General features: G+C 42.4%; 8 protein-coding genes across 8 annotated transcripts; all 8 read right to left on the reverse strand.

The window, feature by feature from the left end:
* Nucleotides 1-5,434: 5,434 nt before the first annotated feature.
* Nucleotides 5,435-6,217, reverse strand: LOC309806577 (proline-rich protein 23C-like; the record flags this gene model as incomplete). Its single annotated transcript, XM_082625462.1, has 1 exon — nt 5,435-6,217. One exon carries the CDS (start codon nt 6,215-6,217, stop codon nt 5,435-5,437), a length of 783 nt encoding a protein of 260 aa, XP_082481588.1.
* Nucleotides 6,218-19,282: 13,065 nt separating this feature from the next.
* LOC309806591 (proline-rich protein 23C-like) lies at nt 19,283-20,065 on the reverse strand (the record flags this gene model as incomplete). The annotated part of the gene is made up of 1 exon (XM_082625476.1): nt 19,283-20,065. The coding sequence occupies one exon, from the start codon at nt 20,063-20,065 to the stop codon at nt 19,283-19,285; it is 783 nt and encodes a 260-aa protein (XP_082481602.1).
* A 13,058-nt stretch (nt 20,066-33,123) lies between these two features.
* On the reverse strand, nt 33,124-33,906 carry LOC309806592 (proline-rich protein 23C-like; the record flags this gene model as incomplete). The annotated part of the gene is made up of 1 exon (XM_082625477.1): nt 33,124-33,906. The coding sequence occupies one exon, from the start codon at nt 33,904-33,906 to the stop codon at nt 33,124-33,126; it is 783 nt and encodes a 260-aa protein (XP_082481603.1).
* A 13,067-nt stretch (nt 33,907-46,973) lies between these two features.
* On the reverse strand, nt 46,974-47,756 carry LOC309806594 (proline-rich protein 23C-like; the record flags this gene model as incomplete). Its single annotated transcript, XM_082625480.1, has 1 exon — nt 46,974-47,756. The coding sequence occupies one exon, from the start codon at nt 47,754-47,756 to the stop codon at nt 46,974-46,976; it is 783 nt and encodes a 260-aa protein (XP_082481606.1).
* Nucleotides 47,757-60,835: 13,079 nt separating this feature from the next.
* On the reverse strand, nt 60,836-61,618 carry LOC309806595 (proline-rich protein 23C-like; the record flags this gene model as incomplete). Its single annotated transcript, XM_082625481.1, has 1 exon — nt 60,836-61,618. One exon carries the CDS (start codon nt 61,616-61,618, stop codon nt 60,836-60,838), a length of 783 nt encoding a protein of 260 aa, XP_082481607.1.
* A 13,088-nt stretch (nt 61,619-74,706) lies between these two features.
* Nucleotides 74,707-75,489, reverse strand: LOC309806581 (proline-rich protein 23C-like; the record flags this gene model as incomplete). The annotated part of the gene is made up of 1 exon (XM_082625466.1): nt 74,707-75,489. The coding sequence occupies one exon, from the start codon at nt 75,487-75,489 to the stop codon at nt 74,707-74,709; it is 783 nt and encodes a 260-aa protein (XP_082481592.1).
* A 13,074-nt stretch (nt 75,490-88,563) lies between these two features.
* LOC309806596 (proline-rich protein 23C-like) lies at nt 88,564-89,346 on the reverse strand (the record flags this gene model as incomplete). Its single annotated transcript, XM_082625482.1, has 1 exon — nt 88,564-89,346. The coding sequence occupies one exon, from the start codon at nt 89,344-89,346 to the stop codon at nt 88,564-88,566; it is 783 nt and encodes a 260-aa protein (XP_082481608.1).
* Nucleotides 89,347-102,419: 13,073 nt separating this feature from the next.
* On the reverse strand, nt 102,420-103,202 carry LOC309806597 (proline-rich protein 23C-like; the record flags this gene model as incomplete). The annotated part of the gene is made up of 1 exon (XM_082625483.1): nt 102,420-103,202. One exon carries the CDS (start codon nt 103,200-103,202, stop codon nt 102,420-102,422), a length of 783 nt encoding a protein of 260 aa, XP_082481609.1.
* Nucleotides 103,203-115,522: the final 12,320 nt, after the last annotated feature.

Here is a 115,522-nt window from a genome sequence, read left to right on the forward strand (position 1 = left end):
CCTTTATCAAAGATACAGTGACCATATGTGTGTGGGTTTATCTCTGGGCTTTCTGTCCTGTTCCTTCTGCCCGTTTTTCAATCAGGTGGTTTGCTTTTTCCTATTGAGTTGTATGAGCTGTTTATATATTTTGGATATTAACCTCTTATTGGTCATCTCATTCCCAAATATTTTCCCCCATTCAGTAGGTTGTCTTTTCATTTTGTTGATGGTTTCCTTTGCTGTCTGGAAACTTTTAGGTTTAATTAGGTCCCATTTGTTTATTTTGGCTTTTGTTTCCTTTGCCTTAGGAGACAGGTTAAAACAATATACAGTAAAGATAGAAAATCAACCATGTACAAAGCTAGTAGGAAGGTTAAAAGCCAAAAGTAGTAATATCATCTGTATCTACAGTAAGCAGTTTGGGGATACACAAAATAATTAGATGTAAAATATGATGTCCAAAACAGTAATCATAAGGGGAGGAGAGTACAATTGTAGGGTTGTTAAATGCATTTGAGATTTGAGATCAGCAACTTAAAACAATCACATATAACAATATATCACTGTATATAAACTTCATGATAGACACAAACAGAAAAATCTATAATAGATGCACACAGAAAAAAGAGGCAAGGATTTGAACATGACATTAAAGATAGTCATCAAATCACAAGACAAAAGAATGAAAGAAGAAGAAAGGAAGAAAAAAACACTACAAAACAACATCAAAACAATTAATAAAATGGCAATAAGAACATACACATCAATAATTATTCAAAGTAAATGGACTAAATGCTCCAATCAAAAGACATAGGGCGATAGATAAATGAGGACCTAGTGTATGGCACAGGGAACTCTATTCAATATTTTGTATATAATAACTTATAATGGAAAAGAATCTGAAAAAGAATATATACATATATAGATCGCTTTGCTGTACACCTGAAACTAATACAACATTGTAAATCAACTATACTTCAATAAAAAGTTGTTTGTTTTGAAAAAAAAAAAGAGTGGCCGAATGGATACAAAAACAAGACCCATATATATGCTGCCTACAAGAGGCTCACTTCGGATCTAAAGACACACATAGACTGAAAGTGAGGGGATGGAAAAAGATACTCCATGCAAATAGAAATAAAAAGAAAGCTGGGGAGCTATACTTACATGAGACATAGACTTTAAGAGAAATAGACTTTTGTGGTTTGGATTTGCATTTCTCTAATAATTTGTGACGTTGAACATCTTTTCATGTGTCTATTGGCCATCTATGTCTTCTTTGGAAAGTGTCCTATACCCATTTGGGGGTTGTTTTATTTTTGTTGTTGTTGTTGTGAGTTCTTTCTATATTTTGGATGTTCACCCCTGACTGGATATATGATTTGCAAGTATCTTCTTCCATTAGGTAGGTTCCCTGTTCATTTTGTTGCTGGTTTCCTTTACTGTGCAGAAACTTCTTAGTTTGATGTAATCCTATTTGTTTACTTTTGCTTGTGTTTCCCTTGCCTGAGGAGACAAATAAGTGGAAAAGTGTTCTGTGCTCATGGATTGGAAGAAATAACATCGTTCAAATGTCTCTATTACCTAAAGCAATCTTCAGATCCAATGCAATCTCTATCAAAGTCCCAAGGATATTTTTCGCAAAAATAGAATAAAAAAGTCTTAGATTTACATGAAACCATAAGAGACCCTGAACAGCCAAAGCAATCCTGATAAAAAGAAAGAGTTGGAGGTATCACACTCTCTGATTTAAAACTATATTATAAAGCTACAATAATCAAAACAGCATTATATTTGCAGAAAAGCAGATACATAGGTCAATGGAACATAACTGAGAACCTGGGAGTAAACCCATACATATATGGATAATGAATTCATGGCAAGGAAGCAAAGAGCGTACAATGGAAAAGGACAGTCTCTTCAATAAATGGTGACGGGGGAACTTCCCTGGTGGTGCAGTGGTTAAAACTCCGTCTGCCAATGCAGGGGGACACGGGTTCGATTCCTGGTCTGGCAAGATCCCACATGCCACGGAGCAACTAAGCCCGTGCGCCACAACTACTGAGCCTGTGCCCTAGAGCCCGCGAGCCACAACTACTGAGCCCCTGTGCCACAACTACCAAAGCCCGTGTGCCTAGAGCCTGTGCTCCGCAACAAGAGAAGCCACTGCAATGAGAAGCCCATGCACTGCAACGAAGACCCAACGCAGCCAAAAATAAATAAATAAATAAATTTAGATTAAAACATGGTGTTGGGAAAACTGGACAGCCACATGCTAAGAAAAAAAGAAAAAGAAACTAGACCACTATCTCACACCACACACAAAAGTCATCTCAATGCATTAAAGACTTTAGTGTAGGGCTTCCCTGGTGGCGCAGCGGTTGAGAGTCCACCTGCCGATGCAGGGGACACGGGTTCGTGCCCCGGTCCGGGAAGATCCCACATGCCACGGAGCGGCTGGGCCCGTGAGCCATGGCTGCTGAGCCTGTGCATCCGGAGCCTGTGCTCCGCAACGGGAGAGGCCACAACAGTGAGAGGCCCGCATACCGCAAAAAAAAAAAAAAGAAATGGGCAGAAGACCTAAATAGACATTTCTCCAAAGAAGACATATGGAAGGCCAAAAAGCACATGAAAATATGCTCAACATCACTCATTACTAGACAAATGCAAATCAAAACTACAATGAGGTATCACGTCACACTGGTCAGCATGAGCATCATTAAAAAGTCCACATATAATAAGTGCTGGAGAGGGTGTGGAGAAAAGGGAACTCTCCTACAGTGTTGAAGGGAATGTAAATTGGTGCAGCCATTATGGAGAACAGTATGGAGATTCCTTAAGAAACTAAAAAGGGTTGCTATATGGTCCAGCAGTCCCACTCCTGGGCAAATATCCCGAGAAAACTCTAATTTGAAAAGATACATGCACCCCAATGTTCATAGTAGCACTATTTAAAATAGCCAACTGGTGACTTCCTTGGTGGCGCAGTGGTTAAGAATCTGCCTGCCAGTGCAGGGGACACAGGTTTGAGCCCTGGGCTGGGAAGACCCCACATGCCACCAAGCAACTAAGCCCGTGTGCCACAACTACTGAAGCCCGCTAGCCTAGAGCCCACGAGCCACAGCTACTGAGCCCACATGCCACAATTACTGAGGCCCGCGTGCCTAGAGCCCGTGCTCTGCAACAAGAGAAGCCACCGTAATGAGAAGCCTGCGCACTGCAACGAAGAGTAGCCCCCGCTCGCTGCAACTAGAGAAAGCCCACGTGCAGCAACAAAACCCAATACAGCCAAAAATTAAATAAATAAATAAATAAATAAATGAAAAAAACCCCAAGACATGGAAGCAACCTAAATGTCTATCTACAGATGAATGGATAAAAAGATGTGGCATACCTATACAATGGAATACTACTCAGCCATAAATGAGAATGAGATGATGCCATTTGTAGCAACATGGATGGACCTAGAGATTATCATACTAAGTGAAGTAAGTCAAAGAAAGATAAATATCATATGATATCACTTATATGTGGAATGTAAAATATGACACAAATGAAGTTATTTACAAAACAGAAATAGACTCACAGACATAGAAAACAACCTTATGTTTACCAAAGGGGAAAGAGGGTGGGGGAGAGATAAATTAGGAATTTGGGATTAGCAGATATAAAACTATCATGTATTCAGTGTAAAACAGATAAACAACAAGGTCCTACTGTATAGCACAGGGAACTATATTCAATATCCTGTAATAAACCATAACCATGTAAAAGAATATGGAAAAAATATATAACTTTGCTGTACACCAGAAAGTAACACAACAATGTAAATCAACTATACTTCAATTGAAAAATAAAATAAAATTTAAAAATGTGCTAATGAACAGCTGAGTCAAATATAAAAGGAACAACAACTTGATTGGCAGAGACCTCTTGCCTGCAACAACAATCAAAAATGGCAGAACAATGGAGTAATGTCTTTAAAGTACTTAAATAACACTTTAGAATTAGGAATGAATACATAATAAAAATTTTCAGATATACAAGACTATGAGAGTGTACTACACAAAACATGTTGAGATTTACAAAACCAAGATAATTTACTACACATAGGGTATAGTGGAAAGAACTATTAAAGTATATTCTTCAGCAAGAAGAAAATTGAGGCTAGACTTTGAGAGTGGAATATAAGAATAAAAAGGTAGAGAGGAAATGGTAAAGCATGTTGGTGAATATAAATAGTATTGATGTTTAAAAAAACTGAAACCATCTTGTTTTCAGCTTTACCTGTAGATTTTATTTCTTTTGTAAAAATGTGAAAGAAATATGGTAATTAATTAATGTTTTATTTTTTTAAATTTTTATTTATTTATTTTTGGCTGCGTTGAGTCCTCGTTGCTGCACACGGGCTTTCTCTAGTTGCGGTGAGCGGGGGCTACTCTTCGTTGAGGTGCACGGGCTTCTCACTGCAGTGGCTTCTCTGGTGGCGAAGCATGGGCTGTAGGTGCGTGGGCTTCAGCTGTGGCTCATGGGCTTAGTTGCTCCACGGCATGTGGGGTCTTCCCAGACCAGGGCTCGAACCCATGTCCCCTGCATTAGCAGGCAGATTCTTAACCACTGCGCCACCAGGGAGGCCCCTAAATTAATGTTTTAAGAGTTAGAGGTTTGATTTACAAAAGAAAAAACTCGGGGTAGAATGTCAAAGGTATGAATAATGTGGAATAGCAGGAATGCAAACATTTTACATCAGTCTCTGAGTCAAAATAACCGGAGGAAGAGATTTAAAAAGGAAATGCATATCCTAATACATGCTGAAAACATCTGATAAAATCCAGCATTTATTCATAATGAAAAGTGAACTTGACTGGAAGAGAACTTCCTCAGGTTAAGAGGAAGCTATGAACAAACATCATACAATTATGTATAGTAACCATCATACTATTTTGCAACTTTCCAGGAGAGCAGCTCAAAACACCAAGAAAGAGAAAAGCCATGGCTAAAAATCTTCATAAATGCATGGGAAAACATATAACATGAGAAATCCAGTTATTTATTGGTTTGGGGAGAAATAGGGTAGCAATAGGGTATGGTGCTGGAGAGAGAAGAATTTGAGAGAAAATAACCAATGCAAACGAGCGGGAATGGATAGGCCTGAGAATGATGTTGTAAAGAAGTCCAGACGTCTGAACACACATTGTCCGGTATCCCTGGGCAGATTTTCCATTTCAAAGATGAGGTCTAGAGTCTGCTTTCTTTTCCTGACGTCTTCTCCTGCTACTATAGCCAGTCTGGAGGGAAAAAGGAGTTGTTGGCCCACGAGATGCTTAATTTCCAGGTTGTAGGACATTCAGTGTAAAAGACGCCGGGAAATCCATTGGGCCTCCAGGATGGTAGCCAGAATGTGTGTGTGTGTGTGTGTGTGTGTGTGTGTGTGTGTACACCGGGGTGCAGTTCATTCCGGGAACAGACATCTCTGGGCCTCGCGCTTAGGACGGTAAGGGCGTTGGGGGCGCTCGTGAGGACCCGGACTCGGAGAGGGAGGTAGAGGTTGGAGTGGTGAGTCGAGGGAGAGCTCCCGAAGGTGCAAGTGCAGGTTGTCGTCGTGGTGAGGAGAGCGTTTCTCTGGAGTAGGATTGGGCGCCCGAGGACGGGGCTCTGGGACAAAGCCCTGCGCGCTGGGTCCCGACACCCTTGCGGTGGGGCTGCGGAGCTCAGCGACGGAGCCGGCTTCAGCCTCCATCCCAGGCGGCAGGAGCTCGGCGTCTGCTTCCTCCTGGTTGGCCTCTTCTTGGCGGGCGATCTCTGGGACAGCTGCGCAGAAGAATCCCGGCTCCCGGGCCATGTACTCCCCTGGAGCGCTCAGGAAAGCGGCCCGTTGCAGGCCCTGTCCCCACGGGCCTTCCACGCCCCAGCCCAGGAGGGCCTCGGGGACCAGCATGAGCATGTGATCTCCGAGAGACACTTGCAGCACGGACGTGGGCTTGGGCGCCAGCAGCACGTCGACGCCATCTAGGGGCAGGTGCAGGGCACAGCCGGCGGGCAGGACCACTACGGAAGTGAGCGCGTCCGCGGCCGGAGGTCCCGTCAGGTTGTCCAGGCTGGGCGCCGCCTCGGACTCGGACTCGGGGTCCTCGGGCTCCTCCGTTCGGCGGCGCTTGGCGGGGCCGGGTCCTTCGGTCTGCGGTCCCCACCAGTCCGCAGGGTAGGCACTGGGCCTGCGGGGCCGTTTGCCCATGACCTCGACCGACGGACGGCGCCCCCGGGGCCTGGCAGAGGGCGAGGAGGCGCTCGATCCTGCACGCTGTGATGGGTTTCGACGACGGCTGAGGCAAGCCGGGGCGGGGCGGCGCGATGCGGCGACGGCAGGACGGCGCGATACGGGACGAGTCCTCGGAGCTCCGGGGCCGCCTCCTGCAGTTGGTCCTGCAGTTCAGGTTTCTAGGGGAACGGCGTCTGGCGCGGGGCTGGGCCTGGCGCCTTCGAATCTTCAGCTCGTCACGCCGATTCGTCTCCGCGACAGACAGCGAAAGATGTTGCCCGTGAAGCCAGTGAAATCCTAGTCGCAAAATGTCACGCGAAGCCCCGCCCCCTCCAAGGCTCCGCCCCGTAGACCTCGCGGTATCTGTGCTGCCCAATAGCCGGGGCTGTGGTTGGTAGAAAGCTACTGTTAAAGTCCTCCGGGGGCCAGAATACTCGTGTACTTCATTCTTAGAGATAAAAAGATACACCGAAAATGGAACTTTAACTATTAGTCACCTTTAAGGTTAATATTTTCCTTTGATTTCAGGCATTCTAGAGAAAAAAACCACTCAAATAGACCACCCCCCTGGCAACATAAAACGGACCTATCTAAACGTTCCATGAAATTCCTTTAATGCTTGTGCTTTCATTTCAGGAGTAAATGGAAAATACTCATATATGTTTAGGTAAAGCTCTGTCTTAATAGTCAAATATTTGTGGCAGTTCCTTCCTGAAGATAAAAGCTGTTATAAAATTAAAACAATCTCAGTATAATTAACTTGTTTTATTCAGTATTTATTATATGCCAACCATTCTACTGAGGTTTAAAAAATGATCTTCATTTATTAAATTAAATTAATTAATTAATTAATTTGGCGGTACGCGGGCCTCTCACTGTTGTGGCCTCTCCCGTTGCGGAGCACAGGCTCCAGACGCGCTGGCTCAGCGGCCATGGCTCACGGGCCCAGCCCCTCCTCGGCATGCGGGATCTTCCCGGACCGGGACATGAACCCGTGTCCCCTGGTCGGCAGGCGGACCCTCAACCACTGTGCCACCTGGGAAGCCCTGATCTTTGTTTTGAAAAAATTTTTTATTTTTATGTACTTTTGGCTGCGTTGGGTCTTTGTTGCTGCGTGCGGGCTTTCTCTAGTTGCAGCGAGCGGGGGCTAGTCTTCGCTGCGGTGCACAGGCTTCTCGTTGCGGTGGCTTCTGTTTGTTGCGGAGCACGGGCTCTAGGCACACGGGCTTCTGTAGTTGTGGGACGCAGGCTCAGTAGTCGTGGCTCTTGGGCTCTAGAGTGCAGGCTCAGTAGTTGCGGCACATGGGCTTATTTGCTCCACGGCATGTGGGATCTTCCCGGACCAGGGCTCGAACCCGGCATGCGGATTCTTAACTACTGCGCCGCCAGGACCCTGGTGGCGCAGTAGTTAAGGTATGTACTAAAAGCTGTACACATTTAATGTAAACAACTTGAGTTTGTAGGTAAGAATACACTCGTGAAACTATCACCACAATCAAAACCATAAAAGTTATCTATGACCTGCAAAAGTGTCTTCCTGCCCTCTCTGAAAAAAAAAATGACCTTTTTTACTTTTCACAACACCTGAAGCTCAGAGTGGTCAAGTGAGGTTTCAAAACTTAAATATGTACCAAGTTTGTGTTAGATATAGGCATCCAATGCAGACTTCTCTGGTTTTAAATCATCAACTCTTAACTCATACATTTATTGCATACACCTAAGAGTGAATTACTATAATTGGTCCTGTGTGTGTCTTTTCAAGTTAATAGGTAGGGACTTCCCTGGTGACGCAGTGGTTAAGAATCTGCCTGCCAATGCAGGGGACATGGGTTTGATCCCTGATCTGGGAAGACCCCACATGCTGCAGAGCAGCAAAACCCGTGCGCCACAACTGCTGAAGCCCTTGTGCCTAGAGCCTGTGCTCTGCAACAAGAGAAGCCACTGCAATGAGAAGCCCGCGCACTGCAACCAAGAGCAGCCCCTGCTGGCCTCAACTAGAGAAAAGCCAGCATGCAGCACCGAAGACCAGACACAGCCAAAAATAAATAAATAGATAAATAAATAAACAAAGAAATAAATAAATTTTAAAATTATAAAAAAAGATTTAAAAAATGTTAATAGGTAACGCCTTCCTCTTTTTTTTCCCCAAAATATTTTTCACAGTTTAAACTCCTGTGAGCGGAGTATGTTTCCATTTCATTACATCCTTGTAAACATTTCTTATTGATAGACTCTTAACTGTTTTCCAACCTGGTGTAGTAAAATGCTATATCATTGTGTTTTCATTTTGCATTTCTGATTGCCAGTCAAGGTGGATCATTTTTTCCCATGCTTATTAGCCAATATTATATTTAATTCTTTGAAATATTCCCATCTTCTTGGGGTTTTTTTACTTAAAAAAATTAGGTTTCAACTTTTCCTCCAACTTTTTGCAGTGCTGGTTCGTTCTTCAAAGACCAACTCTGAGGGCACTTTCTTGAAAAGGGCATTTCTGACCATTTTGTTTGGAATGGTTTCTTCACTTACTCTCTATCTCATCCCTCTCTCTATGGCCTTCATAGTATTACCACATTCTGTAAATAAACAAAATATTGTTTAAAGACATTGGGGTTCAGTCATACTACTACCAGTCACTTATCAAATGTATGTGTAGCAAATGTCTCTATCACAGTCTTTGAAGACTTTCACCCTTGATTCACTGTAATTCTCACTCATTGCACATCTGCTGTAGTTTGTGGTGAGTTTAATATTGTCATGGATCCCTCCTCCCCCCACATCTTGGCTTCTCAGTTCTCTTCCTCTTCAGTAATTTTGTCCTCCCTCCTACCTCATTGACTCATACTCTTTTACCTTGTCATTAGGAAACTTATATGGTAGTCATCAGTTACATCCATTAGACTATAACTTAATTAGTAAATAGTAAACTGTAAACTGCCTTCGCTGGTCAAGCTCACTTTAACTGTTTTTACAAAAACTTGCATATCCCCCAAGCATGATGTAGCCTAAAGAGTAAGCTACAAGGCCTCTTCACGACCCCTATGGATAAGTACCTCTGATGTAAGAGTCTTAAGATGTTTGCCCGAGTTGTTTTTTTGGAACTTGGAGTCAGTTGTCCAGTTTGAACTTCAGCTGGTTAAGACTGGTTGGGACAACCGCCTCTCCCCTCGGGCATGCGAGAGTGTCTGATCGGTGGCCATTTGATGTCAGAGGGCCAAAACCTCCACCCTAAGAATATGCCAATGTCGCCGTTTTCTGAACATGCATCCTCTGAAGGAGCACGTAGCTTAGTTCCACCTGCCGAGAATAACGATACATCTTTTTTTAAAAATGTATTTATTTATTTAATTTATTTATTTTTGGCTGTGTTGGGTCTTCGTTGCTGCATGCGGGCTTTCTCTGTTTGCAGTGAGCGGGGGCTTCTCTTCGTTGCAGTGTGCAGGCCTCTCATTGTGGTGGCTTCTCTTGTTGTGGAACACGGACACTAGGAGCGTGGGCTTCAGCAGTTGTGGCACACAGGCTCAGTAGTTGTGGCACGCAGGCTCTAGAGTGCAGGCTCAGTACTTGTGGCTCAAGGGCTTAGTTGCTCCGAGGCATGTGAGATCCTCCCAGACCAGGGCTCGAACCCATGTCCCCTGCATTGGTAGGCGGATTCTTTTTTTTTTTTTTTTGGTAGGCGGATTCTTAACCACTGTGCCACCAGGGAAGTCCCGACCCGATCTTTTTCTCCTTTCCAGTCACCTTTCCCCACACTCCCTGCACCTCAGGCCACCCTAATTCTTTATCCAGTAAATATCCCTAGCCCCTGGCCTTTGGGGAGATGGATTTGAGATTTGTTCTCCTTTCTCCTTGCTTGACTGCCTTGTGAATAAACCCTTTCTCTGCTGCAAACCTCTCTATCTCAGAGTTGGGCTTTCTGTGTGTGAGGCAAATGAACGTGGCTCAGTAACAATTACTCCAAATTGTGACCCCCTCTGTAATCACAATTTAAAAGATTTAGTCTCAGAGTAGTGGCTACCTCCTAACTTTCTAGCTTAGCCCTTTACATATCCAAACTGCATCAATGCTTATGCCCTTCTGGAAAAATTCATCTTTTCAGTGAAACTTAAACTATCAGTTCTTCACTTCCCTCCATAACTGGAACTTAAATTCCACGAAGAGTCATTTTAATCATTGCTATATGTATATCTTTTTAAAAAATTATTTTTTATTGAGGTAACATTTGTTTATAACATTATATAAGTTTCATATGGACAACATTATATTTCTACTTCTGTACACACTACAGCATGCTCACCAACAAAGATTTAGTTTGTATAGTCACCACAGAGTTGATCCTCTTTATCCATTTCACCCTTTCCCCTCTGGTAGCCACTACTCTGCTCTCTGTATCTACATGTTTGTTTTTGTTTGGTGTGGTTTGTTCATTTACTTTGTATGTTTTTTTTTAAATTCCATATCTATGTGAAATCATATGGTATTTGGCTTTCTCTAGCTGACTTCTTTCACTTAGCATAATACTCGCAGTGTCCATCCATGCTGTGGCAAATGGCCAGGTTTTATTTTTTTCCTATGGCTGTGTCTATATTGTATATATTGTGTTTCACCTCTTCTTTATTCATTTATTGGTTGATGGGCGCTGCGGTTGTTGCTATACCTTGACTATTGTAAATAATGCTGCAATGAACATGGGGGTGCATAAGTGTTTTCAAGTTAGTGTTTTCATATACTTTGGATAAATACTCAGAAGTGGGATAGCTGGATCATATGGTAGTTCTATTCCTGCATTTCTAAGGAATCTTCATACCGTTCTCCATAGTGGCTGTGCCAGTTTACATTCCCACCGACACCGCAGGAGGGCTCACTTTTCTCCACGTACTCGCCAACACTTTTAATTTCTTGCCTTTTGATAAAAGCCATTCTAACAGGTATGAAGTGATATGTCATTGTCGGGTTTTTTTTTTTAGTTTTTTAAAAATTGAGGTATAATGGAGTTACAGTGTTACGTTTCAGGTGTACAAGATAATGATGAACAATTCCTAAAGATTATACTCCATTTATAGTTATTATAAAATATTGGCTATGGACCCTTGCCTGGCGGTCCAGTGGTTAAGACTCCATGCTTCCACTGCAGGGGCCCCGGGTTCAGTCCCTGTTCAGGGAACTAAGATCCCCGTGTGCTGCGGGGTACGGCCAAAAAATAAATATTGGCTGTATTCCCTGTGTTGTACAATATATCCTTGTAGCTTAATTACTTTAAACATAGTAGTTTATACCTCTTCATCTCTTACCCCATCTTGCCTCTCCCCACCTGTAACCACGAGTTTGTTCTCTATATCTGTGAATCTGTTTCTTTTTCGTTATATTCACTAGTTTGTTTTATTTTCTGGATTCCATGTTTAAGTGATAACATAACAGTATTTGTCTTTCTCTGTCTGACTTATTTCACTATGCATAATACCCTACAAGTCTATCCATGTTGTTGTAAATGACAAAATTTCACTCTTTTTTTTATGGCTGAGTATATACATACACACAGACACACACATGCATATATGTATCACATCACATCTTCTTTAGCTGTCCATCTGTTGATGGACACTTAGGTTGTTTCCACATTTTGGCTGTCATAAATAATGCTGCCACGAACATTCAGCTGCATGTATCTTTTCAAAGTAGTGTTTTTGTTTTCTTTGGATGTATACCCAGGAGTGGAATTGCTGTATCCTATGGTAATTCTATTTAGTTTTTTGAGGAACCTCCACACTGTTTTCCACAGTGGCTGCACCAATTCACATTCCCACCAACAGTGTACGGGGGTCCCCTTTATTTCACAACCTAGCCAACATTTGTTATTTGTGGTCGTTTTGATGTTAGGTGTTCTTACAGGTGTGAGGTGGTATCTCATGGTGGTTTGATTTGTATTTCTCTGACGGTTAGTGATGTTGAGCATCTTTTCATGTGCCTGTTGCCCGACTGTTATGTCTTCTTTGGAAAAATGTCTGTTCACCTCTTCTGCCCATTTTTGTTAATTGATTTTTATTGGAGTGTAGTTGATTTACAATGTTGTGTTAGTTTCAGGTGTACAGCAAAGTGAATCAGTTATACATATATCCACTGTTCTTTAGATTCTGTTCCCATATACGTTATTACAGAGTATTGAGGAGAGTTGTATAAACTTTTTTTTTTACATCTTTATTGGAGTATAATCGCTTTACCATGGTGTGTTAGTTTCTGCCTTATAACACAGTGAATCAGTTATACATATACATATGTTCCCATATCTCTTCCCTCTTGCGTCTCCCTCCCTCCCACCCTCCCTATCCCACCCTTCTAGGTGGTCACAAAGCACTGAGCTGATCTCCCTGTGCTATGCGGCTGCTTCCCAGTAGCTATCTGTTTTACATTTGGTAGTGTATATATGTCCATGCCTCTCTCTCGCTTTGTCAGAGCTTACCCTTGCCCCTCCCCATATCCTCAAGTTCGTTCTCTAGTAGGTCTGTGTCTTTATTCCTGTCTTACCCCTAGGTTCTTCATGACATTTTTTTCCCTTAAATTCCATATCTATGTGTTAGCATACGGTATTTGTCTTTCTCTTTCTGACTGACTTCACTCTGTATGACAGACTCTAGGTCCATCCACCTCATTACACATAGCTCAATTTCGTTTCTTTTTATGGCTGAGTAATATTCCATTGTATATATGTGCCACATCTTCTTTATCCATTCATCCAATGATGGACACTTAGGTTGTTTCCAGCTCCGGGCTATTGTGAATAGAGCTGCAATGAACATTTTGGTACATGACTCTTTTTGAATTATGGTTTTCTCAGGGTATATGCGCAGTAGTGCATTGCTGGGTCATATGGTAGTTCTATTTGTAGTTTTTTAAGGAACCTCCATACTGTTCCCCATAGTGGCTGTACCAATTCACATTCCCACCAGCAGTGCAAGAGTGTTCCCTTTTCTCCACACCCTCTCCAGCATTTATTGTTTCTAGACTTTTAGATGATGGCCATTCTGACTGGTGTGAGATGATATCTCATTGTAGTTTTGACTTGCATTTCTCTAATGATTAATGATGTTGAGCATTCTTTCATGTGTTTGTTGGGAGTCTGTATATCTCCTTTGGAGAAATGTCTATTTAGGTCTTCTGCCCATTTTTGGATTGGGTTGTTTGTTTGTTTGCTACTGAGCTGCATGAGCTGCTTATAAATTTTGGAGATTAATCCTTTGTCAGTTGCTTCATTTGGAAATATTTTGTCCCATTCCGAGGGTTGTCTTTGGTCTTGCTTATGGTTTCCTTTGCTGTGCAAAAGCTTTGAAGTTTCATTAGGTCCCATTTGTTTATCTTTGTTTTTATTTCCATTTCTCTAGGAGGTGGGTCCAAAAGGATCTTGTTGTGATTTATGTCATAGAGTGTTCTGCCTATGTTTTCCTCTAAGAGTTTGATAGTTTCTGGCATTACATTTAGGTCTTTAATCCATTTTGAGCTTATTTTTGTGTATGGTGTTCGGGAGTGATCTAATCTCATACTTTTACATGTCCCTGTCCAGTTTTCCCAGCACCACTTATTGAAGAGGCTGTCCTTTCTCCACTGTACATTCCTGCCTCCTTTATCAAAGATACAGTGACCATATGTGTGTGGGTTTATCTCTGGGCTTTCTGTCCTGTTCCTTCTGCCCGTTTTTCAATCAGGTGGTTTGCTTTTTCCTATTGAGTTGTATGAGCTGTTTATATATTTTGGATATTAACCTCTTATTGGTCATCTCATTCCCAAATATTTTCCCCCATTCAGTAGGTTGTCTTTTCATTTTGTTGATGGTTTCCTTTGCTGTCTGGAAACTTTTAGGTTTAATTAGGTCCCATTTGTTTATTTTGGCTTTTGTTTCCTTTGCCTTAGGAGACAGATTAAAACAATATACAGTAAAGATAGAAAATCAACCATGTACAAAGCTAGTAGGAAGGCTAAAAGCCAAAAGTAGTAATATCATCTGTATCTACAGTAAGCAGTTTGGGGATACACAAAATAATTAGATGTAAAATATGATGTCCAAAACAGTAATCATAAGGGGAGGAGAGTACAATTGTAGGGTTGTTAAATGCATTTGAGATTTGAGATCAGCAACTTAAAACAATCACATATAACAATATATCACTGTATATAAACTTCATGATAGACACAAACAGAAAAATCTATAATAGATGCACACAGAAAAAAGAGGCAAGGATTTGAACATGACATTAAAGATAGTCATCAAATCACAAGACAAAAGAATGAAAGAAGAAGAAAGGAAGAAAAAAGCACTACAAAACAACATCAAAACAATTAATAAAATGGCAATAAGAACATACACATCAATAATTATTCAAAGTAAATGGACTAAATGCTCCAATCAAAAGACATAGGGCGATAGATAAATGAGGACCTAGTGTATGGCACAGGGAACTCTATTCAATATTTTGTATATAATAACTTATAATGGAAAAGAATCTGAAAAAGAATATATACATATATAGATCGCTTTGCTGTACACCTGAAACTAATACAACATTGTAAATCAACTATACTTCAATAAAAAGTTGTTTGTTTTGAAAAAAAAAAAGAGTGGCCGAATGGATACAAAAACAAGACCCATATATATGCTGCCTACAAGAGGCTCACTTCGGATCTAAAGACACACATAGACTGAAAGTGAGGGGATGGAAAAAGATACTCCATGCAAATGGAAATAAAAAGAAAGCTGGGGAGCAATACTTACATGAGACATAGACTTTAAGAGAAATAGACTTTTGTGGTTTGGATTTGCATTTCTCTAATAATTTGTGACGTTGAACATCTTTTCATGTGTCTATTGGCCATCTATGTCTTCTTTGGAAAGTGTCCTATACCCATTTGGGGGTTGTTTTATTTTTGTTGTTGTTGTTGTGAGTTCTTTCTATATTTTGGATGTTCACCCCTGACTGGATATATGATTTGCAAGTATCTTCTTCCATTAGGTAGGTTCCCTGTTCATTTTGTTGCTGGTTTCCTTTACTGTGCAGAAACTTCTTAGTTTGATGTAATCCTATTTGTTTACTTTTGCTTGTGTTTCCCTTGCCTGAGGAGACAAATAAGTGGAAAAGTGTTCTGTGCTCATGGATTGGAAGAAATAACATCGTTCAAATGTCTCTATTACCTAAAGCAATCTTCAGATTCAATGCAATCTCTATCAAAGTCCCAAGGATATTTTTCGCAAAAATAGAATAAAAAAGTCTTAGATTTACATGAAACCATAAGAGACCCTGAACAGCCAAAGCAATCCTGATAAAAAGAAAGAGTTGGAGGTATCACACTCTCTGATTTAAAACTATATTATAAAGCTACAATAATCAAAACAGCATTATATTTGCAGAAAAGCAGATACATAGGTCAATGGAACATAACTGAGAACCTGGGAGTAAACCCATACATATATGGATAATGAATTCATGGCAAGGAAGCAAAGAGCGTACAATGGAAAAGGACAGTCTCTTCAATAAATGGTGACGGGGGAACTTCCCTGGTGGTGCAGTGGTTAAAACTCCGTCTGCCAATGCAGGGGGACACGGGTTCGATTCCTGGTCTGGCAAGATCCCACATGCCACGGAGCAACTAAGCCCGTGCGCCACAACTACTGAGCCTGTGCCCTAGAGCCCGCGAGCCACAACTACTGAGCCCCTGTGCCACAACTACCAAAGCCCGTGTGCCTAGAGCCTGTGCTCCGCAACAAGAGAAGCCACTGCAATGAGAAGCCCATGCACTGCAACGAAGACCCAACGCAGCCAAAAATAAATAAATAAATAAATTTAGATTAAAACATGGTGTTGGGAAAACTGGACAGCCACATGCTAAGAAAAAAAGAAAAAGAAACTAGACCACTATCTCACACCACACACAAAAGTCATCTCAATGCATTAAAGACTTTAGTGTAGGGCTTCCCTGGTGGCGCAGCGGTTGAGAGTCCACCTGCCGATGCAGGGGACACGGGTTCGTGCCCCGGTCCGGGAAGATCCCACATGCCACGGAGCGGCTGGGCCCGTGAGCCATGGCTGCTGAGCCTGTGCATCCGGAGCCTGTGCTCCGCAACGGGAGAGGCCACAACAGTGAGAGGCCCGCATACCGCAAAAAAAAAAAAAAAGAAATGGGCAGAAGACCTAAATAGACATTTCTCCAAAGAAGACATATGGAAGGCCAAAAAGCACATGAAAATATGCTCAACATCACTCATTACTAGACAAATGCAAATCAAAACTACAATGAGGTATCACGTCACACTGGTCAGCATGAGCATCATTAAAAAGTCCACATATAATAAGTGCTGGAGAGGGTGTGGAGAAAAGGGAACTCTCCTACAGTGTTGAAGGGAATGTAAATTGGTGCAGCCATTATGGAGAACAGCATGGAGATTCCTTAAGAAACTAAAAAGGGTTGCTATATGGTCCAGCAGTCCCACTCCTGGGCAAATATCCCGAGAAAACTCTAATTTGAAAAGATACATGCACCCCAATGTTCATAGTAGCACTATTTAAAATAGCCAACTGGCGACTTCCTTGGTGGCGCAGTGGTTAAGAATCTGCCTGCCCGTGCAGGGGACACAGGTTTGAGCCCTGGGCTGGGAAGACCCCACATGCCACCAAGCAACTAAGCCCGTGTGCCACAACTACTGAAGCCCGCTAGCCTAGAGCCCACGAGCCACAGCTACTGAGCCCACATGCCACAATTACTGAGGCCCGCGTGCCTAGAGCCCGTGCTCTGCAACAAGAGAAGCCACCGTAATGAGAAGCCTGCACACTGCAACGAAGAGTAGCCCCCGCTCGCTGCAACTACAGAAAGCCCACGTGCAGCAACAAAACCCAACACAGCCAAAAATTAAATAAATAAATAAATGAATGAAAAAAAACCCCAAGACATGGAAGCAACCTAAATGTCTATCTACAGATGAATGGATAAAAAGATGTGGCATACCTATACAATGGAATACTACTCAGCCATAAATGAGAATGAGATGATGCCATTTGTAGCAACATGGATGGACCTAGAGATTATCATACTAAGTGAAGTAAGTCAAAGAAAGATAAATATCATATGATATCACTTATATGTGGAATCTAAAATATGACACAAATGAAGTTATTTACAAAACAGAAATAGACTCACAGACATAGAAAACAACCTTATGTTTACCAAAGGGGAAAGAGGGTGGGGGAGAGATAAATTAGGAGTTTGGGATTAGCAGATATAAAACTATCATGTATTCAGTGTAAAACAGATAAACAACAAGGTCCTACTGTATAGCACAGGGAACTATATTCAATATCCTGTAATAAACCATAACCATGTAAAAGAATATGGAAAAAATATATAACTTTGCTGTACACCAGAAAGTAACACAACAATGTAAATCAACTATACTTCAATTGAAAAATAAAATAAAATTTAAAAATGTGCTAATGAACAGCTGAGTCAAATATAAAAGGAACAACAACTTGATTGGCAGAGACCTCTTGCCTGCAACAACAATCAAAAATGGCAGAACAATGGAGTAATGTCTTTAAAGTACTTAAATAACACTTTAGAATTAGGAATGAATACATAATAAAAATTTTCAGATATACAAGACTATGAGAGTGTACTACACAAAACATGTTGAGATTTACAAAACCAAGATAATTTACTACACATAGGGTATAGTGGAAAGAACTATTAAAGTATATTCTTCAGCAAGAAGAAAATTGAGGCTAGACTTTGAGAGTGGAATATAAGAATAAAAAGGTAGAGAGGAAATGGTAAAGCATGTTGGTGAATATAAATAGTATTGATGTTTAAAAAAACTGAAACCATCTTGTTTTCAGCTTTACCTGTAGATTTTATTTCTTTTGTAAAAATGTGAAAGAAATATGGTAATTAATTAATGTTTTATTTTTTTAAATTTTTATTTATTTATTTTTGGCTGCGTTGAGTCCTCGTTGCTGCACACGGGCTTTCTCTAGTTGCGGTGAGCGGGGGCTACTCTTCGTTGAGGTGCACGGGCTTCTCACTGCAGTGGCTTCTCTGGTGGCGAAGCATGGGCTGTAGGTGCGTGGGCTTCAGCTGTGGCTCATGGGCTTAGTTGCTCCACGGCATGTGGGGTCTTCCCAGACCAGGGCTCGAACCCATGTCCCCTGCATTAGCAGGCAGATTCTTAACCACTGCGCCACCAGGGAGGCCCCTAAATTAATGTTTTAAGAGTTAGAGGTTTGATTTACAAAAGAAAAAACTCGGGGTAGAATGTCAAAGGTATGAATAATGTGGAATAGCAGGAATGCAAACATTTTACATCAGTCTCTGAGTCAAAATAACCGGAGGAAGAGATTTAAAAAGGAAATGCATATCCTAATACATGCTGAAAACATCTGATAAAATCCAGCATTTATTCATAATGAAAAGTGAACTTGACTGGAAGGGAACTTCCTCAGGTTAAGAGGAAGCTATGAACAAACATCATACAATTATGTATAGTAACCATCATACTATTTTGCAACTTTCCAGGAGAGCAGCTCAAAACACCAAGAAAGAGAAAAGCCATGGCTAAAAATCTTCATAAATGCATGGGAAAACATATAACATGAGAAATCCAGTTATTTATTGGTTTGGGGAGAAATAGGGTAGCAATAGGGTATGGTGCTGGAGAGAGAAGAATTTGAGAGAAAATAACCAATGCAAACGAGCGGGAATGGATAGGCCTGAGAATGATGTTGTAAAGAAGTCCAGACGTCTGAACACACATTGTCCGGTATCCCTGGGCAGATTTTCCATTTCAAAGATGAGGTCTAGAGTCTGCTTTCTTTTCCTGACGTCTTCTCCTGCTACTATAGCCAGTCTGGAGGGAAAAAGGAGTTGTTGGCCCACGAGATGCTTAATTTCCAGGTTGTAGGACATTCAGTGTAAAAGACGCCGGGAAATCCATTGGGCCTCCAGGATGGTAGCCAGAATGTGTGTGTGTGTGTGTGTGTGTGTGTGTGTGTGTGTACACCGGGGTGCAGTTCATTCCGGGAACAGACATCTCTGGGCCTCGCGCTTAGGACGGTAAGGGCGTTGGGGGCGCTCGTGAGGACCCGGACTCGGAGAGGGAGGTAGAGGTTGGAGTGGTGAGTCGAGGGAGAGCTCCCAAAGGTGCAAGTGCAGGTTGTCGTCGTGGTGAGGAGAGCGTTTCTCTGGAGTAGGATTGGGCGCCCGAGGACGGGGCTCTGGGACAAAGCCCTGCGCGCTGGGTCCCGACACCCTTGCGGTGGGGCTGCGGAGCTCAGCGACGGAGCCGGCTTCAGCCTCCATCCCAGGCGGCAGGAGCTCGGCGTCTGCTTCCTCCTGGTTGGCCTCTTCTTGGCGGGCGATCTCTGGGACAGCTGCGCAGAAGAATCCCGGCTCCCAGGCCATGTACTCCCCTGGAGCGCTCAGGAAAGCGGCCCGTTGCAGGCCCTGTCCCCACGGGCCTTCCACGCCCCAGCCCAGGAGGGCCTCGGGGACCAGCATGAGCATGTGATCTCCGAGAGACACTTGCAGCACGGACGTGGGCTTGGGCGCCAGCAGCACGTCGACGCCATCTAGGGGCAGGTGCAGGGCACAGCCGGCGGGCAGGACCACTACGGAAGTGAGCGCGTCCGCGGCCGGAGGTCCCGTCAGGTTGTCCAGGCTGGGCGCCGCCTCGGACTCGGACTCGGGGTCCTCGGGCTCCTCCGTTCGGCGGCGCTTGGCGGGGCCGGGTCCTTCGGTCTGCGGTCCCCCCCAGTCCGCAGGGTAGGCACTGGGCCTGCGGGGCCGTTTGCCCATGACCTCGACCGACGGACGGCGCCCCCGGGGCCTGGCAGAGGGCGAGGAGGCGCTCGATCCTGCACGCTGTGACGGGTTTCGACGACGGCTGAGGCAAGCCGGGGCGGGGCGGCGCGATGCGGCGACGGCAGGACGGCGCGATACGGGACGAGTCCTCGGAGCTCCGGGGCCGCCTCCTGCAGTTGGTCCTGCAGTTCAGGTTTCTAGGGGAACGGCGTCTGGCGCGGGGCTGGGCCTGGCGCCTTCGAATCTTCAGCTCGTCACGCCGATTCGTCTCCGCAACAGACAGCGAAAGATGTTGCCCGTGAAGCCAGTGAAATCCTAGTCGCAAAATGTCACGCGAAGCCCCGCCCCCTCCAAGGCTCCGCCCCGTAGACCTCGCGGTATCTGTGCTGCCCAATAGCCGGGGCTGTGGTTGGTAGAAAGCTACTGTTAAAGTCCTCCGGGGGCCAGAATACTCGTGTACTTCATTCTTAGAGAAAAAAAGATACCCCGAAAATGGAACTTTAACTATTAGTCACCTTTAAGGTCAATATTTTCCTTTGATTTCAGGCATTCTAGAGAAAAAAACCACTCAAATAGACCACCCCCCTGGCAACATAAAACGGACCTATCTAAACGTTCCATGAAATTCCTTTAATGCTTGTGCTTTCATTTCAGGAGTAAATGGAAAATACTCATATATGTTTAGGTAAAGCTCTGTCTTAATAGTCAAATATTTGTGGCAGTTCCTTCCTGAAGATAAAAGCTGTTATAAAATTAAAACAATCTCAGTATAATTAACTTGTTTTATTCAGTATTTATTATATGCCAACCATTCTACTGAGGTTTAAAAAATGATCTTCATTTATTAAATTAAATTAATTAATTAATTTATTTGGCGGTACGCGGGCCTCTCACTGTTGTGGCCTCTCCCGTTGCGGAGCACAGGCTCCAGACGCGCTGGCTCAGCGGCCATGGCTCACGGGCCCAGCCCCTCCGCGGCATGCGGGATCTTCCCGGACCGGGACACGAACCCGTGTCCCCTGCGTCGGCAGGCGGACCCTCAACCACTGTGCCACCTGGTAAGCCCTGATCTTTGTTTTGAAAAAATTTTTTATTTTTATGTACTTTTGGCTGCGTTGGGTCTTTGTTGCTGCGTGCGGGCTTTCTCTAGTTGCAGCGAGCGGGGGCTAGTCTTCGCTGCGGTGCACAGGCTTCTCGTTGCGGTGGCTTCTGTTTGTTGCGGAGCACGGGCTCTAGGCACACGGGCTTCTGTAGTTGTGGGACGCAGGCTCAGTAGTCGTGGCTCTTGGGCTCTAGAGTGCAGGCTCAGTAGTTGCGGCACATGGGCTTATTTGCTCCACGGCATGTGGGATCTTCTCGGACCAGGGCTCGAACCCGGCATGCGGATTCTTAACTACTGCGCCGCCAGGACCCTGGTGGCACAGTAGTTAAGGTATGTACTAAAAGCTGTACACATTTAATGTAAACAACTTGAGTTTGTAGATAAGAATACACTCGTGAAACTATCACCACAATCAAAACCATAAAAGTTATCTATGACCTGCAAAAGTGTCTTCCTGCCCTCTCTGAAAAAAAAAATGACCTTTTTTACTTTTCACAACACCTGAAGCTCAGAGTGGTCAAGTGAGGTTTCAAAACTTAAATATGTACCAAGTTTGTGTTAGATATAGGCATCCAATGCAGACTTCTCTGGTTTTAAATCATCAACTCTTAACTCATACATTTATTGCATACACCTAAGAGTGAATTACTATAATTGGTCCTGTGTGTGTCTTTTCAAGTTAATAGGTAGGGACTTCCCTGGTGACGCAGTGGTTAAGAATCTGCCTGCCAATGCAGGGGACATGGGTTTGATCCCTGATCTGGGAAGACCCCACATGCTGCAGAGCAGCAAAACCCGTGCGCCACAACTGCTGAAGCCCTTGTGCCTAGAGCCTGTGCTCTGCAACAAGAGAAGCCACTGCAATGAGAAGCCCGCGCACTGCAACCAAGAGTAGCCCCTGCTGGCCTCAACTAGAGAAAAGCCAGCATGCAGCACCGAAGACCAGACACAGCCAAAAATAAGTAAATAGATAAATAAATAAACAAAGAAATAAATAAATTTTAAAATTATAAAAAAAGATTTAAAAAATGTTAATAGGTAACGCCTTCCTCTTTTTTTTCCCCAAAATATTTTTCACAGTTTAAACTCCTGTGAGCGGAGTATGTTTCCATTTCATTACATCCTTGTAAACATTTCTTATTGATAGACTCTTAACTGTTTTCCAACCTGGTGTAGTAAAATGCTATATCATTGTGTTTTCATTTTGCATTTCTGATTGCCAGTCAAGGTGGATCATTTTTTTCACATGCTTATTAGCCAATATTATATTTAATTCTTTGAAATATTCCCATCTTCTTGGGTTTTTTTCACTTAAAAAATTAGGTTTCAACTTTTCCTCCAACTTTTTGCAGTGGTGGTTCGTTCTTCAAAGACCAACTCTGAGGGCACTTTCTTGAAAAGGGCATTTCTGACCATTTTGTTTGGAATGGTTTCTTCACTTACTCTCTATCTCATCCCTCTCTCTATGGCCTTCATAGTATTACCACATTCTGTAAATAAACAAAATATTGTTTAAAGACATTGGGGTTCAGTCATACTACTACCAGTCACTTATCAAATGTATGTGTAGCAAATGTCTCTATCACAGTCTTTGAAGACTTTCGCCCTTGATTCACTGTAATTCTCACTCATTGCACATCTGCTGTAGTTTGTGGTGAGTTTAATATTGTCATGGATCCCTCCTCCCCCCACATCTTGGCTTCTCAGTTCTCTTCCTCTTCAGTAATTTTGTCCTCCCTCCTACCTCATTGACTCATACTCTTTTACCTTGTCATTATGAAACTTATATGGTAGTCATCAGTTACATCCATTAGACTATAACTTAATTAGTAAATAGTAAACTGTAAACTGCCTTCGCTGGTCAAGCTCACTTTAACTGTTTTTACAAAAACTTGCATATCCCCCAAGCATGCTGTAGCCTAAAGAGTAAGCTACAAGGCCTCTTCACGACCCCTATGGATAAGTACCTCTGATGTAAGAGTCTTAAGATGTTTGCCCGAGTTGTTTTTTTGGAACTTGGAGTCAGTTGTCCAGTTTGAACTTCAGCTGGTTAAGACTGGTTGGGACAACCGCCTCTCCCCTCGGGCATGCGAGAGTGTCTGATCGGTGGCCATTTGATGTCAGAGGGCCAAAACCTCCACCCTAAGAATATGCCAATGTCGCCGTTTTCTGAACATGCATCCTCTGAAGGATCACGTAGCTTAGTTCCACCTGCCGAGAATAACGATACATCTTTTTTTAAAAATGTATTTATTTATTTAATTTATTTATTTTTGGCTGTGTTGGGTCTTCGTTGCTGCGTGCGGGCTTTCTCTGTTTGCAGTGAGCGGGGGCTTCTCTTCGTTGCAGTGTGCAGGCCTCTCATTGTGGTGGCTTCTCTTGTTGTGGAACACGGACACTAGGAGCGTGGGCTTCAGCAGTTGTGGCACACAGGCTCAGTAGTTGTGGCACGCAGGCTCTAGAGTGCAGGCTCAGTACTTGTGGCTCAAGGGCTTAGTTGCTCCGAGGCATGTGAGATCCTCCCAGACCAGGGCTCGAACCCATGTCCCCTGCATTGGTAGGCGGATTCTTTTTTTTTTTTTTTTGGTAGGCGGATTCTTAACCACTGTGCCACCAGGGAAGTCCCGACCCGATCTTTTTCTCCTTTCCAGTCACCTTTCCCCACACTCCCTGCACCTCAGGCCACCCTAATTCTTTATCCAGTAAATATCCCTAGCCCCTGGCCTTTGGGGAGATGGATTTGAGATTTGTTCTCCTTTCTCCTTGCTTGACTGCCTTGTGAATAAACCCTTTCTCTGCTGCAAACCTCTCTATCTCAGAGTTGGGCTTTCTGTGTGTGAGGCAAATGAACGTGGCTCAGTAACAATTACTCCAAATTGTGACCCCCTCTGTAATCACAATTTAAAAGATTTATTCTCAGAGTAGTGGCTACCTCCTAACTTTCTAGCTTAGCCCTTTACATATCCAAACTCCATCAATGCTTATGCCCTTCTGGAAAAATTCATCTTTTCAGTGAAACTTAAACTATCAGTTCTTCACTTCCCTCCATAACTGGAACTTAAATTCCACGAAGAGTCATTTTAATCATTGCTATATGTATATCTTTTTAAAAAATTATTTTTTATTGAGGTAACATTTGTTTATAACATTATATAAGTTTCATATGGACAACATTATATTTCTACTTCTGTACACACTACAGCATGCTCACCAACAAAGATTTAGTTTGTATAGTCACCACAGAGTTGATCCTCTTTATCCATTTCACCCTTTCCCCTCTGGTAGCCACTACTCTGCTCTCTGTATCTACATGTTTGTTTTTGTTTGGTGTGGTTTGTTCATTTACTTTGTATGTTTTTTTTAAAATTCCATATCTATGTGAAATCATATGGTATTTGGCTTTCTCTAGCTGACTTCTTTCACTTAGCATAATACTCTCAGTGTCCATCCATGCTGTGGCAAATGGCCAGGTTTTATTTTTTTCCTATGGCTGTGTCTATATTGTATATATTGTGTTTCACCTCTTCTTTATTCATTTATTGGTTGATGGGCGCTGCGGTTGTTGCTATACCTTGACTATTGTAAATAATGCTGCAATGAACATGGGGGTGCATAAGTGTTTTCAAGTTAGTGTTTTCATATACTTTGGATAAATACTCAGAAGTGGGATAGCTGGATCATATGGTAGTTCTATTCCTGCATTTCTAAGGAATCTTCATACCGTTCTCCATAGTGGCTGTGCCAGTTTACATTCCCACCGACACCGCAGGAGGGCTCACTTTTCTCCACGTACTCGCCAACACTTTTAATTTCTTGCCTTTTGATAAAAGCCATTCTAACAGGTATGAAGTGATATGTCATTGTCGGGGTTTTTTTTTTAGTTTTTTAAAAATTGAGGTATAATGGAGTTACAGTGTTACGTTTCAGGTGTACAAGATAATGATGAACAATTCCTAAAGATTATACTCCATTTATAGTTATTATAAAATATTGGCTATGGACCCTTGCCTGGCGGTCCAGTGGTTAAGACTCCATGCTTCCACTGCAGGGGCCCCGGGTTCAGTCCCTGTTCAGGGAACTAAGATCCCCGTGTGCTGCGGGGTACGGCCAAAAAATAAATATTGGCTGTATTCCCTGTGTTGTACAATATATCCTTGTAGCTTAATTACTTTAAACATAGTAGTTTATACCTCTTCATCTCTTACCCCATCTTGCCTCTCCCCACCTGTAACCACGAGTTTCTTCTCTATATCTGTGAATCTGTTTCTTTTTCGTTATATTCACTAGTTTGTTTTATTTTCTGGATTCCATGTTTAAGTGATAACATAACAGTATTTGTCTTTCTCTGTCTGACTTATTTCACTATGCATAATACCCTACAAGTCTATCCATGTTATTGTAAATGACAAAATTTCACTCTTTTTTTTATGGCTGAGTATATACATACACACAGACACACACATGCATATATGTATCACATCACATCTTCTTTAGCTGTCCATCTGTTGATGGACACTTAGGTTGTTTCCATATTTTGGCTGTCATAAATAATGCTGCCACGAACATTCAGCTGCATGTATCTTTTCAAAGTAGTGTTTTTGTTTTCTTTGGATGTATACCCAGGAGTGGAATTGCTGTATCCTATGGTAATTCTATTTAGTTTTTTGAGGAACCTCCACACTGTTTTCCACAGTGGCTGCACCAATTCACATTCCCACCAACAGTGTACGGGGGTCCCCTTTATTTCACAACCTAGCCAACATTTGTTATTTGTGGTCGTTTTGATGTTAGGTGTTCTTACAGGTGTGAGGTGGTATCTCATGGTGGTTTGATTTGTATTTCTCTGACGGTTAGTGATGTTGAGCATCTTTTCATGTGCCTGTTGCCCGACTGTTATGTCTTCTTTGGAAAAATGTCTGTTCACCTCTTCTGCCCATTTTTGTTAATTGATTTTTATTGGAGTGTAGTTGATTTACAATGTTGTGTTAGTTTCAGGTGTACAGCAAAGTGAATCAGTTATACATATATCCACTGTTCTTTAGATTCTGTTCCCATATACGTTATTACAGAGTATTGAGGAGAGTTGTATAAACTTTTTTTTTTACATCTTTATTGGAGTATAATCGCTTTACCATGGTGTGTTAGTTTCTGCCTTATAACACAGTGAATCAGTTATACATATACATATGTTCCCATATCTCTTCCCTCTTGCGTCTCCCTCCCTCCCACCCTCCCTATCCCACCCTTCTAGGTGGTCACAAAGCACTGAGCTGATCTCCCTGTGCCATGCAGCTGCTTCCCAGTAGCTATCTGTTTTACATTTGGTAGTGTATATATGTCCATGCCTCTCTCTCGCTTTGTCAGAGCTTACCCTTGCCCCTCCCCATATCCTCAAGTTCGTTCTCTAGTAGGTCTGTGTCTTTATTCCTGTCTTACCCCTAGGTTCTTCATGACATTTTTTTCCCTTAAATTCCATATCTATGTGTTAGCATACGGTATTTGTCTTTCTCTTTCTGACTGACTTCACTCTGTATGACAGACTCTAGGTCCATCCACCTCATTACACATAGCTCAATTTCGTTTCTTTTTATGGCTGAGTAATATTCCATTGTATATATGTGCCACATCTTCTTTATCCATTCATCCAATGATGGACACTTAGGTTGTTTCCAGCTCCGGGCTATTGTGAATAGAGCTGCAATGAACATTTTGGTACATGACTCTTTTTGAATTATGGTTTTCTCAGGGTATATGCGCAGTAGTGCATTGCTGGGTCATATGGTAGTTCTATTTGTAGTTTTTTAAGGAACCTCCATACTGTTCCCCATAGTGGCTGTACCAATTCACATTCCCACCAGCAGTGCAAGAGTGTTCCCTTTTCTCCACACCCTCTCCAGCATTTATTGTTTCTAGACTTTTAGATGATGGCCATTCTGACTGGTGTGAGATGATATCTCATTGTAGTTTTGACTTGCATTTCTCTAATGATTAATGATGTTGAGCATTCTTTCATGTGTTTGTTGGGAGTCTGTATATCTCCTTTGGAGAAATGTCTATTTAGGTCTTCTGCCCATTTTTGGATTGGGTTGTTTGTTTGTTTGCTACTGAGCTGCATGAGCTGCTTATAAATTTTGGAGATTAATCCTTTGTCAGTTGCTTCATTTGGAAATATTTTGTCCCATTCCGAGGGTTGTCTTTGGTCTTGCTTATGGTTTCCTTTGCTGTGCAAAAGCTTTGAAGTTTCATTAGGTCCCATTTGTTTATCTTTGTTTTTATTTCCATTTCTCTAGGAGGTGGGTCCAAAAGGATCTTGTTGTGATTTATGTCATAGAGTGTTCTGCCTATGTTTTCCTCTAAGAGTTTGATAGTTTCTGGAGTTACATTTAGGTCTTTAATCCATTTTGAGCTTATTTTTGTGTATGGTGTTCGGGAGTGATCTAATCTCATACTTTTACATGTCCCTGTCCAGTTTTCCCAGCACCACTTATTGAAGAGGCTGTCCTTTCTCCACTGTACATTCCTGCCTCCTTTATCAAAGATACAGTGACCATATGTGTGTGGGTTTATCTCTGGGCTTTCTGTCCTGTTCCTTCTGCCCGTTTTTCAATCAGGTGGTTTGCTTTTTCCTATTGAGTTGTATGAGCTGTTTATATATTTTGGATATTAACCTCTTATTGGTCATCTCATTCCCAAATATTTTCCCCCATTCAGTAGGTTGTCTTTTCATTTTGTTGATGGTTTCCTTTGCTGTCTGGAAACTTTTAGGTTTAATTAGGTCCCATTTGTTTATTTTGGCTTTTGTTTCCTTTGCCTTAGGAGACAGATTAAAACAATATACAGTAAAGATAGAAAATCAACCATGTACAAAGCTAGTAGGAAGGCTAAAAGCCAAAAGTAGTAATATCATCTGTATCTACAGTAAGCAGTTTGGGGATACACAAAATAATTAGATGTAAAATATGATGTCCAAAACAGTAATCATAAGGGGAGGAGAGTACAATTGTAGGGTTGTTAAATGCATTTGAGATTTGAGATCAGCAACTTAAAACAATCACATATAACAATATATCACTGTATATAAACTTCATGATAGACACAAACAGAAAAATCTATAATAGATGCACACAGAAAAAAGAGGCAAGGATTTGAACATGACATTAAAGATAGTCATCAAATCACAAGACAAAAGAATGAAAGAAGAAGAAAGGAAGAAAAAAGCACTACAAAACAACATCAAAACAATTAATAAAATGGCAATAAGAACATACACATCAATAATTATTCAAAGTAAATGGACTAAATGCTCCAATCAAAAGACATAGGGCGATAGATAAATGAGGACCTAGTGTATGGCACAGGGAACTCTATTCAATATTTTGTATATAATAACTTATAATGGAAAAGAATCTGAAAAAGAATATATACATATATAGATCGCTTTGCTGTACACCTGAAACTAATACAACATTGTAAATCAACTATACTTCAATAAAAAGTTGTTTGTTTTGAAAAAAAAAAGAGTGGCCGAATGGATACAAAAACAAGACCCATATATATGCTGCCTACAAGAGGCTCACTTCGGATCTAAAGACACACATAGACTGAAAGTGAGGGGATGGAAAATGATACTCCATGCAAATGGAAATAAAAAGAAAGCTGGGGAGCAATACTTACATGAGACATAGACTTTAAGAGAAATAGACTTTTGTGGTTTGGATTTGCATTTCTCTAATAATTTGTGACGTTGAACATCTTTTCATGTGTCTATTGGCCATCTATGTCTTCTTTGGAAAGTGTCCTATACCCATTTGGGGGTTGTTTTATTTTTGTTGTTGTTGTTGTGAGTTCTTTCTATATTTTGGATGTTCACCCCTGACTGGATATATGATTTGCAAGTATCTTCTTCCATTAGGTAGGTTCCCTGTTCATTTTGTTGCTGGTTTCCTTTACTGTGCAGAAACTTCTTAGTTTGATGTAATCCTATTTGTTTACTTTTGCTTGTGTTTCCCTTGCCTGAGGAGACAAATAAGTGGAAAAGTGTTCTGTGCTCATGGATTGGAAGAAATAACATCGTTCAAATGTCTCTATTACCTAAAGCACATCCAATGCAATCTCTATCAAAGTCCCAAGGATATTTTTCGCAAAAATAGAATAAAAAAGTCTTAGATTTACATGAAACCATAAGAGACCCTGAACAGCCAAAGCAATCCTGATAAAAAGAAAGAGTTGGAGGTATCACACTCTCTGATTTAAAACTATATTATAAAGCTACAATAATCAAAACAGCATTATATTTGCAGAAAAGCAGATACATAGGTCAATGGAACATAACTGAGAACCTGGGAGTAAACCCATACATATATGGATAATGAATTCATGGCAAGGAAGCAAAGAGCGTACAATGGAAAAGGACAGTCTCTTCAATAAATGGTGACGGGGGAACTTCCCTGGTGGTGCAGTGGTTAAAACTCCGTCTGCCAATGCAGGGGGACACGGGTTCGATTCCTGGTCTGGCAAGATCCCACATGCCACGGAGCAACTAAGCCCGTGTGCCACAACTACTGAGCCTGTGCCCTAGAGCCCGCGAGCCACAACTACTGAGCCCCTGTGCCACAACTACCAAAGCCCGTGTGCCTAGAGCCTGTGCTCCGCAACAAGAGAAGCCACTGCAATGAGAAGCCCATGCACTGCAACGAAGACCCAACGCAGCCAAAAATAAATAAATAAATAAATTTAGATTAAAACATGGTGTTGGGAAAACTGGACAGCCACATGCTAAGAAAAAAAGAAAAAGAAACTAGACCACTATCTCACACCACACACAAAAGTCATCTCAATGCATTAAAGACTTTAGTGTAGGGCTTCCCTGGTGGCGCAGCGGTTGAGAGTCCACCTGCCGATGCAGGGGACACGGGTTCGTGCCCCGGTCCGGGAAGATCCCACATGCCACGGAGCGGCTGGGCCCGTGAGCCATGGCTGCTGAGCCTGTGCATCCGGAGCCTGTGCTCCGCAACGGGAGAGGCCACAACAGTGAGAGGCCCGCATACCGCAAAAAAAAAAAAAAGAAATGGGCAGAAGACCTAAATAGACATTTCTCCAAAGAAGACATATGGAAGGCCAAAAAGCACATGAAAATATGCTCAACATCACTCATTACTAGACAAATGCAAATCAAAACTACAATGAGGTATCACGTCACACTGGTCAGCATGAGCATCATTAAAAAGTCCACATATAATAAGTGCTGGAGAGGGTGTGGAGAAAAGGGAACTCTCCTACAGTGTTGAAGGGAATGTAAATTGGTGCAGCCATTATGGAGAACAGTATGGAGATTCCTTAAGAAACTAAAAAGGGTTGCTATATGGTCCAGCAGTCCCACTCCTGGGCAAATATCCCGAGAAAACTCTAATTTGAAAAGATACATGCACCCCAATGTTCATAGTAGCACTATTTAAAATAGCCAACTGGTGACTTCCTTGGTGGCGCAGTGGTTAAGAATCTGCCTGCCAGTGCAGGGGACACAGGTTTGAGCCCTGGGCTGGGAAGACACCACATGCCACCAAGCAACTAAGCCCGTGTGCCACAACTACTGAAGCCCGCTAGCCTAGAGCCCACGAGCCACAGCTACTGAGCCCACATGCCACAATTACTGAGGCCCGCGTGCCTAGAGCCCGTGCTCTGCAACAAGAGAAGCCACCATAATGAGAAGCCTGCGCACTGCAACGAAGAGTAGCCCCCGCTCGCTGCAACTAGAGAAAGCCCACGTGCAGCAACAAAACCCAACACAGCCAAAAATTAAATAAATAAATAAATAAATAAATGAAAAAAACCCCAAGACATGGAAGCAACCTAAATGTCTATCTACAGATGAATGGATAAAAAGATGTGGCATACCTATACAATGGAATACTACTCAGCCATAAATGAGAATGAGATGATGCCATTTGTAGCAACATGGATGGACCTAGAGATTATCATACTAAGTGAAGTAAGTCAAAGAAAGATAAATATCATATGATATCACTTATATGTGGAATCTAAAATATGACACAAATGAAGTTATTTACAAAACAGAAATAGACTCACAGACATAGAAAACAACCTTATGTTTACCAAAGGGGAAAGAGGGTGGGGGAGAGATAAATTAGGAGTTTGGGATTAGCAGATATAAAACTATCATGTATTCAGTGTAAAACAGATAAACAACAAGGTCCTACTGTATAGCACAGGGAACTATATTCAATATCCTGTAATAAACCATAACCATGTAAAAGAATATGGAAAAAATATATAACTTTGCTGTACACCAGAAAGTAACACAACAATGTAAATCAACTATACTTCAATTGAAAAATAAAATAAAATTTAAAAATGTGCTAATGAACAGCTGAGTCAAATATAAAAGGAACAACAACTTGATTGGCAGAGACCTCTTGCCTGCAACAACAATCAAAAATGGCAGAACAATGGAGTAATGTCTTTAAAGTACTTAAATAACACTTTAGAATTAGGAATGAATACATAATAAAAATTTTCAGATATACAAGACTATGAGAGTGTACTACACAAAACATGTTGAGATTTACAAAACCAAGATAATTTACTACACATAGGGTATAGTGGAAAGAACTATTAAAGTATATTCTTCAGCAAGAAGAAAATTGAGGCTAGACTTTGAGAGTGGAATATAAGAATAAAAAGGTAGAGAGGAAATGGTAAAGCATGTTGGTGAATATAAATAGTATTGATGTTTAAAAAAACTGAAACCATCTTGTTTTCAGCTTTACCTGTAGATTTTATTTCTTTTGTAAAAATGTGAAAGAAATATGGTAATTAATTAATGTTTTATTTTTTTAAATTTTTATTTATTTATTTTTGGCTGCGTTGAGTCCTCGTTGCTGCACATGGGCTTTCTCTAGTTGCGGTGAGCGGGGGCTACTCTTCGTTGAGGTGCACGGGCTTCTCACTGCAGTGGCTTCTCTGGTGGCGAAGCATGGGCTGTAGGTGCGTGGGCTTCAGCTGTGGCTCATGGGCTTAGTTGCTCCACGGCATGTGGGGTCTTCCCAGACCAGGGCTCGAACCCATGTCCCCTGCATTAGCAGGCAGATTCTTAACCACTGCGCCACCAGGGAGGCCCCTAAATTAATGTTTTAAGAGTTAGAGGTTTGATTTACAAAAGAAAAAACTCGGGGTAGAATGTCAAAGGTATGAATAATGTGGAATAGCAGGAATGCAAACATTTTACATCAGTCTCTGAGTCAAAATAACCGGAGGAAGAGATTTAAAAAGGAAATGCATATCCTAATACATGCTGAAAACATCTGATAAAATCCAGCATTTATTCATAATGAAAAGTGAACTTGACTGGAAGGGAACTTCCTCAGGTTAAGAGGAAGCTATGAACAAACATCATACAATTATGTATAGTAACCATCATACTATTTTGCAACTTTCCAGGAGAGCAGCTCAAAACACCAAGAAAGAGAAAAGCCATGGCTAAAAATCTTCATAAATGCATGGGAAAACATATAACATGAGAAATCCAGTTATTTATTGGTTTGGGGAGAAATAGGGTAGCAATAGGGTATGGTGCTGGAGAGAGAAGAATTTGAGAGAAAATAACCAATGCAAACGAGCGGGAATGGATAGGCCTGAGAATGATGTTGTAAAGAAGTCCAGACGTCTGAACACACATTGTCCGGTATCCCTGGGCAGATTTTCCATTTCAAAGATGAGGTCTAGAGTCTGCTTTCTTTTCCTGACGTCTTCTCCTGCTACTATAGCCAGTCTGGAGGGAAAAAGGAGTTGTTGGCCCACGAGATGCTTAATTTCCAGGTTGTAGGACATTCAGTGTAAAAGACGCCGGGAAATCCATTGGGCCTCCAGGATGGTAGCCAGAATGTGTGTGTGTGTGTGTGTGTGTGTGTGTGTGTGTACACCGGGGTGCAGTTCATTCCGGGAACAGACATCTCTGGGCCTCGCGCTTAGGACGGTAAGGGCGTTGGGGGCGCTCGTGAGGACCCGGACTCGGAGAGGGAGGTAGAGGTTGGAGTGGTGAGTCGAGGGAGAGCTCCCAAAGGTGCAAGTGCAGGTTGTCGTCGTGGTGAGGAGAGCGTTTCTCTGGAGTAGGATTGGGCGCCCGAGGACGGGGCTCTGGGACAAAGCCCTGCGCGCTGGGTCCCGACACCCTTGCGGTGGGGCTGCGGAGCTCAGCGACGGAGCCGGCTTCAGCCTCCATCCCAGGCGGCAGGAGCTCGGCGTCTGCTTCCTCCTGGTTGGCCTCTTCTTGGCGGGCGATCTCTGGGACAGCTGCGCAGAAGAATCCCGGCTCCCAGGCCATGTACTCCCCTGGAGCGCTCAGGAAAGCGGCCCGTTGCAGGCCCTGTCCCCACGGGCCTTCCACGCCCCAGCCCAGGAGGGCCTCGGGGACCAGCATGAGCATGTGATCTCCGAGAGACACTTGCAGCACGGACGTGGGCTTGGGCGCCAGCAGCACGTCGACGCCATCTAGGGGCAGGTGCAGGGCACAGCCGGCGGGCAGGACCACTACGGAAGTGAGCGCGTCCGCGGCCGGAGGTCCCGTCAGGTTGTCCAGGCTGGGCGCCGCCTCGGACTCGGACTCGGGGTCCTCGGGCTCCTCCGTTCGGCGGCGCTTGGCGGGGCCGGGTCCTTCGGTCTGCGGTCCCCCCCAGTCCGCAGGGTAGGCACTGGGCCTGCGGGGCCGTTTGCCCATGACCTCGACCGACGGACGGCGCCCCCGGGGCCTGGCAGAGGGCGAGGAGGCGCTCGATCCTGCACGCTGTGACGGGTTTCGACGACGGCTGAGGCAAGCCGGGGCGGGGCGGCGCGATGCGGCGACGGCAGGACGGCGCGATACGGGACGAGTCCTCGGAGCTCCGGGGCCGCCTCCTGCAGTTGGTCCTGCAGTTCAGGTTTCTAGGGGAACGGCGTCTGGCGCGGGGCTGGGCCTGGCGCCTTCGAATCTTCAGCTCGTCACGCCGATTCGTCTCCGCAACAGACAGCGAAAGATGTTGCCCGTGAAGCCAGTGAAATCCTAGTCGCAAAATGTCACGCGAAGCCCCGCCCCCTCCAAGGCTCCGCCCCGTAGACCTCGCGGTATCTGTGCTGCCCAATAGCCGGGGCTGTGGTTGGTAGAAAGCTACTGTTAAAGTCCTCCGGGGGCCAGAATACTCGTGTACTTCATTCTTAGAGAAAAAAAGATACCCCGAAAATGGAACTTTAACTATTAGTCACCTTTAAGGTCAATATTTTCCTTTGATTTCAGGCATTCTAGAGAAAAAAACCACTCAAATAGACCACCCCCCTGGCAACATAAAACGGACCTATCTAAACGTTCCATGAAATTCCTTTAATGCTTGTGCTTTCATTTCAGGAGTAAATGGAAAATACTCATATATGTTTAGGTAAAGCTCTGTCTTAATAGTCAAATATTTGTGGCAGTTCCTTCCTGAAGATAAAAGCTGTTATAAAATTAAAACAATCTCAGTATAATTAACTTGTTTTATTCAGTATTTATTATATGCCAACCATTCTACTGAGGTTTAAAAAATGATCTTCATTTATTAAATTAAATTAATTAATTAATTTATTTGGCGGTACGCGGGCCTCTCACTGTTGTGGCCTCTCCCGTTGCGGAGCACAGGCTCCAGACGCGCTGGCTCAGCGGCCATGGCTCACGGGCCCAGCCCCTCCGCGGCATGCGGGATCTTCCCGGACCGGGACACGAACCCGTGTCCCCTGCGTCGGCAGGCGGACCCTCAACCACTGTGCCACCTGGGAAGCCCTGATCTTTGTTTTGAAAAAATTTTTTATTTTTATGTACTTTTGGCTGCGTTGGGTCTTTGTTGCTGCGTGCGGGCTTTCTCTAGTTGCAGCGAGCGGGGGCTAGTCTTCGCTGCGGTGCACAGGCTTCTCGTTGCGGTGGCTTCTGTTTGTTGCGGAGCACGGGCTCTAGGCACACGGGCTTCTGTAGTTGTGGGACGCAGGCTCAGTAGTCGTGGCTCTTGGGCTCTAGAGTGCAGGCTCAGTAGTTGCGGCACATGGGCTTATTTGCTCCACGGCATGTGGGATCTTCTCGGACCAGGGCTCGAACCCGGCATGCGGATTCTTAACTACTGCGCCGCCAGGACCCTGGTGGCACAGTAGTTAAGGTATGTACTAAAAGCTGTACACATTTAATGTAAACAACTTGAGTTTGTAGATAAGAATACACTCGTGAAACTATCACCACAATCAAAACCATAAAAGTTATCTATGACCTGCAAAAGTGTCTTCCTGCCCTCTCTGAAAAAAAAAATGACCTTTTTTACTTTTCACAACACCTGAAGCTCAGAGTGGTCAAGTGAGGTTTCAAAACTTAAATATGTACCAAGTTTGTGTTAGATATAGGCATCCAATGCAGACTTCTCTGGTTTTAAATCATCAACTCTTAACTCATACATTTATTGCATACACCTAAGAGTGAATTACTATAATTGGTCCTGTGTGTGTCTTTTCAAGTTAATAGGTAGGGACTTCCCTGGTGACGCAGTGGTTAAGAATCTGCCTGCCAATGCAGGGGACATGGGTTTGATCCCTGATCTGGGAAGACCCCACATGCTGCAGAGCAGCAAAACCCGTGCGCCACAACTGCTGAAGCCCTTGTGCCTAGAGCCTGTGCTCTGCAACAAGAGAAGCCACTGCAATGAGAAGCCCGCGCACTGCAACCAAGAGTAGCCCCTGCTGGCCTCAACTAGAGAAAAGCCAGCATGCAGCACCGAAGACCAGACACAGCCAAAAATAAGTAAATAGATAAATAAATAAACAAAGAAATAAATAAATTTTAAAATTATAAAAAAAGATTTAAAAAATGTTAATAGGTAACGCCTTCCTCTTTTTTTTCCCCAAAATATTTTTCACAGTTTAAACTCCTGTGAGCGGAGTATGTTTCCATTTCATTACATCCTTGTAAACATTTCTTATTGATAGACTCTTAACTGTTTTCCAACCTGGTGTAGTAAAATGCTATATCATTGTGTTTTCATTTTGCATTTCTGATTGCCAGTCAAGGTGGATCATTTTTTTCACATGCTTATTAGCCAATATTATATTTAATTCTTTGAAATATTCCCATCTTCTTGGGTTTTTTTTACTTAAAAAAATTAGGTTTCAACTTTTCCTCCAACTTTTTGCAGTGCTGGTTCGTTCTTCAAAGACCAACTCTGAGGGCACTTTCTTGAAAAGGGCATTTCTGACCATTTTGTTTGGAATGGTTTCTTCACTTACTCTCTATCTCATCCCTCTCTCTATGGCCTTCATAGTATTACCACATTCTGTAAATAAACAAAATATTGTTTAAAGACATTGGGGTTCAGTCATACTACTACCAGTCACTTATCAAATGTATGTGCAGCAAATGTCTCTATCACAGTCTTTGAAGACTTTCGCCCTTGATTCACTGTAATTCTCACTCATTGCACATCTGCTGTAGTTTGTGGTGAGTTTAATATTGTCATGGATCCCTCCTCCCCCCACATCTTGGCTTCTCAGTTCTCTTCCTCTTCAGTAATTTTGTCCTCCCTCCTACCTCATTGACTCATACTCTTTTACCTTGTCATTATGAAACTTATATGGTAGTCATCAGTTACATCCATTAGACTATAACTTAATTAGTAAATAGTAAACTGTAAACTGCCTTCGCTGGTCAAGCTCACTTTAACTGTTTTTACAAAAACTTGCATATCCCCCAAGCATGATGTAGCCTAAAGAGTAAGCTACAAGGCCTCTTCACGACCCCTATGGATAAGTACCTCTGATGTAAGAGTCTTAAGATGTTTGCCCGAGTTGTTTTTTTGGAACTTGGAGTCAGTTGTCCAGTTTGAACTTCAGCTGGTTAAGACTGGTTGGGACAACCGCCTCTCCCCTTGGGCATGCGAGAGTGTCTGATCGGTGGCCATTTGATGTCAGAGGGCCAAAACCTCCACCCTAAGAATATGCCAATGTCGCCGTTTTCTGCACATGCATCCTCTGAAGGAGCACGTAGCTTAGTTGCACCTGCCGAGAATAACGATACATCTTTTTTTTAAAATGTATTTATTTATTTAATTTATTTATTTTTGGCTGTGTTGGGTCTTCGTTGCTGCGTGCGGGCTTTCTCTGTTTGCAGTGAGCGGGGGCTTCTCTTCGTTGCAGTGTGCAGGCCTCTCATTGTGGTGGCTTCTCTTGTTGTGGAACACGGACACTAGGAGCGTGGGCTTCAGCAGTTGTGGCACACAGGCTCAGTAGTTGTGGCACGCAGGCTCTAGAGTGCAGGCTCAGTACTTGTGGCTCAAGGGCTTAGTTGCTCCGAGGCATGTGAGATCCTCCCAGACCAGGGCTCGAACCCATGTCCCCTGCATTGGTAGGCGGATTCTTTTTTTTTTTTTTTTGGTAGGCGGATTCTTAACCACTGTGCCACCAGGGAAGTCCCGACCCGATCTTTTTCTCCTTTCCAGTCACCTTTCCCCACACTCCCTGCACCTCAGGCCACCCTAATTCTTTATCCAGTAAATATCCCTAGCCCCTGGCCTTTGGGGAGATGGATTTGAGATTTGTTCTCCTTTCTCCTTGCTTGACTGTCTTGTGAATAAACCCTTTCTCTGCTGCAAACCTCTCTATCTCAGAGTTGGGCTTTCTGTGTGTGAGGCAAATGAACGTGGCTCAGTAACAATTACTCCAAATTGTGACCCCCTCTGTAATCACAATTTAAAAGATTTATTCTCAGAGTAGTGGCTACCTCCTAACTTTCTAGCTTAGCCCTTTACATATCCAAACTCCATCAATGCTTATGCCCTTCTGGAAAAATTCATCTTTTCAGTGAAACTTAAACTATCAGTTCTTCACTTCCCTCCATAACTGGAACTTAAATTCCACGAAGAGTCATTTTAATCATTGCTATATGTATATCTTTTTTAAAAATTATTTTTTATTGAGGTAACATTTGTTTATAACATTATATAAGTTTCATATGGACAACATTATATTTCTACTTCTGTACACACTACAGCATGCTCACCAACAAAGATTTAGTTTGTATAGTCACCACAGAGTTGATCCTCTTTATCCATTTCACCCTTTCCCCTCTGGTAGCCACTACTCTGTTCTCTGTATCTACATGTTTGTTTTTGTTTGGTGTGGTTTGTTCATTTACTTTGTATGTTTTTTTTAAAATTCCATATCTATGTGAAATCATATGGTATTTGGCTTTCTCTAGCTGACTTCTTTCACTTAGCATAATACTCGCAGTGTCCATCCATGCTGTGGCAAATGGCCAGGTTTTATTTTTTTCCTATGGCTGTGTCTATATTGTATATATTGTGTTTCACCTCTTCTTTATTCATTTATTGGTTGATGGGCGCTGCGGTTGTTGCTATACCTTGACTATTGTAAATAATGCTGCAATGAACATGGGGGTGCATAAGTGTTTTCAAGTTAGTGTTTTCATATACTTTGGATAAATACTCAGAAGTGGGATAGCTGGATCATATGGTAGTTCTATTCCTACATTTCTAAGGAATCTTCATACCGTTCTCCATAGTGGCTGTGCCATTTTACATTCCCACCGACACCGCAGGAGGGCTCACTTTTCTCCACGTACTCGCCAACACTTTTAATTTCTTGCCTTTTGATAAAAGCCATTCTAACAGGTATGAAGTGATATGTCATTGTCGGGTTTTTTTTTTAGTTTTTTAAAAATTGAGGTATAATGGAGTTACAGTGTTACGTTTCAGGTGTACAAAATAATGATCAACAACTCCTAAAGATTATACTCCATTTATAGTTATTATAAAATATTGGCTATGGACCCTTGCCTGGCGGTCCAGTGGTTAAGACTCCATGCTTCCACTGCAGGGGCCCCGGGTTCAGTCCCTGTTCAGGGAACTAAGATCCCCGTGTGCTGCGGGGTACGGCCAAAAAATAAATATTGGCTGTATTCCCTGTGTTGTACAATATATCCTTGTAGCTTAATTACTTTAAACATAGTAGTTTATACCTCTTCATCTCTTACCCCATCTTGCCTCTCCCCACCTGTAACCACGAGTTTGTTCTCTATATCTGTGAATCTGTTTCTTTTTCGTTATATTCACTAGTTTGTTTTATTTTCTGGATTCCATGTTTAAGTGATAACATAACAGTATTTGTCTTTCTCTGTCTGACTTATTTCACTATGCATAATACCCTACAAGTCTATCCATGTTGTTGTAAATGACAAAATTTCACTCTTTTTTTTATGGCTGAGTATATACATACACACACACACATGCATATATGTATCACATCACATCTTCTTTAGCTGTCCATCTGTTGATGGACACTTAGGTTGTTTCCATATTTTGGCTGTCATAAATAATTCTGCCATGAACATTCAGCTGCATGTATCTTTGCAAAGTAGTGTTTTTGTTTTCTTTGGATGTATACCCAGGAGTGGAATTGCTGTATCCTATGGTAATTCTATTTAGTTTTTTGAGGAACCTCCACACTGTTTTCCACAGTGGCTGCACCAATTCACATTCCCACCAACAGTGTACGGGGGTCCCCTTTATTTCACAACCTAGCCAACATTTGTTATTTGTGGTCGTTTTGATGTTAGGTGTTCTTACAGGTGTGAGGTGGTATCTCATGGTGGTTTGATTTGTATTTCTCTGACGGTTAGTGATGTTGAGCATCTTTTCATGTGCCTGTTGCCCGACTGTTATGTCTTCTTTGGAAAAATGTCTGTTCACCTCTTCTGCCCATTTTTGTTAATTGATTTTTATTGGAGTGTAGTTGATTTACAATGTTGTGTTAGTTTCAGGTGTACAGCAAAGTGAATCAGTTATACATAGATCCACTGTTTTTTAGGTTCTGTTCCCATATACGTTATTACAGAGTATTGAGGAGAGTTGTATAAACTTTTTTTTACATCTTTATTGGAGTATAATCGCTTTACCATGGTGTGTTAGTTTCTGCCTTATAACACAGTGAATCAGTTATACATATACATATGTTCCCATATCTCTTCCCTCTTGCGTCTCCCTCCCTCCCACCCTCCCTATCCCACCCTTCTAGGTGGTCACAAAGCACTGAGCTGATCTCCCTGTGCCATGCGGCTGCTTCCCAGTAGCTATCTGTTTTACATTTGGTAGTGTATATATGTCCATGCCTCTCTCTCGCTTTGTCAGAGCTTACCCTTGCCCCTCCCCATATCCTCAAGTTCGTTCTCTAGTAGGTCTGTGTCTTTATTCCTGTCTTACCCCTAGGTTCTTCATGACATTTTTTTCCCTTAAATTCCATATCTATGTGTTAGCATACGGTATTTGTCTTTCTCTTTCTGACTGACTTCACTCTGTATGACAGACTCTAGGTCCATCCACCTCATTACACATAGCTCAATTTCGTTTCTTTTTATGGCTGAGTAATATTCCATTGTATATCTGTGCCACATCTTCTTTATCCATTCATCCAATGATGGACACTTAGGTTGTTTCCAGCTCCGGGCTATTGTGAATAGAGCTGCAATGAACATTTTGGTACATGACTCTTTTTGAATTATGGTTTTCTCAGGGTATATGCCCAGTAGTGGGATTGCTGGGTCATATGGTAGTTCTATTTTTAGTTTTTTAAGGAACCTCCATACTGTTCCCCATAGTGGCTGTACCAATTCACATTCCCACCAGCAGTGCAAGAGTGTTCCCTTTTCTCCACACCCTCTCCAGCATTTATTGTTTCTAGACTTTTAGATGATGGCCATTCTGACTGGGGTGAGATGATATCTCATTGCAGTTTTGACTTGCATTTCTCTAATGGTTAATGATGTTGAGCATTCTTTCATGTGTTTGTTGGGAGTCTGTATATCTCCTTTGGAGAAATGTCTATTTAGGTCTTCTGCCCATTTTTGGATTGGGTTGTTTGTTTGTTTGCTACTGAGCTGCATGAGCTGCTTATAAATTTTGGAGATTAATCCTTTGTCAGTTGCTTCATTTGGAAATATTTTGTCCCATTCCGAGGGTTGTCTTTGGTCTTGCTTATGGTTTCCTTTGCTGTGCAAAAGCTTTGAAGTTTCATTAGGTCCCATTTGTTTATCTTTGTTTTTATTTCCATTTCTCTAGGAGGTGGGTCCAAAAGGATCTTGTTGTGATTTATGTCATAGAGTGTTCTGCCTATGTTTTCCTCTAAGAGTTTGATAGTTTCTGGCATTACATTTAGGTCTTTAATCCATTTTGAGCTTATTTTTGTGTATGGTGTTCGGGAGTGATCTAATCTCATACTTTTACATGTACCTGTCCAGTTTTCCCAGCACCACTTATTGAAGAGGCTGTCCTTTCTCCACTGTACATTCCTGCCTCCTTTATCAAAGATACAGTGACCATATGTGTGTGGGTTTATCTCTGGGCTTTCTGTCCTGTTCCTTCTGCCCGTTTTTCAATCAGGTGGTTTGCTTTTTCCTATTGAGTTGTATGAGCTGTTTATATATTTTGGATATTAACCTCTTATTGGTCATCTCATTCCCAAATATTTTCCCCCATTCAGTAGGTTGTCTTTTCATTTTGTTGATGGTTTCCTTTGCTGTCTGGAAACTTTTAGGTTTAATTAGGTCCCATTTGTTTATTTTGGCTTTTGTTTCCTTTGCCTTAGGAGACAGATTAAAACAATATACAGTAAAGATAGAAAATCAACCATGTACAAAGCTAGTAGGAAGGTTAAAAGCCAAAAGTAGTAATATCATCTGTATCTACAGTAAGCAGTTTGGGGATACACAAAATAATTAGATGTAAAATATGATGTCCAAAACAGTAATCATAAGGGGAGGAGAGTACAATTGTAGGGTTGTTAAATGCATTTGAGATTTGAGATCAGCAACTTAAAACAATCACATATAACAATATATCACTGTATATAAACTTCATGATAGACACAAACAGAAAAATCTATAATAGATGCACACAGAAAAAAGAGGCAAGGATTTGAACATGACATTAAAGATAGTCATCAAATCACAAGACAAAAGAATGAAAGAAGAAGAAAGGAAGAAAAAAGCACTACAAAACAACATCAAAACAATTAATAAAATGGCAATAAGAACATACACATCAATAATTATTCAAAGTAAATGGACTAAATGCTCCAATCAAAAGACATAGGGCGATAGATAAATGAGGACCTAGTGTATGGCACAGGGAACTCTATTCAATATTTTGTATATAATAACTTATAATGGAAAAGAATCTGAAAAAGAATATATACATATATAGATCGCTTTGCTGTACACCTGAAACTAATACAACATTGTAAATCAACTATACTTCAATAAAAAGTTGTTTGTTTTGAAAAAAAAAAGAGTGGCCGAATGGATACAAAAACAAGACCCATATATATGCTGCCTACAAGAGGCTCACTTCGGATCTAAAGACACACATAGACTGAAAGTGAGGGGATGGAAAAAGATACTCCATGCAAATGGAAATAAAAAGAAAGCTGGGGAGCAATACTTACATGAGACATAGACTTTAAGAGAAATAGACTTTTGTGGTTTGGATTTGCATTTCTCTAATAATTTGTGACGTTGAACATCTTTTCATGTGTCTATTGGCCATCTATGTCTTCTTTGGAAAGTGTCCTATACCCATTTGGGGGTTGTTTTATTTTTGTTGTTGTTGTTGTGAGTTCTTTCTATATTTTGGATGTTCACCCCTGACTGGATATATGATTTGCAAGTATCTTCTTCCATTAGGTAGGTTCCCTGTTCATTTTGTTGCTGGTTTCCTTTACTGTGCAGAAACTTCTTAGTTTGATGTAATCCTATTTGTTTACTTTTGCTTGTGTTTCCCTTGCCTGAGGAGACAAATAAGTGGAAAAGTGTTCTGTGCTCATGGATTGGAAGAAATAACATCGTTCAAATGTCTCTATTACCTAAAGCAATCTTCAGATCCAATGCAATCTCTATCAAAGTCCCAAGGATATTTTTCGCAAAAATAGAATAAAAAAGTCTTAGATTTACATGAAACCATAAGAGACCCTGAACAGCCAAAGCAATCCTGATAAAAAGAACAGAGTTGGAGGTATCACACTCTCTGATTTAAAACTATATTATAAAGCTACAATAATCAAAACAGCATTATATTTGCAGAAAAGCAGATACATAGGTCAATGGAACATAACTGAGAACCTGGGAGTAAACCCATACATATATGGATAATGAATTCATGGCAAGGAAGCAAAGAGCGTACAATGGAAAAGGACAGTCTCTTCAATAAATGGTGACGGGGGAACTTCCCTGGTGGTGCAGTGGTTAAAACTCCGTCTGCCAATGCAGGGGGACACGGGTTCGATTCCTGGTCTGGCAAGATCCCACATGCCACGGAGCAACTAAGCCCGTGCGCCACAACTACTGAGCCTGTGCCCTAGAGCCCGCGAGCCACAACTACTGAGCCCCTGTGCCACAACTACCAAAGCCCGTGTGCCTAGAGCCTGTGCTCCGCAACAAGAGAAGCCACTGCAATGAGAAGCCCATGCACTGCAACGAAGACCCAACGCAGCCAAAAATAAATAAATAAATAAATTTAGATTAAAACATGGTGTTGGGAAAACTGGACAGCCACATGCTAAGAAAAAAAGAAAAAGAAACTAGACCACTATCTCACACCACACACAAAAGTCATCTCAATGCACTAAAGACTTTAGTGTAGGGCTTCCCTGGTGGCGCAGCGGTTGAGAGTCCACCTGCCAATGCACGGGACACGGGTTCGTGCCCCGGTCCAGGAAGATCCCACATGCCACGGAGCGGCTGGGCCCGTGAGCCATGGCTGCTGAGCCTGTGCATCCGGAGCCTGTGCTCCGCAACGGGAGAGGCCACAACAGTGAGAGGCCCGCATACTGCAAAAAAAAAAAAAAGAAATGGGCAGAAGACCTAAATAGACATTTCTCCAAAGAAGACATATGGAAGGCCAAAAAGCACATGAAAATATGCTCAACATCACTCATTACTAGACAAATGCAAATCAAAACTACAATGAGGTATCACGTCACACTGGTCAGCATGAGCATCATTAAAAAGTCCACATATAATAAGTGCTGGAGAGGGTGTGGAGAAAAGGGAACTCTCCTACAGTGTTGAAGGGAATGTAAATTGGTGCAGCCATTATGGAGAACAGTATGGAGATTCCTTAAGAAACTAAAAAGGGTTGCTATATGGTCCAGCAGTCCCACTCCTGGGCAAATATCCCGAGAAAACTCTAATTTGAAAAGATACATGCACCCCAATGTTCATAGTAGCACTCTTTAAAATAGCCAACTGGTGACTTCCTTGGTGGCGCAGTGGTTAAGAATCTGCCTGCCAGTGCAGGGGACACAGGTTTGAGCCCTGGGCTGGGAAGACCCCACATGCCACCAAGCAACTAAGCCCGTGTGCCACAACTACTGAAGCCCGCTAGCCTAGAGCCCACGAGCCACAGCTACTGAGCCCACATGCCACAATTACTGAGGCCCGCGTGCCTAGAGCCCGTGCTCTGCAACAAGAGAAGCCACCGTAATGAGAAGCCTGCGCACTGCAACGAAGAGTAGCCCCCGCTCGCTGCAACTAGAGAAAGCCCACGTGCAGCAACAAAACCCAACACAGCCAAAAATTAAATAAATAAATAAATAAATAAATAAATGAAAAAAACCCCAAGACATGGAAGCAACCTAAATGTCTATCTACAGATGAATGGATAAAAAGATGTGGCATACCTATACAATGGAATACTACTCAGCCATAAATGAGAATGAGATGATGCCATTTGTAGCAACATGGATGGACCTAGAGATTATCATACTAAGTGAAGTAAGTCAAAGAAAGATAAATATCATATGATATCACTTATATGTGGAATGTAAAATATGACACAAATGAAGTTATTTACAAAACAGAAATAGACTCACAGACATAGAAAACAACCTTATGTTTACCAAAGGGGAAAGAGGGTGGGGGAGAGATAAATTAGGAGTTTGGGATTAGCAGATATAAAACTATCATGTATTCAGTGTAAAACAGATAAACAACAAGGTCCTACTGTATAGCACAGGGAACTATATTCAATATCCTGTAATAAACCATAACCATGTAAAAGAATATGGAAAAAATATATAACTTTGCTGTACACCAGAAAGTAACACACCAATGTAAATCAACTATACTTCAATTGAAAAATAAAATAAAATTTAAAAATGTGCTAATGAACAGCTGAGTCAAATATAAAAGGAACAACAACTTGATTGGCAGAGACCTCTTGCCTGCAACAACAATCAAAAATGGCAGAACAATGGAGTAATGTCTTTAAAGTACTTAAATAACACTTTAGAATTAGGAATGAATACATAATAAAAATTTTCAGATATACAAGACTATGAGAGTGTACTACACAAAACATGTTGAGATTTACAAAACCAAGATAATTTACTACACATAGGGTATAGTGGAAAGAACTATTAAAGTATATTCTTCAGCAAGAAGAAAATTGAGGCTAGACTTTGAGAGTGGAATATAAGAATAAAAAGGTAGAGAGGAAATGGTAAAGCATGTTGGTGAATATAAATAGTATTGATGTTTAAAAAAACTGAAACCATCTTGTTTTCAGCTTTACCTGTAGATTTTATTTCTTTTGTAAAAATGTGAAAGAAATATGGTAATTAATTAATGTTTTATTTTTTTAAATTTTTATTTATTTATTTTTGGCTGCGTTGAGTCCTCGTTGCTGCACACGGGCTTTCTCTAGTTGCGGTGAGCGGGGGCTACTCTTCGTTGAGGTGCACGGGCTTCTCACTGCAGTGGCTTCTCTGGTGGCGAAGCATGGGCTGTAGGTGCGTGGGCTTCAGCTGTGGCTCATGGGCTTAGTTGCTCCACGGCATGTGGGGTCTTCCCAGACCAGGGCTCGAACCCATGTCCCCTGCATTAGCAGGCAGATTCTTAACCACTGCGCCACCAGGGAGGCCCCTAAATTAATGTTTTAAGAGTTAGAGGTTTGATTTACAAAAGAAAAAACTCGGGGTAGAATGTCAAAGGTATGAATAATGTGGAATAGCAGGAATGCAAACATTTTACATCAGTCTCTGAGTCAAAATAACCGGAGGAAGAGATTTAAAAAGGAAATGCATATCCTAATACATGCTGAAAACATCTGATAAAATCCAGCATTTATTCATAATGAAAAGTGAACTTGACTGGAAGAGAACTTCCTCAGGTTAAGAGGAAGCTATGAACAAACATCATACAATTATGTATAGTAACCATCATACTATTTTGCAACTTTCCAGGAGAGCAGCTCAAAACACCAAGAAAGAGAAAAGCCATGGCTAAAAATCTTCATAAATGCATGGGAAAACATATAACATGAGAAATCCAGTTATTTATTGGTTTGGGGAGAAATAGGGTAGCAATAGGGTATGGTGCTGGAGAGAGAAGAATTTGAGAGAAAATAACCAATGCAAACGAGCGGGAATGGATAGGCCTGAGAATGATGTTGTAAAGAAGTCCAGACGTCTGAACACACATTGTCCGGTATCCCTGGGCGGATTTTCCATTTCAAAGATGAGGTCTAGAGTCTGCTTTCTTTTCCTGACGTCTTCTCCTGCTACTATAGCCAGTCTGGAGGGAAAAAGGAGTTGTTGGCCCACGAGATGCTTAATTTCCAGGTTGTAGGACATTCAGTGTAAAAGACGCCGGGAAATCCATTGGGCCTCCAGGATGGTAGCCAGAATGTGTGTGTGTGTGTGTGTGTGTGTGTGTGTGTGTGTACACCGGGGTGCAGTTCATTCCGGGAACAGACATCTCTGGGCCTCGCGCTTAGGACGGTAAGGGCGTTGGGGGCGCTCGTGAGGACCCGGACTCGGAGAGGGAGGTAGAGGTTGGAGTGGTGAGTCGAGGGAGAGCTCCCGAAGGTGCAAGTGCAGGTTGTCGTCGTGGTGAGGAGAGCGTTTCTCTGGAGTAGGATTGGGCGCCCGAGGACGGGGCTCTGGGACAAAGCCCTGCGCGCTGGGTCCCGACACCCTTGCGGTGGGGCTGCGGAGCTCAGCGACGGAGCCGGCTTCAGCCTCCATCCCAGGCGGCAGGAGCTCGGCGTCTGCTTCCTCCTGGTTGGCCTCTTCTTGGCGGGCGATCTCTGGGACAGCTGCGCAGAAGAATCCCGGCTCCCGGGCCATGTACTCCCCTGGAGCGCTCAGGAAAGCGGCCCGTTGCAGGCCCTGTCCCCACGGGCCTTCCACGCCCCAGCCCAGGAGGGCCTCGGGGACCAGCATGAGCATGTCATCTCCGAGAGACACTTGCAGCACGGACGTGGGCTTGGGCGCCAGCAGCACGTCGACGCCATCTAGGGGCAGGTGCAGGGCACAGCCGGCGGGCAGGACCACTACGGAAGTGAGCGCGTCCGCGGCCGGAGGTCCCGTCAGGTTGTCCAGGCTGGGCGCCGCCTCGGACTCGGACTCGGGGTCCTCGGGCTCCTCCGTTCGGCGGCGCTTGGCGGGGCCGGGTCCTTCGGTCTGCGGTCCCCCCCAGTCCGCAGGGTAGGCACTGGGCCTGCGGGGCCGTTTGCCCATGACCTCGACCGACGGACGGCGCCCCCGGGGCCTGGCAGAGGGCGAGGAGGCGCTCGATCCTGCACGCTGTGACGGGTTTCGACGACGGCTGAGGCAAGCCGGGGCGGGGCGGCGCGATGCGGCGACGGCAGGACGGCGCGATACGGGACGAGTCCTCGGAGCTCCGGGGCCGCCTCCTGCAGTTGGTCCTGCAGTTCAGGTTTCTAGGGGAACGGCGTCTGGCGCGGGGCTGGGCCTGGCGCCTTCGAATCTTCAGCTCGTCACGCCGATTCGTCTACGCAACAGACAGCGAAAGATGTTGCCCGTGAAGCCAGTGGAATCCTAGTCGCAAAATGTCACGCGAAGCCCCGCCCCCTCCAAGGCTCCGCCCCGTAGACCTCGCGGTATCTGTGCTGCCCAATAGCCGGGGCTGTGGTTGGTAGAAAGCTACTGTTAAAGTCCTCCGGGGGCCAGAATACTCGTGTACTTCATTTTTAGAGAAAAAAAGATACCCCGAAAATGGAACTTTAACTATTAGTCACCTTTAAGGTTAATATTTTCCTTTGATTTCAGGCATTCTAGAGAAAAGAACCACTCAAATAGACCACCCCCCTGGCAACATAAAACGGACCTATCTAAACGTTCCATGAAATTCCTTTAATGCTTGTGCTTTCATTTCAGGAGTAAATGGAAAATACTCATATATGTTTAGGTAAAGCTCTGTCTTAATAGTCAAATATTTGTGGCAGTTCCTTCCTGAAGATAAAAGCTGTTATAAAATTAAAACAATCTCAGTATAATTAACTTGTTTTATTCAGTATTTATTATATGCCAACCATTCTACTGAGGTTTAAAAAATGATCTTCATTTATTAAATTAAATTAATTAATTAATTTATTTGGCGGTACGCGGGCCTCTCACTGTTGTGGCCTCTCCCGTTGCGGAGCACAGGCTCCAGACGCGCTGGCTCAGCGGCCATGGCTCACGGGCCCAGCCCCTCCGCGGCATGCGGGATCTTCCCGGACCGGGACACGAACCCGTGTCCCCTGCGTCGGCAGGCGGACCCTCAACCACTGTGCCACCTGGGAAGCCCTGATCTTTGTTTTGAAAAAATTTTTTATTTTTATGTACTTTTGGCTGCGTTGGGTCTTTGTTGCTGCGTGCGGGCTTTCTCTAGTTGCAGCGAGCGGGGGCTAGTCTTCGCTGCGGTGCACAGGCTTCTCGTTGCGGTGGCTTCTGTTTGTTGCGGAGCACGGGCTCTAGGCACACGGGCTTCTGTAGTTGTGGGACGCAGGCTCAGTAGTCGTGGCTCTTGGGCTCTAGAGTGCAGGCTCAGTAGTTGCGGCACATGGGCTTATTTGCTCCACGGCATGTGGGATCTTCCCGGACCAGGGCTCGAACCCGGCATGCGGATTCTTAACTACTGCGCCGCCAGGACCCTGGTGGCGCAGTAGTTAAGGTATGTACTAAAAGCTGTACACATTTAATGTAAACAACTTGAGTTTGTAGATAAGAATACACTCGTGAAACTATCACCACAATCAAAACCATAAAAGTTATCTATGACCTGCAAAAGTGTCTTCCTGCCCTCTCTGAAAAAAAAAATGACCTTTTTTACTTTTCACAACACCTGAAGCTCAGAGTGGTCAAGTGAGGTTTCAAAACTTAAATATGTACCAAGTTTGTGTTAGATATAGGCATCCAATGCAGACTTCTCTGTTTTTAAATCATGAACTCTTAACTCATACATTTATTGCATACACCTAAGAGTGAATTACTATAATTGGTCCTGTGTGTGTCTTTTCAAGTTAATAGGTAGGGACTTCCCTGGTGACGCAGTGGTTAAGAATCTGCCTGCCAATGCAGGGGACATGGGTTTGATCCCTGATCTGGGAAGACCCCACATGCTGCAGAGCAGCAAAACCCGTGCGCCACAACTGCTGAAGCCCTTGTGCCTAGAGCCTGTGCTCTGCAACAAGAGAAGCCACTGCAATGAGAAGCCCGCGCACTGCAACCAAGAGTAGCCCCTGCTGGCCTCAACTAGAGAAAAGCCAGCATGCAGCACCGAAGACCAGACACAGCCAAAAATAAATAAATAGATAAATAAATAAACAAAGAAATAAATAAATTTTAAAATTATAAAAAAAAAGATTTAAAAAATGTTAATAGGTAACGCCTTCCTCTTTTTTTCCCCAAAATATTTTTCACAGTTTAAACTCCTGTGAGCGGAGTATGTTTCCATTTCATTACATCCTTGTAAACATTTCTTATTGATAGACTCTTAACTGTTTTCCAACCTGGTGTAGTAAAATGCTATATCATTGTGTTTTCATTTTGCATTTCTGATTGCCAGTCAAGGTGGATCATTTTTTTCCCATGCTTATTAGCCAATATTATATTTAATTCTTTGAAATATTCCCATCTTCTTGGTTTTTTTTTACTTAAAAAAATTAGGTTTCAACTTTTCCTCCAACTTTTTGCAGTGCTGGTTCGTTCTTCAAAGACCAACTCTGAGGGCACTTTCTTGAAAAGGGCATTTCTGACCATTTTGTTTGGAATGGTTTCTTCACTTACTCTCTATCTCATCCCTCTCTCTATGGCCTTCATAGTATTACCACATTCTGTAAATAAACAAAATATTGTTTAAAGACATTGGGGTTCAGTCATACTACTACCAGTCACTTATCAAATGTATGTGCAGCAAATGTCTCTATCACAGTCTTTGAAGACTTTCGCCCTTGATTCACTGTAATTCTCACTCATTGCACATCTGCTGTAGTTTGTGGTGAGTTTAATATTGTCATGGATCCCTCCTCCCCCCACATCTTGGCTTCTCAGTTCTCTTCCTCTTCAGTAATTTTGTCCTCCCTCCTACCTCATTGACTCATACTCTTTTACCTTGTCATTATGAAACTTATATGGTAGTCATCAGTTACATCCATTAGACTATAACTTAATTAGTAAATAGTAAACTGTAAACTGCCTTCGCTGGTCAAGCTCACTTTAACTGTTTTTACAAAAACTTGCATATCCCCCAAGCATGATGTAGCCTAAAGAGTAAGCTACAAGGCCTCTTCACGACCCCTACAGATAAGTACCTCTGATGTAAGTGTCTTAAGATGTTTGCCCGAGTTGTTTTTTTGGAACTTGGAGTCAGTTGTCCAGTTTGAACTTCAGCTGGTTAAGACTGGTTGGGACAACCGCCTCTCCCCTCGGGCATGCGAGAGTGTCTGATCGGTGGCCATTTGATGTCAGAGGGCCAAAACCTCCACCCTAAGAATATGCTAATGGCGCCGTTTTCTGAACATGCATCCTCTGAAGGAGCACGTAGCTTAGTTGCACCTGCCGAGAATAACGATACATCTTTTTTTTTAATGTATTTATTTATTTAATTTATTTATTTTTGGCTGCGTTGGGTCTTCGTTGCTGCGTGCGGGCTTTCTCTGTTTGCAGTGAGTGGGGGCTTCTCTTCGTTGCAGTGTGCAGGCTTCTCATTGTGGTGGCTTCTCTTGTTGTGGAACACGGACACTAGGAGCGTGGGCTTCAGCAGTTGTGGCACACGGGCTCAGTAGTTGTGGCACGCAGGCTCTAGAGTGCAGGCTCAGTACTTGTGGCTCAAGGGCTTAGTTGCTCCGAGGCATGTGAGATCTTCCCAGACCAGGGCTCGAACCCATGTCCCCTGCATTGGTAGGCGGATTCTTTTTTTTTTTTTTTTTGGTAGGTGGATTCTTAACGACTCTGCCACCAGGGAAGTCCCGACCCGATCTTTTTCTCCTTTCCAGTCACCTTTCCCCACACTCCCTGCACCTCAGGCCTCCCTAATTCTTTATCCAGTAAATATCCCTAGCCCCTGGCCTTTGGGGAGATGGATTTGAGATTTGTTCTCCTTTCTCCTTGCTTGACTGCCTTGTGAATAAACCCTTTCTCTGCTGCAAACCTCTCTATCTCAGAGTTGGGCTTTCTGTGTGTGAGGCAAATGAACGTGGCTCAGTAACTATTACTCCAAATTGTGACCCCCTCTGTAATCACAATTTAAAAGATTTATTCTCAGAGTAGTGGCTACCTCCTAACTTTCTAGCTTAGCCCTTTACATATCCAAACTCCATCAATGCTTATGCCCTTCTGGAAAAATTCATCTTTTCAGTGAAACTTAAACTATCAGTTCTTCACTTCCCTCCATAACTGGAACTTAAATTCCACGAAGAGTCATTTTAATCATTGCTATATGTATATCTTTTTTAAAAATTATTTTTTATTGAGGTAACTTTTGTTTATAACATTATATAAGTTTCATATGGACAACATTATATTTCTACTTCTGTACACACTACAGCATGCTCACCAACAAAGATTTAGTTTGTATAGTCACCACAGAGTTGATCCTCTTTATCCATTTCACCCTTTCCCCTCTGGTAGCCACTACTCTGCTCTCTGTATCTACATGTTTGTTTTTGTTTGGTGTGGTTTGTTCATTTACTTTGTATGTTTTTTTTTAAATTCCATATCTATGTGAAATCATATGGTATTTGGCTTTCTCTAGCTGACTTCTTTCACTTAGCATAATACTCGCAGTGTCCATCCATGCTGTGGCAAATGGCCAGGTTTTATTTTTTTCCTATGGCTGTATCTATATTGTATATATTCTGTTTCACCTCTTCTTTATTCATTTATTGGTTGATGGGCACTGCGGTTGTTGCTATACCTGGTCTATTGTAAATAATGCTGCAATGAACATGGGGGTGCATAAGTGTTTTCAAGTTAGTGTTTTCATATACTTTGGATAAATACTCAGAAGTGGGATAGCTGGATCATATGGTAGTTCTATTCCTGCATTTCTAAGGAATCTTCATACCGTTCTCCATAGTGGCTGTGCCAGTTTACATTCCCACCGACACCGCAGGAGGGCTCACTTTTCTCCACGTACTCGCCAACACTTTTAATTTCTTGCCTTTTGATAAAAGCCATTCTAACAGGTATGAAGTGATATGTCATTGTCGGGTTTTTTTTTTTTAGTTTTTTAAAAATTGAGGTATAATGGAGTTACAGTGTTACGTTTCAGGTGTACAAGATAATGATGAACAATTCCTAAAGATTATACTCCATTTATAGTTATTATAAAATATTGGCTATGGACCCTTGCCTGGCAGTCCAGTGGTTAAGACTCCATGCTTCCACTGCAGGGGCCCCGGGTTCAGTCCCTGTTCAGGGAACTAAGATCCCCGTGTGCTGCGGGGTACGGCCAAAAAATAAATATTGGCTGTATTCCCTGTGTTGTACAATATATCCTTGTAGCTTAATTACTTTAAACATAGTAGTTTATACCTCTTCATCTCTTACCCCATCTTGCCTCTCCCCACCTGTAACCACGAGTTTGTTCTCTATATCTGTGAATCTGTTTCTTTTTCGTTATATTCACTAGTTCGTTTTATTTTCTGGATTCCATGTTTAAGTGATAACATAACAGTATTTGTCTTTCTCTGTCTGAATCATTTCACTATGCATAATACCCTACAAGTCTATCCATGTTGTTGTAAATGACAAAATTTCACTCTTTTTTTTTATGGCTGAGTATATACATACACACAGACACACACATGCATATATGTATCACATCACATCTTCTTTAGCTGTCCATCTGTTGATGGACACTTAGGTTGTTTCCACATTTTGGCTGTCATAAATAATGCTGCCACGAACATTCAGCTGCATGTATCTTTTCAAAGTAGTGTTTTTGTTTTCTTTGGATGTATACCCAGGAGTGGAATTGCTGTATCCTATGGTAATTCTATTTAGTTTTTTGAGGAACCTCCACACTGTTTTCCACAGTGGCTGCACCAATTCACATTCCCACCAACAGTGTACGGGGGTCCCCTTTATTTCACAACCTAGCCAACATTTGTTATTTGTGGTCGTTTTGATGTTAGGTGTTCTTACAGGTGTGAGGTGGTATCTCATGGTGGTTTGATTTGTATTTCTCTGACGGTTAGTGATGTTGAGCATCTTTTCATGTGCCTGTTGCCCGACTGTTATGTCTTCTTTGGAAAAATGTCTGTTCAGCTCTTCTGCCCATTTTTGTTAATTGATTTTTATTGGAGTGTAGTTGATTTACAATGTTGTGTTAGTTTCAGGTGTACAGCAAAGTGAATCAGTTATACATAGATCCACTGTTCTTTAGATTCTGTTCCCATATACGTTATTACAGAGTATTGAGGAGAGTTGTATAAACTTTTATTTTTTACATCTTTATTGGAGTATAATCGCTTTACCATGGTGTGTTAGTTTCTGCCTTATAACACAGTGAATCAGTTATACATATACATATGTTCCCATATCTCTTCCCTCTTGCGTCTCCCTCCCTCCCACCCTCCCTATCCCACCCTTCTAGGTGGTCACAAAGCACTGAGCTGATCTCCCTGTGCTATGCGGCTGCTTCCCAGTAGCTATCTGTTTTACATTTGGTAGTGTATATATGTCCATGCCTCTCTCTCGCTTTGTCAGAGCTTACCCTTGCCCCTCCCCATATCCTCAAGTTCGTTCTCTAGTAGGTCTGTGTCTTTATTCCTGTCTTACCCCTAGGTTCTTCATGACATTTTTTTCCCTTAAATTCCATATCTATGTGTTAGCATACAGTATTTCTCTTTCTCTTTCTGACTGACTTCACTCTGTATGACAGACTCTAGGTCCATCCACCTCATTACACATAGCTCAATTTCGTTTCTTTTTATGGCTGAGTAATATTCCATTGTATATCTGTGCCACATCTTCTTTATCCATTCATCCAATGATGGACACTTAGGTTGTTTCCAGCTCCGGGCTATTGTGAATAGAGCTGCAATGAACATTTTGGTACATGACTCTTTTTGAATTATGGTTTTCTCAGGGTATATGCGCAGTAGTGCATTGCTGGGTCATATGGTAGTTCTATTTTTAGTTTTTTAAGGAACCTCCATACTGTTCCCCATAGTGGCTGTACCAATTCACATTCCCACCAGCAGTGCAAGAGTGTTCCCTTTTCTCCACACCCTCTCCAGCATTTATTGTTTCTAGACTTTTAGATGATGGCCATTCTGACTGGTGTGAGATGATATCTCATTGCAGTTTTGACTTGCATTTCTCTAATGGTTAATGATGTTGAGCATTCTTTCATGTGTTTGTTGGGAGTCTGTATATCTCCTTTGGAGAAATGTCTATTTAGGTCTTCTGCCCATTTTTGGATTGGGTTGTTTGTTTGTTTGCTACTGAGCTGCATGAGCTGCTTATAAATTTTGGAGATTAATCCTTTGTCAGTTGCTTCATTTGGAAATATTTTGTCCCATTCCGAGGGTTGTCTTTGGTCTTGCTTATGGTTTCCTTTGCTGTGCAAAAGCTTTGAAGTTTCATTAGGTCCCATTTGTTTATCTTTGTTTTTATTTCCATTTCTCTAGGAGGTGGGTCCAAAAGGATCTTGTTGTGATTTATGTCATAGAGTGTTCTGCCTATGTTTTCCTCTAAGAGTTTGATAGTTTCTGGAGTTACATTTAGGTCTTTAATCCATTTTGAGCTTATTTTTGTGTATGGTGTTCGGGAGTGATCTAATCTCATACTTTTACATGTACCTGTCCAGTTTTCCCAGCACCACTTATTGAAGAGGCTGTCCTTTCTCCACTGTACATTCCTGCCTCCTTTATCAAAGATACAGTGACCATATGTGTGTGGGTTTATCTCTGGGCTTTCTGTCCTGTTCCTTCTGCCCGTTTTTCAATCAGGTGGTTTGCTTTTTCCTATTGAGTTGTATGAGCTGTTTATATATTTTGGATATTAACCTCTTATTGGTCATCTCATTCCCAAATATTTTCCCCCATTCAGTAGGTTGTCTTTTCATTTTGTTGATGGTTTCCTTTGCTGTCTGGAAACTTTTAGGTTTAATTAGGTCCCATTTGTTTATTTTGGCTTTTGTTTCCTTTGCCTTAGGAGACAGATTAAAACAATATACAGTAAAGATAGAAAATCAACCATGTACAAAGCTAGTAGGAAGGCTAAAAGCCAAAAGTAGTAATATCATCTGTATCTACAGTAAGCAGTTTGGGGATACACAAAATAATTAGATGTAAAATATGATGTCCAAAACAGTAATCATAAGGGGAGGAGAGTACAATTGTAGGGTTGTTAAATGCATTTGAGATTTGAGATCAGCAACTTAAAACAATCACATATAACAATATATCACTGTATATAAACTTCATGATAGACACAAACAGAAAAATCTATAATAGATGCACACAGAAAAAAGAGGCAAGGATTTGAACATGACATTAAAGATAGTCATCAAATCACAAGACAAAAGAATGAAAGAAGAAGAAAGGAAGAAAAAAGCACTACAAAACAACATCAAAACAATTAATAAAATGGCAATAAGAACATACACATCAATAATTATTCAAAGTAAATGGACTAAATGCTCCAATCAAAAGACATAGGGCGATAGATAAATGAGGACCTAGTGTATGGCACAGGGAACTCTATTCAACATTTTGTATATAATAACTTATAATGGAAAAGAATCTGAAAAAGAATATATACATATATAGATCGCTTTGCTGTACACCTGAAACTAATACAACATTGTAAATCAACTATACTTCAATAAAAAGTTGTTTGTTTTGAAAAAAAAAAGAGTGGCCGAATGGATACAAAAACAAGACCCATATATATGCTGCCTACAAGAGGCTCACTTCGGATCTAAAGACACACATAGACTGAAAGTGAGGGGATGGAAAAAGATACTCCATGCAAATGGAAATAAAAAGAAAGCTGGGGAGCAATACTTACATGAGACATAGACTTTAAGAGAAATAGACTTTTGTGGTTTGGATTTGCATTTCTCTAATAATTTGTGACGTTGAACATCTTTTCATGTGTCTATTGGCCATCTATGTCTTCTTTGGAAAGTGTCCTATACCCATTTGGGGGTTGTTTTATTTTTGTTGTTGTTGTTGTGAGTTCTTTCTATATTTTGGATGTTCACCCCTGACTGGATATATGATTTGCAAGTATCTTCTTCCATTAGGTAGGTTCCCTGTTCATTTTGTTGCTGGTTTCCTTTACTGTGCAGAAACTTCTTAGTTTGATGTAATCCTATTTGTTTACTTTTGCTTGTGTTTCCCTTGCCTGAGGAGACAAATAAGTGGAAAAGTGTTCTGTGCTCATGGATTGGAAGAAATAACATCGTTCAAATGTCTCTATTACCTAAAGCAATCTTCAGATCCAATGCAATCTCTATCAAAGTCCCAAGGATATTTTTCGCAAAAATAGAATAAAAAAGTCTTAGATTTACATGAAACCATAAGAGACCCTGAACAGCCAAAGCAATCCTGATAAAAAGAACAGAGTTGGAGGTATCACACTCTCTGATTTAAAACTATATTATAAAGCTACAATAATCAAAACAGCATTATATTTGCAGAAAAGCAGATACATAGGTCAATGGAACATAACTGAGAACCTGGGAGTAAACCCATACATATATGGATAATGAATTCATGGCAAGGAAGCAAAGAGCGTACAATGGAAAAGGACAGTCTCTTCAATAAATGGTGACGGGGGAACTTCCCTGGTGGTGCAGTGGTTAAAACTCCGTCTGCCAATGCAGGGGGACACGGGTTCGATTCCTGGTCTGGCAAGATCCCACACGCCACGGAGCAACTAAGCCCGTGCGCCACAACTACTGAGCCTGTGCCCTAGAGCCCGCGAGCCACAACTACTGAGCCCCTGTGCCACAACTACCAAAGCCCGTGTGCCTAGAGCCTGTGCTCCGCAACAAGAGAAGCCACTGCAATGAGAAGCCCATGCACTGCAACGAAGACCCAACGCAGCCAAAAATAAATAAATAAATAAATTTAGATTAAAACATGGTGTTGGGAAAACTGGACAGCCACATGCTAAGAAAAAAAGAAAAAGAAACTAGACCACTATCTCACACCACACACAAAAGTCATCTCAATGCATTAAAGACTTTAGTGTAGGGCTTCCCTGGTGGCGCAGCGGTTGAGAGTCCGCCTGCCGATGCAGGGGACACGGGTTCGTGCCCCGGTCCGGGAAGATCCCACATGCCACGGAGCGGCTGGGCCCGTGAGCCATGGCTGCTGAGCCTGTGCATCCGGAGCCTGTGCTCCGCAACGGGAGAGGCCACAACAGTGAGAGGCCCGCATACCGCAAAAAAAAAAAAAAAAAAGAAATGGGCAGAAGACCTAAATAGACATTTCTCCAAAGAAGACATACGGAAGGCCAAAAAGCACATGAAAATATGCTCAACATCACTAATTACTAGACAAATGCAAATCAAAACTACAATGAGGTATCACGTCACACTGGTCAGCATGAGCATCATTAAAAAGTCCACATATAATAAGTGCTGGAGAGGGTGTGGAGAAAAGGGAACTCTCCTACAGTGTTGAAGGGAATGTAAATTGGTGCAGCCATTATGGAGAACAGTATGGAGATTCCTTAAGAAACTAAAAAGGGTTGCTATATGGTCCAGCAGTCCCACTCCTGGGCAAATATCCCAAGAAAACTCTAATTTGAAAAGATACATGCACCCCAATGTTCATAGTAGCACTATTTAAAATAGCCAACTGGCGACTTCCTTGGTGGCGCAGTGGTTAAGAATCTGCCTGCCAGTGCAGGGGACACAGGTTTGAGCCCTGGGCTGGGAAGACCCCACATGCCACCAAGCAACTAAGCCCGTGTGCCACAACTACTGAAGCCCGCTAGCCTAGAGCCCACGAGCCACAGCTACTGAGCCCACATGCCACAATTACTGAGGCCCGCGTGCCTAGAGCCCGTGTTCTGCAACAAGAGAAGCCACCGTAATGAGAAGCCTGCGCACTGCAACGAAGAGTAGCCCCCGCTCGCTGCAACTAGAGAAAGCCCACGTGCAGCAACAAAACCCAATACAGCCAAAAATTAAATAAATAAATAAATAAATAAATAAATGAAAAAAACCCCAAGACATGGAAGCAACCTAAATGTCTATCTACAGATGAATGGATAAAAAGATGTGGCATACCTATACAATGGAATACTACTCAGCCATAAATGAGAATGAGATGATGCCATTTGTAGCAACATGGATGGACCTAGAGATTATCATACTAAGTGAAGTAAGTCAAAGAAAGATAAATATCATATGATATCACTTATATGTGGAATCTAAAATATGACACAAATGAAGTTATTTACAAAACAGAAATAGACTCACAGACATAGAAAACAACCTTATGTTTACCAAAGGGGAAAGAGGGTGGGGGAGAGATAAATTAGGAGTTTGGGATTAGCAGATATAAAACTATCATGTATTCAGTGTAAAACAGATAAACAACAAGGTCCTACTGTATAGCACAGGGAACTATATTCAATATCCTGTAATAAACCATAACCATGTAAAAGAATATGGAAAAAATATATAACTTTGCTGTACACCAGAAAGTAACACAACAATGTAAATCAACTATACTTCAATTGAAAAATAAAATAAAATTTAAAAATGTGCTAATGAACAGCTGAGTCAAATATAAAAGGAACAACAACTTGATTGGCAGAGACCTCTTGCCTGCAACAACAATCAAAAATGGCAGAACAATGGAGTAATGTCTTTAAAGTACTTAAATAACACTTTAGAATTAGGAATGAATACATAATAAAAATTTTCAGATATACAAGACTATGAGAGTGTACTACACAAAACATGTTGAGATTTACAAAACCAAGATAATTTACTACACATAGGGTATAGTGGAAAGAACTATTAAAGTATATTCTTCAGCAAGAAGAAAATTGAGGCTAGACTTTGAGAGTGGAATATAAGAATAAAAAGGTAGAGAGGAAATGGTAAAGCATGTTGGTGAATATAAATAGTATTGATGTTTAAAAAAACTGAAACCATCTTGTTTTCAGCTTTACCTGTAGATTTTATTTCTTTTGTAAAAATGTGAAAGAAATATGGTAATTAATTAATGTTTTATTTTTTTAAATTTTTATTTATTTATTTTTGGCTGCGTTGAGTCCTCGTTGCTGCACACGGGCTTTCTCTAGTTGCGGTGAGCGGGGGCTACTCTTCGTTGAGGTGCACGGGCTTCTCACTGCAGTGGCTTCTCTGGTGGCGAAGCATGGGCTGTAGGTGCGTGGGCTTCAGCTGTGGCTCATGGGCTTAGTTGCTCCACGGCATGTGGGGTCTTCCCAGACCAGGGCTCGAACCCATGTCCCCTGCATTAGCAGGCAGATTCTTAACCACTGCGCCACCAGGGAGGCCCCTAAATTAATGTTTTAAGAGTTAGAGGTTTGATTTACAAAAGAAAAAACTCGGGGTAGAATGTCAAAGGTATGAATAATGTGGAATAGCAGGAATGCAAACATTTTACATCAGTCTCTGAGTCAAAATAACCGGAGGAAGAGATTTAAAAAGGAAATGCATATCCTAATACATGCTGAAAACATCTGATAAAATCCAGCATTTATTCATAATGAAAAGTGAACTTGACTGGAAGAGAACTTCCTCAGGTTAAGAGGAAGCTATGAACAAACATCATACAATTATGTATAGTAACCATCATACTATTTTGCAACTTTCCAGGAGAGCAGCTCAAAACACCAAGAAAGAGAAAAGCCATGGCTAAAAATCTTCATAAATGCATGGGAAAACATATAACATGAGAAATCCAGTTATTTATTGGTTTGGGGAGAAATAGGGTAGCAATAGGGTATGGTGCTGGAGAGAGAAGAATTTGAGAGAAAATAACCAATGCAAACGAGCGGGAATGGATAGGCCTGAGAATGATGTTGTAAAGAAGTCCAGACGTCTGAACACACATTGTCCGGTATCCCTGGGCGGATTTTCCATTTCAAAGATGAGGTCTAGAGTCTGCTTTCTTTTCCTGACGTCTTCTCCTGCTACTATAGCCAGTCTGGAGGGAAAAAGGAGTTGTTGGCCCACAAGATGCTTAATTTCCAGGTTGTAGGACATTCAGTGTAAAAGACGCCGGGAAATCCATTGGGCCTCCAGGATGGTAGCCAGAATGTGTGTGTGTGTGTGTGTGTGTGTGTGTGTGTGTACACCGGGGTGCAGTTCATTCCGGGAACAGACATCTCTGGGCCTCGCGCTTAGGACGGTAAGGGCGTTGGGGGCGCTCGTGAGGACCCGGACTCGGAGAGGGAGGTAGAGGTTGGAGTGGTGAGTCGAGGGAGAGCTCCCGAAGGTGCAAGTGCAGGTTGTCGTCGTGGTGAGGAGAGCGTTTCTCTGGAGTAGGATTGGGCGCCCGAGGACGGGGCTCTGGGACAAAGCCCTGCGCGCTGGGTCCCGACACCCTTGCGGTGGGGCTGCGGAGCTCAGCGACGGAGCCGGCTTCAGCCTCCATCCCAGGCGGCAGGAGCTCGGCGTCTGCTTCCTCCTGGTTGGCCTCTTCTTGGCGGGCGATCTCTGGGACAGCTGCGCAGAAGAATCCCGGCTCCCGGGCCATGTACTCCCCTGGAGCGCTCAGGAAAGCGGCCCGTTGCAGGCCCTGTCCCCACGGGCCTTCCACGCCCCAGCCCAGGAGGGCCTCGGGGACCAGCATGAGCATGTCATCTCCGAGAGACACTTGCAGCACGGACGTGGGCTTGGGCGCCAGCAGCACGTCGACGCCATCTAGGGGCAGGTGCAGGGCACAGCCGGCGGGCAGGACCACTACGGAAGTGAGCGCGTCCGCGGCCGGAGGTCCCGTCAGGTTGTCCAGGCTGGGCGCCGCCTCGGACTCGGACTCGGGGTCCTCGGGCTCCTCCGTTCGGCGGCGCTTGGCGGGGCCGGGTCCTTCGGTCTGCGGTCCCCCCCAGTCCGCAGGGTAGGCACTGGGCCTGCGGGGCCGTTTGCCCATGACCTCGACCGACGGACGGCGCCCCCGGGGCCTGGCAGAGGGCGAGGAGGCGCTCGATCCTGCACGCTGTGACGGGTTTCGACGACGGCTGAGGCAAGCCGGGGCGGGGCGGCGCGATGCGGCGACGGCAGGACGGCGCGATACGGGACGAGTCCTCGGAGCTCCGGGGCCGCCTCCTGCAGTTGGTCCTGCAGTTCAGGTTTCTAGGGGAACGGCGTCTGGCGCGGGGCTGGGCCTGGCGCCTTCGAATCTTCAGCTCGTCACGCCGATTCGTCTACGCAACAGACAGCGAAAGATGTTGCCCGTGAAGCCAGTGGAATCCTAGTCGCAAAATGTCACGCGAAGCCCCGCCCCCTCCAAGGCTCCGCCCCGTAGACCTCGCGGTATCTGTGCTGCCCAATAGCCGGGGCTGTGGTTGGTAGAAAGCTACTGTTAAAGTCCTCCGGGGGCCAGAATACTCGTGTACTTCATTTTTAGAGAAAAAAAGATACCCCGAAAATGGAACTTTAACTATTAGTCACCTTTAAGGTTAATATTTTCCTTTGATTTCAGGCATTCTAGAGAAAAGAACCACTCAAATAGACCACCCCCCTGGCAACATAAAACGGACCTATCTAAACGTTCCATGAAATTCCTTTAATGCTTGTGCTTTCATTTCAGGAGTAAATGGAAAATACTCATATATGTTTAGGTAAAGCTCTGTCTTAATAGTCAAATATTTGTGGCAGTTCCTTCCTGAAGATAAAAGCTGTTATAAAATTAAAACAATCTCAGTATAATTAACTTGTTTTATTCAGTATTTATTATATGCCAACCATTCTACTGAGGTTTAAAAAATGATCTTCATTTATTAAATTAAATTAATTAATTAATTTATTTGGCGGTACGCGGGCCTCTCACTGTTGTGGCCTCTCCCGTTGCGGAGCACAGGCTCCAGACGCGCTGGCTCAGCGGCCATGGCTCACGGGCCCAGCCCCTCCGCGGCATGCGGGATCTTCCCGGACCGGGACACGAACCCGTGTCCCCTGCGTCGGCAGGCGGACCCTCAACCACTGTGCCACCTGGGAAGCCCTGATCTTTGTTTTGAAAAAATTTTTTATTTTTATGTACTTTTGGCTGCGTTGGGTCTTTGTTGCTGCGTGCGGGCTTTCTCTAGTTGCAGCGAGCGGGGGCTAGTCTTCGCTGCGGTGCACAGGCTTCTCGTTGCGGTGGCTTCTGTTTGTTGCGGAGCACGGGCTCTAGGCACACGGGCTTCTGTAGTTGTGGGACGCAGGCTCAGTAGTCGTGGCTCTTGGGCTCTAGAGTGCAGGCTCAGTAGTTGCGGCACATGGGCTTATTTGCTCCACGGCATGTGGGATCTTCCCGGACCAGGGCTCGAACCCGGCATGCGGATTCTTAACTACTGCGCCGCCAGGACCCTGGTGGCGCAGTAGTTAAGGTATGTACTAAAAGCTGTACACATTTAATGTAAACAACTTGAGTTTGTAGATAAGAATACACTCGTGAAACTATCACCACAATCAAAACCATAAAAGTTATCTATGACCTGCAAAAGTGTCTTCCTGCCCTCTCTGAAAAAAAAAATGACCTTTTTTACTTTTCACAACACCTGAAGCTCAGAGTGGTCAAGTGAGGTTTCAAAACTTAAATATGTACCAAGTTTGTGTTAGATATAGGCATCCAATGCAGACTTCTCTGTTTTTAAATCATGAACTCTTAACTCATACATTTATTGCATACACCTAAGAGTGAATTACTATAATTGGTCCTGTGTGTGTCTTTTCAAGTTAATAGGTAGGGACTTCCCTGGTGACGCAGTGGTTAAGAATCTGCCTGCCAATGCAGGGGACATGGGTTTGATCCCTGATCTGGGAAGACCCCACATGCTGCAGAGCAGCAAAACCCGTGCGCCACAACTGCTGAAGCCCTTGTGCCTAGAGCCTGTGCTCTGCAACAAGAGAAGCCACTGCAATGAGAAGCCCGCGCACTGCAACCAAGAGTAGCCCCTGCTGGCCTCAACTAGAGAAAAGCCAGCATGCAGCACCGAAGACCAGACACAGCCAAAAATAAATAAATAGATAAATAAATAAACAAAGAAATAAATAAATTTTAAAATTATAAAAAAAAAGATTTAAAAAATGTTAATAGGTAACGCCTTCCTCTTTTTTTCCCCAAAATATTTTTCACAGTTTAAACTCCTGTGAGCGGAGTATGTTTCCATTTCATTACATCCTTGTAAACATTTCTTATTGATAGACTCTTAACTGTTTTCCAACCTGGTGTAGTAAAATGCTATATCATTGTGTTTTCATTTTGCATTTCTGATTGCCAGTCAAGGTGGATCATTTTTTTCCCATGCTTATTAGCCAATATTATATTTAATTCTTTGAAATATTCCCATCTTCTTGGTTTTTTTTTACTTAAAAAAATTAGGTTTCAACTTTTCCTCCAACTTTTTGCAGTGCTGGTTCGTTCTTCAAAGACCAACTCTGAGGGCACTTTCTTGAAAAGGGCATTTCTGACCATTTTGTTTGGAATGGTTTCTTCACTTACTCTCTATCTCATCCCTCTCTCTATGGCCTTCATAGTATTACCACATTCTGTAAATAAACAAAATATTGTTTAAAGACATTGGGGTTCAGTCATACTACTACCAGTCACTTATCAAATGTATGTGCAGCAAATGTCTCTATCACAGTCTTTGAAGACTTTCGCCCTTCATTCACTGTAATTCTCACTCATTGCACATCTGCTGTAGTTTGTGGTGAGTTTAATATTGTCATGGATCCCTCCTCCCCCCACATCTTGGCTTCTCAGTTCTCTTCCTCTTCAGTAATTTTGTCCTCCCTCCTACCTCATTGACTCATACTCTTTTACCTTGTCATTATGAAACTTATATGGTAGTCATCAGTTACATCCATTAGACTATAACTTAATTAGTAAATAGTAAACTGTAAACTGCCTTCGCTGGTCAAGCTCACTTTAACTGTTTTTACAAAAACTTGCATATCCCCCAAGCATGATGTAGCCTAAAGAGTAAGCTACAAGGCCTCTTCACGACCCCTACAGATAAGTACCTCTGATGTAAGAGTCTTAAGATGTTTGCCCGAGTTGTTTTTTTGGAACTTGGAGTCAGTTGTCCAGTTTGAACTTCAGCTGGTTAAGACTGGTTGGGACAACCGCCTCTCCCCTCGGGCATGCGAGAGTGTCTGATCGGTGGCCATTTGATGTCAGAGGGCCAAAACCTCCACCCTAAGAATATGCTAATGGCGCCGTTTTCTGAACATGCATCCTCTGAAGGAGCACGTAGCTTAGTTGCACCTGCCGAGAATAACGATACATCTTTTTTTTTAATGTATTTATTTATTTAATTTATTTATTTTTGGCTGCGTTGGGTCTTCGTTGCTGCGTGCGGGCTTTCTCTGTTTGCAGTGAGTGGGGGCTTCTCTTCGTTGCAGTGTGCAGGCTTCTCATTGTGGTGGCTTCTCTTGTTGTGGAACACGGACACTAGGAGCGTGGGCTTCAGCAGTTGTGGCACACGGGCTCAGTAGTTGTGGCACGCAGGCTCTAGAGTGCAGGCTCAGTACTTGTGGCTCAAGGGCTTAGTTGCTCCGAGGCATGTGAGATCTTCCCAGACCAGGGCTCGAACCCATGTCCCCTGCATTGGTAGGCGGATTCTTTTTTTTTTTTTTTTGGTAGGTGGATTCTTAACGACTGTGCCACCAGGGAAGTCCCGACCCGATCTTTTTCTCCTTTCCAGTCACCTTTCCCCACACTCCCTGCACCTCAGGCCTCCCTAATTCTTTATCCAGTAAATATCCCTAGCCCCTGGCCTTTGGGGAGATGGATTTGAGATTTGTTCTCCTTTCTCCTTGCTTGACTGCCTTGTGAATAAACCCTTTCTCTGCTGCAAACCTCTCTATCTCAGAGTTGGGCTTTCTGTGTGTGAGGCAAATGAACGTGGCTCAGTAACTATTACTCCAAATTGTGACCCCCTCTGTAATCACAATTTAAAAGATTTATTCTCAGAGTAGTGGCTACCTCCTAACTTTCTAGCTTAGCCCTTTACATATCCAAACTCCATCAATGCTTATGCCCTTCTGGAAAAATTCATCTTTTCAGTGAAACTTAAACTATCAGTTCTTCACTTCCCTCCATAACTGGAACTTAAATTCCACGAAGAGTCATTTTAATCATTGCTATATGTATATCTTTTTTAAAAATTATTTTTTATTGAGGTAACTTTTGTTTATAACATTATATAAGTTTCATATGGACAACATTATATTTCTACTTCTGTACACACTACAGCATGCTCACCAACAAAGATTTAGTTTGTATAGTCACCACAGAGTTGATCCTCTTTATCCATTTCACCCTTTCCCCTCTGGTAGCCACTACTCTGCTCTCTGTATCTACATGTTTGTTTTTGTTTGGTGTGGTTTGTTCATTTACTTTGTATGTTTTTTTTTAAATTCCATATCTATGTGAAATCATATGGTATTTGGCTTTCTCTAGCTGACTTCTTTCACTTAGCATAATACTCGCAGTGTCCATCCATGCTGTGGCAAATGGCCAGGTTTTATTTTTTTCCTATGGCTGTATCTATATTGTATATATTCTGTTTCACCTCTTCTTTATTCATTTATTGGTTGATGGGCACTGCGGTTGTTGCTATACCTGGTCTATTGTAAATAATGCTGCAATGAACATGGGGGTGCATAAGTGTTTTCAAGTTAGTGTTTTCATATACTTTGGATAAATACTCAGAAGTGGGATAGCTGGATCATATGGTAGTTCTATTCCTGCATTTCTAAGGAATCTTCATACCGTTCTCCATAGTGGCTGTGCCAGTTTACATTCCCACCGACACCGCAGGAGGGCTCACTTTTCTCCACGTACTCGCCAACACTTTTAATTTCTTGCCTTTTGATAAAAGCCATTCTAACAGGTATGAAGTGATATGTCATTGTCGGGTTTTTTTTTTTTAGTTTTTTAAAAATTGAGGTATAATGGAGTTACAGTGTTACGTTTCAGGTGTACAAGATAATGATGAACAATTCCTAAAGATTATACTCCATTTATAGTTATTATAAAATATTGGCTATGGACCCTTGCCTGGCAGTCCAGTGGTTAAGACTCCATGCTTCCACTGCAGGGGCCCCGGGTTCAGTCCCTGTTCAGGGAACTAAGATCCCCGTGTGCTGCGGGGTACGGCCAAAAAATAAATATTGGCTGTATTCCCTGTGTTGTACAATATATCCTTGTAGCTTAATTACTTTAAACATAGTAGTTTATACCTCTTCATCTCTTACCCCATCTTGCCTCTCCCCACCTGTAACCACGAGTTTGTTCTCTATATCTGTGAATCTGTTTCTTTTTCGTTATATTCACTAGTTCGTTTTATTTTCTGGATTCCATGTTTAAGTGATAACATAACAGTATTTGTCTTTCTCTGTCTGAATCATTTCACTATGCATAATACCCTACAAGTCTATCCATGTTGTTGTAAATGACAAAATTTCACTCTTTTTTTTTATGGCTGAGTATATACATACACACAGACACACACATGCATATATGTATCACATCACATCTTCTTTAGCTGTCCATCTGTTGATGGACACTTAGGTTGTTTCCACATTTTGGCTGTCATAAATAATGCTGCCACGAACATTCAGCTGCATGTATCTTTTCAAAGTAGTGTTTTTGTTTTCTTTGGATGTATACCCAGGAGTGGAATTGCTGTATCCTATGGTAATTCTATTTAGTTTTTTGAGGAACCTCCACACTGTTTTCCACAGTGGCTGCACCAATTCACATTCCCACCAACAGTGTACGGGGGTCCCCTTTATTTCACAACCTAGCCAACATTTGTTATTTGTGGTCGTTTTGATGTTAGGTGTTCTTACAGGTGTGAGGTGGTATCTCATGGTGGTTTGATTTGTATTTCTCTGACGGTTAGTGATGTTGAGCATCTTTTCATGTGCCTGTTGCCCGACTGTTATGTCTTCTTTGGAAAAATGTCTGTTCAGCTCTTCTGCCCATTTTTGTTAATTGATTTTTATTGGAGTGTAGTTGATTTACAATGTTGTGTTAGTTTCAGGTGTACAGCAAAGTGAATCAGTTATACATAGATCCACTGTTCTTTAGATTCTGTTCCCATATACGTTATTACAGAGTATTGAGGAGAGTTGTATAAACTTTTATTTTTTACATCTTTATTGGAGTATAATCGCTTTACCATGGTGTGTTAGTTTCTGCCTTATAACACAGTGAATCAGTTATACATATACATATGTTCCCATATCTCTTCCCTCTTGCGTCTCCCTCCCTCCCACCCTCCCTATCCCACCCTTCTAGGTGGTCACAAAGCACTGAGCTGATCTCCCTGTGCTATGCGGCTGCTTCCCAGTAGCTATCTGTTTTACATTTGGTAGTGTATATATGTCCATGCCTCTCTCTCGCTTTGTCAGAGCTTACCCTTGCCCCTCCCCATATCCTCAAGTTCGTTCTCTAGTAGGTCTGTGTCTTTATTCCTGTCTTACCCCTAGGTTCTTCATGACATTTTTTTCCCTTAAATTCCATATCTATGTGTTAGCATACAGTATTTCTCTTTCTCTTTCTGACTGACTTCACTCTGTATGACAGACTCTAGGTCCATCCACCTCATTACACATAGCTCAATTTCGTTTCTTTTTATGGCTGAGTAATATTCCATTGTATATCTGTGCCACATCTTCTTTATCCATTCATCCAATGATGGACACTTAGGTTGTTTCCAGCTCCGGGCTATTGTGAATAGAGCTGCAATGAACATTTTGGTACATGACTCTTTTTGAATTATGGTTTTCTCAGGGTATATGCGCAGTAGTGCATTGCTGGGTCATATGGTAGTTCTATTTTTAGTTTTTTAAGGAACCTCCATACTGTTCCCCATAGTGGCTGTACCAATTCACATTCCCACCAGCAGTGCAAGAGTGTTCCCTTTTCTCCACACCCTCTCCAGCATTTATTGTTTCTAGACTTTTAGATGATGGCCATTCTGACTGGTGTGAGATGATATCTCATTGCAGTTTTGACTTGCATTTCTCTAATGGTTAATGATGTTGAGCATTCTTTCATGTGTTTGTTGGGAGTCTGTATATCTCCTTTGGAGAAATGTCTATTTAGGTCTTCTGCCCATTTTTGGATTGGGTTGTTTGTTTGTTTGCTACTGAGCTGCATGAGCTGCTTATAAATTTTGGAGATTAATCCTTTGTCAGTTGCTTCATTTGGAAATATTTTGTCCCATTCCGAGGGTTGTCTTTGGTCTTGCTTATGGTTTCCTTTGCTGTGCAAAAGCTTTGAAGTTTCATTAGGTCCCATTTGTTTATCTTTGTTTTTATTTCCATTTCTCTAGGAGGTGGGTCCAAAAGGATCTTGTTGTGATTTATGTCATAGAGTGTTCTGCCTATGTTTTCCTCTAAGAGTTTGATAGTTTCTGGAGTTACATTTAGGTCTTTAATCCATTTTGAGCTTATTTTTGTGTATGGTGTTCGGGAGTGATCTAATCTCATACTTTTACATGTACCTGTCCAGTTTTCCCAGCACCACTTATTGAAGAGGCTGTCCTTTCTCCACTGTACATTCCTGCCTCCTTTATCAAAGATACAGTGACCATATGTGTGTGGGTTTATCTCTGGGCTTTCTGTCCTGTTCCTTCTGCCCGTTTTTCAATCAGGTGGTTTGCTTTTTCCTATTGAGTTGTATGAGCTGTTTATATATTTTGGATATTAACCTCTTATTGGTCATCTCATTCCCAAATATTTTCCCCCATTCAGTAGGTTGTCTTTTCATTTTGTTGATGGTTTCCTTTGCTGTCTGGAAACTTTTAGGTTTAATTAGGTCCCATTTGTTTATTTTGGCTTTTGTTTCCTTTGCCTTAGGAGACAGATTAAAACAATATACAGTAAAGATAGAAAATCAACCATGTACAAAGCTAGTAGGAAGGCTAAAAGCCAAAAGTAGTAATATCATCTGTATCTACAGTAAGCAGTTTGGGGATACACAAAATAATTAGATGTAAAATATGATGTCCAAAACAGTAATCATAAGGGGAGGAGAGTACAATTGTAGGGTTGTTAAATGCATTTGAGATTTGAGATCAGCAACTTAAAACAATCACATATAACAATATATCACTGTATATAAACTTCATGATAGACACAAACAGAAAAATCTATAATAGATGCACACAGAAAAAAGAGGCAAGGATTTGAACATGACATTAAAGATAGTCATCAAATCACAAGACAAAAGAATGAAAGAAGAAGAAAGGAAGAAAAAAGCACTACAAAACAACATCAAAACAATTAATAAAATGGCAATAAGAACATACACATCAATAATTATTCAAAGTAAATGGACTAAATGCTCCAATCAAAAGACATAGGGCGATAGATAAATGAGGACCTAGTGTATGGCACAGGGAACTCTATTCAACATTTTGTATATAATAACTTATAATGGAAAAGAATCTGAAAAAGAATATATACATATATAGATCGCTTTGCTGTACACCTGAAACTAATACAACATTGTAAATCAACTATACTTCAATAAAAAGTTGTTTGTTTTGAAAAAAAAAAGAGTGGCCGAATGGATACAAAAACAAGACCCATATATATGCTGCCTACAAGAGGCTCACTTCGGATCTAAAGACACACATAGACTGAAAGTGAGGGGATGGAAAAAGATACTCCATGCAAATGGAAATAAAAAGAAAGCTGGGGAGCAATACTTACATGAGACATAGACTTTAAGAGAAATAGACTTTTGTGGTTTGGATTTGCATTTCTCTAATAATTTGTGACGTTGAACATCTTTTCATGTGTCTATTGGCCATCTATGTCTTCTTTGGAAAGTGTCCTATACCCATTTGGGGGTTGTTTTATTTTTGTTGTTGTTGTTGTGAGTTCTTTCTATATTTTGGATGTTCACCCCTGACTGGATATATGATTTGCAAGTATCTTCTTCCATTAGGTAGGTTCCCTGTTCATTTTGTTGCTGGTTTCCTTTACTGTGCAGAAACTTCTTAGTTTGATGTAATCCTATTTGTTTACTTTTGCTTGTGTTTCCCTTGCCTGAGGAGACAAATAAGTGGAAAAGTGTTCTGTGCTCATGGATTGGAAGAAATAACATCGTTCAAATGTCTCTATTACCTAAAGCAATCTTCAGATCCAATGCAATCTCTATCAAAGTCCCAAGGATATTTTTCGCAAAAATAGAATAAAAAAGTCTTAGATTTACATGAAACCATAAGAGACCCTGAACAGCCAAAGCAATCCTGATAAAAAGAACAGAGTTGGAGGTATCACACTCTCTGATTTAAAACTATATTATAAAGCTACAATAATCAAAACAGCATTATATTTGCAGAAAAGCAGATACATAGGTCAATGGAACATAACTGAGAACCTGGGAGTAAACCCATACATATATGGATAATGAATTCATGGCAAGGAAGCAAAGAGCGTACAATGGAAAAGGACAGTCTCTTCAATAAATGGTGACGGGGGAACTTCCCTGGTGGTGCAGTGGTTAAAACTCCGTCTGCCAATGCAGGGGGACACGGGTTCGATTCCTGGTCTGGCAAGATCCCACACGCCACGGAGCAACTAAGCCCGTGCGCCACAACTACTGAGCCTGTGCCCTAGAGCCCGCGAGCCACAACTACTGAGCCCCTGTGCCACAACTACCAAAGCCCGTGTGCCTAGAGCCTGTGCTCCGCAACAAGAGAAGCCACTGCAATGAGAAGCCCATGCACTGCAACGAAGACCCAACGCAGCCAAAAATAAATAAATAAATAAATTTAGATTAAAACATGGTGTTGGGAAAACTGGACAGCCACATGCTAAGAAAAAAAGAAAAAGAAACTAGACCACTATCTCACACCACACACAAAAGTCATCTCAATGCATTAAAGACTTTAGTGTAGGGCTTCCCTGGTGGCGCAGCGGTTGAGAGTCCGCCTGCCGATGCAGGGGACACGGGTTCGTGCCCCGGTCCGGGAAGATCCCACATGCCACGGAGCGGCTGGGCCCGTGAGCCATGGCTGCTGAGCCTGTGCATCCGGAGCCTGTGCTCCGCAACGGGAGAGGCCACAACAGTGAGAGGCCCGCATACCGCAAAAAAAAAAAAAAAAAAGAAATGGGCAGAAGACCTAAATAGACATTTCTCCAAAGAAGACATACGGAAGGCCAAAAAGCACATGAAAATATGCTCAACATCACTAATTACTAGACAAATGCAAATCAAAACTACAATGAGGTATCACGTCACACTGGTCAGCATGAGCATCATTAAAAAGTCCACATATAATAAGTGCTGGAGAGGGTGTGGAGAAAAGGGAACTCTCCTACAGTGTTGAAGGGAATGTAAATTGGTGCAGCCATTATGGAGAACAGTATGGAGATTCCTTAAGAAACTAAAAAGGGTTGCTATATGGTCCAGCAGTCCCACTCCTGGGCAAATATCCCAAGAAAACTCTAATTTGAAAAGATACATGCACCCCAATGTTCATAGTAGCACTATTTAAAATAGCCAACTGGCGACTTCCTTGGTGGCGCAGTGGTTAAGAATCTGCCTGCCAGTGCAGGGGACACAGGTTTGAGCCCTGGGCTGGGAAGACCCCACATGCCACCAAGCAACTAAGCCCGTGTGCCACAACTACTGAAGCCCGCTAGCCTAGAGCCCACGAGCCACAGCTACTGAGCCCACATGCCACAATTACTGAGGCCCGCGTGCCTAGAGCCCGTGCTCTGCAACAAGAGAAGCCACCGTAATGAGAAGCCTGCGCACTGCAACGAAGAGTAGCCCCCGCTCGCTGCAACTAGAGAAAGCCCACGTGCAGCAACAAAACCCAATACAGCCAAAAATTAAATAAATAAATAAATAAATAAATAAATGAAAAAAACCCCAAGACATGGAAGCAACCTAAATGTCTATCTACAGATGAATGGATAAAAAGATGTGGCATACCTATACAATGGAATACTACTCAGCCATAAATGAGAATGAGATGATGCCATTTGTAGCAACATGGATGGACCTAGAGATTATCATACTAAGTGAAGTAAGTCAAAGAAAGATAAATATCATATGATATCACTTATATGTGGAATCTAAAATATGACACAAATGAAGTTATTTACAAAACAGAAATAGACTCACAGACATAGAAAACAACCTTATGTTTACCAAAGGGGAAAGAGGGTGGGGGAGAGATAAATTAGGAGTTTGGGATTAGCAGATATAAAACTATCATGTATTCAGTGTAAAACAGATAAACAACAAGGTCCTACTGTATAGCACAGGGAACTATATTCAATATCCTGTAATAAACCATAACCATGTAAAAGAATATGGAAAAAATATATAACTTTGCTGTACACCAGAAAGTAACACAACAATGTAAATCAACTATACTTCAATTGAAAAATAAAATAAAATTTAAAAATGTGCTAATGAACAGCTGAGTCAAATATAAAAGGAACAACAACTTGATTGGCAGAGACCTCTTGCCTGCAACAACAATCAAAAATGGCAGAACAATGGAGTAATGTCTTTAAAGTACTTAAATAACACTTTAGAATTAGGAATGAATACATAATAAAAATTTTCAGATATACAAGACTATGAGAGTGTACTACACAAAACATGTTGAGATTTACAAAACCAAGATAATTTACTACACATAGGGTATAGTGGAAAGAACTATTAAAGTATATTCTTCAGCAAGAAGAAAATTGAGGCTAGACTTTGAGAGTGGAATATAAGAATAAAAAGGTAGAGAGGAAATGGTAAAGCATGTTGGTGAATATAAATAGTATTGATGTTTAAAAAAACTGAAACCATCTTGTTTTCAGCTTTACCTGTAGATTTTATTTCTTTTGTAAAAATGTGAAAGAAATATGGTAATTAATTAATGTTTTATTTTTTTAAATTTTTATTTATTTATTTTTGGCTGCGTTGAGTCCTCGTTGCTGCACACGGGCTTTCTCTAGTTGCGGTGAGCGGGGGCTACTCTTCGTTGAGGTGCACGGGCTTCTCACTGCAGTGGCTTCTCTGGTGGCGAAGCATGGGCTGTAGGTGCGTGGGCTTCAGCTGTGGCTCATGGGCTTAGTTGCTCCACGGCATGTGGGGTCTTCCCAGACCAGGGCTCGAACCCATGTCCCCTGCATTAGCAGGCAGATTCTTAACCACTGCGCCACCAGGGAGGCCCCTAAATTAATGTTTTAAGAGTTAGAGGTTTGATTTACAAAAGAAAAAACTCGGGGTAGAATGTCAAAGGTATGAATAATGTGGAATAGCAGGAATGCAAACATTTTACATCAGTCTCTGAGTCAAAATAACCGGAGGAAGAGATTTAAAAAGGAAATGCATATCCTAATACATGCTGAAAACATCTGATAAAATCCAGCATTTATTCATAATGAAAAGTGAACTTGACTGGAAGAGAACTTCCTCAGGTTAAGAGGAAGCTATGAACAAACATCATACAATTATGTATAGTAACCATCATACTATTTTGCAACTTTCCAGGAGAGCAGCTCAAAACACCAAGAAAGAGAAAAGCCATGGCTAAAAATCTTCATAAATGCATGGGAAAACATATAACATGAGAAATCCAGTTATTTATTGGTTTGGGGAGAAATAGGGTAGCAATAGGGTATGGTGCTGGAGAGAGAAGAATTTGAGAGAAAATAACCAATGCAAACGAGCGGGAATGGATAGGCCTGAGAATGATGTTGTAAAGAAGTCCAGACGTCTGAACACACATTGTCCGGTATCCCTGGGCGGATTTTCCATTTCAAAGATGAGGTCTAGAGTCTGCTTTCTTTTCCTGACGTCTTCTCCTGCTACTATAGCCAGTCTGGAGGGAAAAAGGAGTTGTTGGCCCACGAGATGCTTAATTTCCAGGTTGTAGGACATTCAGTGTAAAAGACGCCGGGAAATCCATTGGGCCTCCTGGATGGTAGCCAGAATTTGTGTGTGTGTGTGTGTCTGTGTGTGTGTGTGTGTGTGTGTGTACCCCGCGGTGCAGTTCATTCCGGGAACAGACATCTCTGGGCCTCGCGCTTAGGACGGTAAGGGCGTTGGGGGCGCTCGTGAGGACCCGGACTCAGAGAGGGAGGTAGAGGTTGGAGTGGTGAGTCGAGGGAGAGCTCCCGAAGGTGCAAGTGCAGGTTGTCGTCGTGGTGAGGAGAGCGTTTCTCTGGACTAGGATTGGGCGCCCGAGGACGGGGCTCTGGGACAAAGCCCTGCGCGCTGGGTCCCGACACCCTTGCGGTGGGGCTGCGGAGCTCAGCGACGGAGCCGGCTTCAGCCTCCATCCCAGGCGGCAGGAGCTCGGCGTCTGCTTCCTCCTGGTTGGCCTCTTCTTGGCGGGCGATCTCTGGGACAGCTGCGCAGAAGAATCCCGGCTCCCGGGCCATGTACTCCCCTGGAGCGCTCAGGAAAGCGGCCCGTTGCAGGCCCTGTCCCCACGGGCCTTCCACGCCCCAGCCCAGGAGGGCCTCGGGGACCAGCATGAGCATGTGATCTCCGAGAGACACTTGCAGCACGGACGTGGGCTTGGGCGCCAGCAGCACGTCGACGCCATCTAGGGGCAGGTGCAGGGCACAGCCGGCGGGCAGGACCACTACGGAAGTGAGCGCGTCCGCGGCCGGAGGTCCCGTCAGGTTGTCCAGGCTGGGCGCCGCCTCGGACTCGGACTCGGGGTCCTCGGGCTCCTCCGTTCGGCGGCGCTTGGCGGGGCCGGGTCCTTCGGTCTGCGGTCCCCCCCAGTCCGCAGGGTAGGCACTGGGCCTGCGGGGCCGTTTGCCCATGACCTCGACCGACGGACGGCGCCCCCGGGGCCTGGCAGAGGGCGAGGAGGCGCTCGATCCTGCACGCTGTGACGGGTTTCGACGACGGCTGAGGCAAGCCGGGGCGGGGCGGCGCGATGCGGCGACGGCAGGACGGCGCGATACGGGACGAGTCCTCGGAGCTCCGGGGCCGCCTCCTGCAGTTGGTCCTGCAGTTCAGGTTTCTAGGGGAACGGCGTCTGGCGCGGGGCTGGGCCTGGCGCCTTCGAATCTTCAGCTCGTCACGCCGATTCGTCTACGCAACAGACAGCGAAAGATGTTGCCCGTGAAGCCAGTGGAATCCTAGTCGCAAAATGTCACGCGAAGCCCCGCCCCCTCCAAGGCTCCGCCCCGTAGACCTCGCGGTATCTGTGCTGCCCAATAGCCGGGGCTGTGGTTGGTAGAAAGCTACTGTTAAAGTCCTCCGGGGGCCAGAATACTCGTGTACTTCATTTTTAGAGAAAAAAAGATACCCCGAAAATGGAACTTTAACTATTAGTCACCTTTAAGGTTAATATTTTCCTTTGATTTCAGGCATTCTAGAGAAAAGAACCACTCAAATAGACCACCCCCCTGGCAACATAAAACGGACCTATCTAAACGTTCCATGAAATTCCTTTAATGCTTGTGCTTTCATTTCAGGAGTAAATGGAAAATACTCATATATGTTTAGGTAAAGCTCTGTCTTAATAGTCAAATATTTGTGGCAGTTCCTTCCTGAAGATAAAAGCTGTTATAAAATTAAAACAATCTCAGTATAATTAACTTGTTTTATTCAGTATTTATTATATGCCAACCATTCTACTGAGGTTTAAAAAATGATCTTCATTTATTAAATTAAATTAATTAATTTATTTATTTGGCGGTACGCGGGCCTCTCACTGTTGTGGCCTCTCCCGTTGCGGAGCACAGGCTCCAGACGCGCTGGCTCAGCGGCCATGGCTCACGGGCCCAGCCCCTCCGCGGCATGCGGGATCTTCCCGGACCGGGACACGAACCCGTGTCCCCTGCGTCGGCAGGCGGACCCTCAACCACTGTGCCACCTGGGAAGCCCTGATCTTTGTTTTGAAAAAATTTTTTATTTTTATGTACTTTTGGCTGCGTTGGGTCTTTGTTGCTGCGTGCGGGCTTTCTCTAGTTGCAGCGAGCGGGGGCTAGTCTTCGCTGCGGTGCACAGGCTTCTCGTTGCGGTGGCTTCTGTTTGTTGCGGAGCACGGGCTCTAGGCACACGGGCTTCTGTAGTTGTGGGACGCAGGCTCAGTAGTCGTGGCTCTTGGGCTCTAGAGTGCAGGCTCAGTAGTTGCGGCACATGGGCTTATTTGCTCCACGGCATGTGGGATCTTCTCGGACCAGGGCTCGAACCCGGCATGCGGATTCTTAACTACTGCGCCGCCAGGACCCTGGTGGCACAGTAGTTAAGGTATGTACTAAAAGCTGTACACATTTAATGTAAACAACTTGAGTTTGTAGATAAGAATACACTCGTGAAACTATCACCACAATCAAAACCGTAAAAGTTATCTATGACCTGCAAAAGTGTCTTCCTGCCCTCTCTGAAAAAAAAATGACCTTTTTTACTTTTCACAACACCTGAAGCTCAGAGTGGTCAAGTGAGGTTTCAAAACTTAAATATGTACCAAGTTTGCGTTAGATATAGGCATCCAATGCAGACTTCTCTGTTTTTAAATCATGAACTCTTAACTCATACATTTATTGCATACACCTAAGAGTGAATTACTATAATTGGTCCTGTGTGTGTCTTTTCAAGTTAATAGGTAGGGACTTCCCTGGTGACGCAGTGGTTAAGAATCTGCCTGCCAATGCAGGGGACATGGGTTTGATCCCTGATCTGGGAAGACCCCACATGCTGCAGAGCAGCAAAACCCGTGCGCCACAACGGCTGAAGCCCTTGTGCCTAGAGCCTGTGCTCTGCAACAAGAGAAGCCACTGCAATGAGAAGCCCGCGCACTGCAACCAAGAGTAGCCCCTGCTGGCCTCAACTAGAGAAAAGCCAGCATGCAGCACCGAAGACCAGACACAGCCAAAAATAAATAAATAGATAAATAAATAAACAAAGAAATAAATAAATTTTAAAATTATAAAAAAAAAGATTTAAAAAATGTTAATAGGTAACGCCTTCCTCTTTTTTTCCCCAAAATATTTTTCACAGTTTAAACTCCTGTGAGCGGAGTATGTTTCCATTTCATTACATCCTTGTAAACATTTCTTATTGATAGACTCTTAACTGTTTTCCAACCTGGTGTAGTAAAATGCTATATCATTGTGTTTTCATTTTGCATTTCTGATTGCCAGTCAAGGTGGATCATTTTTTTCCCATGCTTATTAGCCAATATTATATTTAATTCTTTGAAATATTCCCATCTTCTTGGGTTTTTTTTACTTAAAAAAATTAGGTTTCAACTTTTCCTCCAACTTTTTGCAGTGCTGGTTCGTTCTTCAAAGACCAACTCTGAGGGCACTTTCTTGAAAAGGGCATTTCTGACCATTTTGTTTGGAATGGTTTCTTCACTTACTCTCTATCTCATCCCTCTCTCTATGGCCTTCATAGTATTACCACATTCTGTAAATAAACAAAATATTGTTTAAAGACATTGGGGTTCAGTCATACTACTACCAGTCACTTATCAAATGTATGTGCAGCAAATGTCTCTATCACAGTCTTTGAAGACTTTCGCCCTTCATTCACTGTAATTCTCACTCATTGCACATCTGCTGTAGTTTGTGGTGAGTTTAATATTGTCATGGATCCCTCCTCCCCCCACATCTTGGCTTCTCAGTTCTCTTCCTCTTCAGTAATTTTGTCCTCCCTCCTACCTCATTGACTCATACTCTTTTACCTTGTCATTATGAAACTTATATGGTAGTCATCAGTTACATCCATTAGACTATAACTTAATTAGTAAATAGTAAACTGTAAACTGCCTTCGCTGGTCAAGCTCACTTTAACTGTTTTTACAAAAACTTGCATATCCCCCAAGCATGATGTAGCCTAAAGAGTAAGCTACAAGGCCTCTTCACGACCCCTACAGATAAGTACCTCTGATGTAAGAGTCTTAAGATGTTTGCCCGAGTTGTTTTTTTGGAACTTGGAGTCAGTTGTCCAGTTTGAACTTCAGCTGGTTAAGACTGGTTGGGACAACCGCCTCTCCCCTCGGGCATGCGAGAGTGTCTGATCGGTGGCCATTTGATGTCAGAGGGCCAAAACCTCCACCCTAAGAATATGCTAATGGCGCCGTTTTCTGAACATGCATCCTCTGAAGGAGCACGTAGCTTAGTTGCACCTGCCGAGAATAACGATACATCTTTTTTTTTAATGTATTTATTTATTTAATTTATTTATTTTTGGCTGCGTTGGGTCTTCGTTGCTGCGTGCGGGCTTTCTCTGTTTGCAGTGAGTGGGGGCTTCTCTTCGTTGCAGTGTGCAGGCTTCTCATTGTGGTGGCTTCTCTTGTTGTGGAACACGGACACTAGGAGCGTGGGCTTCAGCAGTTGTGGCACACGGGCTCAGTAGTTGTGGCACGCAGGCTCTAGAGTGCAGGCTCAGTACTTGTGGCTCAAGGGCTTAGTTGCTCCGAGGCATGTGAGATCTTCCCAGACCAGGGCTCGAACCCATGTCCCCTGCATTGTTAGGCGGATTCTTTTTTTTTTTTTTTTTTGGTAGGTGGATTCTTAACGACTGTGCCACCAGGGAAGTCCCGACCCGATCTTTTTCTCCTTTCCAGTCACCTTTCCCCACACTCCCTGCACCTCAGGCCTCCCTAATTCTTTATCCAGTAAATATCCCTAGCCCCTGGCCTTTGGGGAGATGGATTTGAGATTTGTTCTCCTTTCTCCTTGCTTGACTGCCTTGTGAATAAACCCTTTCTCTGCTGCAAACCTCTCTATCTCAGAGTTGGGCTTTCTGTGTGTGAGGCAAATGAACGTGGCTCAGTAACTATTACTCCAAATTGTGACCCCCTCTGTAATCACAATTTAAAAGATTTATTCTCAGAGTAGTGGCTACCTCCTAACTTTCTAGCTTAGCCCTTTACATATCCAAACTCCATCAATGCTTATGCCCTTCTGGAAAAATTCATCTTTTCAGTGAAACTTAAACTATCAGTTCTTCACTTCCCTCCATAACTGGAACTTAAATTCCACGAAGAGTCATTTTAATCATTGCTATATGTATATCTTTTTTAAAAATTATTTTTTATTGAGGTAACTTTTGTTTATAACATTATATAAGTTTCATATGGACAACATTATATTTCTACTTCTGTACACACTACAGCATGCTCACCAACAAAGATTTAGTTTGTATAGTCACCACAGAGTTGATCCTCTTTATCCATTTCACCCTTTCCCCTCTGGTAGCCACTACTCTGCTCTCTGTATCTACATGTTTGTTTTTGTTTGGTGTGGTTTGTTCATTTACTTTGTATGTTTTTTTTTAAATTCCATATCTATGTGAAATCATATGGTATTTGGCTTTCTCTAGCTGACTTCTTTCACTTAGCATAATACTCTCAGTGTCCATCCATGCTGTGGCAAATGGCCAGGTTTTATTTTTTTCCTATGGCTGTATCTATATTGTATATATTCTGTTTCACCTCTTCTTTATTCATTTATTGGTTGATGGGCACTGCGGTTGTTGCTATACCTGGTCTATTGTAAATAATGCTGCAATGAACATGGGGGTGCATAAGTGTTTTCAAGTTAGTGTTTTCATATACTTTGGATAAATACTCAGAAGTGGGATAGCTGGATCATATGGTAGTTCTATTCCTGCATTTCTAAGGAATCTTCATACCGTTCTCCATAGTGGCTGTGCCAGTTTACATTCCCACCGACACCGCAGGAGGGCTCACTTTTCTCCACGTACTCGCCAACACTTTTAATTTCTTGCCTTTTGATAAAAGCCATTCTAACAGGTATGAAGTGATATGTCATTGTCGGTTTTTTTTTTTTAGTTTTTTAAAAATTGAGGTATAATGGAGTTACAGTGTTACGTTTCAGGTGTACAAGATAATGATGAACAATTCCTAAAGATTATACTCCATTTATAGTTATTATAAAATATTGGCTATGGACCCTTGCCTGGCAGTCCAGTGGTTAAGACTCCATGCTTCCACTGCAGGGGCCCCGGGTTCAGTCCCTGTTCAGGGAACTAAGATCCCCGTGTGCTGCGGGGTACGGCCAAAAAATAAATATTGGCTGTATTCCCTGTGTTGTACAATATATCCTTGTAGCTTAATTACTTTAAACATAGTAGTTTATACCTCTTCATCTCTTACCCCATCTTGCCTCTCCCCACCTGTAACCACGAGTTTGTTCTCTATATCTGTGAATCTGTTTCTTTTTCGTTATATTCACTAGTTCGTTTTATTTTCTGGATTCCATGTTTAAGTGATAACATAACAGTATTTGTCTTTCTCTGTCTGAATCATTTCACTATGCATAATACCCTACAAGTCTATCCATGTTGTTGTAAATGACAAAATTTCACTCTTTTTTTTTATGGCTGAGTATATACATACACACAGACACACACATGCATATATGTATCACATCACATCTTCTTTAGCTGTCCATCTGTTGATGGACACTTAGGTTGTTTCCACATTTTGGCTGTCATAAATAATGCTGCCACGAACATTCAGCTGCATGTATCTTTTCAAAGTAGTGTTTTTGTTTTCTTTGGATGTATACCCAGGAGTGGAATTGCTGTATCCTATGGTAATTCTATTTAGTTTTTTGAGGAACCTCCACACTGTTTTCCACAGTGGCTGCACCAATTCACATTCCCACCAACAGTGTACGGGGGTCCCCTTTATTTCACAACCTAGCCAACATTTGTTATTTGTGGTCGTTTTGATGTTAGGTGTTCTTACAGGTGTGAGGTGGTATCTCATGGTGGTTTGATTTGTATTTCTCTGACGGTTAGTGATGTTGAGCATCTTTTCATGTGCCTGTTGCCCGACTGTTATGTCTTCTTTGGAAAAATGTCTGTTCAGCTCTTCTGCCCATTTTTGTTAATTGATTTTTATTGGAGTGTAGTTGATTTACAATGTTGTGTTAGTTTCAGGTGTACAGCAAAGTGAATCAGTTATACATAGATCCACTGTTCTTTAGATTCTGTTCCCATATACGTTATTACAGAGTATTGAGGAGAGTTGTATAAACTTTTATTTTTTACATCTTTATTGGAGTATAATCGCTTTACCATGGTGTGTTAGTTTCTGCCTTATAACACAGTGAATCAGTTATACATATACATATGTTCCCATATCTCTTCCCTCTTGCGTCTCCCTCCCTCCCACCCTCCCTATCCCACCCTTCTAGGTGGTCACAAAGCACTGAGCTGATCTCCCTGTGCTATGCGGCTGCTTCCCAGTAGCTATCTGTTTTACATTTGGTAGTGTATATATGTCCATGCCTCTCTCTCGCTTTGTCAGAGCTTACCCTTGCCCCTCCCCATATCCTCAAGTTCGTTCTCTAGTAGGTCTGTGTCTTTATTCCTGTCTTACCCCTAGGTTCTTCATGACATTTTTTTCCCTTAAATTCCATATCTATGTGTTAGCATACAGTATTTCTCTTTCTCTTTCTGACTGACTTCACTCTGTATGACAGACTCTAGGTCCATCCACCTCATTACACATAGCTCAATTTCGTTTCTTTTTATGGCTGAGTAATATTCCATTGTATATCTGTGCCACATCTTCTTTATCCATTCATCCAATGATGGACACTTAGGTTGTTTCCAGCTCCGGGCTATTGTGAATAGAGCTGCAATGAACATTTTGGTACATGACTCTTTTTGAATTATGGTTTTCTCAGGGTATATGCGCAGTAGTGCATTGCTGGGTCATATGGTAGTTCTATTTTTAGTTTTTTAAGGAACCTCCATACTGTTCCCCATAGTGGCTGTACCAATTCACATTCCCACCAGCAGTGCAAGAGTGTTCCCTTTTCTCCACACCCTCTCCAGCATTTATTGTTTCTAGACTTTTAGATGATGGCCATTCTGACTGGTGTGAGATGATATCTCATTGCAGTTTTGACTTGCATTTCTCTAATGGTTAATGATGTTGAGCATTCTTTCATGTGTTTGTTGGGAGTCTGTATATCTCCTTTGGAGAAATGTCTATTTAGGTCTTCTGCCCATTTTTGGATTGGGTTGTTTGTTTGTTTGCTACTGAGCTGCATGAGCTGCTTATAAATTTTGGAGATTAATCCTTTGTCAGTTGCTTCATTTGGAAATATTTTGTCCCATTCCGAGGGTTGTCTTTGGTCTTGCTTATGGTTTCCTTTGCTGTGCAAAAGCTTTGAAGTTTCATTAGGTCCCATTTGTTTATCTTTGTTTTTATTTCCATTTCTCTAGGAGGTGGGTCCAAAAGGATCTTGTTGTGATTTATGTCATAGAGTGTTCTGCCTATGTTTTCCTCTAAGAGTTTGATAGTTTCTGGAGTTACATTTAGGTCTTTAATCCATTTTGAGCTTATTTTTGTGTATGGTGTTCGGGAGTGATCTAATCTCATACTTTTACATGTACCTGTCCAGTTTTCCCAGCACCACTTATTGAAGAGGCTGTCCTTTCTCCACTGTACATTCCTGCCTCCTTTATCAAAGATACAGTGACCATATGTGTGTGGGTTTATCTCTGGGCTTTCTGTCCTGTTCCTTCTGCCCGTTTTTCAATCAGGTGGTTTGCTTTTTCCTATTGAGTTGTATGAGCTGTTTATATATTTTGGATATTAACCTCTTATTGGTCATCTCATTCCCAAATATTTTCCCCCATTCAGTAGGTTGTCTTTTCATTTTGTTGATGGTTTCCTTTGCTGTCTGGAAACTTTTAGGTTTAATTAGGTCCCATTTGTTTATTTTGGCTTTTGTTTCCTTTGCCTTAGGAGACAGATTAAAACAATATACAGTAAAGATAGAAAATCAACCATGTACAAAGCTAGTAGGAAGGCTAAAAGCCAAAAGTAGTAATATCATCTGTATCTACAGTAAGCAGTTTGGGGATACACAAAATAATTAGATGTAAAATATGATGTCCAAAACAGTAATCATAAGGGGAGGAGAGTACAATTGTAGGGTTGTTAAATGCATTTGAGATTTGAGATCAGCAACTTAAAACAATCACATATAACAATATATCACTGTATATAAACTTCATGATAGACACAAACAGAAAAATCTATAATAGATGCACACAGAAAAAAGAGGCAAGGATTTGAACATGACATTAAAGATAGTCATCAAATCACAAGACAAAAGAATGAAAGAAGAAGAAAGGAAGAAAAAAGCACTACAAAACAACATCAAAACAATTAATAAAATGGCAATAAGAACATACACATCAATAATTATTCAAAGTAAATGGACTAAATGCTCCAATCAAAAGACATAGGGCGATAGATAAATGAGGACCTAGTGTATGGCACAGGGAACTCTATTCAACATTTTGTATATAATAACTTATAATGGAAAAGAATCTGAAAAAGAATATATACATATATAGATCGCTTTGCTGTACACCTGAAACTAATACAACATTGTAAATCAACTATACTTCAATAAAAAGTTGTTTGTTTTGAAAAAAAAAAGAGTGGCCGAATGGATACAAAAACAAGACCCATATATATGCTGCCTACAAGAGGCTCACTTCGGATCTAAAGACACACATAGACTGAAAGTGAGGGGATGGAAAAAGATACTCCATGCAAATGGAAATAAAAAGAAAGCTGGGGAGCAATACTTACATGAGACATAGACTTTAAGAGAAATAGACTTTTGTGGTTTGGATTTGCATTTCTCTAATAATTTGTGACGTTGAACATCTTTTCATGTGTCTATTGGCCATCTATGTCTTCTTTGGAAAGTGTCCTATACCCATTTGGGGGTTGTTTTATTTTTGTTGTTGTTGTTGTGAGTTCTTTCTATATTTTGGATGTTCACCCCTGACTGGATATATGATTTGCAAGTATCTTCTTCCATTAGGTAGGTTCCCTGTTCATTTTGTTGCTGGTTTCCTTTACTGTGCAGAAACTTCTTAGTTTGATGTAATCCTATTTGTTTACTTTTGCTTGTGTTTCCCTTGCCTGAGGAGACAAATAAGTGGAAAAGTGTTCTGTGCTCATGGATTGGAAGAAATAACATCGTTCAAATGTCTCTATTACCTAAAGCAATCTTCAGATCCAATGCAATCTCTATCAAAGTCCCAAGGATATTTTTCGCAAAAATAGAATAAAAAAGTCTTAGATTTACATGAAACCATAAGAGACCCTGAACAGCCAAAGCAATCCTGATAAAAAGAACAGAGTTGGAGGTATCACACTCTCTGATTTAAAACTATATTATAAAGCTACAATAATCAAAACAGCATTATATTTGCAGAAAAGCAGATACATAGGTCAATGGAACATAACTGAGAACCTGGGAGTAAACCCATACATATATGGATAATGAATTCATGGCAAGGAAGCAAAGAGCGTACAATGGAAAAGGACAGTCTCTTCAATAAATGGTGACGGGGGAACTTCCCTGGTGGTGCAGTGGTTAAAACTCCGTCTGCCAATGCAGGGGGACACGGGTTCGATTCCTGGTCTGGCAAGATCCCACACGCCACGGAGCAACTAAGCCCGTGCGCCACAACTACTGAGCCTGTGCCCTAGAGCCCGCGAGCCACAACTACTGAGCCCCTGTGCCACAACTACCAAAGCCCGTGTGCCTAGAGCCTGTGCTCCGCAACAAGAGAAGCCACTGCAATGAGAAGCCCATGCACTGCAACGAAGACCCAACGCAGCCAAAAATAAATAAATAAATAAATTTAGATTAAAACATGGTGTTGGGAAAACTGGACAGCCACATGCTAAGAAAAAAAGAAAAAGAAACTAGACCACTATCTCACACCACACACAAAAGTCATCTCAATGCATTAAAGACTTTAGTGTAGGGCTTCCCTGGTGGCGCAGCGGTTGAGAGTCCGCCTGCCGATGCAGGGGACACGGGTTCGTGCCCCGGTCCGGGAAGATCCCACATGCCACGGAGCGGCTGGGCCCGTGAGCCATGGCTGCTGAGCCTGTGCATCCGGAGCCTGTGCTCCGCAACGGGAGAGGCCACAACAGTGAGAGGCCCGCATACCGCAAAAAAAAAAAAAAAAAAGAAATGGGCAGAAGACCTAAATAGACATTTCTCCAAAGAAGACATACGGAAGGCCAAAAAGCACATGAAAATATGCTCAACATCACTAATTACTAGACAAATGCAAATCAAAACTACAATGAGGTATCACGTCACACTGGTCAGCATGAGCATCATTAAAAAGTCCACATATAATAAGTGCTGGAGAGGGTGTGGAGAAAAGGGAACTCTCCTACAGTGTTGAAGGGAATGTAAATTGGTGCAGCCATTATGGAGAACAGTATGGAGATTCCTTAAGAAACTAAAAAGGGTTGCTATATGGTCCAGCAGTCCCACTCCTGGGCAAATATCCCAAGAAAACTCTAATTTGAAAAGATACATGCACCCCAATGTTCATAGTAGCACTATTTAAAATAGCCAACTGGCGACTTCCTTGGTGGCGCAGTGGTTAAGAATCTGCCTGCCAGTGCAGGGGACACAGGTTTGAGCCCTGGGCTGGGAAGACCCCACATGCCACCAAGCAACTAAGCCCGTGTGCCACAACTACTGAAGCCCGCTAGCCTAGAGCCCACGAGCCACAGCTACTGAGCCCACATGCCACAATTACTGAGGCCCGCGTGCCTAGAGCCCGTGCTCTGCAACAAGAGAAGCCACCGTAATGAGAAGCCTGCGCACTGCAACGAAGAGTAGCCCCCGCTCGCTGCAACTACAGAAAGCCCACGTGCAGCAACAAAACCCAATACAGCCAAAAATTAAATAAATAAATAAATAAATAAATAAATGAAAAAAACCCCAAGACATGGAAGCAACCTAAATGTCTATCTACAGATGAATGGATAAAAAGATGTGGCATACCTATACAATGGAATACTACTCAGCCATAAATGAGAATGAGATGATGCCATTTGTAGCAACATGGATGGACCTAGAGATTATCATACTAAGTGAAGTAAGTCAAAGAAAGATAAATATCATATGATATCACTTATATGTGGAATCTAAAATATGACACAAATGAAGTTATTTACAAAACAGAAATAGACTCACAGACATAGAAAACAACCTTATGTTTACCAAAGGGGAAAGAGGGTGGGGGAGAGATAAATTAGGAGTTTGGGATTAGCAGATATAAAACTATCATGTATTCAGTGTAAAACAGATAAACAACAAGGTCCTACTGTATAGCACAGGGAACTATATTCAATATCCTGTAATAAACCATAACCATGTAAAAGAATATGGAAAAAATATATAACTTTGCTGTACACCAGAAAGTAACACAACAATGTAAATCAACTATACTTCAATTGAAAAATAAAATAAAATTTAAAAATGTGCTAATGAACAGCTGAGTCAAATATAAAAGGAACAACAACTTGATTGGCAGAGACCTCTTGCCTGCAACAACAATCAAAAATGGCAGAACAATGGAGTAATGTCTTTAAAGTACTTAAATAACACTTTAGAATTAGGAATGAATACATAATAAAAATTTTCAGATATACAAGACTATGAGAGTGTACTACACAAAACATGTTGAGATTTACAAAACCAAGATAATTTACTACACATAGGGTATAGTGGAAAGAACTATTAAAGTATATTCTTCAGCAAGAAGAAAATTGAGGCTAGACTTTGAGAGTGGAATATAAGAATAAAAAGGTAGAGAGGAAATGGTAAAGCATGTTGGTGAATATAAATAGTATTGATGTTTAAAAAAACTGAAACCATCTTGTTTTCAGCTTTACCTGTAGATTTTATTTCTTTTGTAAAAATGTGAAAGAAATATGGTAATTAATTAATGTTTTATTTTTTTAAATTTTTATTTATTTATTTTTGGCTGCGTTGAGTCCTCGTTGCTGCACACGGGCTTTCTCTAGTTGCGGTGAGCGGGGGCTACTCTTCGTTGAGGTGCACGGGCTTCTCACTGCAGTGGCTTCTCTGGTGGCGAAGCATGGGCTGTAGGTGCGTGGGCTTCAGCTGTGGCTCATGGGCTTAGTTGCTCCACGGCATGTGGGATCTTCCCAGACCAGGGCTCGAACCCATGTCCCCTGCATTAGCAGGCAGATTCTTAACCACTGCGCCACCAGGGAGGCCCCTAAATTAATGTTTTAAGAGTTAGAGGTTTGATTTACAAAAGAAAAAACTCGGGGTAGAATGTCAAAGGTATGAATAATGTGGAATAGCAGGAATGCAAACATTTTACATCAGTCTCTGAGTCAAAATAACCGGAGGAAGAGATTTAAAAAGGAAATGCATATCCTGATACATGCTGAAAACATCTGATAAAATCCAGCATTTATTCATAATGAAAAGTGAACTTGACTGGAAGAGAACTTCCTCAGGTTAAGAGGAAGCTATGAACAAACATCATACAATTATGTATAGTAACCATCATACTATTTTGCAACTTTCCAGGAGAGCAGCTCAAAACACCAAGAAAGAGAAAAGCCATGGCTAAAAATCTTCATAAATGCATGGGAAAACATATAACATGAGAAATCCAGTTATTTATTGGTTTGGGGAGAAATAGGGTAGCAATAGGGTATGGTGCTGGAGAGAGAAGAATTTGAGAGAAAATAACCAATGCAAACGAGCGGGAATGGATAGGCCTGAGAATGATGTTGTAAAGAAGTCCAGACGTCTGAACACACATTGTCCGGTATCCCTGGGCAGATTTTCCATTTCAAAGATGAGGTCTAGAGTCTGCTTTCTTTTCCTGACGTCTTCTCCTGCTACTATAGCCAGTCTGGAGGGAAAAAGGAGTTGTTGGCCCACGAGATGCTTAATTTCCAGGTTGTAGGACATTCAGTGTAAAAGACGCCGGGAAATCCATTGGGCCTCCTGGATGGTAGCCAGAATGTGTGTGTGTGTGTGTGTGTGTGTGTGTGTACACCGGGGTGCAGTTCATTCCGGGAACAGACATCTCTGGGCCTCGCGCTTAGGACGGTAAGGGCGTTGGGGGCGCTCGTGAGGACCCGGACTCGGAGAGGGAGGTAGAGGTTGGAGTGGTGAGTCGAGGGAGAGCTCCCGAAGGTGCAAGTGCAGGTTGTCGTCGTGGTGAGGAGAGCGTTTCTCTGGAGTAGGATTGGGCGCCCGAGGACGGGGCTCTGGGACAAAGCCCTGCGCGCTGGGTCCCGACACCCTTGCGGTGGGGCTGCGGAGCTCAGCGACGGAGCCGGCTTCAGCCTCCATCCCAGGCGGCAGGAGCTCGGCGTCTGCTTCCTCCTGGTTGGCCTCTTCTTGGCGGGCGATCTCTGGGACAGCTGCGCAGAAGAATCCCGGCTCCCGGGCCATGTACTCCCCTGGAGCGCTCAGGAAAGCGGCCCGTTGCAGGCCCTGTCCCCACGGGCCTTCCACGCCCCAGCCCAGGAGGGCCTCGGGGACCAGCATGAGCATGTCATCTCCGAGAGACACTTGCAGCACGGACGTGGGCTTGGGCGCCAGCAGCACGTCGACGCCATCTAGGGGCAGGTGCAGGGCACAGCCGGCGGGCAGGACCACTACGGAAGTGAGCGCGTCCGCGGCCGGAGGTCCCGTCAGGTTGTCCAGGCTGGGCGCCGCCTCGGACTCGGACTCGGGGTCCTCGGGCTCCTCTGTTCGGCGGCGCTTGGCGGGGCCGGGTCCTTCGGTCTGCGGTCCCCCCCAGTCCGCAGGGTAGGCACTGGGCCTGCGGGGCCGTTTGCCCATGACCTCGACCGACGGACGGCGCCCCCGGGGCCTGGCAGAGGGCGAGGAGGCGCTCGATCCTGCACGCTGTGACGGGTTTCGACGACGGCTGAGGCAAGCCGGGGCGGGGCGGCGCGATGCGGCGACGGCAGGACGGCGCGATACGGGACGAGTCCTCGGAGCTCCGGGGCCGCCTCCTGCAGTTGGTCCTGCAGTTCAGGTTTCTAGGGGAACGGCGTCTGGCGCGGGGCTGGGCCTGGCGCCTTCGAATCTTCAGCTCGTCACGCCGATTCGTCTCCGCAACAGACAGCGAAAGATGTTGCCCGTGAAGCCAGTGAAATCCTAGTCGCAAAATGTCACGCGAAGCCCCGCCCCCTCCAAGGCTCCGCCCCGTAGACCTCGCGGTATCTGTGCTGCCCAATAGCCGGGGCTGTGGTTGGTAGAAAGCTACTGTTAAAGTCCTCCGGGGGCCAGAATACTCGTGTACTTCATTCTTAGAGAAAAAAAGATACACCGAAAATGGAACTTTAACTATTAGTCACCTTTAAGGTTAATATTTTCCTTTGATTTCAGGCATTCTAGAGAAAAAAACCACTCAAATAGACCACCCCCCTGGCAACATAAAACGGACCTATCTAAACGTTCCATGAAATTCCTTTAATGCTTGTGCTTTCATTTCAGGAGTAAATGGAAAATACTCATATATGTTTAGGTAAAGCTCTGTCTTAATAGTCAAATATTTGTGGCAGTTCCTTCCTGAAGATAAAAGCTGTTATAAAATTAAAACAATCTCAGTATAATTAACTTGTTTTATTCAGTATTTATTATATGCCAACCATTCTACTGAGGTTTAAAAAATGATCTTCATTTATTAAATTAAATTAATTAATTAATTTATTTATTTGGCGGTACGCGGGCCTCTCACTGTTGTGGCCTCTCCCGTTGCGGAGCACAGGCTCCAGACGCGCTGGCTCAGCGGCCATGGCTCACGGGCCCAGCCCCTCCGCGGCATGCGGGATCTTCCCGGACCGGGACACGAACCCGTGTCCCCTGCGTCGGCAGGCGGACCCTCAACCACTGTGCCACCTGGGAAGCCCTGATCTTTGTTTTGAAAAAATTTTTTATTTTTATGTACTTTTGGCTGCGTTGGGTCTTTGTTGCTGCGTGCGGGCTTTCTCTAGTTGCAGCGAGCGGGGGCTAGTCTTCGCTGCGGTGCACAGGCTTCTCGTTGCGGTGGCTTCTGTTTGTTGCGGAGCACGGGCTCTAGGCACACGGGCTTCTGTAGTTGTGGGACGCAGGCTCAGTAGTCGTGGCTCTTGGGCTCTAGAGTGCAGGCTCAGTAGTTGCGGCACATGGGCTTATTTGCTCCACGGCATGTGGGATCTTCTCGGACCAGAGCTCGAACCCGGCATGCGGATTCTTAACTACTGCGCCGCCAGGACCCTGGTGGCGCAGTAGTTAAGGTATGTACTAAAAGCTGTACACATTTAATGTAAACAACTTGAGTTTGTAGGTAAGAATACACTCGTGAAACTATCACCACAATCAAAACCATAAAAGTTATCTATGACCTGCAAAAGTGTCTTCCTACCCTCTCTGAAAAAAAAATGACCTTTTTTACTTTTCACAACACCTGAAGCTCAGAGTGGTCAAGTGAGGTTTCAAAACTTAAATATGTACCAAGTTTGTGTTAGATATAGGCATCCAATGCAGACTTCTCTGGTTTTAAATCATGAACTCTTAACTCATACATTTATTGCATACACCTAAGAGTGAATTACTATAATTGGTCCTGTGTGTGTCTTTTCAAGTTAATAGGTAGGGACTTCCCTGGTGACGCAGTGGTTAAGAATCTGCCTGCCAATGCAGGGGACATGGGTTTGATCCCTGATCTGGGAAGACCCCACATGCTGCAGAGCAGCAAAACCCGTGCGCCACAACGGCTGAAGCCCTTGTGCCTAGAGCCTGTGCTCTGCAACAAGAGAAGCCACTGCAATGAGAAGCCCGCGCACTGCAACCAAGAGTAGCCCCTGCTGGCCTCAACTAGAGAAAAGCCAGCATGCAGCACCGAAGACCAGACACAGCCAAAAATAAGTAAATAGATAAATAAATAAACAAAGAAATAAATAAATTTTAAAATTATAAAAAAAGATTTAAAAAATGTTAATAGGTAACGCCTTCCTCTTTTTTTTCCCCAAAATATTTTTCACAGTTTAAACTCCTGTGAGCGGAGTATGTTTCCATTTCATTACATCCTTGTAAACATTTCTTATTGATAGACTCTTAACTGTTTTCCAACCTGGTGTAGTAAAATGCTATATCATTGTGTTTTCATTTTGCATTTCTGATTGCCAGTCAAGGTGGATCATTTTTTTCCCACGCTTATTAGCCAATATTATATTTAATTCTTTGAAATATTCCCATCTTCTTGGGTTTTTTTTACTTAAAAAAATTAGGTTTCAACTTTTCCTCCAACTTTTTGCAGTGCTGCTTCGTTCTTCAAAGACCAACTCTGAGGGCACTTTCTTGAAAAGGGCATTTCTGACCATTTTGTTTGGAATGGTTTCTTCACTTACTCTCTATCTCATCCCTCTCTCTATGGCCTTCATAGTATTACCACATTCTGTAAATAAACAAAATATTGTTTAAAGACATTGGGGTTCAGTCATACTACTACCAGTCACTTATCAAATGTATGTGCAGCAAATGTCTCTATCACAGTCTTTGAAGACTTTCGCCCTTGATTCACTGTAATTCTCACTCATTGCACATCTGCTGTAGTTTGTGGTGAGTTTAATATTGTCATGGATCCCTCCTCCCCCCACATCTTGGCTTCTCAGTTCTCTTCCTCTTCAGTAATTTTGTCCTCCCTCCTACCTCATTGACTCATACTCTTTTACCTTGTCATTATGAAACTTATATGGTAGTCATCAGTTACATCCATTAGACTATAACTTAATTAGTAAATAGTAAACTGTAAACTGCCTTCGCTGGTCAAGCTCACTTTAACTGTTTTTACAAAAACTTGCATATCCCCCAAGCATGATGTAGCCTAAAGAGTAAGCTACAAGGCCTCTTCACGACCCCTACAGATAAGTACCTCTGATGTAAGAGTCTTAAGATGTTTGCCCGAGTTGTTTTCTTGGAACTTGGAGTCAGTTGTCCAGTTTGAACTTCAGCTGGTTAAGACTGGTTGGGACAACCGCCTCTCCCCTCGGGCATGCGAGAGTGTCTGATCGGTGGCCATTTGATGTCAGAGGGCCAAAACCTCCACCCTAAGAATATGCTAATGGCGCCGTTTTCTGAACATGCATCCTCTGAAGGAGCACGTAGCTTAGTTGCACCTGCCGAGAATAACGATACACCTTTTTTTTTAATGTATTTATTTATTTAATTTATTTATTTTTGGCTGCGTTGGGTCTTCGTTGCTGCGTGCGGGCTTTCTCTGTTTGCAGTGAGCGGGGGCTTCTCTTCGTTGCAGTGTGCAGGCTTCTCATTGTGGTGGCTTCTCTTGTTGTGGAACACGGACACTAGAAGCGTGGGCTTCAGCAGTTGTGGCACACGGGCTCAGTAGTTGTGGCACGCAGGCTCTAGAGTGCAGGCTCAGTACTTGTGGCTCAAGGGCTTAGTTGCTCCGAGGCATGTGAGATCTTCCCAGACCAGGGCTCGAACCCATGTCCCCTGCATTGGTAGGCGGATTCTTTTTTTTTTTTTTTTTTGGTAGGCGGATTCTTAACGACTGTGCCACCAGGGAAGTCCCGACCCGATCTTTTTCTCCTTTCCAGTCACCTTTCCCCACACTCCCTGCACCTCAGGCCTCCCTAATTCTTTATCCAGTAAATATCCCTAGCCCCTGGCCTTTGGGGAGATGGATTTGAGATTTGTTCTCCTTTCTCCTTGCTTGACTGCCTTGTGAATAAACCCTTTCTCTGCTGCAAACCTCTCTATCTCAGAGTTGGGCTTTCTGTGTGTGAGGCAAATGAACGTGGCTCAGTAACTATTACTCCAAATTGTGACCCCCTCTGTAATCACAATTTAAAAGATTTATTCTCAGAGTAGTGGCTACCTCCTAACTTTCTAGCTTAGCCCTTTACATATCCAAACTCCATCAATGCTTATGCCCTTCTGGAAAAATTCATCTTTTCAGTGAAACTTAAACTATCAGTTCTTCACTTCCCTCCATAACTGGAACTTAAATTCCACGAAGAGTCATTTTAATCATTGCTATATGTATATCTTTTTTAAAAATTACTTTTTATTGAGGTAACTTTTGTTTATAAACTTATATAAGTTTCATATGGACAACATTATATTTCTACTTCTGTACACACTACAGCATGCTCACCAACAAAGATTTAGTTTGTATAGTCACCACAGAGTTGATCCTCTTTATCCATTTCACCCTTTCCCCTCTGGTAGCCACTACTCTGCTCTCTGTATCTACATGTTTGTTTTTGTTTGGTGTGGTTTGTTCATTTACTTTGTATGTTTTTTTTAAAATTCCATATCTATGTGAAATCATATGGTATTTGGCTTTCTCTAGCTGACTTCTTTCACTTAGCATAATACTCTCAGTGTCCATCCATGCTGTGGCAAATGGCCAGGTTTTATTTTTTTCCTATGGCTGTATCTATATTGTATATATTCTGTTTCACCTCTTCTTTATTCATTTATTGGTTGATGGGCGCTGCGGTTGTTGCTATACCTTGACTATTGTAAATAATGCTGCAATGAACATGGGGGTGCATAAGTGTTTTCAAGTTAGTGTTTTCATATACTTTGGATAAATACTCAGAAGTGGGATAGCTGGATCATATGGTAGTTCTATTCCTGCATTTCTAAGGAATCTTCATACCGTTCTCCATAGTGGCTGTGCCAGTTTACATTCCCACCGACACCACAGGAGGGCTCACTTTTCTCCACGTACTCGCCAACACTTTTAATTTCTTGCCTTTTGATAAAAGCCATTCTAACAGGTATGAAGTGATATGTCATTGTCGGGTTTTTTTTTTTAGTTTTTTAAAACTTGAGGTATAATGGAGTTACAGTGTTACGTTTCAGGTGTACAAGATAATGATGAACAATTCCTAAAGATTATACTCCATTTATAGTTATTATAAAATATTGGCTATGGACCCTTGCCTGGCGGTCCAGTGGTTAAGACTCCATGCTTCCACTGCAGGGGCCCCGGGTTCAGTCCCTGTTCAGGGAACTAAGATCCCCGTGTGCTGCGGGGTATGGCCAAAAAATAAATATTGGCTGTATTCCCTGTGTTGTACAATATATCCTTGTAGCTTAATTACTTTAAACATAGTAGTTTATACCTCTTCATCTCTTACCCCATCTTGCCTCTCCCCACTTGTAACCACGAGTTTGTTCTCTATATCTGTGAATCTGTTTCTTTTTCGTTATATTCACTAGTTTGTTTTATTTTCTGGATTCCATGTTTAAGTGATAACATAACAGTATTTGTCTTTCTCTGTCTGACTCATTTCACTATGCATAATACCCTACAAGTCTATCCATGTTGTTGTAAATGACAAAATTTCACTCTTTTTTTATGGCTGAGTATATACATACACACAGACACACACATGCATATATGTATCACATCACATCTTCTTTAGCTGTTCATCTGTTGATGGACACTTAGGTTGTTTCCACATTTTGGCTGTCATAAATAATGCTGCCACGAACATTCAGCTGCATGTATCTTTTCAAAGTAGTGTTTTTGTTTTCTTTGGATGTATACCCAGGAGTGGAATTGCTGTATCCTATGGTAATTCTATTTAGTTTTTTGAGGAACCTCCACACTGTTTTCCACAGTGGCTGCACCAATTCACATTCCCACCAACAGTGTACGGGGGTCCCCTTTATTTCACAACCTAGCCAACATTTGTTATTTGTGGTCGTTTTGATGTTAGGTGTTCTTACAGGTGTGAGGTGGTATCTCATGGTGGTTTGATTTGTATTTCTCTGACGGTTAGTGATGTTGAGCATCTTTTCATGTGCCTGTTGCCCGACTGTTATGTCTTCTTTGGAAAAATGTCTGTTCAGCTCTTCTGCCCATTTTTGTTAATTGATTTTTATTGGAGTGTAGTTGATTTACAATGTTGTGTTAGTTTCAGGTGTACAGCAAAGTGAATCAGTTATACATATATCCACTGTTCTTTAGATTCTGTTCCCATATACGTTATTACAGAGTATTGAGGAGAGTTGTATAAACTTTTATTTTTTACATCTTTATTGGAGTATAATCGCTTTACCATGGTGTGTTAGTTTCTGCCTTATAACACAGTGAATCAGTTATACATATACATATGTTCCCATATCTCTTCCCTCTTGCGTCTCCCTCCCTCCCACCCTCCCTATCCCACCCTTCTAGGTGGTCACAAAGCACTGAGCTGATCTCCCTGTGCTATGCGGCTGCTTCCCAGTAGCTATCTGTTTTACATTTGGTAGTGTATATATGTCCATGCCTCTCTCTCGCTTTGTCAGAGCTTACCCTTGCCCCTCCCCATATCCTCAAGTCCGTTCTCTAGTAGGTCTGTGTCTTTATTCCTGTCTTACCCCTAGGTTCTTCATGACATTTTTTCCCTTAAATTCCATATCTATGTGTTAGCATACGGTATTTGTCTTTCTCTTTCTGACTGACTTCACTCTGTATGACAGACTCTAGGTCCATCCACCTCATTACACATAGCTCAATTTCGTTTCTTTTTATGGCTGAGTAATATTCCATTGTATATCTGTGCCACATCTTCTTTATCCATTCATCCAATGATGGACACTTAGGTTGTTTCCAGCTCCGGGCTATTGTGAATAGAGCTGCAATGAACATTTTGGTACATGACTCTTTTTGAATTATGGTTTTCTCAGGGTATATGCGCAGTAGTGCATTGCTGGGTCATATGGTAGTTCTATTTGTAGTTTTTTAAGGAACCTCCATACTGTTCCCCATAGTGGCTGTACCAATTCACATTCCCACCAGCAGTGCAAGAGTGTTCCCTTTTCTCCACACCCTCTCCAGCATTTATTGTTTCTAGACTTTTAGATGATGGCCATTCTGACTGGTGTGAGATGATATCTCATTGCAGTTTTGACTTGCATTTCTCTAATGGTTAATGATGTTGAGCATTCTTTCATGTGTTTGTTGGGAGTCTGTATATCTCCTTTGGAGAAATGTCTATTTAGGTCTTCTGCCCATTTTTGGATTGGGTTGTTTGTTTGTTTGCTACTGAGCTGCATGAGCTGCTTATAAATTTTGGAGATTAATCCTTTGTCAGTTGCTTCATTTGGAAATATTTTGTCCCATTCCGAGGGTTGTCTTTGGTCTTGCTTATGGTTTCCTTTGCTGTGCAAAAGCTTTGAAGTTTCATTAGGTCCCATTTGTTTATCTTTGTTTTTATTTCCATTTCTCTAGGAGGTGTGTCCAAAAGGATCTTGTTGTGATTTATGTCATAGAGTGTTCTGCCTATGTTTTCCTCTAAGAGTTTGATAGTTTCTGGCATTACATTTAGGTCTTTAATCCATTTTGAGCTTATTTTTGTGTATGGTGTTCGGGAGTGATCTAATCTCATACTTTTACATGTACCTGTCCAGTTTTCCCAGCACCACTTATTGAAGAGGCTGTCCTTTCTCCACTGTACATTCCTGCCTCCTTTATCAAAGATACAGTGACCATATGTGTGTGGGTTTATCTCTGGGCTTTCTGTCCTGTTCCTTCTGCCCGTTTTTCAATCAGGTGGTTTGCTTTTTCCTATTGAGTTGTATGAGCTGTTTATATATTTTGGATATTAACCTCTTATTGGTCATCTCATTCCCAAATATTTTCCCCCATTCAGTAGGTTGTCTTTTCATTTTGTTGATGGTTTCCTTTGCTGTCTGGAAACTTTTAGGTTTAATTAGGTCCCATTTGTTTATTTTGGCTTTTGTTTCCTTTGCCTTAGGAGACAGATTAAAACAATATACAGTAAAGATAGAAAATCAACCATGTACAAAGCTAGTAGGAAGGTTAAAAGCCAAAAGTAGTAATATCATCTGTATCTACAGTAAGCAGTTTGGGGATACACAAAATAATTAGATGTAAAATATGATGTCCAAAACAGTAATCATAAGGGGAGGAGAGTACAATTGTAGGGTTGTTAAATGCATTTGAGATTTGAGATCAGCAACTTAAAACAATCACATATAACAATATATCACTGTATATAAACTTCATGATAGACACAAACAGAAAAATCTATAATAGATGCACACAGAAAAAAGAGGCAAGGATTTGAACATGACATTAAAGATAGTCATCAAATCACAAGACAAAAGAATGAAAGAAGAAGAAAGGAAGAAAAAAGCACTACAAAACAACATCAAAACAATTAATAAAATGGCAATAAGAACATACACATCAATAATTATTCAAAGTAAATGGACTAAATGCTCCAATCAAAAGACATAGGGCGATAGATAACTGAGGACCTAGTGTATGGCACAGGGAACTCTATTCAATATTTTGTATATAATAACTTATAATGGAAAAGAATCTGAAAAAGAATATATACATATATAGATCGCTTTGCTGTACACCTGAAACTAATACAACATTGTAAATCAACTATACTTCAATAAAAAGTTGTTTGTTTTGAAAAAAAAAAGAGTGGCCGAATGGATACAAAAACAAGACCCATATATATGCTGCCTACAAGAGGCTCACTTCGGATCTAAAGACACACATAGACTGAAAGTGAGGGGATGGAAAAAGATACTCCATGCAAATGGAAATAAAAAGAAAGCTGGGGAGCAATACTTACATGAGACATAGACTTTAAGAGAAATAGACTTTTGTGGTTTGGATTTGCATTTCTCTAATAATTTGTGACGTTGAACATCTTTTCATGTGTCTATTGGCCATCTATGTCTTCTTTGGAAAGTGTCCTATACCCATTTGGGGGTTGTTTTATTTTTGTTGTTGTTGTTGTGAGTTCTTTCTATATTTTGGATGTTCACCCCTGACTGGATATATGATTTGCAAGTATCTTCTTCCATTAGGTAGGTTCCCTGTTCATTTTGTTGCTGGTTTCCTTTACTGTGCAGAAACTTCTTAGTTTGATGTAATCCTATTTGTTTACTTTTGCTTGTGTTTCCCTTGCCTGAGGAGACAAATAAGTGGAAAAGTGTTCTGTGCTCATGGATTGGAAGAAATAACATCGTTCAAATGTCTCTATTACCTAAAGCAATCTTCAGATCCAATGCAATCTCTATCAAAGTCCCAAGGATATTTTTCGCAAAAATAGAATAAAAAAGTCTTAGATTTACATGAAACCATAAGAGACCCTGAACAGCCAAAGCAATCCTGATAAAAAGAACAGAGTTGGAGGTATCACACTCTCTGATTTAAAACTATATTATAAAGCTACAATAATCAAAACAGCATTATATTTGCAGAAAAGCAGATACATAGGTCAATGGAACATAACTGAGAACCTGGGAGTAAACCCATACATATATGGATAATGAATTCATGGCAAGGAAGCAAAGAGCGTACAATGGAAAAGGACAGTCTCTTCAATAAATGGTGACGGGGGAACTTCCCTGGTGGTGCAGTGGTTAAAACTCCGTCTGCCAATGCAGGGGGACACGGGTTCGATTCCTGGTCTGGCAAGATCCCACACGCCACGGAGCAACTAAGCCCGTGCGCCACAACTACTGAGCCTGTGCCCTAGAGCCCGCGAGCCACAACTACTGAGCCCCTGTGCCACAACTACCAAAGCCCGTGTGCCTAGAGCCTGTGCTCCACAACAAGAGAAGCCACTGCAATGAGAAGCCCATGCACTGCAACGAAGACCCAACGCAGCCAAAAATAAATAAATAAATAAATTTAGATTAAAACATGGTGTTGGGAAAACTGGACAGCCACATGCTAAGAAAAAAAGAAAAAGAAACTAGACCACTATCTCACACCACACACAAAAGTCATCTCAATGCATTAAAGACTTTAGTGTAGGGCTTCCCTGGTGGCGCAGCGGTTGAGAGTCCACCTGCCGATGCAGGGGACACGGGTTCGTGCCCCGGTCCGGGAAGATCCCACATGCCACGGAGCAGCTGGGCCCGTGAGCCATGGCTGCTGAGCCTGTGCATCCGGAGCCTGTGCTCCGCAACGGGAGAGGCCACAACAGTGAGAGGCCCGCATACCGCAAAAAAAAAAAAAAAAAGAAATGGGCAGAAGACCTAAATAGACATTTCTCCAAAGAAGACATACGGAAGGCCAAAAAGCACATGAAAATATGCTCAACATCACTAATTACTAGACAAATGCAAATCAAAACTACAATGAGGTATCACGTCACACTGGTCAGCATGAGCATCATTAAAAAGTCCACATATAATAAGTGCTGGAGAGGGTGTGGAGAAAAGGGAACTCTCCTACAGTGTTGAAGGGAATGTAAATTGGTGCAGCCATTATGGAGAACAGTATGGAGATTCCTTAAGAAACTAAAAAGGGTTGCTATATGGTCCAGCAGTCCCACTCCTGGGCAAATATCCCAAGAAAACTCTAATTTGAAAAGATACATGCACCCCAATGTTCATAGTAGCACTATTTAAAATAGCCAACTGGCGACTTCCTTGGTGGCGCAGTGGTTAAGAATCTGCCTGCCAGTGCAGGGGACACAGGTTTGAGCCCTGGGCTGGGAAGACCCCACATGCCACCAAGCAACTAAGCCCGTGTGCCACAACTACTGAAGCCCGCTAGCCTAGAGCCCACGAGCCACAGCTACTGAGCCCACATGCCACAATTACTGAGGCCCGCGTGCCTAGAGCCCGTGCTCTGCAACAAGAGAAGCCACCGTAATGAGAAGCCTGCGCACTGCAACGAAGAGTAGCCCCCGCTCGCTGCAACTACAGAAAGCCCACGTGCAGCAACAAAACCCAATACAGCCAAAAATTAAATAAATAAATAAATAAATAAATAAATGAAAAAAACCCCAAGACATTGAAGCAACCTAAATGTCTATCTACAGATGAATGGATAAAAAGATGTGGCATACCTATACAATGGAATACTACTCAGCCATAAATGAGAATGAGATGATGCCATTTGTAGCAACATGGATGGACCTAGAGATTATCATACTAAGTGAAGTAAGTCAAAGAAAGATAAATATCATATGATATCACTTATATGTGGAATCTAAAATATGACACAAATGAAGTTATTTACAAAACAGAAATAGACTCACAGACATAGAAAACAACCTTATGTTTACCAAAGGGGAAAGAGGGTGGGGGAGAGATAAATTAGGAGTTTGGGATTAGCAGATATAAAACTATCATGTATTCAGTGTAAAACAGATAAACAACAAGGTCCTACTGTATAGCACAGGGAACTATATTCAATATCCTGTAATAAACCATAACCATGTAAAAGAATATGGAAAAAATATATAACTTTGCTGTACACCAGAAAGTAACACAACAATGTAAATCAACTATACTTCAATTGAAAAATAAAATAAAATTTAAAAATGTGCTAATGAACAGCTGAGTCAAATATAAAAGGAACAACAACTTGATTGGCAGAGACCTCTTGCCTGCAACAACAATCAAAAATGGCAGAACAATGGAGTAATGTCTTTAAAGTACTTAAATAACACTTTAGAATTAGGAATGAATACATAATAAAAATTTTCAGATATACAAGACTATGAGAGTGTACTACACAAAACATGTTGAGATTTACAAAACCAAGATAATTTACTACACATAGGGTATAGTGGAAAGAACTATTAAAGTATATTCTTCAGCAAGAAGAAAATTGAGGCTAGACTTTGAGAGTGGAATATAAGAATAAAAAGGTAGAGAGGAAATGGTAAAGCATGTTGGTGAATATAAATAGTATTGATGTTTAAAAAAACTGAAACCATCTTGTTTTCAGCTTTACCTGTAGATTTTATTTCTTTTGTAAAAATGTGAAAGAAATATGGTAATTAATTAATGTTTTATTTTTTTAAATTTTTATTTATTTATTTTTGGCTGCGTTGAGTCCTCGTTGCTGCACACGGGCTTTCTCTAGTTGCGGTGAGCGGGGGCTACTCTTCGTTGAGGTGCACGGGCTTCTCACTGCAGTGGCTTCTCTGGTGGCGAAGCATGGGCTGTAGGTGCGTGGGCTTCAGCTGTGGCTCATGGGCTTAGTTGCTCCACGGCATGTGGGGTCTTCCCAGACCAGGGCTCGAACCCATGTCCCCTGCATTAGCAGGCAGATTCTTAACCACTGCGCCACCAGGGAGGCCCCTAAATTAATGTTTTAAGAGTTAGAGGTTTGATTTACAAAAGAAAAAACTCGGGGTAGAATGTCAAAGGTATGAATAATGTGGAATAGCAGGAATGCAAACATTTTACATCAGTCTCTGAGTCAAAATAACCGGAGGAAGAGATTTAAAAAGGAAATGCATATCCTGATACATGCTGAAAACATCTGATAAAATCCAGCATTTATTCATAATGAAAAGTGAACTTGACTGGAAGAGAACTTCCTCAGGTTAAGAGGAAGCTATGAACAAACATCATACAATTATGTATAGTAACCATCATACTATTTTGCAACTTTCCAGGAGAGCAGCTCAAAACACCAAGAAAGAGAAAAGCCATGGCTAAAAATCTTCATAAATGCATGGGAAAACATATAACATGAGAAATCCAGTTATTTATTGGTTTGGGGAGAAATAGGGTAGCAATAGGGTATGGTGCTGGAGAGAGAAGAATTTGAGAGAAAATAACCAATGCAAACGAGCGGGAATGGATAGGCCTGAGAATGATGTTGTAAAGAAGTCCAGACGTCTGAACACACATTGTCCGGTATCCCTGGGCAGATTTTCCATTTCAAAGATGAGGTCTAGAGTCTGCTTTCTTTTCCTGACGTCTTCTCCTGCTACTATAGCCAGTCTGGAGGGAAAAAGGAGTTGTTGGCCCACGAGATGCTTAATTTCCAGGTTGTAGGACATTCAGTGTAAAAGACGCCGGGAAATCCATTGGGCCTCCTGGATGGTAGCCAGAATGTGTGTGTGTGTGTGTGTGTGTGTGTGTGTACACCGGGGTGCAGTTCATTCCGGGAACAGACATCTCTGGGCCTCGCGCTTAGGACGGTAAGGGCGTTGGGGGCGCTCGTGAGGACCCGGACTCGGAGAGGGAGGTAGAGGTTGGAGTGGTGAGTCGAGGGAGAGCTCCCGAAGGTGCAAGTGCAGGTTGTCGTCGTGGTGAGGAGAGCGTTTCTCTGGAGTAGGATTGGGCGCCCGAGGACGGGGCTCTGGGACAAAGCCCTGCGCGCTGGGTCCCGACACCCTTGCGGTGGGGCTGCGGAGCTCAGCGACGGAGCCGGCTTCAGCCTCCATCCCAGGCGGCAGGAGCTCGGCGTCTGCTTCCTCCTGGTTGGCCTCTTCTTGGCGGGCGATCTCTGGGACAGCTGCGCAGAAGAATCCCGGCTCCCGGGCCATGTACTCCCCTGGAGCGCTCAGGAAAGCGGCCCGTTGCAGGCCCTGTCCCCACGGGCCTTCCACGCCCCAGCCCAGGAGGGCCTCGGGGACCAGCATGAGCATGTCATCTCCGAGAGACACTTGCAGCACGGACGTGGGCTTGGGCGCCAGCAGCACGTCGACGCCATCTAGGGGCAGGTGCAGGGCACAGCCGGCGGGCAGGACCACTACGGAAGTGAGCGCGTCCGCGGCCGGAGGTCCCGTCAGGTTGTCCAGGCTGGGCGCCGCCTCGGACTCGGACTCGGGGTCCTCGGGCTCCTCCGTTCGGCGGCGCTTGGCGGGGCCGGGTCCTTCGGTCTGCGGTCCCCCCCAGTCCGCAGGGTAGGCACTGGGCCTGCGGGGCCGTTTGCCCATGACCTCGACCGACGGACGGCGCCCCCGGGGCCTGGCAGAGGGCGAGGAGGCGCTCGATCCTGCACGCTGTGACGGGTTTCGACGACGGCTGAGGCAAGCCGGGGCGGGGCGGCGCGATGCGGCGACGGCAGGACGGCGCGATACGGGACGAGTCCTCGGAGCTCCGGGGCCGCCTCCTGCAGTTGGTCCTGCAGTTCAGGTTTCTAGGGGAACGGCGTCTGGCGCGGGGCTGGGCCTGGCGCCTTCGAATCTTCAGCTCGTCACGCCAATTCGTCTCCGCAACAGACAGCGAAAGATGTTGCCCGTGAAGCCAGTGAAATCCTAGTCGCAAAATGTCACGCGAAGCCCCGCCCCCTCCAAGGCTCCGCCCCGTAGACCTCGCGGTATCTGTGCTGCCCAATAGCCGGGGCTGTGGTTGGTAGAAAGCTACTGTTAAAGTCCTCCGGGGGCCAGAATACTCGTGTACTTCATTCTTAGAGAAAAAAAGATACCCCGAAAATGGAACTTTAACTATTAGTCACCTTTAAGGTTAATATTTTCCTTTGATTTCAGGCATTCTAGAGAAAAAAACCACTCAAATAGACCACCCCCCTGGCAACATAAAACGGACCTATCTAAACGTTCCATGAAATTCCTTTAATGCTTGTGCTTTCATTTCAGGAGTAAATGGAAAATACTCATATATGTTTAGGTAAAGCTCTGTCTTAATAGTCAAATATTTGTGGCAGTTCCTTCCTGAAGATAAAAGCTGTTATAAAATTAAAACAATCTCAGTATAATTAACTTGTTTTATTCAGTATTTATTATATGCCAACCATTCTACTGAGGTTTAAAAAATGATCTTCATTTATTAAATTAAATTAATTAATTTATTTATTTATTTGGCGGTACGCGGGCCTCTCACTGTTGTGGCCTCTCCCGTTGCGGAGCACAGGCTCCAGACGCGCTGGCTCAGCGGCCATGGCTCACGGGCCCAGCCCCTCCGCGGCATGCGGGATCTTCCCGGACCGGGACACGAACCCGTGTCCCCTGCGTCGGCAGGCGGACCCTCAACCACTGTGCCACCTGGGAAGCCCTGATCTTTGTTTTGAAAAAATTTTTTATTTTTATGTACTTTTGGCTGCGTTGGGTCTTTGTTGCTGCGTGCGGGCTTTCTCTAGTTGCAGCGAGCGGGGGCTAGTCTTCGCTGCGGTGCACAGGCTTCTCGTTGCGGTGGCTTCTGTTTGTTGCGGAGCACGGGCTCTAGGCACACGGGCTTCTGTAGTTGTGGGACGCAGGCTCAGTAGTCGTGGCTCTTGGGCTCTAGAGTGCAGGCTCAGTAGTTGCGGCACATGGGCTTATTTGCTCCACGGCATGTGGGATCTTCTCGGACCAGGGCTCGAACCCGGCATGCGGATTCTTAACTACTGCGCCGCCAGGACCCTGGTGGCACAGTAGTTAAGGTATGTACTAAAAGCTGTACACATTTAATGTAAACAACTTGAGTTTGTAGGTAAGAATACACTCGTGAAACTATCACCACAATCAAAACCATAAAAGTTATCTATGACCTGCAAAAGTGTCTTCCTGCCCTCTCTGAAAAAAAAAAATGACCTTTTTTACTTTTCACAACACCTGAAGCTCAGAGTGGTCAAGTGAGGTTTCAAAACTTAAATATGTACCAAGTTTGTGTTAGATATAGGCATCCGATGCAGACTTCTCTGGTTTTAAATCATGAACTCTTAACTCATACATTTATTGCATACACCTAAGAGTGAATTACTATAATTGGTCCTGTGTGTGTCTTTTCAAGTTAATAGGTAGGGACTTCCCTGGTGACGCAGTGGTTAAGAATCTGCCTGCCAATGCAGGGGACATGGGTTTGATCCCTGATCTGGGAAGACCCCACATGCTGCAGAGCAGCAAAACCCGTGCGCCACAACTGCTGAAGCCCTTGTGCCTAGAGCCTGTGTTCTGCAACAAGAGAAGCCACTGCAATGAGAAGCCCGCGCACTGCAACCAAGAGTAGCCCCTGCTGGCCTCAACTAGAGAAAAGCCAGCATGCAGCACCGAAGACCAGACACAGCCAAAAATAAGTAAATAGATAAATAAATAAACAAAGAAATAAATAAATTTTAAAATTATAAAAAAAGATTTAAAAAATGTTAATAGGTAACGCCTTCCTCTTTTTTTTCCCCAAAATATTTTTCACAGTTTAAACTCCTGTGAGCGGAGTATGTTTCCATTTCATTACATCCTTGTAAACATTTCTTATTGATAGACTCTTAACTGTTTTCCAACCTGGTGTAGTAAAATGCTATATCATTGTGTTTTCATTTTGCATTTCTGATTGCCAGTCAAGGTGGATCATTTTTTTCCCATGCTTATTAGCCAATATTATATTTAATTCTTTGAAATATTCCCATCTTCTTGGGTTTTTTTTACTTAAAAAAATTAGGTTTCAACTTTTCCTCCAACTTTTTGCAGTGCTGGTTCGTTCTTCAAAGACCAACTCTGAGGGCACTTTCTTGAAAAGGGCATTTCTGACCATTTTGTTTGGAATGGTTTCTTCACTTACTCTCTATCTCATCCCTCTCTCTATGGCCTTCATAGTATTACCACATTCTGTAAATAAACAAAATATTGTTTAAAGACATTGGGGTTCAGTCATACTACTACCAGTCACTTATCAAATGTATGTGCAGCAAATGTCTCTATCACAGTCTTTGAAGACTTTCGCCCTTGATTCACTGTAATTCTCACTCATTGCACATCTGCTGTAGTTTGTGGTGAGTTTAATATTGTCATGGATCCCTCCTCCCCCCACATCTTGGCTTCTCAGTTCTCTTCCTCTTCAGTAATTTTGTCCTCCCTCCTACCTCATTGACTCATACTCTTTTACCTTGTCATTATGAAACTTATATGGTAGTCATCAGTTACATCCATTAGACTATAACTTAATTAGTAAATAGTAAACTGTAAACTGCCTTCGCTGGTCAAGCTCACTTTAACTGTTTTTACAAAAACTTGCATATCCCCCAAGCATGATGTAGCCTAAAGAGTAAGCTACAAGGCCTCTTCACGACCCCTACAGATAAGTACCTCTGATGTAAGAGTCTTAAGATGTTTGCCCGAGTTGTTTTCTTGGAACTTGGAGTCAGTTGTCCAGTTTGAACTTCAGCTGGTTAAGACTGGTTGGGACAACCGCCTCTCCCCTCGGGCATGCGAGAGTGTCTGATCGGTGGCCATTTGATGTCAGAGGGCCAAAACCTCCACCCTAAGAATATGCTAATGGCGCCGTTTTCTGAACATGCATCCTCTGAAGGAGCACGTAGCTTAGTTGCACCTGCCGAGAATAACGATACACCTTTTTTTTTAATGTATTTATTTATTTAATTTATTTATTTTTGGCTGCGTTGGGTCTTCGTTGCTGCGTGCGGGCTTTCTCTGTTTGCAGTGAGCGGGGGCTTCTCTTCGTTGCAGTGTGCAGGCTTCTCATTGTGGTGGCTTCTCTTGTTGTGGAACACGGACACTAGGAGCGTGGGCTTCAGCAGTTGTGGCACACGGGCTCAGTAGTTGTGGCACGCAGGCTCTAGAGTGCCGGCTCAGTACTTGTGGCTCAAGGGCTTAGTTGCTCCGAGGCATGTGAGATCTTCCCAGACCAGGGCTCGAACCCATGTCCCCTGCATTGGTAGGCGGATTCTTTTTTTTTTTTTTTTTGGTAGGCGGATTCTTAACGACTGTGCCACCAGGGAAGTCCCGACCCGATCTTTTTCTCCTTTCCAGTCACCTTTCCCCACACTCCCTGCACCTCAGGCCTCCCTAATTCTTTATCCAGTAAATATCCCTAGCCCCTGGCCTTTGGGGAGATGGATTTGAGATTTGTTCTCCTTTCTCCTTGCTTGACTGCCTTGTGAATAAACCCTTTCTCTGCTGCAAACGTCTCTATCTCAGAGTTGGGCTTTCTGTGTGTGAGGCAAATGAACGTGGCTCAGTAACTATTACTCCAAATTGTGACCCCCTCTGTAATCACAATTTAAAAGATTTATTCTCAGAGTAGTGGCTACCTCCTAACTTTCTAGCTTAGCCCTTTACATATCCAAACTCCATCAATGCTTATGCCCTTCTGGAAAAATTCATCTTTTCAGTGAAACTTAAACTATCAGTTCTTCACTTCCCTCCATAACTGGAACTTAAATTCCACGAATAGTCATTTTAATCATTGCTATATGTATATCTTTTTTAAAAATTATTTTTTATTGAGGTAACTTTTGTTTATAACCTTATATAAGTTTCATATGAACAACATTATATTTCTACTTCTGTACACACTACAGCATGCTCACCAACAAAGATTTAGTTTGTATAGTCACCACAGAGTTGATCCTCTTTATCCATTTCACCCTTTCCCCTCTGGTAGCCACTACTCTGCTCTCTGTATCTACATGTTTGTTTTTGTTTGGTGTGGTTTGTTCATTTACTTTGTATGTTTTTTTTTAAATTCCATATCTATGTGAAATCATATGGTATTTGGCTTTCTCTAGCTGACTTCTTTCACTTAGCATAATACTCGCAGTGTCCATCCATGCTGTGGCAAATGGCCAGGTTTTATTTTTTTCCTATGGCTGTATCTATATTGTATATATTCTGTTTCACCTCTTCTTTATTCATTTATTGGTTGATGGGCGCTGCGGTTGTTGCTATACCTTGACTATTGTAAATAATGCTGCAATGAACATGGGGGTGCATAAGTGTTTTCAAGTTAGTGTTTTCATATACTTTGGATAAATACTCAGAAGTGGGATAGCTGGATCATATGGTAGTTCTATTCCTGCATTTCTAAGGAATCTTCATACCGTTCTCCATAGTGGCTGTGCCAGTTTACATTCCCACCGACACCACAGGAGGGCTCACTTTTCTCCACGTACTCGCCAACACTTTTAATTTCTTGCCTTTTGATAAAAGCCATTCTAACAGGTATGAAGTGATATGTCATTGTCGGGTTTTTTTTTTTAGTTTTTTAAAACTTGAGGTATAATGGAGTTACAGTGTTACGTTTCAGGTGTACAAGATAATGATGAACAATTCCTAAAGATTATACTCCATTTATAGTTATTATAAAATATTGGCTATGGACCCTTGCCTGGCGGTCCAGTGGTTAAGACTCCATGCTTCCACTGCAGGGGCCCCGGGTTCAGTCCCTGTTCAGGGAACTAAGATCCCCGTGTGCTGCGGGGTATGGCCAAAAAATAAATATTGGCTGTATTCCCTGTGTTGTACAATATATCCTTGTAGCTTAATTACTTTAAACATAGTAGTTTATACCTCTTCATCTCTTACCCCATCTTGCCTCTCCCCACTTGTAACCACGAGTTTGTTCTCTATATCTGTGAATCTGTTTCTTTTTCGTTATATTCACTAGTTTGTTTTATTTTCTGGATTCCATGTTTAAGTGATAACATAACAGTATTTGTCTTTCTCTGTCTGACTCATTTCACTATGCATAATACCCTACAAGTCTATCCATGTTGTTGTAAATGACAAAATTTCACTCTTTTTTTATGGCTGAGTATATACATACACACAGACACACACATGCATATATGTATCACATCACATCTTCTTTAGCTGTTCATCTGTTGATGGACACTTAGGTTGTTTCCACATTTTGGCTGTCATAAATAATGCTGCCACGAACATTCAGCTGCATGTATCTTTTCAAAGTAGTGTTTTTGTTTTCTTTGGATGTATACCCAGGAGTGGAATTGCTGTATCCTATGGTAATTCTATTTAGTTTTTTGAGGAACCTCCACACTGTTTTCCACAGTGGCTGCACCAATTCACATTCCCACCAACAGTGTACGGGGGTCCCCTTTATTTCACAACCTAGCCAACATTTGTTATTTGTGGTCGTTTTGATGTTAGGTGTTCTTACAGGTGTGAGGTGGTATCTCATGGTGGTTTGATTTGTATTTCTCTGACGGTTAGTGATGTTGAGCATCTTTTCATGTGCCTGTTGCCCGACTGTTATGTCTTCTTTGGAAAAATGTCTGTTCAGCTCTTCTGCCCATTTTTGTTAATTGATTTTTATTGGAGTGTAGTTGATTTACAATGTTGTGTTAGTTTCAGGTGTACAGCAAAGTGAATCAGTTATACATATATCCACTGTTTTTTAGATTCTGTTCCCATATACGTTATTACAGAGTATTGAGGAGAGTTGTATAAACTTTTATTTTTTACATCTTTATTGGAGTATAATCGCTTTACCATGGTGTGTTAGTTTCTGCCTTATAACACAGTGAATCAGTTATACATATACATATGTTCCCATATCTCTTCCCTCTTGCGTCTCCCTCCCTCCCACCCTCCCTATCCCACCCTTCTAGGTGGTCACAAAGCACTGAGCTGATCTCCCTGTGCTATGCGGCTGCTTCCCAGTAGCTATCTGTTTTACATTTGGTAGTGTATATATGTCCATGCCTCTCTCTCGCTTTGTCAGAGCTTACTCTTGCCCCTCCCCATATCCTCAAGTTCGTTCTCTAGTAGGTCTGTGTCTTTATTCCTGTCTTACCCCTAGGTTCTTCATGACATTTTTTTCCCTTAAATTCCATATCTATGTGTTAGCATACGGTATTTGTCTTTCTCTTTCTGACTGACTTCACTCTGTATGACAGACTCTAGGTCCATCCACCTCATTACACATAGCTCAATTTCGTTTCTTTTTATGGCTGAGTAATATTCCATTGTATATCTGTGCCACATCTTCTTTATCCATTCATCCAATGATGGACACTTAGGTTGTTTCCAGCTCCGGGCTATTGTGAATAGAGCTGCAATGAACATTTTGGTACATGACTCTTTTTGAATTATGGTTTTCTCAGGGTATATGCCCAGTAGTGGATTGCTGGGTCATATGGTAGTTCTATTTGTAGTTTTTTAAGGAACCTCCATACTGTTCCCCATAGTGGCTGTACCAATTCACATTCCCACCAGCAGTGCAAGAGTGTTCCCTTTTCTCCACACCCTCTCCAGCATTTATTGTTTCTAGACTTTTAGATGATGACCATTCTGACTGGTGTGAGATGATATCTCATTGCAGTTTTGACTTGCATTTCTCTAATGGTTAATGATGTTGAGCATTCTTTCATGTGTTTGTTGGGAGTCTGTATATCTCCTTTGGAGAAATGTCTATTTAGGTCTTCTGCCCATTTTTGGATTGGGTTGTTTGTTTGTTTGCTACTGAGCTGCATGAGCTGCTTATAAATTTTGGAGATTAATCCTTTGTCAGTTGCTTCATTTGGAAATATTTTGTCCCATTCCGAGGGTTGTCTTTGGTCTTGCTTATGGTTTCCTTTGCTGTGCAAAAGCTTTGAAGTTTCATTAGGTCCCATTTGTTTATCTTTGTTTTTATTTCCATTTCTCTAGGAGGTGTGTCCAAAAGGATCTTGTTGTGATTTATGTCATAGAGTGTTCTGCCTATGTTTTCCTCTAAGAGTTTGATAGTTTCTGGCATTACATTTAGGTCTTTAATCCATTTTGAGCTTATTTTTGTGTATGGTGTTCGGGAGTGATCTAATCTCATACTTTTACATGTACCTGTCCAGTTTTCCCAGCACCACTTATTGAAGAGGCTGTCCTTTCTCCACTGTACATTCCTGCCTCCTTTATCAAAGATACAGTGACCATATGTGTGTGGGTTTATCTCTGGGCTTTCTGTCCTGTTCCTTCTGCCCGTTTTTCAATCAGGTGGTTTGCTTTTTCCTATTGAGTTGTATGAGCTGTTTATATATTTTGGATATTAACCTCTTATTGGTCATCTCATTCCCAAATATTTTCCCCCATTCAGTAGGTTGTCTTTTCATTTTGTTGATGGTTTCCTTTGCTGTCTGGAAACTTTTAGGTTTAATTAGGTCCCATTTGTTTATTTTGGCTTTTGTTTCCTTTGCCTTAGGAGACAGATTAAAACAATATACAGTAAAGATAGAAAATCAACCATGTACAAAGCTAGTAGGAAGGTTAAAAGCCAAAAGTAGTAATATCATCTGTATCTACAGTAAGCAGTTTGGGGATACACAAAATAATTAGATGTAAAATATGATGTCCAAAACAGTAATCATAAGGGGAGGAGAGTACAATTGTAGGGTTGTTAAATGCATTTGAGATTTGAGATCAGCAACTTAAAACAATCACATATAACAATATATCACTGTATATAAACTTCATGATAGACACAAACAGAAAAATCTATAATAGATGCACACAGAAAAAAGAGGCAAGGATTTGAACATGACATTAAAGATAGTCATCAAATCACAAGACAAAAGAATGAAAGAAGAAGAAAGGAAGAAAAAAGCACTACAAAACAACATCAAAACAATTAATAAAATGGCAATAAGAACATACACATCAATAATTATTCAAAGTAAATGGACTAAATGCTCCAATCAAAAGACATAGGGCGATAGATAAATGAGGACCTAGTGTATGGCACAGGGAACTCTATTCAATATTTTGTATATAATAACTTATAATGGAAAAGAATCTGAAAAAGAATATATACATATATAGATCGCTTTGCTGTACACCTGAAACTAATACAACATTGTAAATCAACTATACTTCAATAAAAAGTTGTTTGTTTTGAAAAAAAAAAGAGTGGCCGAATGGATACAAAAACAAGACCCATATATATGCTGCCTACAAGAGGCTCACTTCGGATCTAAAGACACACATAGACTGAAAGTGAGGGGATGGAAAAAGATACTCCATGCAAATGGAAATAAAAAGAAAGCTGGGGAGCAATACTTACATGAGACATAGACTTTAAGAGAAATAGACTTTTGTGGTTTGGATTTGCATTTCTCTAATAATTTGTGACGTTGAACATCTTTTCATGTGTCTATTGGCCATCTATGTCTTCTTTGGAAAGTGTCCTATACCCATTTGGGGGTTGTTTTATTTTTGTTGTTGTTGTTGTGAGTTCTTTCTATATTTTGGATGTTCACCCCTGACTGGATATATGATTTGCAAGTATCTTCTTCCATTAGGTAGGTTCCCTGTTCATTTTGTTGCTGGTTTCCTTTACTGTGCAGAAACTTCTTAGTTTGATGTAATCCTATTTGTTTACTTTTGCTTGTGTTTCCCTTGCCTGAGGAGACAAATAAGTGGAAAAGTGTTCTGTGCTCATGGATTGGAAGAAATAACATCGTTCAAATGTCTCTATTACCTAAAGCAATCTTCAGATCCAATGCAATCTCTATCAAAGTCCCAAGGATATTTTTCGCAAAAATAGAATAAAAAAGTCTTAGATTTACATGAAACCATAAGAGACCCTGAACAGCCAAAGCAATCCTGATAAAAAGAACAGAGTTGGAGGTATCACACTCTCTGATTTAAAACTATATTATAAAGCTACAATAATCAAAACAGCATTATATTTGCAGAAAAGCAGATACATAGGTCAATGGAACATAACTGAGAACCTGGGAGTAAACCCATACATATATGGATAATGAATTCATGGCAAGGAAGCAAAGAGCGTACAATGGAAAAGGACAGTCTCTTCAATAAATGGTGACGGGGGAACTTCCCTGGTGGTGCAGTGGTTAAAACTCCGTCTGCCAATGCAGGGGGACACGGGTTCGATTCCTGGTCTGGCAAGATCCCACACGCCACGGAGCAACTAAGCCCGTGCGCCACAACTACTGAGCCTGTGCCCTAGACCCCGCAAGCCACAACTACTGAGCCCCTGTGCCACAACTACCAAAGCCCGTGTGCCTAGAGCCTGTGCTCCGCAACAAGAGAAGCCACTGCAATGAGAAGCCCATGCACTGCAACGAAGACCCAACGCAGCCAAAAATAAATAAATAAATAAATTTAGATTAAAACATGGTGTTGGGAAAACTGGACAGCCACATGCTAAGAAAAAAAGAAAAAGAAACTAGACCACTATCTCACACCACACACAAAAGTCATCTCAATGCATTAAAGACTTTAGTGTAGGGCTTCCCTGGTGGCGCAGCGGTTGAGAGTCCGCCTGCCGATGCAGGGGACACGGGTTCGTGCCCCGGTCCGGGAAGATCCCACATGCCACGGAGCAGCTGGGCCCGTGAGCCATGGCTGCTGAGCCTGTGCATCCGGAGCCTGTGCTCCGCAACGGGAGAGGCCACAACAGTGAGAGGCCCGCATACCGCAAAAAAAAAAAAAAAAAAGAAATGGGCAGAAGACCTAAATAGACATTTCTCCAAAGAAGACATACGGAAGGCCAAAAAGCACATGAAAATATGCTCAACATCACTAATTACTAGACAAATGCAAATCAAAACTACAATGAGGTATCACGTCACACTGGTCAGCATGAGCATCATTAAAAAGTCCACATATAATAAGTGCTGGAGAGGGTGTGGAGAAAAGGGAACTCTCCTACAGTGTTGAAGGGAATGTAAATTGGTGCAGCCATTATGGAGAACAGCATGGAGATTCCTTAAGAAACTAAAAAGGGTTGCTATATGGTCCAGCAGTCCCACTCCTGGGCAAATATCCCGAGAAAACTCTAATTTGAAAAGATACATGCACCCCAATGTTCATAGTAGCACTATTTAAAATAGCCAACTGGCGACTTCCTTGGTGGCGCAGTGGTTAAGAATCTGCCTGCCAGTGCAGGGGACACAGGTTTGAGCCCTGGGCTGGGAAGACCCCACATGCCACCAAGCAACTAAGCCCGTGTGCCACAACTACTGAAGCCCGCTAGCCTAGAGCCCACGAGCCACAGCTACTGAGCCCACATGCCACAATTACTGAGGCCCGCGTGCCTAGAGCCCGTGCTCTGCAACAAGAGAAGCCACCGTAATGAGAAGCCTGCGCACTGCAACGAAGAGTAGCCCCCGCTCGCTGCAACTAGAGAAAGCCCACGTGCAGCAACAAAACCCAATACAGCCAAAAATTAAATAAATAAATAAATAAATAAATAAATGAAAAAAACCCCAAGACATGGAAGCAACCTAAATGTCTATCTACAGATGAATGGATAAAAAGATGTGGCATACCTATACAATGGAATACTACTCAGCCATAAATGAGAATGAGATGATGCCATTTGTAGCAACATGGATGGACCTAGAGATTATCATACTAAGTGAAGTAAGTCAAAGAAAGATAAATATCATATGATATCACTTATATGTGGAATCTAAAATATGACACAAATGAAGTTATTTACAAAACAGAAATAGACTCACAGACATAGAAAACAACCTTATGTTTACCAAAGGGGAAAGAGGGTGGGGGAGAGATAAATTAGGAGTTTGGGATTAGCAGATATAAAACTATCATGTATTCAGTGTAAAACAGATAAACAACAAGGTCCTACTGTATAGCACAGGGAACTATATTCAATATCCTGTAATAAACCATAACCATGTAAAAGAATATGGAAAAAATATATAACTTTGCTGTACACCAGAAAGTAACACAACAATGTAAATCAACTATACTTCAATTGAAAAATAAAATAAAATTTAAAAATGTGCTAATGAACAGCTGAGTCAAATATAAAAGGAACAACAACTTGATTGGCAGAGACCTCTTGCCTGCAACAACAATCAAAAATGGCAGAACAATGGAGTAATGTCTTTAAAGTACTTAAATAACACTTTAGAATTAGGAATGAATACATAATAAAAATTTTCAGATATACAAGACTATGAGAGTGTACTACACAAAACATGTTGAGATTTACAAAACCAAGATAATTTACTACACATAGGGTATAGTGGAAAGAACTATTAAAGTATATTCTTCAGCAAGAAGAAAATTGAGGCTAGACTTTGAGAGTGGAATATAAGAATAAAAAGGTAGAGAGGAAATGGTAAAGCATGTTGGTGAATATAAATAGTATTGATGTTTAAAAAAACTGAAACCATCTTGTTTTCAGCTTTACCTGTAGATTTTATTTCTTTTGTAAAAATGTGAAAGAAATATGGTAATTAATTAATGTTTTATTTTTTTAAATTTTTATTTATTTATTTTTGGCTGCGTTGAGTCCTCGTTGCTGCACACGGGCTTTCTCTAGTTGCGGTGAGCGGGGGCTACTCTTCGTTGAGGTGCACGGGCTTCTCACTGCAGTGGCTTCTCTGGTGGCGAAGCATGGGCTGTAGGTGCGTGGGCTTCAGCTGTGGCTCATGGGCTTAGTTGCTCCACGGCATGTGGGATCTTCCCAGACCAGGGCTCGAACCCATGTCCCCTGCATTAGCAGGCAGATTCTTAACCACTGCGCCACCAGGGAGGCCCCTAAATTAATGTTTTAAGAGTTAGAGGTTTGATTTACAAAAGAAAAAACTCGG

Source organism: Mesoplodon mirus, assembly GCF_964341445.2.
Source record: "Mesoplodon mirus genome assembly, chromosome: 6".
NCBI classification, from domain to species: Eukaryota; Metazoa; Chordata; class Mammalia; order Artiodactyla; family Ziphiidae; genus Mesoplodon; species Mesoplodon mirus.